Below are 141,299 nucleotides of genomic sequence, written 5' to 3' on the forward strand. Positions count from 1 at the left end.
CAGAAGACTTGTTTGGGGTTTTTTGTTGTCACTACTTAAAGCTTGAAAGTCTTCCATTACTATAGGCTCCAGGTCCAGCAGAGCCTATTTAGAATGCTCAATCAGGACCATTATATGCTGTAAGCAATATAATTGAGACTGAAAGACTTCAGTAGTCCTAAGGGCAGTTATTTAGCAGCACAAAGTAACTCCTAAGCACTGCCTGCAGTGCTCATGAGCTTGGTTGGTTGTTAACAGCTATCGTTGAAGTCCTTGTGACAGCTAGTCCGAGTCTTCATAGGCAAATCAGTTTGATGTTTCTGAAGGTAAAATAACAGAAAGACAAGACTACAGGATTTGAAGTGTCATAGAATACTAAATAATAAAAATAAAATTAAAAAATTTTCATTTTATTCTTCAGCACTTGGTTCCTAAAAGGTATTTGCTATTTTTCAGTGGAGGATTTATCACTGGCAGTTTCTTGTATTCTATGCATCTTGTGGCTTATGTTGTTATGATAAAATGTGAGCTAGGAGAGGGAAGATGCCCTCATTTAACACTGGGTACCACCAGGCACGTTCCAGCCACCTCTGGTAAGGTGCTTGCAGCAGCTCTTGGAGCGAGTATACAAGTACCAGCACAGCCACGGCGTTTCTGAAACCAAGGCTTCAGTTAAAAGATTAAAGCAATGGGCTTTAATGGTCTCTTAGACAAGACCCACTTGCATTCATTCAGATATCAACCCATATCAGACCAGGGTAGACACTTTCTTTATGAAGACAAAGCTTGAATGTCTACTAGATTATGCTTGCATTCAAATAGACAACCAAGACAGTATTTAAAGTCAGCACTCATTCCCTATCCACAACCAAGAGAGCACTGCAAAGCAGAAGGTAACCCAGCCAGGGATAAAGAAAGCTCCTACTTGTGATGCTCTAATAAAGCATCCCATCTTTTGGGCCTGATTAAAACTCAGCTCGGATGCTGTATCATTGCCTCGCCTGTCACACAAGGCTGCCCAGCCCAGCTGTTTGAGCAGGAGAACAAAATCAAATTGTCTGTGCTTACCACACAAAGGGAGTGAAAAACCACAGTGGCTGTCAAGGTGGAAGAAAGATACAGGCTGTGCTGTGCCAAAGGCTGGAGCGATGATAAGAAGCATCAAGCATGGAGGAACAATTAAGGCATGACAGATAACACGCTGATGCTGCAACCCATGAAGCTGGTGAAGAGGTGGGGAGTGAATGCTTGGGGGAAAGATGTCAGCTTAGTTTACATCAGCGTGCTTCAAAAGATCACCTGGGATATACAGGGATAGAGGAGTTTCCCATAAGTGCACAGATAGCAAGCAAGGAACAGTCGAAAGTATTTGCAAGTGACACAAACATCCTAGTCCAGGCCTTTTGGTGACAATACCATCAAGGCTTGTCAAGTAAGGCTGCCCGAGGCTGAAAATTGATCTGCAAACCCTCAGTGCATCAAATTAATTGTTCATTGTAAGAGCTTTATCCAACCCTCCTTAAACACTCGATTATTTTCTGCTGTTAACAGAGGCAACGTTATCTCCAAAGAAATATATGGCTCCTCTTGGATGACTGCCCATCAAGCCCTTCCAAAAGCTTTATACAGCAGTCACACAAGCCAAGCGAGCATGTGGGAAACGGTGTCTGAAATGCAGTTCTAGGGAGCTCAGGCCCAACAAGCGAACAACTAGATGCATGCAGACCAAGAATATCTTATTTTAAGACTTGTTTTCTCACCAGGATAAGAAAGGGCATCTCTATTCTGGCTACAGTAGCAGAAAAGCTGCTCTAGTAAGTTGACATGAATCATTAGTTGGTGATCCATCCTTCTCCATCCATTCCCTCCCCCAGGCAGCACAATCCCATCCACCACACCGAGAAGTGGCAGGGCAGCCCATCCAGCCCACAGGATTCACAGACAGCACTCCTCTGCTCAGGACATTCAAGGACAATGCTGTTGCCTGTGACAGCCCAGATATGCCAGAAGACGTGACAGCCAGCTCACCTGTGTCTACAAGGCAGGACTTGAAGCTTGCAGTGATCCACCACCACCCATGGTTTGTGCATCTGATTTCACTGGCTTCCTTCCAACATTAACACAAGTAATCCAGAATTCATGCCCAGATCCTGCACAAAAGGTGCTTTTTCACATGCTTTTTACTGTGAGGCTCTTATGCCTTCATTCACACTTAGAGAAAAGGCAAGGCTTGTTTATAGCACAAGAAGTCAAAGTGGGTGAGCAATCCACTGTCATTCCACTACCTCCTTTTGCAGGCGTGATTCAGTGAGGAATCTTGAATATAGCAAGTGCTGCTTAAGGTCTGGTGCAGATCTTACCCTTCTGTCCATCAGCAGTGGAAGGCAGATGTCATAGAGTGTAATACAGAACCTCTTCAACAATTAATTAGTTTTCAAGGCTCATTCAGTGTGAATGAAATTGCCTGTGCAACAGAGGTTAATGCTCTGTACCTGAGCAAGGCAGACCTGCGCAGGGAGGTTATATTCATCCAGCAGCTGGTTTCAACAGCTCTATTCTCTTTATGTTCCCCTCTTTCATAAAAGAGCTGAATTTCAAACCATCACAATATTTGGGGCAGTGTTGGAAGGAGCAATAGAGATCTATTAATACAGAAAGGAGCCATGTTCTATTGAATTTAATCACAATTAAGGGTTGAATAGGAGACACTTTGGAGAATAGAGACAAAACAGGAAAGAGTAATAAAACCTAAACAGCACCATTGAAGTGTTTTGGAAAAAAACAAATATTCTGCTCAAGAGGGGAATTAGAAGCCCAAGCACTGCAGTTACTCTTAGCAGAAACACTCATCTTTTAGTCAAAACTTAGTTTATTTCCAGCTACTGAACTGTGTCGTACATAATTATAGGGTAGAGATTCAACTCCAATGTATTTATCAGGAAAAGACAGATTAGGAGTCCCCTGCTACAGGATTATTCCAAACGAGCGTGGTGTTTGACCATGACTCTGCATGAATAGCAGCCATGGGTGAGCATAAAGAAGATTTGCAGGTATGAAAGGGTAACCATTACATCTGCATGCAGCATAACTTCACAACGGCAGGACTATGTATTGAAGGTATCACAGCTCTAGATAGAATCATAGAATCAACTAGCTTGGAAAAGACCTTTAAGATAATGGGTTTTATTTTTTCCATTAGGAATAATCGCTTGCAGCTTAATGGAAAACTGTATTCATACAAAAATAGTTTATTTCTGAGTTCGAGAAGGCTGCATTTGTTATTGAGGCAAAGCTTTAAAGATCAGTCATCTTAATGGAAATCCTTCTCCTAAAAACTGTTAACCCTGGCAAAACAGACGCTAGGCTCTCCCATGCTGTGTCCTGGCTGGTAGGAACTCACACAAGGCAGTGCAGCCCAGCTACCTGCACCCTGCTGATGGGGAAACAAATGACCTGCCACAAGAGGACATGAGGGTAGAGCAGTCCTTTGAACCCCAAAACCCCAGGCTGCTGCTCTTCCCTGCTCTCTTTCAAAGCTTCAGGGTGCTGAACCTACCGTTTGTGTCCAGTGTCTAACACCATGAGCCGGGAGACTGCCCTGCAGCAGAGAATTAATCTTGGAAGGAAAAGCTAGTGTGTCTTCAAGGATGCTGGAGAGGGGCTCTTCATCAGGGGCTGGAGCGATAGGAAAAGAGGTGATGGGTTCAAACTGAAACAGGGGAAGTTCAGGCTGGAGATAAGGCAGAAGCTCTTCCCTGTGATGGTGGTGAGGCACAGGGTGCCCAGGGAAGTGGTAAATGCCCTTTCTCTGGCAGTGTTCAAGGCCAAGTTAGAAGGAGTCTTGCATGGCATGGCACCAGCGTGAGGTGTCCCTGCCTATGGCAGGGGTTTGGAACTGGATGATCTCAAGGTCCTTTCCAACCCAAACCATTCTATGATTCACTGGTGTCTAAGCCTGCTCAAAGAAGAGTCATTGATGCAACTCTAAATGCAGTCCACATTGCCAAATTCACTCATTACTGAAATAAATATCATTTCTATACTATTCAGATGGAAGCATTCATACTTGAATAGCTTTTTTAATCAAGTGTTTTTCCAGTGCTTGGCACAACAGATTATTCTTTGATAAGACAAATTAAGGTGTGTACAGGCTTCTGGAGCATCACAGCAAATGCCTGTTGACTATTTGAGCTGCATTTATAAATTGTTCTATTTTAGCACCGATACAGTCATGCTGTTAGAGAAATCAGAACTATTCTCCTTAATAGCACAGCAGCTTTCCTCTGAACCTGCTTGGTTATGGGTATCTATGCCTTTGACTCACCAACTGTGCTTCCTTTCTAGTCCTTTAGACTAAATTGCTGCTCTGTATAAAGAGGGCACAGCTGTGGGCTGCAGCCCTCGCATACCCAGGAACATCTTTGGACTTCGTTTCTTTCTGATTGAAGCTGCTGACATCCTATTTGCAACATCCTATTTGTGCCCCTGTTCTCAAAGCTCCAGCAGACCTTGGCAGCATCCCCTACTGACCACCAGCACTAACAGCTTCAGAGAGCTCTTTGTGGCCCCTGCGACTCAGTTGTAGGGGAAGCTTCAGGTGCAGCATTACCAAAACCACTGAGGGGGGACTCCAGCCATTCCCTTAAGCTGGCGTTTCCACATTTCATCTCCAGTATCTGCACAAAGCTTTAAGACAGGAAGGACAAACAGCACGCAGGTGCTTTACCTCCTGTCCTCTCCCCAGCTATCTGACAACATTGCCAAGGATAAAGGGATTAATGCACAACCAACCCTGATGGAAAGAGGTGGGAAAAAGACTCAGACCCTCGACTTGCAGTGAGCAACACCCTGTTTGAGGCCTGCTGAAGACACCAGAAGTCTTCCTCCTGAGCTCAGAGCACTTTCTCCTGACTACCTGGGCAAGGTATTAAAACCTCTTGGGTGACACGGTTTAGTGGGAGCTGCCCCTGCCCATGGCAGGGAGACTGGAACTGGATGATCTTAAGGTCCTTTCCAACCCTAACTATTCTATGATTCTCTAAAGCAAGTTATTAAAAAGCTGGACAAGGCATTAAACATCTCCATTCCCTGATCAATGCATAATGCCCACCTCAGGGCACGTGCAAGACAGCCAGATCCAGCCATGGTGGACAGGGTAAATTGTAAAGCAAGGTTTGTTGTCATGCTGAATACAAGCTGCAGTGCAAAAACTGTAGGACAAGCAGATCTTTATCTGTGCAGCAACATGATAGCTGGTGGAGCATTTTACAGCCTGCTAATAGACTCTAGAAACAGGAGGAAGTTAGCAGGTTTTTTTTCCTTGACTCACTCTACGATGAATTAATACAATTTAATGAAGCCAGTGATGTGGCGTAGCAGATGGTTCAGTGGGTTGTATTTGAAGTTCAGCTCTCTATAGGCCTTGGATCAGCTTTGTCCGTGAGAACACAGCAAACATAAAGCAGCCTAAGGAGGGAGCACAGTTCCTGCAGTGTTTGGCCTTCCCAAGTCACCCTCATAAAAAAAGAGAATTGAATTCATCCCCTGCCTTGGCGAAATGTAGTGAACGAGGTGATAAATGGTAATGGAAGTAGCTGTGCTTCTTACAATGGTTTCATTATTAGGATCAAACAATGCATTAACATTTGTTTTATTAATGGAAAAATATAGTTTAATAACCTAATCCATTGCTAGCAGAGCAATGCAGAGCTTAATCAAAATGGGGTTCTTTTGGATATTTTTTAATCAGCAGAGCAGACCATCCTGTGCTTGGGCTAAACAATTGTATCTCTAATCACCAAAGTTCACTATAGCCCCTTCATTACTTGCTTTCCCTCCAAAGTAATACCTCTGCAATGTTTAATTATGCAGTACATTACAGATCCATCAACTTTACAGCAGAAACAAGTAGACATGAAGAAACGTTTCTATTGTGAGCAATGGAGTATTTTTCATTGCATACAATCTAAATAATGTAACATGTTACTTGGGTTAGTTACCCAGTGAGACTTAGGCTTCAAGACGCCTTTCTTTTAGAAAGGCTCTGTCTTTTAAAGCCGGTCTTGCATTAAAGATCCACATTCAGCTACTGTTGGATTGAGCATGGTGTCAGCAAAGCCAATCCGTTGATGGGATTTCTATCCTACCACAGATTTAGGCTTCCTATAGGTAGTTTTTTCCTATCTCCCTGTATGGGATCTCTCAGACCCAAGGCCAAAGGCCAAAGACCAAAACCAAACCAAGTCAGACTTCAGGTAGGACACAGGCAGAAGGATTTGAGTGTCAGTAGGTGTAAAACACCATTCAAGCTCTGCCTTCAAGACCTCAGGAGTTTAAGAGGACAGGTTTCCCTCAAGAAAACCTTTTGGGAGCTGTTCAAGTTCTGTTTTCCACCAAAGGTCAATAGAAAAATGCTTATTTCTGATGTAGCACAGGTAAGTAAGAGAACAGCTGAGAGCTAAAACCAGCCAGTGTGGAAAAGAAGGTTTAAAAGCACATGTGACTCTCTGCAGGCTTTATAATCATTACTGCTCTCCACACATCCCATGCCAAGACTGGATCCAGGCTGTGCCCTAACCCCCTAGGCTGCTCTGGTTTACACTCTGCTTCCCATTTCTTGACATGATCCCCAGAAATAACTACTGCAAAGCATGCTCTGCCTCTAAACCATCTTGTGCTGGGAGCCGTGTCAGCGTACAGCTTTCAGACAGCTTTCAACACAGCCATTTCTGCCCATACCGAAGCTCTTTATTTTACAAGAGCACATGAAAAGGGACTGAGGATAACAGAGAATTTAGTCCCAATACAGAGAGAGTTTCAGAAGTTTCAAAGCAGATGATTTTAAAAGTCCCAAACTGATGTTTCAAGCAAAACCCCAATGTCTATAAAATAAAGCTTGCCTGTTGCTTTGACAGCATCCCTGCTGCTGTTGCAAAACCTCTGCTTCATGAAGCAAGTGTTAAAGGCATTTGTACATATACCCTAAACACTAAAGAAATGTTCATCTCCACTCTTTTGGCATTACCTGACTAAAAGACAGCCACTTGCTCACTCCCTCCTCCTCTAAATCCTAAACACAGCCCATAGTAGCTACTGTGAGGAAAATTAACTCTACCACGACCAAAACCAGCACAAAAAAGCCTGCAAAGGCTTTGGGAAGGGAGGTTTAATTGCAGCTGCAGTTTTCCATTCCCATTCCAGATGGGAGTCTACACTTTATTACAATAAGGCTTAGGAAAGAAGAGGAAAAAGGTAATGGTCACACGGCGACTTGTGATGGGAGAACTGAAGGGTACTTATGTTATAAAAGTTTCATCTTGGCCATGATCTGATTTAATTCTTTTATTACAATTGGTTAATATCAAGAGGCAATAAGCAAGCAGCGCTGGGTGCGCGGGGAGTCTCCGCTCCGCCGACAACGCACACCAGGGTTTTTGGGGTACAGTCTCTTATACTTCTCGGTCCAGGGTTTCAGTTCCTGGTTTTGAGTTCCAGCCAATCCTGTTGTCTTCTTTGCCCAAAACTCGATGTGGTTCCTCTTCATTTGTTTCTGTCCCGTTGCTGGGGTCTTCTCTCCAGGTAAAGAAACATACTGAAACTTCTCGGTAATACATTAACAGAAAGATGTCGATCACAAGCTTAACCACAGTCTTAGACCCATAGATTTAACAGGATGTGTCTCCTTGGTTACCTAACCACCTTAAAGCATTCAAGCAGTTAAACAAAGCTAAAAGCGTTCCTTATTGTTTTAACAGTCTAAATGATTAAAGAGGGGACTAGCTTATTCACTTGTTTCTTCTTCTTTCCCATCATTACATTGACAGCAACATTTATTATAATCAAGGTCGTTTTTATACATTCCACACATGGTACACTGGTCACAGGTGCATTGGAAACAATGATTTCTAAGTTCTTGACACGAATCATTCTCGTATTCTTTACACTTACTAAGGTAAGCATCACATGGCTTTAAAAGGAGTGACTGAGATGAGCTCTTAGGCAGAAGCTCTTCCCTGGGAGGGTGCTGAGGCGCTGGCACAGGGTGCCCAGAGAAGCTGTGGCTGCCCCATCCCTGGCAGTGCTCAAGGCCAGGTTGGACACAGGGGCTTGGAGCAAGCTGCTCCAGTGGAAGGTGTCCCTGCCCGTGGCAGGGGTTGGAGCTGGAGGAGCTTTAAGGTCCCTTCCAACACAAATGAGTCTGGGATTCTGTGACCTAAACGAGGTAGAAAGACCAAGAAAGCCTTTGAACAGCAATATCCAGGTGGAACACTGCAAAGCCTCACTCCTTGCTTGATCAAATCACAACTTTCCACCCATTCCGAAGGCCTCCAGTTGAAAATTTCCTTTAGATAAGTATCAAGTAATTCTCCGTTTCCAAAACATCACCTATCCCAGTGCAAGGAAACCAGCTACAGTCTCTTGACAAAACCTAAGAAGCTCTCACAGTCACAAGTTCATTGAGCTGCCTGTCACCATCCCCCAGAAGCAAGGAAAAGATGGATAAATACATAAAATGAGATTTATACTTGGCTTTCTTTGCCGTGCTATGAGGTGTAGCTTAATTCTGAAGCTCTACCCAGAATCACTTCTACACAATGCATTGGAGTTTCCACATCTTGCTACAGATGCTTCCTCCTCGGAAGCTGATTTTAGTTCTAAAGAAGCTGTGCCCAACGACATGTCTCAGCCAGGTCCAGAGCTGTAATTAAAACTTGCATGGGAGGAAGAGAGGTGGCATCAGACCTCCTGCTGCTCTCTTTAATATTGCTTCTGCCTGTCTAATGCCAAACCAGTGTGTGATTCCAGCGGGATGCTCCTTCACCTTCCCACCCCTTGCCCATTAAAAAGGAATGCCCACTAATTGGTGATGAAGAGAGGAAAAGGCTGGAGGATTTGCACAAGCACTAAAGAAAGGCAGCTCCAGAGCCACACAAACATCCCAATCCCACTTACACGCAAGCTGCACAGAAGGAGGAAGGTATAAATCCTATGCCAAAAGGAGCCCTAGATCAGTTGTAAAGTCAAGAACACACAAGCTGAAGCTGGCTGCCATCCTGAATGAAATGGCAATCATGTTCCATCACCCCTGTGCTATCATTTGACACTTAAGCACTTGTACAATAAACAAGGGAAGAACCCCTGCTGCTAAAAGACTTCAAATACAAGCAACAATGCAACCAGACCGGATAACCTCTCACCGGGTACATCAGGCATTCAGATTCAATGCTCTGGATGCGTTTGTTCACGTTTACATCCTCAAGCAATCTGAGATTGGCCTAGGACTGATGGGTCAGACCTTAAGCAATATCATGAAGTGTTTCCACACTCATAGAGTGAAGGAGAAAACAGCCCAGTCTTACTGAAGTCTTTGCTTGCAGACACAAACAGATTCATATGGGCAAGACCTGGCACAATGGTAGATCTTTATAATAGGATTGGTAAGGATGGCTAAGATCCTTAACTGTGACAGTCAAGGGATATCGTGGTTCAGAATATAGCATGGTATTTCCCTGTTTTGGCTGATAACAGGGCTTGTGCCCAGATAGGACATTAGGCAAAAGGCCAGTGAATAACAATCTGAATAGGAAGTTTCTTGTGTGTGTTAAAAGCCAATTTTCTCTCACATCTTTAAGCAGCAACATCAAGAAGCCCCTCAATAAGGCAGTGAAATCAGAGGGGCCAGCAATCTGCTTCCCTTTCCATCAAAACCAACTCTTCCCACTGAGCTTCTCATTGCCATTCCTGGATGCTGCAGGTTTGGGAGCTAAGGAACGTTGGTTGCTGCTCCTTGAAAGACCCCTTTATAACACACAGGGAAAGGCTCAGTTCAAGAGTCGTTTGGAAGCGAGTTATGCTTTCATAGCTGAGTGCTGCTGCTGAGGGTTCAGTCCTCACCCCTTCTTCAAACATGCCCCGGCCTTTCAGAAGTGCTGACAAATCAATACCTTAGGAGTCAGATTCTGTTTGCTCCTCTGTCACGAAGCCGAGTGAGTGAAGGGACTTCAACAGCATCGATTGCCTCTACAGCCTTTTCCTTCCTGTTTTCCTGGGCTATTGCTGGGAGTTTCCACATTCTAGGGCTCAGCCGTTGCTTTTCCACTTCTTGGGTAGTCCCTTAGCCCCATCTAGTGCCAAAGAGAAATAAAAAGCCTTCTTTTACCAGCCTAAAACTGCTCTTCGGAGTCCAACCCAGCGCACGACTCCTTTGTTCCATGGCAAATTCTGCACCCTCTGTGTCCCTGCACAGGGATTTCTGTTAAACCAAAATGTTTCGCAGCCTGGGCTTAGCAAAGCGCATTAGGCAAAGGACCATTATCAGGGGTTCTCAAGGCAGTTTGCAGCAGGAGATTTAGAAAGCCAGTCTTTGAATAGTACCCACACTGTGGGAGGATAAGCTGTTAGAGGAGAAAGTATTTCCCGTAACAAAAGCCTGATTCTTGTAGCTTGTCTTCTTTATCCGTGCTCTGCACTACCTTGTGCTTTTCAAGCTGCTGCACTGAGAGACAATCAAAATTCATGATTCCCTTTTGACAGCGATTTCAACGTTTCTGTTGCAAAGCTTCCCTGGAGATCCTCCTGGAAACAAGTGGTTTTGAAAGAAGTGTTTGGAACTGTATTTCACAACCAAGGAAGAGCTTTTCTTCGTGTTTCCTGAGCTATTTTCTAATGGCAAGCTAGTTTAGGAAACACTAGCAGAGAGCCTTACAAAAATACGCTCTTAACTCCGTCTTCTCCAGAACTCATAGAATAGTTAGGGTTGAAAAGGACCTTAAGATCATCCAGTTCCAACCCCCCTGCCATGGGCAGGGACACCTCACACTAAACCATGGCACCCAAGGCCTCGTCCAACCTGGCCTTGAACACTGCCAGGGATGGAGCATTCACAACCTCCCTGGGCAACCCATTCCAGTGCCTCACCACCCTTACAGTATAGAACTTCTTCCTTAGATCCAATCTAAACTTCCCCTGTTTAAGTTTGAACCCATCACCCCTTGTCCTGTCACTACAGTCCCTGATGAAGAGCCCATCCCCAGCATCCCTATAGGCCCCCTTCAGACACTGGAAGCTGCTCTGAGGTCTCCACGCAGCTTCTCTTCTCCAGGCTGAACAGCCCCAATGTTCTCAGCCTGGCTCCATACAGGAGCTGCTCCAGTCCCTGAGCATCCTCGTGGCTCCTCTGGACTTGTTCCAACAGTTCCATGTCCTTTTTATGCTGAGGACCCCAGAACTGCACACAATGCTCCAGGTGAGGTCTCACAAGAGCAGAGTAGAGGGGCAGGATCACCTCCTTCGCCCTGCTGGTCACGCTCCTTTGGATGCAGCCCAGGACACGGTTGGTTTCTGGGCTGTGAGCGCACACTGAAGCCGGCTCATGTTCATTTTCTCATCCACCAACACCCCCAAGTCCTTCTCCTTGGGCTGCTCTGAATCTCTTCTCTGCCCAACCTGTAGCTGTGCTGGGATTGCTCCCACCCAGGTGTAGGACCTTGCCCTTGGCATGGTTAAACTCCATGAGGTTGGCATCAGCCCACCTCACAAGCGTGTCGAGGTCCCTCTGGATGGCATTCCTTCCCTCCAGGGTATCAACCAACCCACACAGCTCGGTGTCATCAGTGAGCTCATTGAGGGCGCGCTCAATCCCACTGTCCATGGCAGCCGCAAAGACATTGAACAAGACCGGTCCCAACACCGATCCCTGAGGGACACCACTCGTTCCTGGTCTCCAGTAATGACATTAAAATGACAAGTAAACTTGGGACATATAAAATGGTTTTGAACCCTTAAAACCAGATTTCTTGGAAGTACTGTGGGTTTCAACTCTCTCCTGCTAATAAAGGTGGAGGAAAACCTCTGCCCATCCCAGTAAAACTGTGCTTTGGGAGAAATGTTATTTTCCCACTGGAAGATTTGAAACCCAGAAGTCAGCTTCTGTTCTCTTTCCCATCACTTTGCCATAAATGCAAATAAGGATCAGGAGGATGGATGCGTTGCATTTCAATTGGGTTAAACTGGAATCAAAGTCTAAATTAATTTCCTAACATTTGCCATAATGTTACTGAGCAATGACTAGCATGAGAACAGAAAAGCTTGATTTTGACCTTACAACAGCCCTGATTAGATCATCTACTACCAACCTCTGCAGCTACACAGATTTGTCAAGTCTTCCATAGCAAACACGCCCTGCAGCAAAGCAGGCGAGAGAACACAGGAAAAAGTCTTCTCTGATTTACATTCCCAACACGTGAGTTTGAGCTTTTCATTTGGGAGAGTCAGGGGGGTCCTTACCTGGAATTTGCACTCTAAATAAACTGTACTTTGAAGCTTGCAGCCCCTTGGGCTCTGTTATTGTATCAGACTTTTCATATCCATGCTGAATTGCAATGACTTACTGTGGAAACAAAGGTACTGCGCTTTGGATAATTCCCAGCATAATTTAAGCACTAATTAAACAAAAAGTTTTTTTTATCGTGATTTTTAAATATTTATCCAGTGCAAGAAGCACCCCCCAAGAGCAGACACTTTCCCACATCCTCATTTAGCAACATAATAGTGATACAATATTGTGTAATACCTTATTTAATGCCAAAGAAAGAACCATGCTGCCCAAGAAGTAAGTACATAGAATCAAAGAATAGTCAGGGTTGGAAAGGACCTTAAGATCATCCAGTTCCAACCCCCTGCCATGGGCAGGGACACCTCACACTAAACCATGGCACCCAAGGCCTCGTCCAACCTGGCCTTGAACACTGCCAGGGATGGAGCATTCACAGCCTCCCTGGGCAACCCATTCCAGTGCCTCACCACCCTTACAGTATAGAACTTCTTCCTTAGATCCAATCTAAACTTCCCCTGTTTAAGTTTGAACCCATCACCCCTTGTCCTGTCACTACAGTCCCTGATGAAGAGCCCATCCCCAGCATCCCTATAGGCCCCCTTCAGACACTGGAAGCTGCTCTGAGGTCTCCACGCAGCTTCTCTTCTCCAGGCTGAACAGCCCCAATGTTCTCAGCCTGGCTCCATACAGGAGCTGCTCCAGTCCCTGAGCATCCTCGTGGCTCCTCTGGACTTGTTCCAACAGTTCCATGTCCTTTTTATGCTGAGGACACCAGAACTGCACACAATGCTCCAGGTGAGGTCACACAAGAGCAGAGCAGAGGGGCAGGATCAGCTCCTTCGAGCTCCTGGTCACGCTCCTTTGGATGCAGCCCAGGACACTGTTGGTTTCTGGGCTGCGAGCGCCCACTGAAGCCGGCTCATGTTCATTTTCTCATTGAAAACCACGTAAACCAACTCCAATTTCATCACATGAATTAGTTATTTTTCCAACTGAATGTATGAATCCTTTAAAATTGACCAAAGGCAGATAAATGTGAGAAGGAAGGACGGGTATTCGGTAGCACACAACTATCATTAATATAATCCTGAACTCAGAAAGCAAGGTTCAGAGAGGACCATGAAGGGCAACACTACCAGAAAGTTAGATTAGACCAAACATAAACTGCATAACGAGTGTTTTCTCACCATGAAAGTCCTATGCTTCTACTGGAGTCACAGCATAACCTTCAGATCTCAGCAGGCCAAGCTGCTAATAGATCAAGCTTCCTCTCCACACCCTGTATTTAAAAGCTATCACCACCACCCTCCACCAGCAGAAACACTGATGTGATTGCTCCTAATTGTCTCCAGGTGGAGTTTGATTAACTTATCAGCTCGTTATGCTAATTTGGGTGATCCTGCCCCAAATGGGTTTGGGGATGCTAAGATTCTTAGTGCAGAGAATGGTGGAGAAAGTTTTCCAGTAGTTTAGATGCTCAGCTGGCATTTATAACTCCACTTACAGAAAAGGAGACGTGAGATTCACTTTGAGATATGCCCCATAGAATAACCATGGCTACTGTGTAAGCTGAAGCCTCATTTCTTGGTCCTTTCAGGATCTATTTGCCACACGTTTTCTTATTAGCACACCCTGTTTTATGGAGCTTTGTGCCCAGATCTGTGGTGAGCATCAGCCAGGACTGCCACACCATTGACTCCAAAAGAGGACTTGAGGTTTACCAGGTGAACACATACAGACTGAAGGATTAATATGAAACCAGCCCATAGGCCTTGGTTCAGCACAAAAGTACTCAAAGCATCTGCAGTATTGCTTGGAGGAACTTGTTTGACAGAGCACTGAAGCAGATGAGGAGCTTTTGCCATCAGAAACTGCATCTCCATTGGGAGAAGCCATATAAAAGCCCGTTATCCAAGGCTTGAAGCCTGCTTAGGAAAACCAGACCACAATTAAGGAACACTCCAGTGTGGTGTGTAACTGCAGGCTAACACTGCGGTGTAAACATGTTAATATTTCATAACACTTAATGCAAAATCAACTTCTATGGACTCTGTTCAAGTGAACCAATATGTGAAATGTGACAGTGAAGACTGCCGAGAGCCTTTTCAACGTGGCATTTTCATGGCAAAGCTAAAAAACTGTAGTATCTGTTCACAGCAAAGAAGACAAGGCACGAGCAAGTGCCAGGGTATGTCAAGGGAAAGGGCATCAAGGTGAGCAAGCTTCCTAAGGGTAATAAAAATGCTGTTTCACGCAGTTGAAGCCAGTATCAAGAAGAGCAAAGGAAACAAAGGGGTTTTGTCCTGCAGGACATCACACAACCCATTTGGCTGTTGCAGGGTGCAGCACCACATTCACGTCCGTAATCTCTTAATGCCCACTCAAAGGCCATCAACTGAAAGAAGACATCTCAAAGACTGAACTCAAACCCATGGGCAAGGCTCATAACCTATGTAGATTCAGCCTATTCTGTACTTGGTATTTATGCTGCTCACAAGCCTGGTGTGGTCTCTGAGTCAATATAGAAAGGGTTGGATGATGGGTAGGCAGTGGCAGGAGCAATAAAGCCTTGAGCAATAAAGCATTGAGTAACTTGATTGTTACTAGCATAGATACTCACATTCCTGTTTCTGGCACGTAAACTACCATATATATATATATATGTACAGGCATGTGCTTATTTTAACTGGCTTAAAAACATGAAGAGAAACAATGAAATGAGGGCTGAATGAAAGAACAAGGGTGAAAATCAGAACTGAGAATCAACTACGCTATAAAAGCAAAGCAAAACACCACTAGAATTCCCGTAAGGCATGCTGCAGTTTTGAATAGAGGATCAAAGCATGGGCAGATGCCTCTTTTCATGAATGTAAAAATACCCTGTATTTACAGGGATTCTTAAGCAAACAGAACTCAGTGTTGTGCTCGAGGTTTCTAAGTCAGGCCCAGGGAAATAGAGACAATAAAATACAGTGGAAAAGATAAATTGTTTGACTTTGGAGACGTTTAATGAATCAATCAGTGCTTAAACCTTAGTGCTTAAAAGGACTGAAGGGCAAGAAATTGATATATGCCACGGACTCAACTTGAAAGCATAATACCAGATGATAGGATAAAATGGGCTTATAAAGTGAACAACACTGTGATTCAGAGTGACCTCCAGGCTCCCTAATCTTTAACAGCAAAACCTTTTTGACACCAAGGAAAGTGTGATGGATCTTTTATGGCATCCAGCTGCTTCTTGAAAGACGTCAAATGCTACCTGAGATGGTTTATCTAACTCTAGTTCGGAGTGATCAGAGAGGCTAAGGGGATTAAGGAGTCATTCCGATGCAGTCAGGGCGCTACATTGTGGGAAGATAAACTGGACCTCAAAAGCAGTGATTTAAAATCATTAAACCATTAAAGCAGCCTGAGAAGGAGGCAAAAGAAAAGGCTTGTTCCATGGTCAGAAAGGAAAGCAGAGGATAGGGTACAGAAAGAAAAATCCCCAGGGTTAAGGTGGCAGCGAAGGACTCTTAACTACCAAACACACTGCTCGATCTTGCACGTGCAGTTGGCTGGAATCCCAGTCCCACGTGAAAAACCAGCGCTGTCATTTATCATACTTCCTACATAAAACTTCCCAAATGGACTTCTCAAAGGATTTTATAAAGGAGATAAGCATCATTACCCCAGCTGGACAGACAGACTGTGGCTTGGGGGAGGGCAGCTATTTGTTTTTTCCAGCAACACCCAGGTGTAGACACAGGATGCAGCTGCTTGAGTCAAAACCTGAATTCACCCAAGCTCCTAGGAGTAAATGGAGGCAGCATGATGGACTCCTCACCTTGTACTATAGTCATAGAATCATAGAATAGTTAGGGTTGGAAAGGACCTTAAGATCATCCAGTCCCAATCCCACTGCCATGGGCACGGATGCCTCACACTAAACCCTGTGGCTCTCTTCAGCCTGGCCTTGGACGCTGCCAGGGATGGGGCAGCCACAGCTTCTCTGGGCACCCTGTGCCAGCGCCTCAGCACCCTCACATAAATCACTTCTGCCTTATCTCCAACCTGAACTCCCCCTGTTTCAGTCTGAACCCATCACCCCTTGTCCCATCCCTACAGTCCCTATGAAGAGCCCCTCTCCAGCATCCTTGTAGCCCCCTTCACACACTGGAAGCTGCTCTGAGCTCTCCACGCAGCTTCTCTTCTCCAGCCCCAATGTTCTCAGCCTGGCTCCATATGGGAGCTGCTCCAACCCCTGAGCATCGCCATGGCCTTCTCTGGACTTGCTCCAAGAGCTCCATATCCTTATGTTGAGGACCCCAGCACTGCACACAGTGCAGGGGGGTCTCATCAGTGCAGAGTTCTGAGGCAAATAGACCTGTCCATCTCCCAGCACTCGTGCAGGAGTGATAACGCCTGGAAGACTTCATATTGCCAAATGCTAATTACAAGAGTGTGATGGATGTGCTGCCTGAGTTAAATTTTCAGGAACAGGAGAGTATGGAAGGGAAAACAAACAGAAACGAGGAGGAGGAATTAATGATGCATTTAATGAAGAGAAATCAAACCTCATTTGTTGTTTTGGGAGGGAAAGGCAACTTTTAACGCCATGGCAGCGTTAGCTGAACAACATCAAACTGATGTCTGGCCTGTCAGAGCAAGAGTAATAAATTATTATTTTCCATGATTTAATTGTCCCTTTTAAGGGAAATACTTTCTTCTGTTAAAGCTCTAAATAGAAACCCACATTATTTAAAATGACTTCAAGATATCAGCCTAATGAGCTGTAACATAGACATTTATAGAACGCAACATGGTTTTGTGATGAGGTCTTTACCTTCTTAGCAGTAGCAAGGAGCAACATCTTTACTAAGAGGTGTACTTCAAAAGCAATTAGGCACAGGAGCCTAATTAAAATTCCAGTCAATGTTCAAATGAGCATAATGGAATAATGGCTGTGATCTGCAGAAACACAGGAACAGCTGGAATGTGACTTCGGTTTACCGCTTCCTGGAAGAATGATGGGACTTTCAGGAGCACATCCCAGAAGATGCAGTTCCCAGGTCACCTTTGGAAAGGAAATGTTGCTTCCCTCTTGGAAGTGAGGGAATTGGTGGGAACAGACCTGGGAGGCAGGGATGGTGTTACCTCCACCCAGGGTGCAGTAGGTAGCACTTTGCTTGGCATATGTAGGGAGCGATAATGGAACCCGCCTTGCTTACATCTGGACTTTACCTACAGAAACATATACACACACATACATTTAGATAGCTACATCCACATGTAGGGGCAGATCTGCCTATAAACGTGAGTTTAAAAAGGCAAAGAGATTGGTTTGCACCTTTTTTGCCGTCTGAGACTCAGACAACACAGCTGCATCCTGAGCCTGCTTTCCAAAGTCTGCAGGTAAAAATCCAAGGTGATAAACTTTAATGGCACACCATAAGCTCTGCAAATATTTACCACAATAAAAAAGTCACTAAAGCATTCAAGCAGACACTTATCTGTAAGCTGCAGGATGAAGGCCTCCTCCAGAGATTCCCAGACTGAAGCTGCCATTGGAAGTATGACATCCACGTTTCTTCACAATGTTATCCTCCAGGCCTCTGTACCAACAGCTGCTCAGATATGTGTTCATAGAATCATAGAATGGTTCAGATGGGAAAGGACCTTAAAGCTCATCCAGTTCCAATCCCCCTGCCATGGACAGGGACACCTCACACTAAACCATGGCACCCAAGGCTTTGTCCAACCTGGCCTTGAACACTGCCAGGGATGGAGTATTCACACCTCCCTGGGCAACCCATTCCAGTGCCTCACCACCCTTACAGTAAAGAATTTCCTCCTTATATCCAATCTAAACTTCCCCTGTTTCAGTTTGAACCCATCACCCCTTGTCCTATCCCTACAGTCCCTGATGAAGAGCCCCTCTTCAGCATCCCTATAGGTCCCCTTCAGACACTGGAAGCTGCTCGGAGGTCTCTTCTCCAGGCTGAACAGCCCCAATGTTCTCAGCCTGGCTCCATACGGGAGCTGCTGCAGCCTCTGAGCTTCTTCGTGGCCTCCTCTGGATTGGCTCCAACAGCTCCATGTCCTTCTTATGTTGAGGACATGAATTCTTCATACCTGCTTGAGAAAAGGTGATATCCTTTATAAAGTAGTCAGGTTAAACCTTATGTGACACAGAGATTTAAGTCAGATAAAGTGAAGGCACAGGTCACCCAAGTCCACGTGCTTAGGCATCTGAAGATCTAGACAATTTACCATTTAGCACACTAGACCACCATAGTTAGGCATTTACATACTTTCAATGATGGTCCTTTGGATACTTCAGTCATTATATATGTCCATGCCTCTTTATAAGCTGGTAGCCAGCTACCATGGTATTTAATCCTACACCAACTCTACAGCAGCTACTACAAACAAGCTAATACAATTCACAGCCTAGAAGTCTTTGTCCTGAGATGCATTTCAAAGCTCTCTCAACACAAAATGACTTCTGTTGCCAAAGATTAAGATGCCTGCCTAAGCTCTGGAGGCAAATCAGCAAAACCTGGCTTTTCTGCTGCTTGGATAAGCTGATTTCCTGGAGGACAGCAGCAAACAACCACCCCCAGCACTCAGAGGGGATGACACCCAAGGGCACGGATGGTGACTCTAAGCCTTGGGGTCCCATGTGTGTGTTGGCTCCTGCCAACACAAGGCTTCTGTGACACAGTGGCACTCACAAGAGCTGTGAAATGTCCTCATGCGTGGGGAGCAAACCAAGTGCATAGCTGTAAGGTGACCCGCTTCCTGATGGGAACGCCTTCCATCTCCTTTCATCCGAAAAACAAAGCCACAGTTTGATTGCAAAGCCAAGAGTTAATAACTTCATCATAGCTCCGCCCACATATTTAACATTAATTGGTTAAATGTTAATTACTATTGAGAACGTCTTACATTTAATAATTCTGGCTGACCATTCGGGTCTCCTTGTAGTGAGCACAAAGCTGCAGATGATGGAGACTGACATTACGCAATGGAGTAAAGAAACAGGGTATATTTTTAGATGTGACACCGACATTACAGGCATTTCTGGCAGGTTAATTGGAAGTCAATTAACATGGAGAAAGTTAATCGCTAAAGCTGCCTTGTTTTCCTGCAGTGAACTTCAATGGCATTTGGGCAGATGCTCACAACCTGCTCAAGAGCAAAATGCCAACAGGTCTGTAACGTATTGGCACAAATGTCAGTGTTTGTTCTTGAAATAGAACTGGAAGAAACCCCACCATAACCAGCACTCATTTCCTCTTTCATCCACGTGGCTGCCCAGATGTATGCCTGTCAGACTCATATCTGACCCTTCAGATCCTCTGTTTTCACTGTGAGTCCCTAACCAAGCTTGCTTAGAAGATGCAGCAAACAGGCAGCAATTTGTGGTTGTCCCAGAAACTTTATTATCACAGGCTGTAAAATGTAGAAATGAAGCAATTCCCACCCTTTTAAAAGGTTCAAAATGCAAACAAGACCTATACATAGCGTAAGTAGGGGTGTAGTATGAGCGAGAAGAAACAGCAACGTATTTACCTGCAGTCAGTATTTGCCACTTCTGCAGGACAATCAGCTCACTGTTATGACCAGCATCATCTACTAACTCATCCCAGAGGTGTGCAGAAAGCATTGCTGATTGAAATGAAAGTTATACAGGTGTTTAAGATGCAATTGATACGCAGTGGAATTCGATGTGTCTGTAGCCAGGTGTCTACAGACACGGACTTTAAGCACTGGAAGGCACCAAAATATCATAGAATGGTTAGGGTTGGAAAGGACCTTAAGATCACCCAGTTCCAACCCCTCTGCCATGGGCAGGGACACCCCACACTAAACCATGTCACCCAAGGCTCTGTCCAACCAAGCCATACTGCAGAGATATCATCCAAGATGAAAAACAGGCTGGAGAAGACATAAAAATGACGTATTGGCTTACTGCCTTTTAAATACATTCAGCAGGTAACCTGTAAGTGAAGAGTACACTATTACGTTAGCCTTTAAATCCCCTAGTTGATGCTGGGGAGAAAGGAAGTGGTCAAAGGAGTCTTCAACTGAAGACGTTTTGACTGTCATGTCATATAGACCCAGGAAACGTGTCATTCCCTCAATCCCCCTCCTGACCAGATAGGCTCTCAAGAGCTTGCATTATTGCTGCTTCTCAAGTGATTAGTTGTAGCCTCTGTGCAAGCCCTATTTGCTCCCTTCTAGGTTGCTCCCAAGGGGCTCAAACAGCAGGAGCATCAAGACAGCACAGGAATAGTGACAATATGAACAGCACAAAGCTCTTCTGCCCTGCCTCAGGATGTGAGCCTCTGTGTACGCTCCTCAGCTCTGTTAACAGCCAGCAAGGGTCCCTGTCTCTAACTGCACTGACATTGGGGATTGTGTAGTATTTCCAAGGACTTAACTAAAAGCAGTGGCACATGTTCTGGACTGGAATTGGTTCCCAACTGGGAATGAACGTTAACTACTTAAGAACAGGAATCACTTCACGGGTGAAACTGCACCTACATTACGACTGGTTGGTGGGAAATAAAGCACATACAGGCTGGAAAGTTGCTAAGTAGAACCCCTGCAGTTTGAGCTTGCTTTCTATTCAATCATTGTGCTTATTAGAAAAGCACAGAACCACATTACAGACACAGAAAGAAACATACCCAGGACACCGAGGAAGAGATTAAGCATCAGTATCTGCAGTGGTGAGTAAACCAAAAAGGACTATGCCCAGCCCATGCGTATTTAATGGATTGCACCTAAAAACCCCATCCTATGAATGCTGGGGAATGTCATGGCGGACTGGCTGCTCATTAGTGAGCTCACTTTGTATTCCAGTGGGTGTCAAGAGCTGTTCCGCAGAGTTCATGGTGGTTTGGCATTGATGGACATTCACATGACAAGCTGTGGCAGGAGTGAAAAGTCAAATGCTTTCCAAACAGGATCAGGTTTGCAAACAGCCCAGATTTTGACCTGCATTGCTATTTTCTTTCTAAATGGAATTATTATAACCCTCCCACCTGGTCTGAGACTCTAACACCTGCCTACCATTGAGAGGTTTAGTCCTCATATAGGTTAAATGATGAATACATACGCAGAGAGCATGTAAAATCCTAGCCCACAGACAGTGCAATTCAGTCCTGTGTAGTACTTAGTCTCTCCTGCCAGTTCCATGGTGACATGGACTGGGAATCAGCCCTAAAGAGGAGATATGTGCCTATTAAAGCAATCTGAGCTCTAGCTTTCCACCACCTGTGTGTAATGACAGTGTCCACAGAGAATACTCAGCTCGATATACTCTGTATATCTGACTTTACCTGCAGGGGCTAAAGAGAACTGTAACAAGAGACAGGACTTAAGGGCAAATCCACATTCCTTTCCCAAATTCCAGAGATCAGTCCAGAGAGATCTCTATTAACTGAGCAGCTTGCATGGATTCCTGCCTCTTGCTGGCAAAAGGAGTCATGAGAAAGTGTTCTAACATCGATGGCTATGGTCAAAACCCATTTCAGAGAGCTTTGTGATTAGCCTTGTGCTCATCATTGCAGAGCAGTCAGCGTAAAGACTTAGGTTAGTGAGTCTTAGGCTCATTCCCATAAAACTCTTGTGTTGAATTAGTTGCAGACATTTCAGTAGCAGTTGATGGTCTGGTAGGGCTAATTCTAGCTGCTAAGGCATTATACCATGGCAAAAGCAAACCAGAGAAATCTGTGCTTGTCTCAGTACATTTCCCTTTCTATTTCTTTCATCTTTTAGCTCAAGTTCAAACAAGAACGTGTCAAAAACTAGCAGTGGCAGACCATGGCCATTCCCCTTTGCTCAGCTGGCATCATGGATAGCCAAGCTTGGCACGAGTCCTCAGGCATAGGAGGCTTCCAAAAGGAATACTGGGGAATGGAGGAACGTTACAGATGACATGGAAATGCCCATTATGGCTGGTTGGGGAACAGCCAGGTTCAAACTCCTGCATTTCATTGCTTTTCTCTGTTATTTCCTTTCTTATCTGTTGCCTCTTACATTGATGTTCTTCAGGAAACAGGCATCTCCTCTTGATCGCTTTAGCTCGTGGAATAACAGGGCTGTGGTTTCAAGCAGTAACAGTAGGTAACAGTGGCCTACAGCAGGGAACAAAGCTCTCTATATGATTTGAGTTGGATTGTTTCCTTTCCTCCTGACTGCAGGTTCCGGTGACTTCCTGATGCTCTGAGCGCCAGGCTGCAGATAAGGATGTCCCAGCTCACACTGTGTGAAACTTACTCACAGGTTGGACACTAAAATCCACATTTTGCAGGTTTTCTTCTTGTTATAAGAGTGAAAAGGATGATTTTGTCCCCGTTCCTCTTAAGCTGCTGTAGGTGTCTGAGGGAGGTAATGAAATGCAGCAAGCTGGAGTAACAGGATTTGATTTGTTCTAGATGCGACTGAGTGAGATGGGCTTTCCAAACTGCAAGCAGGGGTTAATCCCAGCAGCAGTTAAGGGGGAAATCATTCCACATAACAGCAAAGCCTGAGGGGAAACAGGAGAGCAGGAACCTCTTGCAAGAAAGCTGAGAAAGAAATCAATGAAGTAAGTGAAATGGAGTTTCCAAGTGGGAAAGTGCAGAGGCTGCACAATAGCTTGGTACTATCTGTAAAGCACAGACCACCTTGTGCTGGGCATCACCTACACATGGTGAGCTCCGGAACAGTGCCGCAAACACGGATATCCATTCATGCTTTGCCACCTAGAATTCCATGCAATTCCAGGCTGCGTGGCTCAGGTTAAACTACGTGGCCTTTGTACCTGGGATGAGAGTTTTGCTTCTCCTGTTCCTGCCTCCCCAGAATCCAGACCCCATAGCAGAGGTGGTAATAATCATCACAGCATTATCACTGCAAGCTTTCTCCCTCCTCATATAGATTAAAGACAGAGGAAAAGAATCTCAGGAATGACAGTGAGTGCTCCAGACCTTACTTACATCTCCACATCCAGAGCAAGAACAAAAGCACAAGGGCTCTGACTTGAACTGGAAAGAGCGTCCATACTCTCAGGAGGTCACCTATGGTCCCCATCCATAGGAGCAGGTCACCAGAAGAGCCCCTTTCATCTGAACTAAGCTTAAAAAGATATCAGATAGCTTGCCAGAGATTAGGATAACAAGAAGCTCTACCATTGTGCTGCGAGCAGACCAAGCATTTCTAGGTGTACTCAATAGGGCAAAAAGCTAACAAGCATGCTTCAAAAAGAACATGCTCCAGTCTTCTTTTGTCAGGCAATAGGAGCAAAAAACCCATCAAGTCGCAGACTGGTACCAGCTGAGGCAATGCAAGCAAATGACAACGAAACCAGAAGGCAAACAAACCTAAACCTAAGGACAGCAGGAAATCAGAGATTCCCCCTCATACACACAACCCCACAGTAAACAGGAATCAAAGGCAGCCCAACAGCACTGTCGCAATAAAGACAGAAAATAAATACAGCAATAAAATAGAAAAACTAATAGAAAAATAAAGTATTTCTAACACAGCTCCCAGAGAAGGGAAAAGCTGCTCCTGACCTGAGCTTAAATACAGAGCTGGGGCCACTGGGGAAGGATGTGTGGCTGGGGAGGCTCCAGATGAGCCCATTGGGGTGATGGGGACCTGCTGGGCACCTTGAAGACCAAGAGTCACCCCACACACCATGGTCTTTGGTATCTGTGGCATCAGTTATGGGACTGCTTGGGTGGGGAGTTCACTCCTTTTGCTTCTCATTAGAATAGGCAAATGATGGGCACAGGCTATGAACTGCTTGATTTGCTACTGCCTTTCGCATCAATCCACATCAGCTGAAACCAGAAAGACCCATTTAAAGTAACACCTGTGGGAGCAAGGGAGAAACATCTCCAGCTTTCCCAGATCTCAGACCCATCCCAAGCACATCAAGGACAGCGCCAGGCTGGCACCATTTGCAGCCAGCAGCATGGGTGGCTGTAAGAAGGCAGGAGGTCCCAGTGGATTCTGTACAGGGACAGGAGCATCAGTCTCACACCTGGATCAGGCGTTTACAGAATCACCTGGAAAGTGAAACACCTCCTTCCAAAGCTGGCTTTTCTGCTGGGAAAGAATGGATCCAGTCTGGGCAGGCAGGGCAAGGGGCCCAAATCCCACTCAACTCCAGATGGATTTCCAGCTCCTGTGGCTCTGGAGGGGTTCAGGTTAGGTCTGGTTGGGTGATGGTGAGGGTGAGTTTCCTGCTGGAAATCCATGTGGAGCGGCTTTGGGTGTTCATTCCTGCCTTGATTCCTCCCTCTGTTTCTCAAGGTGCTTTATGGACCGTGGCTGGGCAGGGAATGACCACATCCAGCACCGCGGCGATGGGGAAGGGATGGTTCGTGATTACGAAAATCACCGCCCTGAGACCCGAGAGCCCCTTCCTCACGGGCCGTGGAGCACCTTGCTCTGCCCTGCTCCATCCAACCGGGCTCCCGTGCTCTGGACATCCTGGAATACCGGGATGCTCCCCCCGGGGCTCCCGAGAGAGCGGCCAACGGGGACCCCCAAACAGGAGCAGGGATAATGGGGGGGGGGGCACGGGGGACCCCTCATTTGCTGCTGGCTGTGTGGTTGCAGGAGGCTGCGGGGCTATGTACGAGATCCACATCGAGTCGGAGGAGTTCAGGGAGAAGCGAACGGTGCAGCAGCACCAGATGGTGAACGAGGTGAGGGGCACTTGGGGCGGGGGGGGTTGTGTGCACTGCAGTGGAGCTGGGCACTCGGGGGTGTGTGTGTGTGGGGCACTTCGTGCTGATGTGCTGCCTGTACTCAAGCACCACGGTGCTTTGGGTGAGCACCACTGATCACAGGTGTACAGCACAACTGCTGCATGCCCTCCCAGTAAAAACCAGTGTGTCTCTGCCATTGTGTGGGCAGAAGATGCTCTGCCTGTCTCAGGGCACTGTATGCGTGTGCACGCAGTCAGCGCTGCGCTACTGTGCACACACATAGTGCTGCCTGTGACATGCTGTGCCTGATAGTGTCTAACAGCATCACCCTTCTCCCCCCCCCCCCCCACCCCAGTAAGTGTAGCCCTTTCCCCCCCCTTCCTTCCCAGTAAACCCAGTGTAGCTTTCCCTCTCAGTCGATAGTATAGCTGTGAACTGAGCACACTTAACTACCCAACTCAGGGTGTCACAGGTAGAGCACAGGCAGTATGAGGCTGAGTGGCCAGAATGGAACCCCTTTATTTACCTCCCCTCTGTAACAACCAGTGTAGCCCTTCCCTCACAGCTACAACACTGTGTGTGCATACACCTGGGCACACACATGTGCACAAGTGCTGTGTGTCACAGTGATGCAAATAGGAGTCCTCCCTTTTTTGCCCCTCACAAATAGGTGGTGGGGCACTTACGTGTGCATGTCCTTATTGGTGTTCTGAGATTACTACTCATTGTGAGCGCATAACACACAACGTATACTGTGTGCAGGACTTTGCAGCTCTTCCTTTCTTTAGACATCAATAACCACCACAGTCCTTAAATGATAGTGTGTGTAACCCCCTTAAGTGAGGGTGCTGCACCATGTGTAACCCTTACACCTGGGCCCACTGCTTACAACATCTTGTGATGCTCTGAAGTGTGTGTACACAAGTGTTGGTGTTAAGTAAAGGGCTGTGCACATGCACAGTGCCTAAAACAGACCGTGGAGCACTTGGTTGCTGTTTAGTGTAGTAAGAGCAGCAGTTGTGTGCCTGGTGTGCAGTGCTCGTTCTCACATACACCAGAGAGTACCTGAGCAGTGTGTGCACACACACAGCATTCTGACAGTAGTGTAATACTCTCCCCTTGCACTGTGCACAAGCACTTCACTCGGAGCTGCTGCTCCCCCTCAGCGTGGTGCTTGTCATTGCAGGCACTAAGTGAGGAGATCAAGAGCATGCACGGACTGCGAATCTTCACCTCCACCCCTAAACCCTGAGCAATAAAGGTGCTGCCTTCTTCCAGACATCTCCTGTGCTGTTTGGTGCTGCCTCCTTCCAACTCTCCCCATGGGCTGTGTTTTTAGTCAAGGCACCTGTGCACAGGGGCTGGTGGGGTTCAAGGGAAAGAAGGAAGAGGATGCACCCCCTCTTCCTCTGAAAAAACAGCAGGAAGGAGAAACTTTATTATTGCCTTGCCACATGGTGGGGTCCCTCCCTCAGCTCCCCACTGTGTGAACACCTTCAGCCCAGGACCAGGCACTTTTCTTCCTCTCCTCCAACACTGCTGCCAAAGGGGAGGTGAAGGCTCTGGGCCAAAGTGCACCTCTTCTGCAAAAATAAGCACTTCCAAAAATAAGCTGAGCCACTCCGGGCTTAGGCACAGAGGAAAACTTTACCTCTGGGAGGACAAAGCAGCTGAGCAGCACTCGGAGCTTCACCCCACACCTATGGGGAACCAAACCTGCTCCAAGTCCAGGTCCCATCTTCAACCAGAGCACAGTCTTTGCTGGGCTTGTGCACACACACAGCCTGGAGAACCACGTGGGCTCCAGAGGCTGGGGCTGCACAGCAGAAGCGTGGAAGTGGCTGGAGTATAAAGCAGAAAGGAGCAGCCAAAAAGGGTCCTCCCTGGAAAAGTCTTATCTGTCCTTGGAGCCCAGCTTCTCAATCAGTTCCTGCAGAGGAGCCAGCTCCCGCCTGTCAATCAAGTTGAATTCCTGGCAGGGAAAGAGCAACACAAAAACTAAAGGCACCACTCAAAGTGCTTCTGGAGAACACATCCCAGTATGTGTGCTGGGAAGCTGCTGTGTCAATGTGTGCCAGCGCCCAGGAGAACATCAAACCGTCCTCTCATTTCTCTGCAGAGAAATTCAGGCATTTCAGGACAAAGGAATATTTTCTGCTGTCACCAAGCTCCTCAGCGCAAGTCACATGTGCAGTCAAATGGAACAGGTTGTTGAAGTACTGGCAAGGAAAAAGGGTGCCACCACCATTTCTAAGCTGATTCTTGGAGCTACAAACCCACAAAGTTCCCCTCTGAGCCTGGCTGCTTTTCCTGCAGGCTGACAGCTAAAACCCAAGAAGGAAATTCAAGCATTTACAGCCAGCTTGACCATGCTTCCTGTAAAAATGCCCCAAAAATAAAACCCACAGCTGCATGGTTCACATGGCACAGAGGGTGGGAGCCGAGTGGCTCATACAGGGTACACCACAGATCCTTGAAGAGCAAAGAGGTGTTGAAATCCAGCTCCCCTTAAAAGCAAGTGGGGAATGACAAACCCCAGAGATCTCACTGTTTCACAACTCACCTGCACAAAGAAGATAAAGTGCTTGAAGGAGGTGTTGAGGTGGGCCTCCTCCTGCAGCCGCATGACAGAGTCGAAGTGCTGGTGGTAGATGTGGGCATACACACGGAACAGCCGCTTCAGGATCGTCTTGGCCACTGACATGAAGTTCTTGGGAAAAGGGACCCCTGAATCATAGAATCAACCAGGTTGGAAAAGACCTTTAACATCAAGGCCAACCGTTCCCCAGCACTGCCAAGGCCACCACTAACCCATGGCACTGAGGGCCTTGTCTCCACGGTGTGTGAACACTTCCATGGATGATGACTCCAGCCCTGCCCTGGGCAGCCTGTTCCAATGCTTGAGCACCCTCTGGGGAAGGAATTGCTTCTCATCTCCATCTAAACCTCCCCTGGTGCAGCCTGAGACCATTTCCTTTTGTCCCATCGCTTGTTCCTTGGGAGAAGAGACTGACCCCACCTCACTACAACCTCCCATCAGGCAGTGATACGGTGCTTCCTGGGCCTTCTCTTCTCCAGACTTAAACTCCCCCAGGTCCCTCAGCCATTCCTCATCACACCTGTGCTCCAGGCCCTGCACCAGCTCCACTGTCCTTCTCTGGACCCAACTCCAGCACCTCAATGTCTCCAAGAGCACAGGTGAGTCCTTCAGTTTGGTCAGGAGAACCAAAGCCAGACATGGCAGCAGTGAGGCCACACTTACCTATCTTGGAGGGGAAGAGGGTTTCATCATCCAGCTGGTCCTGCACCCACGTCATCAAGTAATCGATGTACTTCGGGGCCGAGCACTTGATAGGCTTCTTGATGTTGGTGCCATCTGCCCAGTGGTACTCGTACCTGTGGGGAGAGGGAGGGAAAAATCAATTCTCTGCTCAAGGAGAAATAAAACTGCACTTCCAGGCCTTGCAGCTTCCTCCTTATCCCAGTAAGGAGCAACGCAGCAATGCTAATGCTCCTCTAAAGCAACAAGAGCAGCACTTTGAGTTTCTCAAGCACAACACGACAGAGTGGAGTTAATGCCTCCATTGTGACCACCCTTGGGGGTTTAACCCTCAAAAGTGAACTTCTACTTTGTGGCAACCTCCTCCATCAGCATTTCCTTAAATTAAAACACAAACTGGCCAAAAAGGAAGCATCAGGGCTGTTGCCCACCATTCAAATCAATTCACTGATGGCTTTCAGACAGCTTCCAGGAATCTGGTGCTCCTTCTCCCCTCTCATGAGGTGGATGAGCTCTGCAAGAGGCCCTCCCCAGGGCTGCACGTTAGCCAAAGGCTTTTGGAAGCCAGCAGCTCAAATCAACATATGTGGTCACTGATCCCATGACTCCTCCAAACCAGGGCTGATGTTCACTTGGCACAACCCACTTTCTTGGAGATCTTCTGCAAAATGCCTCAAGAGCAGAGAATCCTCCCCCCTGGTGTGCTTAGTCTGTTGCATCTTGACCAGCAACAAGCAAAACCAGAGCCATTTAAACAGGAAACTCTTACAGGAAACATCCCCCAGTATAGAAACAGGAACTTGCACCTAGATACTTGTGGGTAGAAAAGCAGGGCAGGATGTGACAGACTGATTCAACAAGGCAGATAATACCAGCCTTGATGCAGCATAGGGAAGACCCAGAAGACACTTGGCTGGTCCCTACCACATGTACCTGTCTCTATAAGCACTTCCTGGCTTTAGAATCACTTGTGCTTAGAAAAACCACACTCTGGTCTCTCAGAGCATCAGCTCTGTGAGCACTGACAGGTTACTTGAGTCTTTGACATCCAGACCAGACACTTCCACTCAAGTCAGGTCTCGCATTTTCTTTAAGACAAACTATTTCAACAACCTTTTCAGCTTCTAAACACAGGGACCCAATCAACAGTGAATAAAAAAGATCCTCATGCATACTTCCCCTGGACAGATACTGACTGATGGCTACACACAGCCTCCCCAACAAATAGTGTGGCTTCATGTATGGATAAATGACCCCAGGAGAGCACAGTACTGTACCTTGACCTGATCTGGACACGTCCCATCCTCTTTCTAGCTTCTTTCTGCACATGCTTGAGTGACCCCTGCACCCATCTGCATAGAAACTGCAGCCAGAGACCACAGGAAGCATCTCACCTTGGTCCTGCAGACATGACTGGGCAGCTTGCCTCTGTGCAGAACTCTGTGATGGTCCCATATAGCATGTTGATTTGGTTGAAGAAATCCACCGCTGGAAAGGAAACACATCAAGTTTACTCCACATGTGACACAAAGCTGATGCAGTGCCGGATCACCCTCCTGCAGCCAACACAGCTTCTGAGGATCACTGTCATGGGCCCACAGAGCTCCCAGCAAAAACAAGCATCCTCCTTCTGTATAGTGTCACATCACTGATGACTTCCATGACTTTTGGAGCATCTAGGAACTGGAATTGCTGCGTCATTTATTCACCCTCTGGCTGCCACCACCAACTGATTTGTGTGGCACGAAGCTCCATTGAGATTGACATACCTTGGACTGCTTTAGGTCCCAGACACCTTTACAGTACCTCAAAAACCTGACTGATTTTGATAATATGTGAGAGATCTTCATTAGGTTGAATGTTTGTGGCCTGACTTACTGTCTTCCATTATTCAAAAGTACCCTTTCCTCCTTCAGCCTCCAAAGAAACAATGTTCAAGGCCAGGAATAGCGACTGCTAAAAGCAAAATAAATGTGTAGCTTCTGGCTTTTTAAACTATGCATGCAGTAAAACTAAAATGAAACTAGAATCACAGGATGGTTTGGGTTGAAAAGGACATTAAACTCATCTATTTCCAACACCCTGCCACGGGCAGGGACACCTTCCCCTAGAGCAGGTTGTTCCAAGCCCCTGTGCCCAACCTGGCCTTGAACACTGCCACAGATGGGGCAGCCACAGCTTCTCTGGGCACCCTGTGCCAGTGCCTCAGCACCCTTACATGGAAGAGTTTCTGCCTTATCTCCAGCCTGAACTTGCCCTGTTTCATTTTGAACCCATCACCCCTTGTCCTGTCGCTCCAGTCCCTGACGAAGAGTCCATCCCCAGCATCCGTAGCCCCCTTCAGACACTGGAAGCTGCTCTGAGGTCTCCACACAGCTTCTCTTCTCCAGGCTGAAGACCCCAAATTTTCTTAGAAAACAAGAAACTCTACAAACCCACAGTTCAGTGGAAAACACTGTTCCACTTTTCCCCTGGATTATCTGCTGCCACTGCTTTCACAGTTGACAACACTAATTCCTAATTCCAAAGAGTGACACAGGAGGGTTGCTGCCCAGTACGAAAATAACCATTCACACACCTCATCCCCTTGGCAAGTCTGAACTCAGAAAACCCCACCCCAAAACCACAACAGGGCAGGGTTGCACATCACTTTTTGCACCTTTACTTTCCTTTTATCCCAACTCAGTCACCTAAATAGAGCATGCCTGAGGGGAAGAACGTCATTCAGGGAATTTCAAGCTTCTTCTGAGGCTAAACCCCAGAGATTTTGGGGTTTCCCATTCACCTCCACGCTTGAGTGCATCCCTCTTTTGTAGCACTTACTGTTAACTGCAATCCACTCATTAAGGTCCTCGCCCTCCGGCAGCATAACTGCTTGTCTGAGGTTACCACTCCCCAGCGTGGCTTCCGCATGTTTCAGGAGCTCGTACTGATGGGAGCCTTCGGGGATGTTCTTCTTGGGCTTAAATGTTTTTGAAGACCGACTCCCACTGACAAGAGAGAAAGAGAAAACATTTCCAGTCAGTGCTCTGACAGCATTCCCTTCCCAGAAACATTTCCTGTATCACCCTCTGCTACCCAGCACTTCCAACCAGGGTGACACCAGCCCTTTCCCACTTCCCCCCAATCCTACATGCCCACACACAAGCCACCCTCCTGCTTCCCTCTTTCACCTGCCCTTTTTAAAGGTGACAAATGCCACGTGCAAAGGCCCAAAGACTCATCAAGCAACAGTGGATCATGGAAATAAAAAGCCCACGTAAAACTGGCAGGGAATGAAAGAACCTCACGACCAGGTCAGTTTGACAGTGGCAAATATGAGATGTGCTGTAGGAAACAGCTTGCTAAAAATAGTGATTTAATAGACTCCAGCCCCCAAATGCAAACCACCACCACAATCATCCCTCCCTGTGCTCAGTGGCTGTTAGTGTTCAGCACAACACCTCACTGAACCCCCACCCGGTCCCTCCAACCTGCTGCTCCACAGCCTCTCCCCACACAAAATGGAGCGAGTTTTGATACCTCTCAACCACAACACATTAATTTTCAGCCCCTACCAGCTCTCTGCTTCCCAGTACAAACAGGACGGCTCAGAGGAAACGGGCAGTCCACCCCCATTGCACGTAGTGCTGGCACACGCCTCATGGGCTTCCTGGTGTGATGTTCTGCCCTTGCTTTACACACTGTTTACAATGCTCAGTGCGGAAACAAGACCTTCAGCTCCAGCTCACTCCTAAACCAAACCGCTGGCTACTGCCAAAACACAGGCAACAGCACATCACCAACCCTAAACCCTAGGAGGAGGGTCCCCAGCTCCTTCTTAAACCACAAAACATCTCCAGTTCTCACCCACATCCTAGCAGGCCTCAAGAAGCCCTCCCACATTTTACAAGCCTTCACATTCACACCACAGATCTGCAACAGGCCACCCTCTGCAAACGGTTAAAGATGCATTTCGGACATCACATGCCTGCAGGGCTGCCAGCATCCCCCCTGCAACCACCTCACCTCACAGTGGGGCAGCCCCTCACACAAACACCAGCCAGCACCCTTTGTCCACAGATGCAGGGTAAGGCCCACCTAAAGCCCCACAGTGGAGCATCCCTGCAGATACCCCAACCCCCTCAGCAACTCCCTAAATTCCTTTAGAAGACCAATCAATCTCTTAAATTCTCCCCACTTGGGAAGGATTAACTCTCAGAAGACAAGAAGACAACCCCTCCCCAGAGCCTTCCCTCTAAGACTAAGCCCCAAAAGCTCCCTACCCCCTTATACACCCCCCAAAGCCCTCCCCACCCTCCACAGCACTCACCTAACACCAGCACTCCTCAGGGTGCCAGCCTTCTGGGGTTACCATGTTCTCACTGCCAACATCCCTTCACATCCCAGCCTGGAACCCTTCCCCTGCCAGGCACCTTCTCTTACCCCATCTTCCTCCCCACAAACAACTACACCCCCAGGGCTCATCCTTCCCAGGACTACACTCCCCCCAAAGTGTGTTCCAGCCCTGCTTCAGACATCCCAGGGACTCTCCAAAACCTCTTTCCCAAAGGGCCAAAGCCCTCCTCAAGCCCCTCATGAACCCCCAGGACCTCTGCCCACAGCCACCCAAGGCTTCCTCTTTAAAGCCTCCCTTAAGAGCCCTCCTGTGCCTCAGCACAAAGCCTAAAAACTCATAAAATCACGGACTCGATAGGGTTGGAAGGGACCTTAAAGCTTATCCAGTCCCAACGGGCAGGGACACCTTCCCCTAGAGCAGCTTGCTCCAATCCCCTGTGTCCAACCTGGCCTTGAACACTGCCAGGGATGGGGCAGCCACAGCTTCTCTGGGCACCCTGTGCCAGCGCCTCAGCACCCTCACAGGGAAGAGCTTCTGCCTCACCTCCAACCTGAACTTGCCCTGTTTCAGTTTAAAGCCCTCACCACTTGTCCTATCGCTGCAGTCCCTGATGAAGAGCCCTTCCTCAGCTCCTGGCCACCGCTGGGGCCTTCAACCCTCAAAACCCTCCCTCGAGGCCCAGGATTTCCCTCCGGACCCCCACCCCCCCTTGCCCCACGAACCCCTCAGGGCCCCCACAAAACCCTTCCTCCCCCTCAATCCCCTCACAGACCTCCCCAAGCGCTTCCCCCTCCGGTATCACCCCTAAACCAAGACAGGATGCTCCCTCCTCACACATCCCTCCCAGCCCCTCACAGCGTCCCCCAGCAGAGGCCTTCCCCACCAAATCCTCTCACACAGCACCTCCCCAAAGCCCATTCTCCGGCTCCAAGCCCCTCAGACCCCTTCCCAAGCCCCTCCCCGGGGCCCGGGCACTCACAAGAGGAAACTCATGGCGAGGGGAGCCGCGGCCGGGGCCGGGGCCGGGCCGAGGTAAAGGAAGCGCCGGGGGCTCCTCGGGCGACCGCTCCCAGCCCCGCGCCCGCCCCGCCGCCAAGTCTCGCGAGAGCTCAGCGATGGGGCGGGGCTTCACGCTGAAAGGGGAGGGGGGAGCCTCCCCCGGCGCCATCACCATGGCAACAGCCCCCGGGCTGAGGTACACGTGGGTCAGCCGTGGGGCTGGGACTCCCCATGGAACCGCGACCCCCCCATATGTCTGGAGACGCAGAGCTCCCTTCTCATGGGGCTGGGGACCCCCAAAGCCCCGTTCTCATTGGCCTGGGTACGTTGCCATGGTTCTGGGGACACCCCTATCAGCATGGAGACCCTTCCAGGGACTGGTGTCCCCCAGAACTCCCTTCACATTGGCCTGGGGACCTCCCCGTCAGCATGGGACCCCCAAAAGCCCCTCTGCATGGGTCTGGGGAGCCACCCCATGAGCTTGGGAACTCTCAGAGGCTCTTTCTCATGAGCCTCGAGAACTCCCATGAGCCTGAGATCATTCTGAAGCTCCTCTGCATCAGTCTAGGCACTTCCAAAAATGCTTTCCTATGGGTCTGGGGCCCCAGGGCCCCCTTCTCATGGCACAGGACACAACCCAACAGGCCTAAGGACCCCGCTATAAGCATGGACAGGCTTTCAGGGACTGGGGTTCCCACAGAGTTCCTTCCAGGTTTTCTGCAGCATCTTTAGGCACTGAAGCTGCTCTAAGGTCTCATCTTCAGGAGCCTTCTCTTCTCCAGGCTGACCCAGCCCAGCTCTCTCAGCCTGGCCCCAGAGCAGAGCTGCTCCAGCCCTTGCAGCATCTTCGTGGCCTCCTCTGGACTTGCTCCAGCAGCTCCAGGTCCCTCTGCTCTGATCCCTATCCCTACCCCTATCCCTATCCCTATCCCTGTCCCTATCCCTGTCCCTATCCCTGTCCCTACCCCTGTCCCTATCCCTGTCCTTATCCCTATCCCTGTCCCTATCCCTATCCCTGTCCCTATCCCTATCCCTATCCATGTCCCTGTCGCTATCCCTATCCCTGTCCCTATCCCTATCCCTGTCCCTGTCCCTGTCCCTATCCCTGTCCCTATCCCTGTCCCTGTCCCTGTCCCTGTCCCTGGACCACACTCCAGACCCAGACCCAGACCCTCGCCTCAGGCTCTCTTGCCCACTTGAACGAGCGCCCGCTCCGCCCGCCCCTTTCCCTCTCCTCCGCCACTCAACTCTCTCCTCCGCGCCGCTCGCCGCGCTGATTGGCTCCCGCCGGCCGCGCTATATAAACCGGCGGGTCGCACGGGCTGTGTCACTACCACTCCCGGTCGCTCGCTGCCCGCTGCTGCCATGGCAACCGCGCTGTGCCCGCTCCGCGGCCTGGCGAGCTCCGCGCTCCGGCCCCGCGGCCGCCGCATCCACCTCAGCGCGCCCAGGTACGGCCCGGCCCGGCCCGGCCCGGGGTCGGTGTGTGAGGAACCGGGGCCCGCCCGCCTCTTCTGCCCAGTCCCGGGGTGCGGAGGGATGAGGGAGGGGGGGCCCCGGTTCCCCATCGCGGTTCCCCGTTGCCCACCGGGTGAGGGTAGGGCCCCGTCTCGCCGCTGCCGGCACTGGGGGATGAATGGGGCGGCCCCCAGCGGCCGCGCCGGGCAGTGCAGGCTGATGAAATCCCGCTGCCGCCTTGCATGGGATGCTCCGGGCATCCATTCCCCGGGCATCCATTCCCCGGGCAGGGGGCACCGGCTCTGCCCGGCACCCCCCCCCCCGCCTCCGGGGACCCGGCTCACCCCGCGTGTACGGGGGGTGAGAGGGACCAGAGTCCCCCGAGCATCCCGCCTGTGCCCCACCTCATCTTCCCCTCCGTGGGGTTTGATCTAATGCAGTGAAGCAGCCCTGGAGGGAGCTGTTCCCTGCTCTAAGCACGGCTCTGACTTTGGCTTCCCTCGAGCTTATGAGGGGAAGATGCTGCTCCCTGCCCTCCGGGCAGCCCGGTCTCGGGGTTATAGGAAAATCCAGGCTCTTGGTATGAGGTGGTTCTGATATTATGATTTCTCCTTGTGCTTGCCAGGCATTCGTAATAATTCCTTTTAGATGAGAGTAGACATGCATAAGAACTAGAGAGCCAGTGGGCTCTGCTGGCTTGGGATGGGTTTTTACTGGTTGCTGTTAGATAGGTTTCAGTGGATGATTGCTGTTAAGGATGAAGTAATGTTTAATTCCCTGTAAATGGGGAGAACTACATAATTGCATAGGGCAGGGATTAAAAACGCACAGAGGACCATAGAATCCCAGCCTGGTGTGGGTGTGAAAGGACCCTAAAGCTCATCCAGCTCCAACCCCTGCCATGGGCAGGGACCCCTTCCACTGGAGCAGCTTGCTCCAAGCCCCTGTGTCCAACCTGGCCTTGAGCACCGCCAGGGATGGGGCAGCCACAGCTTCTCTGGGCACCCTGTGCCAGCGCCTCAGCACCCTCACAGGGAAGAGCTTCTGCCTAAGAGCTCATCTCAGTCTCCCCTCTGGCAGGTTCAAGCCATTCCCCTTGGCCTGTCCCTACAGGCCCTTGGCCAAAGCCCCTCTCCAGGTTTAGGCACTGGAGCTGCGCTCAGGTCTCCCCTTCAGGAGCCTTCTCTTGTCCAGGCTGCCCCAGCCCAGCTCTCTCAGCCTGGCTCCAGAGCAGAGCTGCTCCAGCCCTCGCAGCAGCTCTAGGTAGGCAAAACACTTCCCTACTTCTCATGTGTCTATCCTGGAGCAGTTGTTGCAGTGGTTCTCCCTGGTGGCAGCTGTCCCCAGAGCTCCAGGGTCAGCATTGTACCTAGAGGAGGTCAGAAGACAGCAGCATTGAATTTAATGTGGGAACCTGTGCATGAAGCAGGTGATGGAGTTTTAAGGAGAAACTGCAGCAATTTACTTGCTCCTGTTCAATGTTGTGTTGCAGGGAGGGTTGGAACCACGACTGGTATGGTTGGGCTTTCCTCCCGTGGGTCAGTTGTCTCCGGGATTCCTGTGGCAGGCTAAATAGGTTGTAGTGCTGATGCATCCTGCTTGGGGATTGCCTCAGAAGTGATTCTTTGTGATTTGGGAAGGTCCCATGCATGACAGGGTAGCTTCCCAAATCACAAGGAATCACAGTAATGCTTCTGTGAGCATGTTTGCTCCAGCTCAGAGCTGAGAGCAATTGGGCAAGTGACTAAGGTGCTTGTCATGAAGCCTTGCCGGAAGGCAAGATGTAAATATGAGGTCTAGAAGTGAAGCTTGCAAAGGCAAATCCTCTCACAAAGGGATTACTGAATGAGAATGATGCTCAAGTAAGAGTCACAGTGATAACCTACAGAAAAAGAGCCAGGCATGAGCAGTGTGAGCAGTCTGTTGTGACAGGGACTGGCCATCTATAGGTCAAGGCTTTCTATATCCTGCAGGGTGTCCAGTTGCCTGGAATATATTTGACAGTGACTGGATATTCCCGTTTCTAATTTAGAAATGTACGTGAGGAACTGCTCTGACATTGTTCAGATGGGCAAACGTCCCTTCTACTCCAGACAGACACTGGCGTCTGTTGGAGGGGGTGAAACCACGTACCCCAGCTCAGCTTTAACAGCCTGAAGACACAGCTTGAGAGGAGAGGGTGTGAGGTTGGCTGTGCAAGGTGTGTGCTGTGCTAGATGATCGGACTTGCCAAGGAATCTGTGTGGGACGAGGATCTCTGGGAGCAGCGCTCCATACGGAAGTACGTCACACTGTGCCTATGCCAGAACTTTTCCATAGACCTCTTCAGTGGGGGAAGCTCCACTGGAGTGAGTTCTGCTTTTTGTGAGTCCGTTGTAGTGAAGCTCTCATGCTTTCACAAGGAATGGGTGGCTGTCTTTCTAAAAATGGCAGCTGTTGAGACATGTGCCAGGAAAACGATGCGCACAGACTCTAGCAGAGAAGAGCGTGTGTGCTTTCAGGCTGCACGAATAAGCTGATTCCTCTAGCAGCCTTGTTTGCAGAGCCCAGCTTTGGGCGTCTTTAAACTAAGGCTGAAATGTGCGGCTTGACATTATTTAGCAAAAAGTTGCAGAGGGCTTGTACAGAGCTCAGGGAAACTTCACCTTGTGTCCAGCTCTGGGGCAGCAGCACCAGAGGGACCTGGAGCTGCTGGAGTGAGGCCAGAGGAGGCCACAAAGATGCTGCAAGGGCTGGAGCAGCTCTGCTCTGGAGCCAGGCTGAGAGAGCTGGGCTGGGGCAGCCTGGACAAGAGAAGGCTCCTGAAGGGGAGACCTGAGAGCAGCTCCAGTGCCTGAAGGGGCTGCAGGAAAGCTGGAGAGGGGCTTGGGCCAAGGGCCTGTAGGGACAGGCCAAGGGGAATGGCTTTAACCTGCCAGAGGGGAGACTGAGATGAGCTCTTAGGCAGAAGCTCTTCCCTGTGAGGGTGCTGAGGCGCTGGCACAGGGTGCCCAGAGAAGCTGTGGCTGCCCCATCCCTGGCAGTGCTCAAGGCCAGGTTGGACACAGGGGCTTGGAGCAAGCTGCTCCAGTGGAAGGGGTCCCTGCCCGTGGCAGGGGTTGGAACTGAATGAGCTTTAAGGTCCTTTCCAACCCAAACCAGGCTGGGATTCTATGAAGAGAGCCTTTTCTGCCCTGACTTGCTGTTTGCATCTGCTTTTCCTGGTTTGTGTTGCCCAGAGCTTGGGTTTGAAGGTCTGAGGGGCACTGACTGCTTTCGTAACACCTTACTTGTTGCAGCAATGATGCGGTTGTGATCTCGGGCAGGAAGCTGGCCCGGCAGATCCGGCAGGAAGCCCGTCACGAGGTCGAGCAGTGGGTAGCAGCTGGAAACAAGAGACCTCACCTCAGCGTTGTCCTCGTGGGGGAGAATCCAGCGAGTCACTCCTATGTGCTGAACAAAACCAAAGCGGCTGCTGACGTTGGTATGTCTGTGCTCTGCTCTGCTAAAGCAGAGCTACTCACTGTTCCATCTCACTTTAGCTGATGCTGGATGCTGGGAGAAGCTTTCTGGGATGTCTCCATCTGGCAGCTTTCCACCTCAGCTCTATGGCAGTTTGTTTGGCCCAGCATTTGCTTTATGACTCTTCTGGCTGCCTTCTTTGTACTGGGATGGAGTTAGTAAACACGGTTCACGTGTTGTGATGGGGCAGCATCAAGCTCTGTAGTTTGGATTTGCAGTTCTCCTATGGCCATATAAAACACAGGCAAGGCTCCAATTTGCTGCCTTTCCTCAGCTGCCTGAGATGCAGTTGTCATTTAGCAGCCTTAACACCCTCTGAGTCCTTCCAGTCTTGCAAGCTGAGGCCCTGCTTGGTGTTGAGCCAAGTGTGCTTGTGGAGAAAATGTGCTGAAAGGGGTTGGGATAAGATATGGTTTATTTTTCCCTTTAGTTCTGTGCTGCTGAAGCCTTGTGGAGCTGAGGTTTTTGAGGCTAACATCCCCCTCCTGCTGTGTCCAGAGGGACCATAGCACGTGTGGCTGCACCTTCATCATTGCACCCTTTGCCTAGGTTGAAGTCCTGCCTGCACTCAGAGGGTCTCTGTTCTCAAATAGTCCTTTCCAGGTCATTAGACTGACACTAATTGTCCTTACCCATAACTCACAAGACTTGGCAAGGTGTCCAGCCTGGAAGGTACTTATTGTTACCCAAAGCATACAGTCCTTGGTGTGTAGAGCAGGGAAACCTGGCAGCTTAAACCACATGGATTAAGGAAGTTGCTCTCCCACTTGTGCACAAGTGATTCTCTAACATGGGACTTCTGGTTGCACAGGTATCAGCAGTGAAACCATCCTCAGGCCAGCTTCCATTACTGAAGAGGAGCTCCTGGATTTGATCAGCAAACTCAATAATGATGCCAATGTGGATGGCCTGTTAGTGCAGCTTCCTTTACCTGGTGAGTAGCTACACTTCCACGCATTCCTTTTTTACATAAAGCTTTTAAGAGACTGTATGTGCCAGGAGTAGCAGCATAGGGGCTATCCTATGCCATGAAGGGTGGCATCCTGCTATGATGTAGCTTAAAGAAGTTGATGCAGCTACTCTCTCACATGAGTTAAGCTGCTGAGGGTCACAGCCATCTATTCTTGTGTAGGGAGTATCAGCTTCCAGAGTCAGAAGCATGAGGCTGCCTCAGCAATGCTGAGATCTCAAAGTGGTTCCAGTCCCCTTCTGCTGGGAGCTGTAGCCTTGTGCTTGCTGGAAGTCTTGAGCAGCTTCAAGGCTCCAAACCCAAGGAGCTGGTGCAGCAGGTCAGGGCACTGGCTGACTGCAAAAAGCAGCTTCTTGGCTGATCCCTAGGGTTCAAGCTTTTTGTTTTCTTCCAGAACATATTGATGAACGCAAGATTTGCAACGCTGTGAGTCCAGACAAAGATGTTGATGGCTTTCACGTGATAAACGTGGGGCGCATGTGCCTTGATCAGTACTCCATGCTGCCAGCCACCCCCTGGGGAGTGTGGGAGATCATTAAGAGGACTGGTAAGTTGCTACTGCTGCAGTATTTAGCTGCTGTCTGGTGTAACTCCAGCTTGTCTTTGTTTTAAGACTCCACTTTCTCCTTTGCAGGCATCCCAACGCTGGGGAAGAACGTAGTGGTGGCTGGCAGGTCGAAGAATGTGGGCATGCCCATTGCCATGTTGCTGCATACAGATGGCAGGCACGAGCGCCCAGGAGGTAGAAGCTTGGTGGCCTTGGAGCCCATGTGCCAGGCAGCTGCAGAAGGAAGCCTTCTGCCTGTCACACTGTCCTCTTGAGGCTCTGAAAGTGGTCCCAGGAACACTTTAGGGACTCTGGCCCATCACAGCATAGTTGTCCTAGAATGGTTTGGGTTGGAAGGGACCTTAGAGCTCATCCAGTTCCACCCCTCTGCCACGGACAGGGACACCTTCCACTAGAGCAGCTTGCTCCAAGCCCTGTCCAACCTGGCCTTGAACACTGCCAGGGATGGGGGCAATCTCTAAGATCTCCCCTTAAGGAGCCTTCTCTTCTCCAGGCTGCACCAGCCCAGTGCTCTCAGCCTGTAGGTCTTGTAACGTGTCAGAGCCTTCTTCAGTGAGTCCTTGTCCTCTTCCGTGCCACATCCCTCCCTCTGACTTTGGAGGCTGTTCCCTGGGAAACAGCCTGTTCCATCAGGCTCTGATGTTCCTGATAAACACACGTGTGTCTCAAAAGGGAAGATCTAGAGATGTGGCTGGGTTTGGGCGTTACATGTGAATTAAAGCTCCATGTATCCACTCTCTTGCAGGTGATGCCACAGTCACAATATCCCACCGCTACACTCCCAAGGAGCAGCTGAAGCAACACACTATCCGTGCCGATATTGTGGTAGCAGCAGCAGGTAAGACCTGACTCTGACAGCACAGACAAGGTGCTGAGGGTGAGGACTTCGAGTGAGGGGATGTTTGAGCCAGTCAGTTGCTCCAGGCCTTCACCACAGGATTCACACATGTGTTCTTAGAAGCAGAGCTGCTTGGAGCCTTTGGAAGTGCAAAGTAACATCTGGCAGGAAGGCTTTGGTGTGCCAACACCTGATCAAATCTAGAGAACAGCTATAGACAGGCTGTTATATATGTGGACAGCTCTGTATTTCTGTGGGAGGAGGGAAAATAATGCCAAGATAGGATCCGCTTACCTAGACACGGTCAAATGCTGAGGGACAGATGCTGTGCTGTCTTCAGAGCACAAGGACTGCTTGGAGGCAGCTCATCAGCAGGGCAGTTGAGCTGGTTTGGGGTGTCTGTGTGGGAGCCTGTGGGGAGGGAGGAGAGAAAACGTGGGTTGGAATGTGTATGGAGACAAGGTGCTGGAAGGATAAGGAGTGGTGTTGGAGGTGTCAGTGCATGTCCTGATGGCAGAAGTGCTGCTGGCAAGTAGGATACGTTCATAATCAAAGGGTGGCAGAGCAAAGGAAGGCTTGTGTTAGAGTTAACTAAGCAAGAGTGGAATAAGCTCCCAGCTCAGTCCTGAGGCAGCAGTATCTGGCAGGACCAGATAAACACACTCTTAACCTGAAAGCGTGGCTTAGCTGCAAGCTGCTGCTCCCACCCCTATCTCCCTGTCAGGCTGTGGTTTTTACAGCCCCAGGGAGAAGCCTGTGGGCTGTGGTGGCCTTGGACACTGCTTCAACTTGCTGACCTAGTGCAGGGGTGAAAACACTGCTGGAGCTGCATGAACAAACACAGCCACAGACTTCAAATGCAGGCTTTAGGGTTTCAGCTTGGAGAGGATGCTTTGGTCCCAGTTGCTTTGCCAGAACTCTTCCCTGGGGGTGAATTCCAGCTCTGAGGTTATCAGTAAACTGCTCACATTCCTGATGGAGCCAAACATCACTAGCTCGGGGTTGTGGAGCTGGGTGTAGAGATGCATTTTGTGGGATCATTTAGGTTGGAAAAGTCCCTTAAGATTGAGTCCAACTGCTTTGTGAGGCAGGAAGACCCAGGTGGGTCAAAAGAAGGTGAACATAGGGTGAGAGGAACATATTGAGCTCCACCATGAGTCTGTGATTCTGTCATCCCTTGCAGGCATTCCCAATCTGATCACAGCTGATATGATCAAAGAAGGAGCTGCAGTTATTGATGTGGGAATAACGAGAGTGCAGGATCCCATCACTGCCAAACCCAGGCTGGTTGGGGATGTGGATTTTGAAGGTATGGAAAGGCTGTGGCTGGTTTTTTTGAGCATTGAACGTTTATGGTGGGGAGGAGAAGGTCCTGATTGATGTGACTGAGCTGATGCAGTAGGATGCTTGCGTTCCCTTGCTTGCTGCATCCAATATTGTGCCATAAAATCAACTAGTTTGGAAAAGACCTTTAAGCTCATCCAGTTCAACGGGCAGCCTGTTCCAATGCCTGAGCACCCTTTGGGGAAGGAATTGTTCCTCAGCTCCATCTAAACCTGCCCTGGTGCAGCTTGAGGCCGTTTCCTCTTGTCCTGTCACCTCTTCCTTGGAGAAGAGACCAACCGCACCTCACTACAACCTCCTTTCTGGAGAGGTTGCAGAACTTACCCTCTGGCTGCTGTTCACCACTGTAGTGCCCAACATGCTGTTGTGATGAGCCCTGTGCCTCCAGCTGCCTGCTGAAACAACAGGAGCCTCCTCCTGGAAGAACAAGAGAGGGAAAAGGTTGAAGTTTTATTAGTTCTTTACTGTGGCTGCCTCCAGGGACAATTCCGAAGCCCACATCTAGTCTTGGACTTGATATTTCTCTGCTAGAAATCTAGCTGTTAGACCTTGCTTTTCACTTTGCCCCCAGCTTGGGCTTTGCAGTTAAGCTTGGGCAGTAGCAGGGATGGACAGTTTGGTGTGGGGGAAAGTCCACCTTGAGAAACTCCTACTCTTTAGCTGGTCCTAGAATCACAAACTGGTTTGGGTTGGAAAGGAACTTAAGATCATCTAGTTCCAACGCCCCTGTTCATGTTAGATTGGTCACAGCTTCATGCTGGCCAGCCAGCTTGGGAAGCATTGCTGACTCGTGTGCTCCTGTCTTCCCTTCCTGCAGGGGTGAAGAAGAAAGCCAGCTACATCACCCCAGTCCCAGGGGGAGTTGGGCCCATGACTGTTGCCATGCTGATGAAGAACACCATCATCGCTGCCAAGAAGCTGTTGAAACCCAAAGAGCTGCAAGCATTAACAGTATAATAGGGGGCTCTGCTTAGCCCTGAACATCACATTCCAAACTGACTCCCAAGCAGGCCGAGAGAAGAAAATGCAATATATTTATTGTATTGGAAGTGGAATTTCCTATTCTGGAGTCATAGATGTTTATTGGAAGCTGAAGCACATGCACGTTAGTTGTATGAAGGTGTGAGTATCTACACTCCTGGCCTACTCGTGCTAGCAAAGCTGCTTTACAGTTAAGTGAGCTCTTCTGGGAGCTGGTCCTGCTCTTGCAGGGCTGGGATTAGGATCCTGGGAGCTCAGCGTGGCGTTAGCAATCCCGTGGGATGTAGAGCACTGCTCCATAGTGCAAAAGCAACAGCTCTGTGGTCCTGTCCTCACAAAATGCTCAGTCTCCTGGTGTTTGACTTATGCTGAGGTCTTCTCAATGCTGGATGTTTAGTGTGAGTTAAGCTCTTCTGTAAGGGAAGTTACTTGAAGAAGATAAAATGAAAAGCCATATCTCTGTTCTCAGCCTGTGCAGGGCCCTGGGCAGTGGTGGATCTGTTGTAACATGTTATTAGTGTGCGGCTAAGCTGGATTTTGGTTTTGCTATTTGAATGGTGACTTTTTAAAGCCTTTTTTTCTAACCAAAGAACGAGATGGGGCTGTTGGTGTGTTCCCTGGGCACACAGGAAGCTGCCTGGGCTCTTGTGAAGTGTTGCAAGTGCTTAGTGAATGATGCAGGCTGGCTCTAAATAAAGTGTGGTAAGGTAAAAAAGCCCTGCTTGTGTCCTAGGATTATTCCTAAGTCTCCTACTTCTCCCAAAAGCAGTTTATTAAGGCACTTATGGGGTGAGCTTCCTCCAGAGCAGGGTCAGGTCTGGCTTTTCCCTTAGTTTAGCTGAGACACAACTGCTCTACGCATCAACATGATGCACAAATAAGATGATCTTGTACTTTCATGCCTGAACAAAGCCCATTCTGCTTCCTGACTCTGTTTCCTAACAGGACAGTGTAAACTTCACCCTCCTAATGAGTAGTTTGCAAGCTGTGATTACCCACTGAACATTAACCTTACCTGAGGTTGCGATGCCTTGGGCAGGATGGAAAACTTCTTGCATGTGTATTTGTGGGCAGTGAGGTAAGTCTTGGATTCCTTCCTCTTCACTTAAGTCATAGACTCCTTCCTCTTCACATATTCCCTGGAAAGGTTGATCCCACCTTCCCAGGAGCAGGAAAGGTTTGTTGTGATGCTAAAGGGCTGTTGCTGGAGGCACCTGAGGAAGAAACTAACCCTCTATAGGGAAAAGCACTGAGAAAAACACTGAATATGGGGAAGGGAAACTGAAGTTGAAGGGCTCTGCACCAGTAACACCGAGAGACTCATTGAAACGAGGTTTATTGGGTTGTATCACCGATAAATACAAAATGACTACAGTGGTACAGCAGCAAGGGAGTAAGTCTGAGATGCTCTGCTTTTTCATATACAAAAAGTATTAACCCACGTGTGAACCATGTGAAATGGACCAATTCAGTCAAGCTGGATGCTGGAGGGGCTTCAGCTCTGCTCTTGGAAACATCTACCAGCGTCCACAAAGCCTGTTTGGAGCTGATGGACTGAATGAAGCAAATTAACCTGGTTGATTAAAATCTTAAGCCTACCTGTACCACGCTTCAGCTACCACACAGGAGTACAAAAATGCTACACAAGAGACACAATGTGCTCAAGTTGAAATAGTTCTTTTAACGTCAGAGCTACGTGGCTCTCGCTTTAAGCAGTGCCAGGAGTAATACTGAGTTATCTTGCCACATCTCACCAGGAGGTGTACCTGAACCAGAACAAAAAGGGCTATAAATAGGAAATTGCCTTCAAGTCGTTGTTGGACTCAACTATTTACAGAGAACCAGGATCTGCCCAAGGTTCAGACCAGTTGAGATATTTAACTGGGGTCCCAGCCCCCCCTCTATGACTGGTATAAATGGCAGGGAGGCTGTTTCTGCTCAGGGGACGTGTTGGGGCTCTGTGAGGTTTGAAATAGAGGCAATGAGTAACTCCATGAGTAAAGGAAACGGATTTGAGGGTTCTTCAGAGCAGTGGTTCTGGCTTAGACCATGGAAGGAAAAACACCCTTTAAGAGCCTCGTCACCACTCTGATGCTGCTGGATAAAGGGGGTGAGAGTTGGGCAGCGCCAACCTGAGCTTGGTGCCTGCGCCAGCTCCTGACCTACTCCTTCCCTTCCTTTCCCAGAGGACTCAAAGGCAGCAGCGGGTGGGAAGAGCCCTTTGTGGAGCCAAAATGCCAATGGAGACTGACCAGGGGAGCTGCTGGATGTGACCTGAAAGCACGGGGAGGAGGGATGTGTCTCCGGTGGGATAACAGCTTGGACATGCCATCAGAGGAAGAGATAGAGCGGATACCAAGCCCAGGGCCAGGGACTGCTGCAGTGAGGACATGGGGATGGGTGACCAACCAGCTTCACTGCAGCCACCATTCCCATTTTCCAGTAGAAACCATGCCCCGCTGCCTGCAGAAACCATTCCTGATTCCCTGCAGCAAGCAAAGCCCCGTTCCCTGCCCTGCTCTCCCTCCGTAGCCCCTGTGGTGTTGCCTTCAAGCAGCAACAACCTTAAACCCGAGCTGCTTTTCCTCCTTTCTTTACCAGGCCAAAGCTCCTTTCTGACCCTGCCAGGCCTCCTCACCCTCATCCACCCTGGCATGAGCACATCTGGGTCCTTCCCGCATCCCTACTACCACATTGGGAATGCCGTGCACGGGAAGGGATTCCCATTGCCATGGCCTGGACCAGTGGCCTCCTGCCCACACAAAGCCTGATGCACCATCTCCTTCATGGAACAAGACTCCCCAGGAGCCGTGTTGTGATTCCAGGGATTGGGGAGCAGGGGTGCACACTCCTTCTTCCTCCCTACACCAAAACCCCCCTCAAAACCATCCCCCCTTCCCCATACATGCTCCCACAGTCCCGGTCATCAGCAGCTTTTCCAGCCCTGGAGCGAGTAGAGGCTGAAATCTCTGATTTCACCTTTTCAGCCCCATTTCACCACCAGTGGGGATGAAAGAGAGGAAATTCCACAACACACTTAACCCATGACACTAAAAACTACCAGAGCAGCAGATCCCTGGGGCCACCGGTCTCCTTCTTCTCACATAGAAAAATAAGCCCAATTTGCTTTATATATATATATGAATATAGAAATATCTATATATATATATAAATGGCAGCAGGAGTGCAGCGTGGGGTTATAGCGTGGTCTCACTGCCCATGTCCCGAGGTTGTTTCTCAGTGTCGGTGTCCTCATAGTCTGATTCCATCTCTATCTTCACCTGGGGCACGGTGCAGATGGGGCTTCGGGAGTAGTTAAAGGCAGGAGATGATGGGCATGAAATCTTCAGGTGAAGTGTAATACTGAGGAGGAGGAGGAGATGGGGAAGTGAGCATCCAGGAATGAGTATTCCCATCCCAAAGCTACCCCAGCACCCTCAGGATGATGCTACCACCAGTAAAACCTCATAAAGATATGGTGGTTTGCTGTTAATATGTACAAGCCTAGAACATGCAGCTGAAGTGGAGAATAATCCCAAGATTTCAGGATTTAGGTGAACATCTCAATCCTAAAAATCCCTGTGGCTGTTGCCCAAGTGGCATTTTTAGTGCTCTAAACCCTCTGGTGTCAGGCTTGGGATGCTCCATCCCACTCAACCCCACTCCCAACATCCCCAATAGCACCCCAAAACCAGAGGGATGTTGTGAAAATCATGGAACCCCACTCGGGAGCACCATCCAGTAACTCCACAACCGTTCCCCACAGCTGGTCCCCTGGGATGGGTGAGCAGGTTGGGGGACCCTATTTGGTGCCATTTACCTGCGATCCAGGTCTGAACCGTTCGGGGAGGAATCAGAACGCAAAGCTCCAGGTGGAGGACCTCTTTCCTGGGGGGGGACACGGAGGTGAAGCACTTCCCAGGTGAGGAAGGAACCCCCCAACAACCCACTCGTCACCCTCCCTCCAGGTGCCACCAGGTCCTGCATCCTCCAGGCAACGGGAGAGGAGACAAGCTCCTGGGTTAACGCTGATTTGGGGGTGATTAAGCAAAGAGAAAGGCCCAACCAGCCCCAGCAAGCAGCAGCTTGAGGACAGAGTCATGAATCATTGCATTCAAACTTGCTTGGCACCAGGATGCATCCCGGTGCTGAGCTGGAACCGAGTCATCCAGCTTTATCCTGCGTTGCTTTTGGTCACGGCTGGCTTTGCACCAGCTTATGTGTGATGTTTGAGGCTGTTGAACCAAATGGAACACATCTGCTCTCTCACAGCTGGAATAATGCCCCCACGAGCTCTACATCCCTGGTTTTGAGGGCTCAAACCCTTCCCAGATATATGTATATGATAGAACAGTAGATCAGCATTGGCTCATAGGGGAGATCAAGGAGAATCCTGGCTTCCTGGCCACTGGAATACAAGGTATTAGCAGCACTGAACCTGCTGCATCCTCTCACCCTTGCTTTGAACAGAGCAAACCCTCCTCCCTGCTCCAACGGGATGGATCCAGGCTGCATCTCTCAGCAGTGTTAGTGCCATCAGATCCTGGTGTGGGAGGTTAGGAAGCAATAGGGAATGCAGGAAGGGCTCCTGAGCTCTTTACTTACGGCTGGGGCAATGGGGACCCCCATTTCGGGGCTGCGCTGGCAGGGGCTCCATAGGGATCGTAATGACTGAGGGAGGTGGGAACTGGGGAAGAAAGTGGGGAAATGAGGTGAAGGCAGCGCCTGGGTGAGCTCCAGGAGCACCCAAAGGGACCCAGAACCCCCAGGAGTGGGTGCATGAGGAGGAGCAGGCTTTGCCTTCCTCTTCCCAAACACACTCTCAGCTCTTCTGCCTGGGGAAGGGTCTGCAGGAGGGGTTTAGTGATGCTTTGCCACCATACGATGGATGCTGTTCCCTCAACCATGGGATCTGGGTTCTTCTTCCTAATGATATAAGTATTTTCCATGATTTTCCAGCTTTCAGGACAGTTGGAGCATTCCCTGGAGCCTCTGTCCATCCCCTAAGCATCACTCAAAGCCCCTCGATCAGTAAATGCAGTGAAACACCTCAATGAATCAAAGATCTTCATCCCAGACCCACCAAAGTGGAGGGTTTGGTGGGACCTTTCCCTCCATGGCTGGTCCAGGATGTCCTCCCCATCCATGGGAGCCGCTCACCCACCTCCTCATCGCTGCTGCTGTCTCCTTTGTTGCCTTTCTTCTTCTTCTTCTTGTCATCCTCTTTCTTCTTCTCCTTCTCGGGGATGATGTTGTCAATCCAGGCCAGGTCGTGTTGGGAGAAGACAAAATCCAGCAGCCGCCTCACCAGGATCAGGGCTAAAATCTAGGAGGGGAGAGGCACAAGAGCATCTTTCATCCCCAGACCCAGGCAACACCATGGGACCGAGCTGTGGCTGCCCCATCCCTGGCAGTGCTCAAGGCCAGGTTGGACACAGGGGCTTGGAGCAAGCTGCTCCAGTAGAAGGTGTCCCTGCCCGTGGCAGGGGTTGGAGCTGGATGAGCTTTAAGGCCCCTTCCAACACAAACCAATCTGGAACCCTATGAGTGTAACCGAGGTCGCAGCAGCTGCCTGGGGTTGTTCTTACCATGACGGGGAAGATGATGGCGGCCACGGTGGATTTGAGGATCCAGAGGACAGCCAGGCAGATGATCTGCACCAGCGTGAAGAGGTGGATGCGACGCAGCGGCACGTGCCGGAGGAAGACGTAGTCAGGCTGGTGCTTGGCCGGCATGAGGAAGAGCTTGCAGCGGTCCCAAAACTGTGGTGGGATGAAGGCTGCTGTTAGCCCTTGGCCCCATTGCCCAGGCTCCCACGTTGCCCGGAGAAACCCTCTTTTAGCCTCCAAAAAGAGGAATTGGGGGGTTTTTATGTGTTTTCTGGAGGGTTTTGCGTATCTGGTGTCCCCCACAGCTGGGAATATTGGATGCATCCAAATATTGGAGTGCAAAATTTGGGGACAAGATTCCTGTGTTTTGCCGCTTCACGGACATTAAAGAGGAAGAGGAGGAGAAGGAGCACTCACCTGGATGCCATTCAGCGACGCGACGCCCATGTAGAGGAAGACTCCGTACAGCACCGGCATGGGGATGTACTGGGGATATGGGAGGAACACACTGCTTACCCCAGGGAAGGTGGCAGCCCATTCCCACATATGGGAACGGGTGCTGGAGACCATGGTGGTGTGGGAGAATCCAGCTTTCTCTTCCCCCATCTGCAGGCAGGGAGCAGGGATGTGGGAACAGGAATGTTTTACCTTGAGGATGGGGGCCAGGAAGACAGAAATCCCTGTCAGCACGAAGACAATGATGCCCGTCACTCTCTGCTCCCTGGAATGATGAGAGGAGCAGGATGAGGCCATGCTGGATTAGGGCTCCTCACCCCAAGGAAGAGCATGGCTGAGCCTTCCTCACCTGACACCCAGGAACTGGGGCTGCTCCCCCGGGGCGCTGGTCTCTGTCTCCATCTTCAGGCTGTCGATGTGGGCGATGGAGATGACGGTGGCTGCCACGTACCAGGGCAGCCCCATGAAGGAGCACACGGCCATGAGGATGCCCACCCAGAACAGGTCCAGGTGGTAGCCTGCGGCTTTCTGCAACACAGCACCCAGGAGGGGCAGGGTGGGGGGGCAACACGGCTCGGGAAGCTGGTCCTGTGTGCACCCCAGGGACCAGCAAGGTGGGGGCTCCCCGGTGATGCAACCCCTGAAGCACCCTGCATCACCATAGTGCACCCTGCATCGCCCTGATGCATCCCATATTGCGATAGTGCACCCTGTATCACCTTGAAGCATCCCATAGTGCTATGGTGCATCCTGTATCATCCTGATGCATCCCACAGTGCTATGGTGCATCCTGCATCATCCTGATGCATCCCACAGTGCTATGGTGCATCCTGCATCATCCTGATGCATCCCACAGTGCTATGGTGCACGCTGCATCACCCTGATGCATCTCATATTGCGATAGTGCACCCTGTATCACCTTGAAGGATCCACAGTGCTATGGTGCATCCTGTATCATCCTGATGCATCCCACAGTGCTGTGGTGCATCCTGCATCATCCTGATGCATCCCATATTGCGATAGTGCACCCTGTATCACCTTGAAGCATCCACAGTGCTATGGTGCATCCTGTATCATCCTGATGCATCCCACAGTGCTGTGGTGCATCCTGCATCACCCTGATGCATCCCATATTGCGATAGTGCACCCTGTATCACCTTGAAGCACTCGCAGTGCTATGGTGCATCCTGCATCATCCTGATGCATCCCACAGTGCTATGGTGCATCCTGCATCACCCTGATGCATCCCACAGTGCTATGGTGCACCCTGCATCACCCTGATGCATCCCACAGTGCTATGGTGCACCCTGCATCATCCTGATGCATCCCACAGTGCTATGGTGCACCCTGCATCACCCTGATGCACCCCATATTGCGATAGTGCACCCTGTATCACCTTGAAGCATCCCACAGTGCTATGGTGCATCCTGTATCATCCTGATGCATCCCACAGTGCTATGGTGCACCCTGCATCACCCTGATGCATCCCACAGTGCTATGGTGCACCCTGCATCACCCTGATGCATCCCACAGTGCTATGGTGCATCCTGCATCACCCTGATGCATCCCATATTGCGATAGTGCACCCTGTATCACCTTGAAGTGCCCACAGTGCTATGGTGCATCCTGCATCATCCTGATGCACCCCACAGTGCTATGGTGCATCCTGCATCATCCTGATGCATCCCACAGTGCTATGGTGCATCCTGCATCATCCTGATGCACCCCACAGTGCTATGGTGCAAACTGTATCACCTTGAAGCACCCCACAGTGCTGTGGTGCACCCTGCATCACCCTGATGCTCCCCACAATGCTATGGTGTACCCTCCATTACCCTGACACACCCCCCCCCAGTTCTGTGGTGCACCTTGCATTGCCCTGATGTTCCCCACTGTGTTATGGTGCACCCTGCATTGCTTTGAGGCATCCCACAGTGCTACGGTGCACCCTGCATCATCCTGATGCATCCCACAGTGCTATGGTGCACACTACACCGTTTTGAGGCACCCCACATTGCTGTAGTGCACCCTGCATCACCCTCGTACACCCATCATTGCTGTGATGCTCCTCACATTGCATCGATGCGTCCCACATCACCCTGAAGCGTCCTGTATCACTGCAGAGCACCCTGCATCACACTCATGCACCCTGCATTGCCATGGTTGCACCCTGCATGACCCTGAAGCACTCCATTTTGCTTCATGCACACTGCATCACCCTGGTGCACCCCAAATTGCCACAGCACACCCTTGCAACACCTCAAGTCATCCTGAAGCAACTTGCATTATCCTCATGAACCCCACAATGCACCCTGCATCACCCCAGGCTATCCTAAACCACCCTGCATCACCCTCCTGCAATCCACTTTGTACTGATGCACCCACCACATTGCCATGGTGCACCCTGCAGCACCCCACATTGCTCTCGTGCATCCCCCTGCAGCACCCTACATTGCCATGCTGCACCCTACAGCACCCCACATTGCTCTCACGCATCCCCCTGGTGCACCCTACATTGCCATGGTGCACCCTACAGCACCCCACATTGCTCTGCATCCCCTGATGCACCCTACATTGCCATGCTGCACCCTACAGCACCCCACATTGCTCTCACGCATCCCCCTGGTGCACCCTACATTGCCATGGTGCACCCTACAGCACCCCACATTGCTCTCACGCATCCCCTGATGCACCCTACATTGCCATGCTGCACCCTACAGCACCCCACATTGCTCTCACGCATCCCCCTGGTGCACCCTACATTGCCATGGTGCACCCTACAGCACCCCACATTGCTCTCACGCATCCCCTGATGCACCCTACATTGCCATGGTGCACCCTACAGCACCCCACATTGCTCTCACGCATCCCCTGATGCACCCTACATTGCCATGCTGCACCCTACAGCACCCCACATTGCTCTCACGCATCCCCTGGTGCACCCTACATTGCCATGGTGCACCCTGCAGCACCTCACATTGCTCTCACGCATCCCCCTGGTGCACCCTACATTGCCATGGTGCACCCTGCAGCACCCCGCATTGCTCTCATACATCCCCCTGATGCACCCTACATTGCCATGCAGTGCACCCTGCATCCCAAGCAGTGCACCCTGCATCCTCCTATTGAACCGTGCTCTGTTGCAACACACCCCATATCCCCCCACCACACTACACTGGATGAATTTAACACCCTGGAGGCTTTGTCACCCCAGAAATACAGCTTGAAAGAAAAGGGAGAGCTCCTGCTTTGTATGGCCAGGGTGAACCCCCCCCTGCACCTTGCAGCAGCACCCAAAAGTGGGTGCTCGCAGGGATGCAGGCGGTACGCAAAGTGATGCTGTGTCCCCCAGCATGGGACGGGTCCCGGCTCACCCGCAGCTTGTGCTCCTTCCTGTTGACGATGACGGCTGTGATCTGCTGGTCCATGAAGATGAGGATGGTGACGAGGAGGGCGGGCAGGGCGCTCGCCAGGTAAACCCACCACGGGTTCTTCCCAAAGGGAAACACAAACCACCCTCGGTCCACACGGGTGGGCTGGGGAGGGAAGAGAAGAGGGTTGGACACCACGGCTGAGCACAGAGGGAGAAAATCCCAGCGCTGACATTTTGGGAAGCCCCACATCACCCTGAACCCCATCGCCTCTGAACGTTGTCCTGTCCTGGTGGTCAGCCTGCTCTCCCAAGGAACAAGGGATGGGGCAAGAGGAAACGGCCTCAAGCTGCCCCAGGGCAGGTTTAGATGGAGCTGAGGAACAATTCCTTGCCCAGAGGGTGCTCAGGCATTGGAACAGGCTGCCCAGGGCAGGGCTGCAGTCACCGTCCCTGCAAGTGCTCACACACTGTGGGGACGAGGCCCTCAGTGCCATGGGTCAGTGGTGGCCTTGGCAGTGCTGGGGAACAGATGGATTTGATGAGCTTAAAGCTCTTTTCCAACCTGCTTGATTCCATCATCCTGTATCCACCCCAGAATCCCACCACCATGCAGCGGTACCCAAACCACCCCCAGCATCCACATGCCTCAGCCCTAGACTTTGTCTTGATGCTCACTGGGACTCCCCACGTCATCCACAGCAATACTGACAGCAGGGGGTAAAGACATTTGGGGCAATGTTTTACTCTAAAGGGGGTTTATTTTACCTTAAAATCAGTAGGCACTTGGAGCTTTGGGGTGTTGAGTCCGAAAAGCACATCCAGCCCCACAAACATTAGTATGGACATAAAGATAGAGAAATCACTAATAAGTTTACGCAGCTGCCAAGAATGAAAGAGAAAAGGGAAGGAAAAGAAAAACAGAAGGAAAAGAAGTCACAGAATTAGAATATTCCCTTGGAAAAGACAAAGTAGCTTCTAAGAAGGTGCCTGGACACTGCAGGAGCCATGTTTTATCCCCAAAACCATTGAGAAGCTGGAAAGAGAGTGTGGATGGAGAGGTGAGGAGCAGTCGAACCTTGATGATACTGGGGATGTGGAGCTTAGGGGTGTCCAGTCCGAAACAGGCATCCACTGCGCAGAAGATCAGGATGGAGAAGACATTGGAAAAATCAGCAATGAAAGCCCTGACCTGGAAGCAAGACAGGGAAATGGGGGTGGAAAGGGTAAGTAATGGGATGCTGAGGGTTACTAATGGGATGGAGTTTTGCTCCTGCTTCAGCATCCTTCCCTGAGCATCCTTCCAGCTCTGCTCATTCACGGATAACCTGGGTATCACTGTCAAAATGCAGATGTTTTTGCCCTTTGGGAATGGGTTATTCAGCATGCAAGAGCCAAATCAGCAGCCAAAAGGATCCCAAATAAAGGAGGATTCCCCTAATCTCTACCGACATCTAGAAATAGGGATTTCTTTTCTTGGAGTTCTTTGCATCCAGCAAGGAGACCACCAGCTCCCATTTTTCCTCCCTTTCGGAAAAGAAGGGGGTAAAACTTGGCACTTCCCTTACCTTGGTGGGGAAATAGCGGCTGAACTTGAATTTCTTCAGGGTCAAGGTCATGGAATAGGTCCCAAAGAAGAGGATGAAGGACATCAGGGCCAGGTCAGGCACGAACTTACAGGATTTCCCTACTAAGCTGCCGCCGTATTTGAGACATTCCTTCTTACTGAGCTGGGTCCAGTCCAGAGCTGTGAGGTTAATAGCATTGTACTGGGAAGAAAACCCCCAAAACAGCAAAATTAGTGTTTTAGGGAATTGCAGTGGGCCGGGAAAGGGGCATTTCCTGGCCCAAAAAGCAAAATTAGCCATTTAGGGAATTGTGGTGTGCAGGGCAGAGGGGATTTCCCAGCCAAAAAGAGCAAAATCAGGGTTTTACGTCAAAGGAAAAGGGTATTCTCAGTTTCCTGCCACTGGGAACCCCAAACCCACAGGAAAATCCTGGAGCTGCTTAGTAATTTGGGTGAAAAAAGTGGGGATTTGGTGCTGCTGAGCTGAGCCATGAACCCAAATCAATGCGAATCCTGCATTCCCCTCACTCCAAGCCAGCACGCCTCGCTCCCCGGATGCACAAGTCCTTTGGATTTGCCCTCCCTTGTCCCACATTTCCCACCAGGATGAGCAAACTCGCTTACCAGAGAAACATTAGTGGTGTTTGGTGCCACTGGAGCTGAAGCATCGAACAAGGTCGCATTGGCTGCGGGAAAGGAGTTTGTTATTGAGGTTTTGGGCTAATATCGAGGTTATGGCACTCAAAGCAGCCGGGCTTCACCCGGAGAGGCCCAGCTGAGCCCAGCTGGTGCCAAAGCAAATGTGGGGTCGAGCACATCCTCCAGGAGCCACACAGGGATCAGCATCCCAAGGGCAGACCGGGATGTGGGGAGAAAACCCCCTGGTTCTAACCCCACAGCCACTTCTCCCTGATTAATCCCGTGTGCCAGTGGAGAACACGGATTCTCCTTCATCATCTTCTGCTTCCAGGGCTGGCAAGGGCCCGGGGCGGTGGAAGTACTTTTAGGAGCTTCCCAGCTCCTTGAGCTTAAAGGAGCTTCCTGAGGAAGCCACCAGCATCCCGATACCCACATCTTCAAACCATGGGGTTAGACTGGAAAAGCAGCCTTGGTTTTGGGAGGCAGCACCCAATTATGCCCAATTTGCTTTTGAAATTTGTTATTTTGGGTTTGTGTGTGGGTTTTATAGTATTTTAGGGGTGTTTTGGTGTCTCACTGCAAAAATCTCCATCATTTCTACCCCCCGGCACCTTCGCTTCCAGTGCAAAAAGCAGCTCCGCAGCTCTCCGGGCGATGCAGCTCCGCAGCTTCAGGAGCACCCACATTCTTTAGGGGTGCCCCTAAGTGGGGTCCAGGACCATTCTGCCCCGCCCTCTTCCCTCTGCTCCATCCTCTTCCTGTGCCATGTGGGAATTTCTGCTGCCCCAACCTGCTGCCTCCATCCCTGGCGTAGAGGATTAACGAAGGAGAAGCGATTGCTGGGTTAGACACAGAGACCTAGGGCTGCCAAAACCAGGCTCCAGAAAACAGCATTATCATCATTATATTATTATTATTACTATTATTATTATTTATTAATTATTATTATTCCTCCATAAGCTTTTACTTTGCCAGAAACCAGCCTTGTTTGTGATTTCTACAACTTTAAGGCTAGCATCCCACTGGTGGCATGGTAAAAGAGGATCCCAAAGCTCTACAGAATCCCTCTTAGCAGAGCAGAGAGAAAAGCCAAATACATGGGGAAAAAATAGAACAGCAAAACCTCCCCATGGGGGAAGAGTATCAGAGATTAAAAGAGTTTTAATATTTAGAAGGTGATACTCACTTGAGATTGAAATCAGCCCAAATTGATGTGTGCAGCAGAGACAAATATGGGACAAATCAGTTATAATAATCAAAAATCAGAACTGATTAAAAAAGATTTAAAAAAAAAAAAAAAGGATTTTGAGGGGAATAAATATCATATCTCAAGAGCTAAAGGAATGGAAAATCCAATGTGGATACCATTGCTGTGGGTGTCCAGGGCAGCAAGGGCAAGCTTCAGGTTCTGGGGTGCAAATGCCTCTTAGCAGCCTGGGATTTGCTTGGGATGGGGTTTGGAAAAGGGGGAGACCTCCCTGGAGGCTAAAGGCTTCGTCTTCATCCATGTGGATGGATGGAGGTGGTCACAGTCCTGTTTTTTGGTTCCCTGGGAATTTGGCATCAGGCTTTGCTTTCCTGCAGGTCAGATTTGGGAGGGTTTTGGCTTAGGAAGGGTTGTGTTGTCTCTACTGTGTGCAGGGTTTTCCAAACCCAACGGGATCAGGTTGTTCAGCGGGTGGTTGATGAACAGAAATCAAGGGGAAATACAACATTCAACCAAATAAATGTTATTCCCATCCTGGAGGGTAAGATCTCTTCTTGCAGCGACGGATGTATTGGGGAACAGGTTACATGGCAGGTCTTGGATGCTTTTATTGCTGGTGAGAAATTCACTATCACACCTCTCTGCCTCCCCTGTCTGCAGCTGATACTCCCCAAAAGCACCAGCATTTAGACTTTGTAGTTAAACCTAGCTTTTAGGAAGTGGTCATTGTCATTAGACCAAAGCAAAGATTCCGCTCCTTTCCAGGTGGCCGTAGGAGAATCTGAGCTTCACAATTCGGGTGGGGGATCATCCAGTACATCCATCCAAGAGCAAAATCAGGGCAGCCATCAAAAGACCATCTGCTCCAAGCTCAGTGGCCTCTCCTTTACGAAAAGGAGTGGGAAAGAGAAGGAAAAGCAGTCCAAGGAGGTTTCCACATCCAAGTGGGATGTCCTGGGGTGTTGCAGACCCCGGAGAGGACAAAATCCCTCTGGTTTATTTTCTGGAGATGTTTCCATCGGCAGCGGGCTGGAATGATCCAAAATGTCCTTTTTTTTCCCCATATTTCTTTTTTATCCATCTAGGTCTGGCTGCTCCAGGCTGAGGCTTCAGTTCTCCGGCACCATTTGCTGTGTCCTGACAAGCACCAACGCTTCCATCCATGGGGGACAAGGCTCTACTTCCATCTTGCACCAAACAACCCTCAGAGGAGGGGGACAAGGTCTTTCTACCCCATGCTGACCAGGCAGCTGCCTCCTTCCATGTCCTCAGCCAATGATCCAGTGGGATTTACTCCCAGCAGGACCCCACAACCCCTTCATCTTTCCCCAAAAAACAGATGTGTACTCACCTGGGTCGGGAGCAATGCACTCGCACTTGTACATGGTCACATAGTCTGGCTTGAAGTCCGAATTGATGGGATAGTACTTAAAGGCTCCGATCATCTTCTTGATGGCATCATAGATGAAGATGAAGCTGATGAGGGTGGAGAAGCCTTCCTCTGTGAAGCGGGTGATGTACTTTATAATGAAGCTGGCATCGGTGGCCACCAGGATAAGGCACTGGAGGGCAGAGTGGAGGCCAATCCAGAGGCGAAACTCCATGTAGTCAATGCCGTTGCCTCTGAAAGTGGGAATAAGGGATGGGATGAGCAGCCCTGTGAGAGCACGCTGTGGGCTGGAGAACAGCCCAAATCCCGGTACGGATGGGTCCCAGGTCCCCCGGCATCTCCCAGCACCTACTTGCTGAAGTCAAAGAGCAGCTTCTCGAAGATGAGGATGGGGCCAGTGCTGCTGAGGATGATGAGCGGCTGCCCAGCAAAGAGGCAGAACATGGAGCCTGCCATCGCCGTGCCGAGGAAGCTCTCCATGACACCCTGGGGGTGGATCAAACCCAGCACTGTGGTGATGCTGTGCCACCTTACCTACCCCACTGATAGAGGTGGGAACTAAGGATCTCTCCTTGGATCTGTATAGGATTGTTAGGACCATGTCCCATTGCTCCTGGCATTGCCATTGAGATGGGTTTACCCCTTGTGTAGGTATTTCGGGATCGCCAGTCCCACTTGGCAATGAATTTCCATCTCCAGCATTAAGGCTTGGCATGGCACAAGGAAGGTAAAACCCACCCCATCCCATCCCATCTCACTGTCCCCAAGCCAAAGTGACCCCCTCTCCTTGGCCTTTACCTGGTAGTTGTCCGTAGCATCCCCAAGCAAGCCCCCGAACGTGATGGCGTTGGTGATGCAGCCCAGGTAGATGAACAAGATGGCAGAGATGGACTGGATATGAAAGCCTTCATAGAAGTCGCTTGGGAACCAGGGCAGCTTCCTCTTGATATCCAGATAGAGGCCACCACAAAACCTGAGGAGAAACCACAAAGGACCTGTGCCCTGTGCCCAAAAGGATTTCACCCCTCCGTGTCCCTGAGACCACAGGGTGAGCCAAGAGAAGACACTGATGGGGTTTTGGGTGGTGGGGTGCTTGCTCACCTGCCGGTCCATGCAAGTTCTTCCCCGATTTCATGAACTTCAGGCATCTCCCCATCATCACTGCCTCCTCCACTGGCCCCAGCGCCAGCCCCACCAGCCGTGCCATTCATCTGCCCCACTTCATTCAGTGAGAAAACCGATTTCCTGGGGGGAGAGAGCCACCAGCGTTGGCCATGGCACCTGCCCTACCAACCCAGTCTTGATGCAGGGCCGTGGTGTAGTTCTCCACCTTCATTAGAGCTTGGGGTTTGGGGTGAATGTGGAAAGATCAAGAGCTGGATTTCCCCAGCCCAAAGGTGGAAACAGCTCTGAGCTGCTCTAGGGGAAAAAAAGTGCTGAAGAAGCAGCATTTCTGGAACACCTGCAGGGGTTGTTTCTAGGGATGAAGGCAAACAAAGCTGCTGCGATCCAGCATCTCCAAACCAGGAGATGGGGATGGCCACAGCCTCACATCTCCCACCCACCTCTTCTCAGCCGAGGGCACTTTTTTGGGTGGCTCGATGCGAATGTTGGGGTCCCACTCCCCAGGAGGCAGGACAATGACTTCATCCAGAAACTCATCGATGCCAGCAATCAGGTCTTCTCTATCCCGGGCTTTGTAGGCAACGTCGCTGAAGAGCTGGGGGTCAAGAGAGGAGAGGTGTCAACCTGGGAACAGCATCCAGTACACGTGTCCCATGTTATTATGGGATTTTAAAGCTCATTTGGTGGGGTGACAGGGCAACAGGGTTCCTGGTGAGGGCGGGGTGATGCATCTACTCACATCATCCACCATGAGAGTCGCAATGGCTCTGCCTATCTCGTTGTAGGATTTGGCTTTTCCCGCGGGACCAAGGAGAATGAAAAGGAACCTGGGGAGGGAAAGGCACCATGTTGGCAACCTCGAACCACCACCATCTGTATCATGAGACCACTTTGGACCTGAAGGCATTGTGCTTACCTGGTGGGGACCGGCACCTCTGTCACCCCTCCCAGCATCGTCGCTTGGAGGAGCCGCACAAAAGCCACAAAGGGCTTCTCCAGGAACTCCACTTCTCCTACCAGCACATTGGATGCCTCTGCATCCTTGGGGATCTTCTTCATGAACTTGTTCTTCAGCTGTTGGAAAGACGAGGTTGGGGGTGGGAGTGGTGGCCAAAATTTACCTTTCCCCCCCATTTTCCACACTGCAAATGAAAAGCTGAAGCCAGAGGCTCAGACTTCTTCATCTCTGACAGTCCAAGGACTCACAGAGGTGGGATTTAAGAGCCATGCCCAAGAACCAGCAAGGATTCATCAAGCTCTATTTCTTCATTACTCCAAACCACCACTAAGCCCAAGATTAACTTGAAACCACACGCCTGGAGCTCCCTGGTAGGACATGCAACTGGGTGGATTGCAGGAGGTGCTACACAAGGAAAACCCCATGGAATTCACTGCCAAAAAATGAGGATCCGTGCATTTCTGCAAGTCCATCTGCAGCCTGCAGCCCCAACCTTCCCTATCCAATGCAGAAACACCACTGGATGCTGTGCACAGGGAATGATTTTGTAGCTCTTTCCTCCTCAATCTCATCCTCCGAGCAGGAACAAATGATGGAAGTAGGAAACCTCACGCATGGATTTACTCCCCGGGTCTCTTCTCCCCTGCAGCTCTTTCATTATTAGTTTAAAAGGGTTCAATACCAACCCAGGCAGGGTGTTATTATAATCTATATGCCAGCATGAGGGGAGGCATGTGAGCTGGGCAGCAAGTGCTCCCCTTTCTAATCTTTTAAACCCAAATGGAAAAAAATCATAATAATAAAGCAACTCCTCCAGTGCTGCTTGGAATAAGCAAGAGCAGGAGTTAACAGTGACCACTAAGCTTCATGTAACACTTAAAAAGTCCCTTTGTAGTGGGTCTAATAGGGTGATTAAACCTAAATGCTTTGCATATTTTGGGATTAACCCTCCGCACCCCACTGCTGGAGGCTGAGATTTGGGGTTCGTTTGGGCCAGCTGGATTGGTTTATTGAGAGTTGTGATTTTGGAAGGTGCCCTGCAAACCTTCTGCTTTCCCGATATCCTGGCATGTCCATGGCTCCCAGCAACACACGATTTTCCATCCTTTGCTTCCCCCTAAATTGCACCACCCCAGCAAGCATCCCTGGGGAAAAGCAAGCTGTTATCATAGAATCCCAGCCTGGTTCGAGTTGGAAGGGACCTTAAAGCTCATCCAGTCTTAACCCCTTGCCACGGACAGGGACACTTTCTACTAGCCCAGATTGCTCAAGACCCTGCCCAACCTTATCCCACACTGTGTTTAGTTTTCCCTTAGGTTTATGCTGAAATCCCACACAAACAGAAACAAAACGAAGCCCATAGAATGCATCAGCAGTTCCCAGCTAAAAATGCCTCGATGGGAATGGGACATCCAGCAGAAAAACAGCACAAACCCTATGGATCCATCCATCAGCAAGCAAATACCTGGCCACAAACTGCCTGAGCAGCCTGAGCTCCATCTCAGCTCTCCAGTTTAAAGCAAACCAGGGGAGGAAAAGCTCCCAATGGATTAAATTCACATCCACCATGGCAAAAAAATCCATCATGGAGGGAAAAATGGAACCTGCCTCTATTTACAGACCATTGTCTCAAGAGCTGTGTCCATGTTTGCAGTCCTCAGTGCTTGGATGGGATTTATCCCCTCCAAATGCCAAGCAAAGGCTTTTGCAGGATCCCAAAACACTTCCAAGAACCTTTCCTTTCCTACCTAAAGGTTTTAAGGAGTGTTTTCTCCACCCTGAGACTCTCAAGCTACGTCAGCATCCTCACACGTCCCTCTCTGTGTTCAACTTGCAAGCACAGGTATTATTTCTGGGACAGCTTCCCCATGAGTCAGCAGGGATCAATACATGGATTCATTTCCCTAATTAGGAATTTATGTGCTTATCGACCGAGTGAAGCTGCACAAGGCTCACATGGACCTTCACAAGCACAGTGTCCCTTCCACGTCCGAGATGCTCCTCGCACCATTGCACTAATGGTTTGGGGGTGATTACCTGGTCGGTGCTCGGTGTGTCCGAGATGTCGTTCATGCTCCGACTCTGCGCGTGACCTGATGGAGATGAGAGGGAGAATCATGGAATGGTTTGTGTTGAAGGGACCTTAAAGCTCATCCAGCTCCAACCCCTGCCACGGGCAGGGACCCCTTCCACTGGAGCAGCTTGCTCCAAGCCCCTGTGTCCAACCTGGCCTTGAGCACTGCCAGGGATGGGGCAGCCACAGCTTCTCTGGGCACCCTGTGCCAGCGCCTCAGCACCCTCACAGGGAAGAGCTTCTGCCTTGTCTGCAACCTAAATCCCTCCTAGTTCAGTTTGAACCCATCACCCCTTATCCTACCCCTACAGTCCCTGATGAAGAGCCCCTCCCCAGCATCCTTGTAGCCCCCTTCAGACACTGGAAGCTGCTCTGAGGTCTCCACGCAGCTTCTCTTCCCCAGGCTGAACAGCCCCAGTGTTCTCAGCCTGTCTTCAAAGGTAAGAAAAACTATCCCCTGAGGCACAGCTGAATTCCTGCCCCACGTGCAAGGTGAAAACATAGTGGGAGACTTCAATGTGAGTACAAACCATACTATTTGTTAGAGCTAAGCTTGCACACCAGGTGCAGTAAGATGAAAGCCCAAGAATACGAGTTTGACTGATACCAGCCAACCTGTGGCTATGCAAACTCCACCTCACTGCTGGCTGGGGTGGGATCCCCGTGGAATTACAACTCGATTTTGATCTCCCTGCTTCTTTCAGGCCTGTTTCCACCTCCCCAGCACCCTCCTTGGCTTACGCAGGCGGCCGTAGCTCGCGCTCTGCCGCATCCGCAGGTCCTCGGTGGAGCGGTGGAAGGCGGCACCGGTGGCCGGGCTCCGGACGGGGCTGCGGGCTGCGGGAAAGGAGCAGTTAGAGGAGATGCAGGTCCCATATAGGGAACCATTGGGTGATGCTAAAGGCAAGAGGCCAGGCTGGAAATCAGCTGCCCAGCACAGATGGGACCCTTCCAGCTCTGATACATCAGCATTTTGCTTTTCCCTCTTACTCACATTTGCACTTTAATCTCACCCATAGGATCCCAGCCTGGTTTGGGTTGAAGGGAGCTTAAACCTCATTCAGTTCCAATCCCTGCCACGGGCAGGGACACCTTCCACTGGAGCAGCTTGCTCCAAGCCCCTGTGTCCAACCTGGCCTTGAACACTGCCAGGGATGGGGCAGCCACAGCTTCTCTGGGCACCCTGTGCCAGCGCCTCAGCACCCTCACAGGGAAGAGCTTCTGCCTAAGAGCTCATCTCAGTCTCCCCTCTGGCAGGTTAAAGCCATTTCCCCTTTTTCTATCTCATTAGCAAAGAGCAAACTGCCCTCACCCAAGTCTTCCCACTGCAGAGGCTCCGTGCACCACCCCACACCTTATAAGTACTCTTTTTGAGGCTATGAACGGGTTCTGAAGTGCAATTTCTGTTATTTAGGATGACCCAACACTTTATTTGGCTTTTTAATCCAACAATTATCCCCCCAAAAACCCTACATTTGAAATTTGTCTATCCTCACCCCCTAAAAATAATGATGAAATTCCCACTGGGCATGGCCCTGATTCAACATTCCAGCAGTATTTATCTATATATCATGGAGTTGCCAATGGCATAACAAACGTGAGGGAGCTTTCTGCTTCTGCCCATGACCACCCTGTCCTTGGTGGCCCTATTTGCAAACTCCAAGTGATGCCTCATCCCAGCAAGGAACTAGAAATACAGACGATGTCCGTATTTTTCCTACCTACAGGGACTAACCACAACATTTCCAAGTCAAGCTCCATTTTGAAGGCTTGTGGGCAAATATTAGCTCAAATATCTACTTCTCCAACGTAGATGATGGCTGCTTTGAAACCTGGGGATGCCCATGGGGTGGGAATATTGCTTCTTGATGGCCTCTTCCATGTGCACTTTGTGGGTGCCGCTGCTCCTGTCTACCCAAGGAGCAGCTGAAGCCCGGCAAATCCCAGGCTCCACCAGATGACCTCAGTTTAAACCTAAGTAAATAATCTAGCCTGAAAACAAACAAATGCCCTTTTATAATGGCTCAAAAATAGGTTCAACCCCAGCCCAGACAGGATTTTTCTGTAGGCTGCTGTGCCAGAAAACCTCTTGGCCAAGTGACCGCCAATGCCATTGTCCCTCACACAACGCCCGTGTCCATCTCAGCAGACATCTCTTTGGCTTCTGGCTAGCCCTATCCTTAAAGCCATCAGTGACAGAGTGTTCATAGAATAACAGGATGGTTTGGGTTGGAAAGGAGCTTAAGACCACCCAGTTTCACCCCCCTGCTATGGGCAGGGACCCCTTCCACTGGAGCAGCTTGCTCCAAGCCCCTGTGTCCAACCTGGCCTTGAGCACTGCCAGGGATGGGGCAGCCACAGCTTCTCTGGGCACCCTGTGCCAGCGCCTCAGCACCCTCACATAAATCACTTCTGCCTTATCTCCAACCTGAACTCCCCCTGTTTCAGTCTGAACCCATCACCCCTTGTCCCATCCCTACAGTCCCTGATGAAGAGCCCCACTCTGGCATCCTTATAGCCCCCTTCAGACACTGGAAGCTGCTCTGAGGTCTCCACGCAGCTTCTCTTCTCCAGCCCCAACGTTCTCAGCCTTTCTTCATACAGGAGCTGCTCCAGCCCCTGAGCATCCTCATGGCCTCGTCTGCACTTGTTTTTTGAGGTCTTTCTCCATGCAATAAATAGCTGGGTGCCCTCAATTATTGGGTTTCCCCAGTTCCTTCCGAGATCTTCCTCCCTCCAAGCTGTCTCACCAAAGACTCAAGGATGCCACCAACGCTGGACCACAGGGACTCACTTGTGTTGGAGGAGACAGACTTTCCAATGTCAGCCAAGGACCGGTGGATTGGCTTCTTGGTTTGGTGACGGTGCTTCCTGAGGAGCACATAGCTTATCTTCTCCCGCAGCTCTGGCTTGAGCAGACCATCCTCGATCTGCTTCTCAATGACATCGTCTGCAAGCACCAAATAAGAGGGGTACATGGGTTACCACACTGCAAACCCTCATAGAAAGCTCAAGACAACACTGATTGAACCAAGTTGATGGATCTCAACTCCTGTCATTGCTCAATCCCATGCAAGCACATTTAAATCTGTTCCCAGCACTTAAAGACGTGGGGGAAAAGCCATCTGAAACCATTAATACCTGCTGTTTCCTACCTATGATCTGGGGCAAAGAGTAGCCATCTAAGTCCAGGAGCACCGTTCCTGTCTGTAGGCACGTCCTCAGCTCAAACAGGCTGTGCAAGGACAACGTGGACACGTGGGGCTTGCTCCACCTCTCCCCACCTTCCTCCACCTTTTCTTCAAACTTTATCCACCTGAAATGAGAGGTTGGGCATGGGATGGTGTGTGAGAAGGGAACAAGAGAATTGCTTTTCCTGTGGAGTTTCCCTTCTGCAGCTTTGCAAACCTGGGTTTGTTCACCCCTTGTTCTTCAGGATGGGAATGGAGAAACCAAGTAACATCATTAGACAAAATACTGCTCGCATGCTTGCAGAGCAGAGTAAAACCTCTCAGCTCCACCACTGACCTCAACCCTCCTCAAATGGCTCCTGTGAGATGGGAGAGGTTTTCCCATGGAGCTGACCTTGCCTTAGCCAGGATCTGCATCCACATGGACCAGCCATGCATGTAGGGCAATACAAATGGCTTTGCAACACTTTAGCGATGCTCAGGCTTCATTCCCATGGTGGGAGACAAGGGGGTTTGCAACCCCTTGGAATTCAGCCCTTCTACCTGTATTCCTTAACTTTACAAACCAAAGGCTTCAGAGCAAGACATCAGTTTGGGGACTAAAGCTGCTTTTCCTTTACAGGAGGTTTGCAGGCTCCATGGATTAAGGCTTAACCTTACAACTTTTAACTGGTACAAGTGGGACTTTGGCTCTGGCTGACACAGATGGAAATGATACAGGAGGAGAAGGGGTTTGGGAATAGCTGATGGCTCATGAAAGCTGCAGAGGGAGGATGGGGAGAACCCAGCATTGTATCAGCTTACAAGGGGGTGCATTAAAATGCTGCAGCAGAGAAAATCCTGGGTGTCCCTACTGAAAAAAAAAACTCCAAACGGTTATTCCAAACGGAGTGTTAGGAATAGTTTGTGGTGGGGACAAAACCCCAGAATGCCCAAAAGTATAACATTTGGCTTTAGTGCCAGTGGTGAGCACATGGGGTAGGTACTCGGGCCGGTGTGCGGGACTCGAGGCACGTTTCCAGCAGCACCTTTGCCTTGGGATCAGCATCCCGTGAGCCTTTCTCCAAAGCAAAACTCCATCTCCCTGCTGTGCTCAGCTTCTTGATTTCCATTTATTGGCATTTATTGTGGATTTAGCCCAGCAAGGAGCTGCTCTCCTGTGGCTAAAACGGCTGAACCATTCCCCACTGGAGAGCGGAAATCCAGGACTTGAGAAACCTCCATCCTCCCGCTGGGAATTTGGAAACCTCCATCTCAATCCCTTCCCTGATGAAAACCCCAATGCAAGGAGAAGGATGCTTGAGAGCTTTCCACATATTTGATGATCACAGAATCATGGAATGGTTTGGATCGGAAAAGACCTTAAGATTATACAGTTCCAACCTGCAAAGGATGCAAATAACCAGCCCAAGAGATAGGATGAGCACCCACAGGGCCTGATCCTGCTCTCAGGTGAAGTTCTACACCTGCCAATCCCACATGTGCTTGGGAAGGGTTGGGGATACCATCAGCATCCCTGACACCCGTCCCAAAGCTCCCCCAAATCCCCCAGCCCTACCAGCCCTTACACAGCTGAGTCTAGGGAGAGAAAATCCCACCTGGATTTGAGATTTTCCCCTTGGATAAGCTCCTAATTCCATAAGGTGAACAGCACTTGCAACTACTCTCCTACTTCTATTAAAGATGCAGGTGGGTTTTATTATTATTGCTTGAGGAGTAGAAGTTTAAATCCTGACCTGGCCAAGTATGGGGGGAAAAAAGACCTGGGAAAATGTCCCTTTATATCCCCTCTTCCCATTTCCCAGCTCTTTGCTCTAATTCTCCGGTTTCCCAACTGGAAATATATACTGGAGGTGTAAAGCCCTCGTTTCTATACCTTCCCAGCCTTTTCTGCAGGGCTTTGCTCTCATGCTATGACTGGGAATGGGAAAAGCTCCAGCTCTGCGGTTGATCCAACCTGGGAGATGTGGGATGAGATGAAATATTCCTCCTTTCCTCCCTTTCTCCTCTGCCATGCTAAGCTCACAAAACACCTTGGTTTATGCATTTGCCTAACCCAGGCATAGCTTTTTTAACCTCTTTAAGAGCCATGCTCATTCCCAGACCCTTTTCCCATGCAGGGATCTTTAGGAGATCTTTCCCAAACACATTTCCAACCCGAAGCATCTCACCTGGCCGACTCTTTCCACTCCATCTCCTCACCATCGTGCTGCAGTGTGTCCATCTCCGTGAAGAGCGTGGGGTTGGGAGGTTCATCATCTTCCCCCAGGATGTAACGGAGGCGCTCGGCAGCTGGAGACACTGCCAGGGGTGGGGAAAAGAGGTTTTACCATCGACCGGAGGTGAGATGATCCCATAAGGAAAGCCCCAGGATGGGTAAAGAGGGATCTGCGGGTCTAGTTAACATCCTGGGGTAGAAAAAGGAGGTTTTGAGGAAAACCTCTAAGGTGAGAGACACTGAGGACTGAGGGAATTCTAGGTAATCCTCTCACAAAATCCCTGTGCAAAGAGATATGGGATGCTGGTGAAAGGATGAGCGAAGGCTGTGTAGAAGAATCCATAGGTCTGGGCTGGGAATTAAGGAATGCAGCCAGTCCTATATACAACATAGTCAAATTCCCCTTTCAGGAGCATTATGTGCCCTGTTTCCATGGGGTATCCCACATTTTTTCCCTACCACAGAGCCTGATTTTGCCAGGTTCAAGCTGTCTGCTATCAGTAATATGGTCTCCAGCACTGTATAGCAGGATGCATGAGCGCTCAGAACACATTTTCCCACTGGATTCCCAAGGGGAACATGTATCTTTTGAGAGGAATAATAAAAATTTACCATTTCTGCAGGAAAAATCCAGCTTCTTGCTGCAAATAACCCACCAGACAGGGAAGGCCACTTATTGCCTCCTGCGGTATGTTACGGAAGGGGAGCAGCAACACGTCGCCTCCTGCCAAAGCTCCCAATTGATGGGAAAAGGGGTTTTCATCTTTGGAGCATTCCCCATGGACTGCACCCATCCAGTGTGACCATGGAAGGGTGATGGATCTGCCCTCTCCTCCTGAAGACAAAGCCAGGCTGGGTTTCCCTTTAAACCCTCTCCATCTTCAGGTGCTTCACTAGTAAAGCCTCATCATTTTGGTTGCAGGGAGGAATTAAACACTGGGATATGAACCTGGAAGTGGCATGGATTCATCCACTCTCCAGTTGCCCTGTTATCCATACAAGAGGTTAAACTCAGCCCTATGCCAGGCTTCATGGAAATGGTGTATATTTAATCAAATCTTTGATCGTATCCCTCTCCTAATACAGTAGGGATTCATCCACCTTAGAAATGTCTTTGTTAGTAGGATCCTTCTGTTCTCAAACCTGGGAATAAGAAAGGTGGGTAATACAGTACCTATAAAAACCAGGTATATTAAATTGCCATGCGTGAGAGGAGGGAGGAAATGGGAACATTGCCTTTTCTCCCCATCAAAGGAGACAAGAACCAAGTCGCAGTGGCCGTGAAAGAATAGGATGTCCCTTGCTCTAGGCTGAGCCTGCTTAACTGCTTAAGCTCTTTAAACCCCACCACCAGGACTAAAGCCCTGTTGTCAAGTTCCTCCTTCCACTTCCATAAGCTTCATTATTATGATTATTAATATTCCTGTTAATTTTAGAGCTGGGCTACGTGCCTGGAGGGCACAGCTCTTTAAGCCTAAAGTGCTGTTCCCGTAAGAGGGGATGAAGTCAGTGTGGTGCTGGCAACCCCTCACCCCGGCCTCATGCTGTGCTCTGCAGCCCAAAACTGACATATCCTGCAAAAATCACAGCAAATACACGAGCCAGACCATGGAAAATGGTAGAAATAAGGGAATTTACTGGAAATTTACTGTGAATTTACTGTTTTGGTCGGAATCTCTGGATGGATTTGTTCAAAAAGGGGGACTCGTGGTTTTGCAGCAGGGGAGGGCGAAGGGTTGGAGCTTGGTAAATCTTTGGCTTGGTGGTGGCTGCTCCCAACTCTGCCCAAATTCCCACCTTCAGTGCTTAAGAAGGATCCCTTCTCCTGCATCAGCCTGCCAGAGGGTTCCCCAAGCATCTTGCACTGGGGTGTTGGGGCTGTGACACATTTTAACCACTGGAAACCATTAAAGATATAAGCAAATTTGCAGAGAAAGAGCTCTTTAGGGTGTTTTGGGAGCTTTTTCCCCACTCTCCCCCTGTTTAAGGAATAAACCCACCTCTCAACACAGAACATGAGCTTCCTGACGGCTTCCCACCGCTCACTGACCCGAGCAAAGAGCCGGTTGCTAAACCAACAATGCCGGGGCTTGGCCACGCAGCCAGAATTCATGGGCTTTATTCACCTGCAGGACCCTTTCGTGCCTGGGACAGCACCAGCCTCCTGCTTTTTCCTCCTGGGAATCTGATTCAGCACCTGAATCAATCCTGCAAAGCAGCTGGGGAATATACACTGAATAGCAGCATCCAGGGCTTGGTACCTCTGCGGAACACAAGGCTAAAACTGATCATAGAATCATGGAATGGTTTGGGTTGGAAGGGACCTTAAAGCTCATCCAGTTCCAGCCCCCTGCAGTGAGCACCTGTCAGATGCAGTGACAGTGGCTAAAACCCACAAAGCCACCCCAAAATCTGCACCTATTTCTTGCAAGATACAGTTCAATGGGTGCCCAGAGCAGATCTGTACCTCCTTGAACCAGCTTTTACAATGGGAAAACACTGCCAGCTGTTTGAAATCAAACCTCTGCTGTGATTTCAGATGCAGCGGATCAGAACTGAGCCCATAGACACAGAACTAGCCTGTCATTAACAGTGGTGAGCATCACAGAATGGTTTGGGTTGGAAGGAACTTTCCAATGCCCTGCAGTGAGCAGGGGCATCTTCAACTAGACCTGGTTGCCAGAACCACATCCAGCTTAGCCTTAATATGGGATAATTTTACATATACAAGAACCTATATTTCCATGGATAAGCAGACAGGACAGACCAGTCACACTGATTTATACCTCCTTTAATGTGAGGTTCACAGAGCCCTTCACACCCCAATTTTGATCCAGCAGTAAAACCTCACCTAGCGATGCTTTTCCAAGCCAAAATTCCTGTTCTGGTTTTAGGTATAATTAAAAAGCTGATAAAATAGGAGATGGATGAACCTGGTGCCTCCCGGGGTTTGCAATCCAGCTGTGCAGTGGGACTAAGCCTTATTTAAGGCTCTGGCATATGAGCCATCCACTATCATGGTCCTTCTGAACACACAACAACCTTTTTCCTGGGGTTTCACGGATTAGAATGGCACCTTCCCACCCAACAAGATAGAGAAGACTGAGGTGCACATCCCATGGGATTAGATGCTCCATTCCTCTTCAAGAAAACCCCAGCTCTGGGAGATTTTTCTCCTTCCAAATAGCCATTTCTCTGCTTTCCCACTGCTGCAGAGCAGTGGAAGATGATACAGACCCATGTGTCCCCACCTTATATTTGGGGTGAGCTTTGGAGCTTGGTGCCCCAAGCAAATGCTCAAGCCAAGACCATGCTGGCTCCCAAGCTGATTTTGCAAAGGAAAAGCAAAGCCAAATAAACCCAGGAGCTTTTCCTCTTCTCCAGCTCCCCCATTACAGACACCGAAGAGCCATGGAAATCACCTACCTGGAATCGTTTCCATCTTTTCTCCCATTTCTTCCCGGCTCAACCAAACCTTCAGTGCACGGTACAAAAAAAAACACAACCCCCCAAACTTCCTCCTTTATCCACTCAGGCTTGTTAAACTCCCAAGGCTTAAGGAGCAGATTATAGAGAATATAAAGCACTTTCCTTTCCCTTTAGCTCTCATGACGGGAAGTTACCAAATCAAACGGGATGCGTGTAGGAGAGGTGAGTGGCAGCAGGATGGAGCGAGCGAGAAAGGGGAGGGAGGGAAAGGTGGGAGGACAGAAATCAAAGGGTTGGGGTTATCCTGTGGAAGGGGTTTGTTTCCCACCCAGAGCCAGGTGGGAAAACCCCCTCCAAGCTCAGGGCAGAGAGATTTTTGTCTGGGAAAAACACCCAAATGAGGAACATTTCCAAAAGGAAAACGGGGCTGATGCAGAGTTAAGGCTTTCTGGGGTCTTTTCCCTCCATAAAATGACTTTTCCCTCCCCAAACTAGCCCAGTGTTATATCCCAGTGGCATGTACTGTGGAAAGGAGGTGACATGGTCCTGCTCGCGCCACAATGAAAGGCAATAAGGGAACTTTTCCTTCCATAGGGATAAGCCACGCTGAGCCTCCCGCGCTGCTGAGCCGTGACGTGGTCTGCTTGACATAAACCCAAATGCAAATTTCTATGGGGGGGGGCGAATAAAAACCCAGCTCCTTTGCTGTGCAAAATGTTAATCTTTGCTAAGGAGATTTAAGGAGAGCGGGCAAAGCCCCAGGCAAAAAGGAGTGATGCCCAGAGGATGTCTGCACCCCAGGACCCTGCCATCACCCCATCATCCCGTTTCCTCCTTAGCAATCTCCCAGGGGCAAGCACAGCCTCCTGAGGGCAAGGACAACCTCTTTATAGCCCACCCATCACCTAAGCAGCCTGAAATCCCATTTTACACCCTGTTCTCAGGGACATTCACAGGGAAAAATAAACTCGGGAAGCGCTGGGAAATGCGAGCACCGGACCAAGCAAGGTGGGTAGTTACATGGAGGGTGACTTAATCCCGGATTAAATGATGCTGCCAAAGCCCTCTTGCTCTTTTGGGAAGCCCAATGACCACTCACTGGTCCTGCTGGCATTGTCATTGCCGCTCTCATAGCAGCCGTGGCCGCCGTCGTCGGTGTCGGAGTGGTCCTGGCGCTCGTAGTGCCGCTCGCTCTCACTCGTCCTATCCCGGCTGGAAGCTGATCTTCTCCGGCGCCGTTTCCTCCGGTAGCCCCGGGGCACTGGCACCCCGATGTAGATGGAGTGGTAATCTGGGGAGGGGAGGGAAGCTTTAGAGGGCGGGTCTGGGTCATTCTCACTTGCAAGAAAGAATAAAAGCCAGGGAGATGTTCGCCTTCTTCCCGCCGGGTTTAAAGCATCCCATGGGATGTGCTGAGCCAAGCGCCGGGAGATCTGAAGCATCAGCCAGCAGGGAAGACCCCGCTGCCGTCTGGGGCATCCCCAAGGGTTTTTGCTCACCTTCCTCATCGTCGTATCTCCTCCTCGAGCTGCTGAGGCCCCTCTCACTCATCCCATCCTCATCCTCTAGCATGGTCCCGCCACTCGGAGAGAGCTGAGCCATGGGGAGGAGAAAGGAGAGAGATTATAAAGGGTGCTGGGCAGGGAAATAGCCTCTGCACTCCCACTTGGTGCTCCCTGCTATGGGAATCCTTCACCAGTGGCACCAATGTCCTTTCGGGATGGGGTGAGGATGCACCAGGGATCCTTCAGCACCTCCTGCAAGCACCCTTGGTGAGGTCTCAGTCCTGCCTTACTCTGTGCCAGCTCTGCCCCTGCTCCATCTCCACTCTGCCCAATTATCTGGACGAATTTCACCACGGTTACATCTCCAGCCTCCTATTCCTGCTGCTGAAGGAAGGTGTAAGTGAAGTGTAAGAGATTATTGCAGAGATTTGCTGGTACAAGCACAGCAGCTCCATTCGCAGGGGTTCTTGCTGCCTATAAGCACCCAGTTAATTCTGGGGGAAACCTGCACAGATAAAAGGGGTTTTGCAGATGCAAAGTTCATTTTTCCCCACCTAAGCACAGCTTTTACACCATTCACACGCTGCCACTTCCAGGTACCTTCCTTCAAACCTGCTGATTTATTCCCCAGATGGGTTTCTTTGGAATTTGCTCATTAATCTCCTAATTATCTGACCTCCAGTGATTGCCTTTCACACATGACTTGGATAGGAGAACGGTTACTGTTCATGGCAGCCCAATCAATGCCTCCCAAAGTCACTTTGAGAGCGGTCGGAGAGCCAGCCTCTCCGTGTCCCCTGGTCCAGCTGCTTGCATCCATGGCAGTATCATATCATTATCCATCTATCTGAGGGAAGAGAAATCCCAACTCAAGCCAAATAGGTTAAAAATATAAAGCAAATGGAAAAGCTGGAAGTATCCAGGACTGGCCAGGTTGGCTCTGCTGGAGCTGCTGAATTACTGACCCATTCCCCATGTTTAGCCTGATACAGGCTCCAGCCTTATCCCAGTTGCTATTTGAAGATTGGTTTAACAGATTTGGGTTTTATTTTACTTTGTTTCACCCCATGAACCCAATGCTTTTTGCACAGGTGCAGGGACCAATTTGTTTTAGGGTCAAACACTTCCAGATGGACAAATCCTGCCCCAAACATGTGGGGTAATATCAACTGCAAGCCCTGGCTTCCTGGGAATAACATTATCAGGCTAATTCTGAGGGGTTTAGGAAGCTGGTGCTGGAGGGGAAACAGCACAATACCCACCCAGCCGCAGGCAGAAGTAGTTCTTCTTCTAACAGATGGAGTATTAGGAACCTCCCTATGAGGTTTCCCCACCAGCTTCAGCGCTAGGTTGGGGTTCCCAAATGGATGGTGATATATTGGGAAGAAACAGGACTTCTTTTTCAACGCAGCTTGGCCAGCAAGAGCTCTACCAGAGCTCCACTGGGCAGCAAAACCAACCCATCTGCTAAACCCAGGCTTTGTTAGAGCCACTGACAAACAAAAGGTCCTGAATGATTATGGCTGATTGATGAGGGTCATGTAGCCTGGCAGTTCTTCCCTCTGATCTTTTACATATAAAGCTTTTTTGTCCCCCCCCAATATTGCATACAAACACAAGTACAATGCAGACAAGAAGGGTTGGAAAAAGCAACTCTAAGCACAGTAGAAATAAGGGGAGGAAAAGAAGAGCACGGTTACCTTTGCCAATGAAATCCCACTACTCCCACCACAAAACCAAGCTTTAGCATTAATAAACAAGTTTTAGCATGAATAAACAAGTTTTAGCATGAATAAACAAGTTTTAGCATGAATAAACAAGTTTTAGCATGAACAAACAAGTTTTACCATGAATAAACAAGTTTTACCATGAATAAACAAGTTTTACCATGAATAAACAAGTTTTACCATGAATAAACAAGTTTTACCATGAATAAACTCACCCTGAGCCCTCCAAACACGCTCAGAAATCAGCGGATGGAGCCGTGCAGTGAAGTCACAGGCACTCGTGGGTGCGGGAGCCCAGATTGCCTCGAGATAAAGCTGCTCTCGCCACCATCGTATCGACACCCAGTGCCAAACCCTCTGTAGCTCCCAGGTTAAAATGGATTTGGGGCGGCACCAATTGATTTTGGGAGCGGAAAGGCATCATGGGATGGAGATAAACTTCTGGAGAGGATGGAGTATCCAAGCCAGGGAGACCTGGTCTTGCGCAGGGATGGTCTCTAGATATAATGTAGGAAATCCAAGGTGTCCATCCCCAGCTTGCAGGGCCTCTGTCTTTTGGGTTTTTTTTTCTATCAGTTTTGCCCTGATTGCTGGGATTTGGGATGGAAAATGTTTTTCTTTGTTTTCTTTGTGCACTGTCATGGACATCTGATCTTAAACAGAAGAAAATTATTCGGGGAGTTACAGAGAGCCATCACCAGCAGCAAGAAAGCTCCTAAAGCCCCTGGGGATGATAGGATCAGCCCTATGGCTATAGAATCAAAGAATGGTTTAGGTTGGAAAGGACCTTAAAGCTCATCCACTTCCAGCCCCCTGCCATGGGCAGGGACACCTTCCACTAGAGCAGCTTGCTCTTGTCCTGTCCCTACAGGCCCTTGTCCAAAGCCCCTCTCCAGGTTTCCTGTAGCCCCTTTAGACACTGGAAGCTGCTCCAAGGCCTCCCCGAAGCCTTCTCTTCTCCAGGCTGAACCAGCCCATCAAATACAGTTTGGGTTCTTTTTTTGATGAGAATTGCACACTGAATTATTTTGCCATTTCCACAGTTTGCTTTTAACGTGTTAAACATCCTAAAATTGGATTTCATGGAAATCCAGCTCCTGGTCCCACGATCATGCCCACTGTGCTTCCCAAGCTGTCCGCTTCTATTTAATGCCTGGCTTGTTCACCCCTGCTTAGCCTTTTAATGAGGGTATCAATAAATCTGCATCAAAGCAGCATCCAGCCCTTTATCAGGGCTGGCTTTGTTGTTAGTGGAAGGAGAACTTGGAAATCAGACTTTGTGCTTTGAGGTCACTCCATATCAGGGCTTTTCTCTCACCTCCAGGGGATTATTCAATGGCACAATCTAGTCTCAGCAGAAGCAAAACAAAAGTTTGATGCTTTATCCCTGCTCTCATTTGCTTCCCAGCTCCTGTTTTATTGGATCTGTTCTTCCATGTGTAGCAGGTCTGGAGCAAGGGACAAGTGATTTCAAGACGCAGAATTTAGGATGAAGTAAGGAACGCTATTGGCATCCCCTTTATTTAGAGTAGCAAGGCATGTTTGTAAGTAGGAGAAAAGCTTTTCCAAAGTATGCTTATGATTTCATGCTCTTGCTCTTGCTTGATCTTTCCCATTTTCCAGGCATTAGCATTGTGGGAATAGGGGAGCCAGGTGCCTAAATCATGGAATCACAGAATCACTTAGGTTGGAAAAGCCCTTTAAGCTCATCCAGTCCAACCATTCCCCAGCACTGCCAAGGCCACCACTAACCCATGGCACCAAGGGCCTTGGCTGCATGGTGTGTGAACACTTCCAGGGATGGTGACTCCACCACTGCTCCAGGCAGCCCGTTCCAAACCCTAACTTTTCTCCATCTCCCATTGCTTACTGCCTGCTAAAAACCAGCATTAATCCAGACATGAAAACCTGCTTGCAACCAACCTGTGCAATGCTGCCTGTGCTGGGGTCCAGCATCAGCCAGGAAAAGGGTTTAAAGATGCTGGTGGCTGTTTGTCCCATAAATAAAGAGCAAATACAGAAGTTAACTTTCTTCCTCCAAATACATAGAAATGCAAAGAGCAGGTTGAGTTTATCAGCTTGTAGGAAGAAGGGTTTACTAAAAACATCCTGGAGAGAGGAGGGGAAATGAAGAAAAGCAGAATCCCAGGAGCTGAACCCCGCTGACCCCCCAGCTCAGCTTTTGGGGTTCCCAGCTCCGTTTCCAATGGGATTTGGGGGGGAAAAGGGTTCAGAAAGTGTTCTTTCCAGGCTTGTGCTATTGATTGCTTCATGTTTAAAGAGTAAAGCCTGGAATCAGTCAGAAGAGGGAGACAGAGCCCGGCAGATGCAGGGCATCCAACTAAAGCCAGCCTCCGGCTTCCAAAGTAGCCTTAATAAAAGCTCCACTAATAAATGCAGCATTCCCTTTGCCAGCGGCGCTGCAGACACTCAGCTCCTGGGAAACAGATTTGTTTCTTCTTCTTCTTCTTCATAATGAAACCACACTCATCATTCTGTAATTCATCTCTTTAAGGTCTCCCGCTGAGAGCCTGTGTCCCATTGCGGCTCAACTCACCCATCCAGGCTCGGATGCAACGCGCTCCAGCTGTTTCTAGAATCCCAGACTGGTTTGGGTTGGAAGGGACCTTAAAGCTCACCCAGTTCCAACCCCTGCCACGGGCAGGGACCCCTTCCACTGGAGCAGCTTGCTCCAAGCCCCTGTGTCCAACCTGGCCTTGAACACTGCCAGGGATGGGGCAGCCACAGCTTCTCTGGGCACCCTGTGCCAGCGCCTCAGCACCCTCACAGGGAAGAGCTTCTGCCTTATCTCCAACTTGAATTTCCCCTGTTTCAGTCTGAACCCATCACCCCTTGTCCTATCGCTCCAGTCCCTGATGAAGAGCCCCCCTCTGACATCCAGCGAGAGGACCCAATCCCTATTTAATTCCTATATCCTTAATGATGCGGGAGGGAATTGCCACCTTGATCACCAAGTTGTGCTAAAAATTCTACAAAAGGCAATACCTTACCTGGCCATTAGATGCTGGTCGCCAGCAGAGGGGAGTCACAGCACATTCCCACAGTAAATCCGTCTTCCCTCTGGAAGTCGCTGGGCTCTCCTTTTCCTTGCCTGGGGATAAAACCTTAAGCCAGGGCTCAAAAGGAAGAACAAGAAACCTTCAGAAAGGGGTGTTCTCCCTTGGTGCAGCCTTGCCCAAATATCCATCTTGCTCCAGGAGGTGCAAGTTGTGCCTCCTTAGGGATGTGATTCCTATTTTTCAGGTGATCAGGTTAAATATACCTACAAAGACAGCCCAAAGTGCAATGATGATGGTGCCACTTCCTGCCCCGTGGCTGGGCCAGCGTGCATTGAGTGGAAGTGACTTTGCAAAACACAACACGAGTTACATTTATTGTGTAAAAAAAACCAACCCTAAAAACCCAATAAAGTGATAGAGAAATGCTTCAAAAGGGGAAGGAAGTAAAAGGACCCTGGGGAACCCATGTGCCAGCACAGTGCATTGCAGTTGTGATAACATCCCAGTGTTACTGTCTCCTGGACCTGAGAAGATAAATCGCATGATGTCCATGTTCAACATCGACCACCTTCCTAAGAGCTGTGCTCCAAGTCCTCCACCTTCTCACACTTTGCTTTGGCAGATGGTGCCTTCCTCCTTATCTTCCTCATCCTCAGCATTGATGGGAATGTAGCCCCCTTCCTTGGGCAAGCACCAGCACCAGCCCGCACCGCTCAGATCCACAGCCCCGAAGCTGAAATCCCGCATCTCCAGGATCTTGAAGTCAACAGTGTCCAGCTTGGAGTAGATCTCGTTGAGCTTTTGCCAATACAGCCAAGCCATCACGAGGCCGATCACCTGCAAAAGATGAGTGTTAAAAGCACTATGGTCAAGCAAACCCTTTCTGAAGGTCTTTCTCCAAGGGGATGCTGTCATCCGAACTTCCAAACCTGGCCACCAGACAGGAGTGGACAATACCCAGTTAAATCTTCTGCCAAAGCAACAGGCTCATTGTTAAACTTGTTATTGGTCACATCCATCTCACAACTTCCCACATCAGCTCTGACACAGGGATGTGGATTAGTCGGACGTCACCATGAGCATTGCGAAGACAGAGGCAGAGGTCCAGGCTCTTGCTAAACTTGAGATATTGCTGCAGTTTATTTCCCATTTCCCTGCAGGCTGGAAGGGACTTAAAAAATACACTTTAAAACTTTAGGAGAAGGGAAGGAAAAAGCACTTTCATCAGCACCAAATGGCAAGCACATTGCTCTGATTTCAACTGACGGTCCCTTCACGGTGCTTCACTGCGGTGGCTGCAGTTAGAGGATAAGCCATGGTGAAGAGCTATTTGCAGACCAGGTACTGATGAGGGGCACGGTGGCAATCAGAGCACTTCCAGTGCCAACTGCATCTTTGTACTAACCCTTCACCCTCCTTGACTACTGAGCCATACAAATAAGGTTTATTCCCCTATAAGCCCAGTTAAACAGGGCAGGTTTATAGCTCCTTTCAATGCACAAGATGGGATGGAGAAGGACAAGACCATCTTGAGCCTCTGGGCTTTTCCTCAGCAGTAGTCAACGTGTTTGTCCTCATAACCATTCCTTGAAGCAAAAAGCCAATAAATAATCCAGTCACATCTGTACCATCCATCACCTGGGGTCTCCTGTAACTCTTGTAGCACATTGGTTTTGCAGCTGAAAAAATATTATTAGTCATTTCTCTGGGTCCCAATCAATTCATTAAATAGTCTGGAAAGTGGGAACATTAAGAGAAAGATAAATGGGGTAAGAGCAAAAGGTTGGAACGCATCTGAAATTAGAGACTGTTTTGCTACCATAGTGGAAAGAGAAAAGTTTTTGCCCAGAGGAGGCTGCAGAAAACAGAGGCAAAAACTCCACAGGGAAAAAGCAAATCACCCAAGTGTCTCCCAGCTGAGAGCAATCACACAATCCCAGCCTGGTTTGGGATGGAAAGGAGCTTAAAGCTCAGCCAGCTCCAACCCCTCACACAGGCAGGGACACCTTCCACTGGAGCAGCTTGCTCCAAGCCCCTGTGTCCAACCTGGCCTTGAGCACTGCCAGGGATGGGGCAGCCACAGCTTCTCTGGGCACCCTGGGCCAGCGCCTCAGCACCCTCACATAAATCACTTCTTCCTTATCTCCAACCTGAACTCCCCCTGTTTCAGTCTGAACCCATCACCCCTTGCCCCATCCCTACAGTCCCTGATGAAGAGCCCCTCTCCAGCATCCTTGCAGCCCCCTTCAGACACTGGAAGCTGCTCTGAGGTCTCCACACAGCTTCTCTTCTCCAGGCTGAACAGCCCCAATGTTCTCAGCCTGTCTTCATGTGGGAGGTGCTGCAGCCCCTAAGCATCCTCGTGGCCTCCTCTGGACTTGCTCCAACAGCTCCATGTCCTTCTTATGCTGGGGACACCAGAGCTGGAGGCAGCGCTCCAACATCCTGTCATCCACACGAGCACAATGCACAGAAGCCACCCCGAAGCAGCTCAACATTTATTTTTCCTTCCCAAGTTCACCTGGAGGTGTATCCCAGGATCAACAATTCGGAAGAAGCAGAATATGACCTCCTTTAAGATGCCCTCCCAACATGGAGAGTTCTTCCTTTAACTCCTCAGTTGGAGCTTGCCCCATTCCCACTTTCCTAATTGCACTTAGCTATCCTCAAAGAGAATCCTGCTTATTTGACATCCCACCTAATTACTGATAACAGGATTTAATCACCAAAAGAACATACAAGGTGCTGGAGGCTGCTGTGTGGTTACTGCTCGCAGGGCTTTCCCAACAGTGGGAATTACAGAAACGCTGGATTCCTGCCATTAGGGTGCTGGGGAAGGCAACTGCAAATGCCGAATGAAAAACTGAAGTCTGGAATCATCTTAGCATCCCCTTTTGTTATCCAAATGGCCTGAAATGAAGTTACCTTGCAGCGCTGGTAACTTTTGTGTCTGTATCTGTTTAGCTCCCTGCTGCCCTCAAAATATTCGCTGCTGCCTGGAATATTATATATCCATCTCAGCAGGCAGCTCCTTCCTGAATAGTCTGTGAAATCATTTCAGCCTGTGCACGGAGACAGCATTCATCCCTGACTCAAACTGTGCGGGAAGCATTCGCTCCCTGTGAGCAGGGAAGGGACCAAGACAGGGCTGTGCAACCGCACACTCACCTGGGATGGAGCTTGCTTTTGGTGGAGAACCAAAAACAACAAACCCAGAGACTCCGTCATGGAAATTCCAGCCAGGATCCTGCTCTCCCACCCCATATCCATCGCCTCTTTGGTCCCCAGAAGGTGCAGAAAGCTCAAATTAGGGATGGAGGAGGCCAAGGCTTGGAGATGGCTCCATCTCTCCATGAACAGCAGGAATTGCCCAGAGCAACAGCCCCCACATGGATGTGGGTAATAAGATTGTGCTAATCCATATTCAACAGCAGAGCCTTTAAGGATTTATGAAGTTTTTAAATGCTATTTAAATGTATGTCAAGCTTTAGCATTATTTACTGCTATTAACATGTCATCACTTGGCAGATTAAAACCCCGCTGCTGATCCAAGACCAAGCAAGTAACCCCTTTTGCAACGCTAAGTTCAAAGGCAAGACAAGTCATTTCTTTCCCTTCTAAACAAAACAGTAATTCGGAAAAGGTTTGTGTTGACAACAAATTGAAAGCAAATGAATCCAATTCTGCAAAAGCAGCTTTGGAGACATCATCCCTCCTGCTCCTCCCAATGGCGATGCCACGTCTGAGGTACTGGGGATTTCTTGAATGGAATAAGATCAGCCCGAGTCCTCAATCAGCATCCTGCATCCCACAGCTTTCACTCTCCTCTGAGTTATGAACCAGCATCCATCCCAGCTTGCCTCTAAATACCCTCTTTCACTTAATGAAAACGGAAAAAGCTGTCAGGAATATAGATGCATTCAATATCTCTGGCACCAAGGGCACCGTGTTTTCCAGAAGTAAAGAGATTTCTAACGCGAGTGCTGATTTTATTGCACTGCAATATGAAGGGAGCTATTATTGTGGAGGAGAATGTTAAGATAATGAATCAAATATGAGGCTAAAAAATGAAAAAGCTGCTTTTGTCCCCAGTTTCCCCCTCCTCCTCCTGATGGTAATCAACACCAAGCAAGGGGAGAGCAGCTGCTTGGGACTTGCTGCTTGTAGCTCATTTAAGGTTAGAATATTGCCTGTTCTCCTTGGCTGGCATTCAGGGGAGAAGCCAGCCCTGCCTCGGAATGGCCCTAGTCTGCTGCTTTCCGAGGCATTTCAATGCAGAGGGTTTGCTCTAGGGGGTACAAGAGCACTGAGAAGCTGCTCTTTGCACATGCAAGAGCAGTTGCGCATGTAAAATAAATCCAAAGACCTTTGCACATCAAGAAAATCAATAATTCATGCAGACCACTGGGAAGTGACAATAGAATCATAGAACCCCAGACTGGTTTGTGTTGAAAGGGACCTTAAAGCTCATCCAGCTCCAACCCCTGCCACGGGCAGGGACCCCTTCCACTGGAGCAGCTTGCTCCAAGCACCTGTGTCCAACCTGGCCTTGGGCACTGCCAGGGATGGGGCAGCCACAGCTTCTCTGGGCACCCTGTGCCAGCGCCTCAGCACCCTCACAGGGAAGAGCTTCTGCCTAAGAGCTCATCTCAGTCTCCCCTCTGGCAGGTTAAAGCCATTCCCCTTGGCCTGTCCCTACATCCCTTGTCCCAAGCCCCTCTCCAGCTCTCCTGCAGCCCCTTCAGGCACTGGAGCTGCTCTCAGGTCTCCCCTTCAGGAGCCTTCTCTTGTCCAGGCTGCCCCAGCCCAGCTCTCTCAGCCTGGCTCCAGAGCAGAGCTGCTCCAGCCCTCCCAGCATCTCCATGGCTATACATGTATTTATTGCAATGATATTGCAATAGCAATTGTACTATATATATTGCAATTTGCATGGGTAATGCTATTTGTATTTTGGTGACACCCAAAATCAGGGACTCCCTGCAGTGACATCTATGGAGAAAACCACCCTGCAGATGATGCTATTTGAGAATTCCTGCCTTGCTTCCCATCCAAACATACCTTCCTGGCTCCAGAGCTCCTTGCCTTTACGAGTGGCTGTAAAACTGGATCCTGCTAAACAGCAGAGTCAAAGCACATCAAGCTTCCCCAGAGCTAATCAAGTAAAAAGCAAGCATTTCTTTTATTATTGATTTTTCCTTCCATAAATTGATATTTATAGACCAGGCGTGCACAGAGGCCATGGACTGCAGAGGGAAAAATCCCTTTTATTCCCCTTTTCTACTACATTAAGCACACATCAGCCACTAGAGAATACACCGCCTTCCAGCCCCTTGAGCAACTAAGAGATTAAAAAGCAAAGTAAATACAAGGGAATCTTGCAAAGACAAAGGGAGCTTTGGCAATACAAAGCCCTCTGCACAAGGAAACGTTTAACATTACTGTCCCCAAGAGATGAAGAGCCCGACCTGCAAAATGCACATTGCAAGTCTGAGGAGTGAAAGAGTTGATCTGGGTTTATACTCTTAGGAGGGAACATCTACCTCTGCACTGATGCCTTATTACTCTGTAACTGCTCTCAACGTAGAGCTTTGGAGATTGATGAAATACCAAAGTGAAACAGAGGCAGCAACAATTTACTGCACTGGGCTGACAGCTCCTGGCCATTTATAACTTAATTCCCTCCAGAGCTTGGTGGTTGCACTGCAGAGTCCATAGATATTAACCCTCAGCAGTGACCTTTCAGAGATTTGTTCTTTTTAATCGCCCTTCTCCCACTTGCTGCTTCTTTAGAAGGGAGAAAAAGGGGTTGAAGAGCTTTTGTGCACTTATTTCTACCTTATTACAGTGGCAACATCTTCACCTTGCTAAGGAAGACGAAATACCATTAGAAAACATGCCCTGCAGACACAGGAGTGGAAAAGTCAGAGATGCTTATTCCTGGGGTCAGTATAAAAGCTGCTGAAGGAGCACCTGGGCACGGCAAAGGGGAAAGGGCAAAGCATGAGGTTCTTTGGCAATTTAACAACAAATGGGTTTTATACACACTGGAAACTCCTTGGATAGTCCAGATAGATGTAATGTATGGATGCAGCTGGTAGGAAAGAGATTTCTCTGCTTCGCTGCAGGATTTGGGCTTCCTTCATAATTACACACAAGGAGTACGAGGCCATAACGAGGAGTTGCCACTGAGTGCCAGCAACTAAATTGAAATGTCTTGTTGAGAGTGATATGAAATGCATCCCTGTTTGGCGGAGAAGAGCAGTGAGGAGATGGGATTGGTACTGGAGAATGAAACACAGGAAGAAGGATAAAGAGAATTAAAGGTACGCTGCAGAGGCAGAAGAGTAATCAAGTTGGTGCATTCATGCTTTGCTCTGAGTGAAGTAAGACAAATGAACACTCCCCGCTCCTCAAATGCTTCATCCATTGCTTGATGGCTTGCTTAAAAAAGGCAGAGACACGAATCATTTAGGAGCAATCATAAAATTACACATGCCCTGTGCCTTGCACCAGCTGGGATAGAGCCGAGCTGCTGCTTCGTGATGCACCTGCATCCTCACCCATTCAGTTAGCTCAGCACCCAACAGGACCCAGCAGCTTGACAGCTTTCCCTAAGCCCAGTTAGACAGATGCACACACACCTTGGGTCCTTCTTTCTGCCCAAGAAGAGCAGGTTCCTTATCCCAAATCCAATCACAAAGCTCAGGTGTTGGGATGATGAACATCAGCCAAGCTCAAAGCCCCAGTGTTTGAGCCCTCAAGTTGCTCAGCATCGTAGAGGTTGAAGTTTGATCCTAAGGAATTGTGACACTGAGGAAAACTGGGCAAAACCCAAAGCTGGGCTCAGGATGTGGATCATGATCATGATCCCAACCTTCTCCCTGGCATCCTGCAAGTTTTCCACCAAAGTGGTTTGCTGCAACACAGAGAGGCCACGTCCTGCACGGGATGTGACAAAGACCCAAAGGGCAAAGATGGAACAGTTCAACACACTTATTCTTCCCAAAGCTCAAGGCACTGTCACCTCTCCACACCAACAGTGCCAACCCCTTTCCCCTTGGATCAGCAATTCAAGGACAATATTCTCCCCCCAGCTTTCTGCTGGCAGCTGCTGGGGATGAAGCTGCGTCTGGGCTGACAGCTCCTGGCAACACAGATGGCCATTTATAACTTAATTCCCTCCAAAACTTGACAGAATCAAATCTGATTTATATTTAAAGCCCAGAAATGGTGAGCAGATGGGAAGAACAAGGTTCTTCATCTGAAGAGCATTTAACGGCACGACAGAAAAAATCACAACACTTGCTCAAAAGCACTTGATATTCATCAAGGCTCATTGCCCTCTCTGGTTCTTCTCCCCATCCTTCCCAATTAAAAGCATCATGTTGGCAGGTTAATGGGTAACACAACAGGCAGCTCCTGTAATGGGCTCTTGACATCCTGTGAGGCAGATGGAAGTGGTTGCCTCTATCCCGGCACTTCCTCACCTCTTTTCTGTGCCCGCTGCATTTCCTAGTGGTAGCACAGCAGAAGTCCATTGCTCATTCACATGCTTTGGAGAAAGCACTTTAGAAATGTGGAGCATCACAGTTAGGATTGGGTACAAAATTGTCCCCCCACCTCGGTTTTCCATTTGGACCATGTGAGACTTGAAAAGGAAAGCTCATCCTTTGAAATAAGAGCTCAACATGCCACATATTTCTCCAAGAGATTCTGCTTTATTCCACCACTATTCTGCTTTTCACTGCAAGCAGAAACACATAAAAAGATAAAATCATTTCATTCCCGTTTAGATAAATCCCCCATATTTGGAAAGCGTAACTATACACCTACAGGGCAAACCCAATATTACACCCAATGTGATAAAAAGAAAGCTTTTGCTTGGGAGCCCCAAAAGGCATCAGAAAAAGGATCAAATTCAACACTAAATCAACACAGTTTTGACAGAGAGAATTCTGGAAAGATCCAAGATATTCACCTCTCCCCTTAGAGTGTTTCAAAGGGATAGCCCCAAAAGTCCTCTCCACATTGAGCATCTGTGATTCTGTGATTGTGAATGCCCCATCCCTGGCAGTGTTCAAGGCCAGGCTGGACAGGGCTTGGGGCAACCTCATCTAATGGAAGGTGTCCCTGCCTGTGGCAGGGCGTTGGAACTGGATGAGCTTTAAGGTCCTTTCCAACCCAAACCGTTCTATGATTCTATGATGAAGAGCTTAATTACCTCTGCTGGAAAATTGTGTGGATTTTCAGGCATCATTAACGGCAAGGGGGTTTATGAGGCATTACGAATTCTGCTAGATTTATAATTATGGTTTATTTTGGTTAATATTTATGCTCCATTGGAAGAGAGCTGTAAAAACAGACATAAAAGGGTTTGCTAACCTACGCATGCCTTGTTTTTGGATGCTATTACTTGCTCAATAATTAGATTTCAGGAGTGTGTTATGAGGCAGCCAGAAGTCATAAGCTATGAATTTTGCTAAGGATGCTCTAGAAAGTGCTGGGACATATGCCACCCAAACACAAATCTCAGATGGAAATGGAGGGGAATTAACTAAAAATGAATTCTTTTCCTCCTCCAGCACAGGGAAAGAAGCCGAGAGGACTCCAACAGGATCCACCACGTACCTGAGGAAGCAGCAGGGAGCAAACGATGCCCAAAGTGGCCTCAAAGTTGTCTTTGAGCCAGAGCCCAACGGCATGGATGCAGCCTCGTACATGGATGATGTTGAGCAGCTCCAGGCGCTGGAAGAAGGACAGAGAGAAGCATCATTGAGATGTTGGGTTGGGGGGAGACGTAGTTTCTTGGGTTTGCTCCTTCTTGCAAGCCAGAAGAGTGGCGTGGGAAGTGTTTGGGAATTGATTTCTTGGATTGGACCTTTCCCTGGGTTTTCTTGACAAAAAAAACTGTCCCTGGGAGCTACACAGCAGATCCATAGAGACGCTGCAGCTCCCTGCTACAACAGAGCCCCGTGATTATCTCTGAAGGCCTCAAAATCAGCTTCTCTCCTACCACCAAGCCTCAAACCCAACGGAGGACCAGCATTTCTTGGAGCTGATCCAGAAAGGCCACGATCCAAACATGGTTCAAGCTTGCCTGTGCTCTGCAAGCCTGAGATGCCAGAGAAAAGCAATAGAAATGAGTTCATACACAGCTGCAGCAGCAGCCATCCTCAGTGTGGAAGAGCTCACCTGCAGGTAACTGTTTGGGTTGGGGGAAGGAGAAGCAAGTCTCATATATATGAAGGAAATAATAGTCTTACCTCTTTATCCAGCGTCCTGTATCCACACAGGGTGTTAATGACTTCTCCAGGGACCTGTGAACAGAGAATTGGTGAACAGAGAATCGATGAACAGACTTAGCCTGGGGGATGCCAAAGGGGAAATAGAAGAAATAAGCAGCATAACAAGAGACAGAAGATCTCACGCAGTTGCCTTGACCAAGCAGTTACTCCCAAACCTCACTTCAGTGCTGAAGCCATGCACGTTGGCAGTAAGCTGTTGGGGTTTTTGTTTGAGCTTATTTTTTAATCACTTTTCTCTCCAGATTCTGATGTTCCAGGGGATGCCCAGGTCTATCTAACACATTCCCAGTGATTCAAGCCAGGACCACCTCCACGTCACACGAGCACTTAGCAAAGCAGCTCTTGCAAAACATTGCCCTCATTTCCTTCCTTCCATTCCAGCCACCTTTTTTAACACCTTCAGTCACGTCTCTCCCTCATAATAAAGGGAATTGCACAGGGATTAAATATATTGGGCTCTCCAGAAATCAAGAGGGGATTACCCAAAGTCTTCCACCCTCTTGTGGAGGTTTTAGACATCCTGAAGGCTTAGATCTTTTGCCCAAAAAGAATGTTTCAAGAGTCACAGCTAATGAGAGAAATCTCAGCTACTGTTCAGTATCTCAAAAGTATTTCTTCTGCTTCTCCCAGGATGGAAAACAGTACCTTTTGGGTTACAAAACTGATTCCTGCTCATCCTAAAAGAAAACAAAGCCAGAGTAGCTCCAGCACATCCTGAGCTAGTTGGATACTTGGAATTGATCCATGATGGGTTTGGGTTTTGGCTTGTTTCATGGCTCAAACAGCAGCTTCCGTGACACCACGTTATTTCTACTCTGTGCCCTTCAAATAATCGTGTGCTGAAATTATGATGCTTTCAGAGAGATGGTTTTGACAACCGGTAAAAGCTCCTGAACAACAAACCAAAATCATCCCACACTTTGGAGGCACAGAGATGAAAGAGAGAAATGTGCACATTCATTTAGATGTGGATTATGCTCTCCTGCAAGACACAACATAAAGAAATGTGCACCTCCAGGCAGACTCCAGCCCTAAAGCTGTAACGTGTTCCTCTTATAATTGGCAGGGAAATTACTGCAGTGCCACCCTACCAAGAGCTTCCATACCTACCACATTACTGACAGTGCTAGCAAAAATCCCATCCCTCACTACTTCAAGGCACTATTTACACATTGGGCACAGTTAAGGAGACTTATTAGTCCCTGTGCATATGAGAGACTTGCAGGGAAATCTGGAGATCAGCAGTAAAGCACCCATCAGCATCACTGGGAGACATCTCATCCAGGGTTGGGACCATGAAATGGGAAGCCTTCAGCATAAGGGGGAGTTGCAATGCTCTTAATGTAAATGCTGTCACCTGGAGTGGTATAAAGAATGTGTACATGTCCGTGTGCTTTATATTAAAAACAGAACCCATTTTGTCTTGACAGCTTTCAGTTGTCCTTGCTTTTCAGACTCACTTCCATGGACTCCTGCTGGTGAAACACCATTGCTTTCGGTTGTCTGAACACATCTGGCTATGGCACAAATTCATCCCTTTTCTTCCTTCTGTTAAATAATGAAGGGTTTCTCAGCCACCTCCAGTCCTGCCAATTTGTTCAAGTCATTCCCTCAGCTCCTTTTATTTGGGAGAAGTGTGGAAGATGGAAAAGTGAAGGTTCGGTCTTGCTTGACTTTTGTCAAGGTCTTGCGTAGAAGAGAAAGCCAGAGCTGAATTGGATTTCTAACATAAACCAAGTCAGAAGCCTTCATTCTTCCAGAATGCATTTTGATGACTTCAGAGATCACAAAAGAGCAACATGCAGCCATTTAAAAGCCACGGAGGGCATAGGAGTGCAAGCTTTGCACTTTCTATTTAACCAACTGCTTTTCTGCTCAAAAGCAGTGCCAAGTGTCAGCAGTGACACTTCACAAAGCAATTGGAGACACTGCACTTGGCAGAGGCACAGCTCTGCTGCTCCTGCCCTGGGAAGGCACAAATACATTGGAAAAACAGGCAGAAAAGCAGTTAGAGATAAGGATCCAGTTTCACATCCTCAAGAACGTGCAGGTACCTTAGGCAGTGGAGCTGCTCTAAGGTCTCCCCTTAAGGAGCCTTCTCTTCTCCAGGCTGAACCAACCCGGCTCTCTCAGCCTGGCTCCATAGCTCCAGATGGAGTCGGTATCCACCTGCATCCCACATGGATGGGGCTGTATCTCAAGGCTTGCTCCTTTCAACATCTTTTGTCCTTTCCACAATATTCAGCTTCAAAACGACCCCTTCTGGCACTTCTACGTCAATCTCAAAGGTCTTCTAAAACATTTGCTTAGATGCTTCACTCTCTTCCATTCATGAAGGCACAAATAGAGAAGAAGGACAAAAAAGAAGGGTTTCTCTCCCTAAAACCCAGTGAATTTATAACTGGTTGATAAAAAGCTTATTCACAGTAGGGAGACCGTCATATTCACTTTTACCTAATGCAAAAGAACTCATACGTGTGCCCACATGGTCCCTGGTTATCCTTCCACCTGCATGACCAATGCAAGATCTTCTCTTCAGCCCTCAAGTGACAGACTTTGGTGGAAAGGGTTTTCAGTGGGGCTTGTGTGTTGCTGAGACCCAGCCAGGTATGGCCAGAGTATCACACACAGGAACCTTCTCATAGAAGCATAGAATAGTTAGGGTTCGAAAGGACCTTAAGATCATCCACTTCCACCCCCCCTGCCATGGGCAGGGACACCTCACATTAAACCATTTCACCCAAGGCTTTGTCCAACCTGGCCTTGAACACTGCCAGAGATGGAGCATTCACAACCTCCCTGGGCAACCCATTCCAGTGCCTCACCACCCTTACAGTAAAGAACTTCTTCCTTAGATCCAATCTAAACTTCCCCTGTTTCAGTTTTAACCCATTACCCCTTGTCCTATTACTACAGTCCCTAGTGAAGAGTCCCTCTCCAGCATCCCTGCAGGCCCCCTTCAGACACTGGGATGGAGATGCTTCTCCCACCTTCTCAGCCATCAAGGAAAACCCCCAAGACACCTTTGTAATATCAGCAAATAGCTCCAAATAGACATGCAGGAGCTTATGGTAAATGCAATTATGGGATGTTCACTCTGCTGGTTAAACTACACTGCTATTAGCTTGTTTTGTGCTGCAGACAGCAGAAATCTCCCAAGGGAGCTGGCCCCTTTAATCTTTTTCATGTACTATTGCTACTGTGTCAGGCTGGTTTCTTCACTATCACTCCCTGCAGTGCCAAAATCAGATCTCTGAACAACGAGGCCACATCTATCTACCTGCTTACCGTGGTGCCCAAGAACAGGGTTTATTTCTGATGGAGATTTAGATGCGTTGGGTGAGGTCTCGCTTCCCATAAAACCTCTCTGGTTGTCAGAGCCACATGCACGTGCTTTAATTCTTGAGACTGATGGAGAGGATTTACTGTGGACTTTCCCTCCCAGGAGCTGGCTGCTCCAGGGCCTCACTGGAGCATCCTCCACACCCAGCTCATTGCAGTGGGAAGCCAAAAACTGGCCTTATTTCTTACCCTGCTCTAGGAATCATCTGTGATTTCCTCTCTCTCCAGTATCTCCTTCTGCACTGAGGTCTTTTGTTTACCGAATTGTCACCCAAAACCATGAGGAGCCTAAAAATACTGAAAAATGCTCTTGACTCTCTCCAACACATCCTCACTCATAGTGCAAAAAGGGCAACACATGAATTTCTAATTCTATCTTCAGGAGCTTTAGGGTTCTTAATCAAGACCCTGATTAGGGATGACGATTATATTTGCAGCTCATTTGCATGTCAGGCTTCAACTGATAATTAAAACACCTCAGATTTCCCTCTTTTTCCATTAAAAACCCAAGAAAAATGGAAGATTGATGGTTTATTTTCCTTGTGCAGTTATTAAAGCCCGGGGCATTGTTATTATTAATAACGCCAGAGGCAACGTTGATGCTCCTGATGCCCTGAACCTTGAGGAGGTTTTGTAACCAGGATTATGCTCAGCAAATACTATTTTAGCACCATTTATGGCATTTCTGGTCACAGCAACCAGGGCTATTTGCACTTTTCCCCCCTGCCTTGGCCAAGCTCCTGGCATTTTATCCACAGCATGTGTTAGATTGATTGCGATGAGGTGGACGGCTGTATTCAACAAGCGGGTGTCAGAGCACTTAGCTTAATGTCGGCAGAGAAGTACTGCTTGGTGGGGGGTGTCTTGATGTTCAGCTCTGAAAATCAGCACAGGAGACCCTAATGGCTCTGAAAATCCACTCCCTGCTCTCTCCACCTCCATGCGACCCAACTCACAGTGTGTTGGGAATGCAGCCTTGCAAGGGCAGTTGGCCATGAGATGATTCTTACTCCATTGCACAAGGGTGGCTCTTTATCCAATCACCTCCCCAGTCCCCATTTTCAGCAGAACCCTCAAAAATGTCCACATTAGGAGCAGACACCAGCAACATGGTCCCCACATAGCACTAAACCCTGCAGCAGCAGGCTGAGAATTGTGGAATCAACTGGGTTGGAAAAGCCCTTCAAGCTCATCCAGTCCAACCATTCCCCAGCACTGCCAAGGCCACCACTAACCCATGGCACTGAGGGCCTTGGCTGCATGGTGTGTGAACACTTCCATGGATGGTGACTCCAGCCCTGCCCTGGGCAGCCTGTTCCAATGCCTGAGCACCCTTTGAGCAAGGAATTGTTCCTCAGCTCCATCTAAACCTGCCCTGGTGCAGCTTGAAGCCGTTTCCTCTTGTCCCATCCCTTGTTCCTTGGGAGAAAAGACCAACCCCACCTCATTACAGCCTCCTTTCAGGTTCCCTTGGAGAAAAATGTCCTCTTGGACAGAAGAGGAAAGGACATCAGCTCATTCAGATCAATGCTGGGAGGCAGCCAAATCATTTTAAGGTGTTGCTATTTCTTTGCAAAAGGATCCTCCAAACCATTTTGTGTCACACGTTAGGATGAAAACCAGGAACTCGACATTTCTAACAACTCCTCAGCATGATATGAATGCAACTAATGGCCCAGTGCTTTGGTCTTTATTCTGCATTAAAACAGCAGAGCCTATTAAAATAGTGTAACCCATATATACATATATATATTCAAGGCCAGGTTGGACACAGGGGCTTGGAACAAGCTGCCCTAGTAGAAGGTGTCCCTGCCTGTGGCAGGGGGTTGGAACTGGATGAACTTTAAGGTCCCTTCCAACCCAAACCATTGCAAGACTCTATGCTACGTTTCGTAGTTTCTTTAGTGTCTCACACTGATGTGCTCTCAAACCACTCTGCAAGATGCTGCAGCACAGAAATCTGCAGGAATAACACATTGGAAGAAGGTGTTTTGCTGAAATACTGATTGAAATAGACCCACTGTCATGCCTTGGCTGCCTTACCTTCCTGATACAACACGTGTAGGGCACTCCGCATGCCAGCGGCCCGCTGCCATTGCAGGAGTGGTACTGGTTAACCTCCCAGTCCCGGTACTCGTCCCCACCACAACAAGAAAACTGCCAAGAGAAGAAAAGGAGAGCATGAGATGTGCAGCTGAACCAACCCTAACCCCTCCAGCCCATCGACACATCTCCCTTCCCACCTTCCCCTGCATCTCCTTTGCAACACCACTGGCAACCCCGGTTATCTCCTGCTTTCCAAGACCCTGAATGGGAAGTTGAAGGCACTGTGTAGAAGCAGAAAAGTGGGTGTTTAGCCCCGTTTTAGAGGTGTGCAGCAGTTAGAGATGCCTCCACGCATGTATTGGAGACGCCCCTGCTTTCACCTAGGAAAGATCAGGCTCATTCATGCTTCACTGATTTAATTACAGGTGACTAATCTATCCTATTCCTGGGATGTGCAGGAGATCTGGCTCTTTCAGCACCTTGAATGGATGTGTTTCTTAGCCCTTGAAGGCAGCTCAGCTGGTTGGTGCCAGTTGACAAAATGCTAATAAAGCTTCACAGTCTAACAGGGATTTCTCTTCCCGTCAAGTTAAATTAGAGATCAAATGCTACAGCTACAAAGGAAAAAAGATGCTTTTTTCTTCTGTTCACACAATAAAGAAAAAAAAAAGAAGTTTAATGAAAGTCATTTTCTGTTCTCCACAGAATAAAAATGGGCTTATTATATACGGAGTCATCTCTCCTCTTGGTAAACAAGCTTGAATCTTTACATGCTTCCCTCAAAGAAAAGCCTGAAGTGAGCAGGAGAGGTGAGTGTGCTGGGTAAAACAGAGGAAAAACCACGTTCTCCCCATTCCTTTAAGCATCACACTATCAAGGAGCAGGTGTGGGGAGAGGTTTTACCCTGGGAGCATCTGCTCCTCTTGCTGCTGATGGGCTGGTGGCAATACTTGGCCAACAGGAGACAAGCTACCAGCTCTTGGTGCTTTCCTGGCCTCCTCCCATGCCCAAATGGGCAGAAACAGCCAGCAGCAGCCAACCCACACATTTACAACTGGTTTCTAATTTCCTCCCTTTAATTCCTCTATTGCTTTTAATCTAACTTGAATCAGTGAGGTCAGTCAGCTTGAGGAGTGACCTAGAAAGAGAGGGAGAAAAACACCTCAAGGGCTACTTGTTAGTGCTGCCCATTTGACATCCCCATGCTGTGAAGAATGCTTTTATATCTGCACAAAAATAAGTCCAACATCCTTACAATGAGGCTTTCTAGCTGCCTCATGGGATGGTTTCTTCTCTGCAAAGAGAGGTTTAGCCACAACTACTGTTGTATCTATAAGCTGGGGCAGACTTCAGTGCTGGTTTTACTTTCATGCAGGCTCCTGGAGCTCAAAGGAGCATAACAAGAAGAAAAATTAAAGATAGCCCACGGAAAGAGCCTTGCAGGTTGCATCTGAGGAGCTCTCAGTGTTATGGACCACTGTCAGCACCAGTGAGATGCAGCCTTGGAACAGCTAAAACCATCATCCTCAATCAAGCCATGCTGGTGAAAGCTGCCTTTAATCTTCCCCAGGAAGACAGGAAGAGCTTTGCAAGCCCAACACCCTCATCCATCGCTTGGAGCCTTACTTTGTGTTTGGAGCCACTCGGGTTCGAACAAGAACAGCAGCTCCAGCAGCTCTTTGAAATTCAAATCCTATGTGCAGCGAAGCAACGTGAGCTCTCCTCTTCTACCTGTTCTTAGCAACCCATTAAAGAAGGATAAAGTGAGGAGCAGTGGAGAGCTCCAGTTACTGACTTGAGGCAAACCCAGGCTTTTGAGTCATCATGGTCTCCAGCCTCACATCCAAGGGCTGCAAAGGCAGCAGTGCAGCAAAAATGAGGGATAAAAACCTAACTATTATTTCCTTGAGGGTAATGCATGTCCGTATCTATTTGCTCACAGGCAGTCAGACTGAGGAGGTGTCAACAGGTAAAACCACACTATTTGCATCCTGGCATGTAAAATATGAAGGTATGGCCACATAAATACTGGTTCTTTTTACTGCACAATACTGGTGGCAGTGTGTGAAGACAGCTGGCTCCAGTTTAAAGCATCACTTGAGAGGCAGTTGAAGCAAAATTCAAATCCTAAGGAGCATAGTGTGGTTTTGCCTATGTGTCAGCTAACTGATGCATAGACAACGATTTTAATAAGGAAAAAGGCAAAAATTACCACAAAATGATAACAGGCTGCTCTGAGCTTGTGTTTTAGCAAAAGAGCAGGTCTGGGTGCAATCCATCCAGACTGACTGCAAGTTTTCCGCATCTCAAAGGGAACCGGGCTGCTCAGGTCCCATAAACCCAATCCCCCCCTCTCTTCACAGCCATTATTCCTCTGCATTGCTTCTCCCCAGTCCCTCGGGATGAAACAACTCTGCATTTCAATCACTGACATTGCTGCTGCTCCTGAATAATAAACAGAAAAGCTCATAGCACAGAGCTGCATGTTCTTGCAAAGCTCCTTCTCACAAGATAAAAGATGCTACTGTTGAAGACTTATCAACACTCTAAGTGGCCAGAAGTTCTTTGAGAACAGAGAGAGACTTTGAGATGAAGACCTTTCCCTGAAAACTTTTAATAACATCCAAGTGAAGAAGTAGATAGGGAAAAATGTAAAAATAGGGTGAGATGAAAAGATAAGTGCCTGATCCTCGCTTGCTTGGAGGCACAGAAACCTTCCTGCAGTTCTATCTGCTCTATCTGGAGATTTGTGGTCTAACCTCCTTGCCAGGGTTCATTGAGGGTGGCTCCAGCATGGACTTTCTACTTCTCATTTGTCATTCAGAGGTCCGAATAATAGCATCCTCTTCGAAAGGCCGGAGTAAAGCTTGGAAAGATTCAGATCTTCCTCAGAATCAGTCGTATCTTGAGACCTCCAGAGCACTCCCAGGCCTCTTAATGCGCTCAATTCGGTAATGATGACTCCAAGAGTCAAAAGGTGGTTTTGAAGCCAAGAGAGGGGAGTGTGAAGGGCACCACTGGCCTTAAATTCCAGCTACATCAAAGGAGCTTCACAATCTCCTTTTCTTCAAAGTGAGAGATAAGATGCACAGATTTATGATGCTTCAAGCAATAATGAAAGGAGAGAAATCTGGCCAAGGTGAGAACACGCAAAGATCATCTGAAAGCAGCTCTGCTGACAAAGCCTGCTTCTGCTCTCCAAAACCAGTTCAGCAAATAGAACACCACTGCCATTTTCCTCCAGATCTCAAGTTTGGGTTTTTTTCCACTTCTCTTTTCATTCACCAAATGCTTTGAGCCAAGTGCTTCACTCCCACATTTACACAAAGAGGGGGTGAACCAAATATCCTCAGCAAAACATGAGCAAACCAACATACCCCAAATGCCCAGGAAACTGGGAAAACCAAATGATACATTAGAGCCAACCAACACACACTTAATGGTGAGGAGAATACCTTCAAATCCTGACTTTCCTTGGCTGTTTAATGCTCAGGGTGATGCATCACTACTTTGCTGAAGCTAAACCTTGGCTTTCAAGAGAAACATCTAACCAGGGCTCAATGGTGGGAATTAGGAAGATGTATTTAACACTTAATTTAACAGCTAATTTAACACTTCATTTAATATTTAGGACCTCAAACAAACTACATGGTGTATGAAATACAGCTGCAGCATAGCTAAAGTCAGCTTAAAATAACATGAGGACTATTTCATCGACCTGCAGGTTGGCTTGAGGATGGGACACGGTTCCTGCCAACTCCTGGCAGGCTCCAAGCAATCAATATCAGACAGGATATGCAACTACACACCTAAAGAAGTTAAAGCAGACTGCACCAAGCCCCAAAATTGGCCTGGACATAGCTCTTGCTCCTGGTGCTGCCCACGAAGGGGTCTCCTCTCCTTCCAGCTACTGCATGAAAACACCTTATCCCCAGTTTTCCCATTGAGACAAGGGCTTGGCCAGCTACTGAGGACATTGCAAGTAAAGAGACTTTCCTAAGGTGCCTATCTAAGCTCACTGCAGCCCTGAAGCAGTACATGTTTTACTCCTCAGTCTTTCTCTATGCAGGTTGGGGTACTGACCAAAAAGCTTTCAGGTGTTGGACACCAGTTTCTCATTGAGATTGGGAAATAGAAATACCCTGGCATGGTCCATACCATGGTGTGGAGAAGAAGATGCCCTTTGCAGCAGGATAACTCACCAAAGAGCCTTGTGGGGTGAGCTTGGAGAGCAGGACAAGGCAAAACTGTGCAAACAGAGCAGTGTCAACCTCAAAAGATCAAGATATTTGAGATGGATCAAGCAAAGCAACCCAGGGATGGGAACAAACTCTAAAAACACTACAGAAACTATCACTTATGCTTCAGTGAGGCACAGATTGACCATTCCTTAACCCCCAGCCCCCCCAGTGCCTCCTCCACAGCCAAACCTTTTCTTGTACAAAATCCAAGATGTTCTTGAAGTCAAGGTCATCGTAATAGTGCCTGATGCCCTCTTGGATGTTGGAGTGGAAAACTGCATTCATCTGGAGACAGAGGAAAACCCAAAACATGGCTTGCACATGCAACAGTCACAAGGAAAAGCATGCAAAACATGAAGGATTTTCCTTAGCAAGTGTTGCCTGCTGTTACTGCAGTAAGAACTGAACCCACATGCTGGGACAAGCATCTTGGGGCAAAATTCATCAGTGAGAGTTAGCAGCATCATTCCTGAGCTCTCAAGGTGATCAGCACCCATCGCACCTCCCCGTTCCCTGCACATGCAAGCAGACCCACCTGATTTTTCCTATTACATTTCATTATTAAGGTGACTTCTTCACAGTCTCCCTCACTCTCCAATCCCACTGGATTTTAATCACTGGCGGGGAGGTTGTTCTGCTGCAGTAAGATTGGAGGAGGCGGAAGGGACTGTGACAGACAACACGGCTGGCTGCAGGGTGATTTATCTATGGGATGAGCTACAGGCAGGAGCAGAGACCTCATCAGAGCCCTCAATCACTCCTAATCCCAACAACTCATTCTGCAATTCAATCACACCCTGAAAGGGAACGGTGCAGCCAAGGCTGGGGCTGTCCCTGCTGCTCCTCCAGCCCTATCTCCGAGGACACTTTGACACATTCAGGCACTCTACATTAAACACTAATTGAATCGAAAATGTCTTTTACAGATGCCTGGGAAGCTTATTAGTGAGCTGGGAATGAAGGCTCGGAATGGCCTGTAGAGCCCGGCACAGGTTTGCTGTTGACTCCTGACAAAGAGCCAAGCACAACTATTAATGAAGGGAAAAGGAGCTTGTTCTATCTGAGCTGGAAGCAGGGGAAAAGAGGGGGGGGGGGGGGAAGAAAACGTTGTTTTTCATAATTCACTCTGACATGAAAATTAGAGGTTGGGCAAACCGGGAACGGGAAGAAAGAAAGAGAAATGAAGGCACGTCAGAGCGTCAGACAAAGCGAGGGAGCAGCCGAAGGGATGTGAAAAACCTGGAAGGAATTGCTCACATCTGAGTTTGTTCAAATGCTCATCCCTGGTTTTGCCCACCTCTAAGCCCAACACAACGGGCAACACCCGGGTTTTACTGTTCTCTGCTTGGTTTAGCCCAGATAGGCTCATCGCATCCCCCAGTCCCATTGCCCTCCAAGATGCCAGCCTCTGGAATTAAACCTTGGTTTTAAGGTGGGAGGTAGATGTTGCAGTTCTTGTTTAAGAGACCTCTCCACCCTCCTCCCTTCCAGGACACCAAGCCCATTATCTCCAGTAATCTCCCCAAAGCCATTTGCATATGAACAGAGCCCATTTCAATGCTCAGTAGCTCCAAGGCCACTAAATTAATTCCTCGTCCCTGCTTATTTAATATAAAAATCCAATTAAATGTGTTTTCAACAAGTTTAATAAACAAGCATTGTTCCAAATGCAGATTTGTGCCTCTGAAACAATTTCAGGCAAGTGGATTCATCACTTGTTGGATCTCTTTTCTCTCTCCCTCATTGTTTGATTTTTAATTAGGTTTTGATATTCCCTAATACATTTAAATTAAGGGACAATTCAGACTTTAATGGTTTCTACTCAATCCAGGAGTTTAGTTACAAAGCTGCAATCCCCTCTCCTGATGGTACCAGTGTTTCCCAATTGCATTCCTGCAGTGCAGGGTGGTGCCGAGCATCATCATGAGGCTCAAAGGTGGAACAAAGCAGAGGATTTAAAGATTAATTCCACAAAATACAGCCTCTATGTGGCAGCACACATTGATTTTCTATATGCGAGGACTCATGCAATCTGATTTCCTCAAAGAATATCTCTCCATCAGTACACTGTGGTTTTCAGGGATAAGAGGGGTTTGGAGAGCTCTGGGAAGCTGCTGGATGGAGTTGATGGCAGCATCCAAAAGGCAGTGTCCTTCCCTATTGCCTCCTTTCAACTTTGAGGCTCGCCAAGCACATCCCTTCCAACCCCAAGCTGTCACTGGTGCTCACCAAGCGCATCACTCCAAATCCCAAACTGCTTTTGGTGTTCCCCAAGCACATGATTCCTAACCCCAACCTGTCTTTGGGGCTGACCAAGGACATAAGGCCCAACCTTGATGGGTTTGAAAGCATCTTTGTGCATAAGGGAATCAACTTCTAGAGCCCTAAAGGAGGTGTTTCAGGCACTGTTCTCCCACCTCCTGCATCCAGTGAGCCAGCGGAGATTGACATTAGCAATTTAATAGCTTGATCGATTGCAGGGGTGTGATTAAATTGAACATGGCAGGGTTCCTTCAGCAGAAGGCAGGCAGCCAGGAAGGACACACGTTGGAAGCATTCACCATCAGCTCTAACTCAAACTTGACCTTGCAAATGCAAGCTGGCAGTTACCGTGCTGGAGGTGAGGAGCTTAAAGAGTGCCCAGAGAAGCTGTGGCTGCCCCATCCCTGGCAATGCTCAAGGCCAGGTTGGACACAGGGGCTTGGAGCAAGCTGCTCCAGTGGAAGGTATCCCTGCCCGTGGCAGGGGTTGGAACTGGATGAGCTTTAAGGTCCCTTCCAACCTAAACCAGTCTGGGATTCTATGGTTCTCCCCACTGATGGCACATGGGGTTGCAGTTTGTCACCGTTCAGCACCCAAAGACCTGCTGGCTGCACCCACCTTGTTCTCAAAGATGATTTCAATGAACAGCAGCAGCAGCTCTGTGAGAAAGATCGCCAGAAGAACCCAGAAGAACTGAAAAGAGAAAGGGAAGGATTAGCCCTGCTCCAAGTCAGGCTGGGTCATCTGTCAGTGGTTAACCACAATGCGGGAGACCTGGAAACCAAAAGCTGCTTCAAAACACTTAAAAATCAGACAAATTTCATTATAAGCTCCCCAGGGACCTGTAGATCTCTTCTAAAGATCTCAGTCCCAGTAGAGGAAGGGAGGAAAAGAGGATTCAAAAAAGAAACCAAATGCAATTTGAATGGCCAAGACCTGCACAGGGAAATGGGTGAAATGGATGCAATAGAAGAAAATGTTATCAAAACATGGAATAGTTTGGGTATTTAACCTAATTCTGTTTTCTGCCAGTTTAAAGCCATTCCCCCTTGACCTGTCCCTACAGGCCCATGTCCCAAGCCCCTCTCCAGGTTTCCTGTAGCCCTTTTAGGCACAGGAGCTGCTCTAAGGTCTCCCCTTCAGGAGCCTTCAGAGTCCGGGCAGTATTTCAAGCCTCTGAGGGTTGATTGTGGCAATGTTTCAGGCTGGAAATCAATGCCCTGATGGCACAAATGACTTGAACAAGAAGGTCTGATGTTCTTGCAGCCCAAACCCACCAGTCTCCCAGTGTGATAGGTCTGACATCCAGCTTTGCAGAGGTTGGAGGTCAAAGCTCTGCTTAGCTCACACTGGTCTCCCCAAGTCCATCAGCAACTATTGAGACTCGCCAGAGAAAAGAAGGTGGAAAGTTACCATGGAAACCTTAGGAAAAATCCTAAAACAAGTTAAAAGAAACAATAAAGGGGGGAGGGAAAGGTAATTTATTACCGGGATATTCCATTTGGCCATTGGTTTATTCAAACACCCCATTTCCAAAGGCAGCACAGGAACCTGCATGCCCCTCAATTATTCCCCAAGCTTGGCAAAACCAACGCACTGTTGCAGGAAAACACCACTTCATTCACCAAACCATCTGGGTTTTTAATTAACCACCCACCAAGGAGCCTTGTGATGTGTATTTGGTAAGAGCCGGCTCGTGTGGTCCCACTGGAGGAGCACCACTTCACCACCAGCTAAATCAGCTCCTAAAGCAGCTAAATCAGCTCCTAACGGGCCAGGTATCATTTAGGAATCCCATAATTAAGGACTATAATTAACCAAGCACCTGGTATCTCGTAGGAAGAGATGACACACAAAGCTCTGCACGGAGCTAAAGCGCTAGAAACTGGGGTTGCTTCAGGAGGAAGCCCAAAGTGACATGGTTCACAGCTTTACCAAGCAGGACATGGCTGCATCTTGCAACACTGCAGCAAAAAAAAACAAAAAGAGAAATTCAGGTTTGAAAATGTTTTTACTCCTCGGCTTCAGTTAAAGCCCAAAAAAATAAATAAGAGTGAATCACAGAATCATGGGATGGGATGGGTTGGAAGGGACCTTAAAGCTCATTCAGTTCCAACCCCTGCCACGGGCAGGGACCCCTTCCACTGGAGCAGCTTGCTCCAAGCCCCTGTGTCCAACCTGGCCTTGAGCACTGCCAGGGATGGGGCAGCCACAGCTTCTCTGGGCACCCTGTGCCAGCGCCTCAGCACCCTCACAGGGAAGAGCTTCTGCCTAAGAGCTCATCTCAGTCTCCCCTCTGGCAGGTTCAAGCCATTCCCCTTGGCCTGTCCCTACATCCCTTGTCCCAAGCCCCTCTCCAGGTTTCCTGCAGCCCCTTTAGGCACTGGAGCTGCTCTCAGGTCTCCCCTTCAGGAGCCTTCCCTTCTCCAGCCTGAAGAACCCCAGCTCTGTTGCCAAACCCCTCTGAAAGCACCAGCTCTTCCCAGAAATCAAGAATTTAACCCTTGGTGCAGGATGGTTTTCCTGCTCTTTCCAGTGCTTTGGCCATTGTTCACCGTGCACTGATTTTGCCCCTATTTCCTCCTTTTAGTCTCCATTTCTGCCCTACAGCCATACAAGCCGAGACATAACAAGGTTTATGCAATACAACTCAGCCTGCTCTGTGCCTATCGAAATCAAGGCTAATCTCTAATACCCAGGTTTGGTATCTGAGTTATAAACAAGCGTGGGCATGTTGGGCACAAGTCCACGGGGTGCTGTCTGTCCCCAGCTATTAGAAAACTGATGCCTGAATGTAGCTTTCAAATGCTCCATCAGATGAGGGTCGCAGGTAGCAAACCCCACTGTTTTCCAAGAAATCAAGCCCAGAAAAGAGCTGAGCTCACAGTCTTTATGAACAGGGGGAAAATGAAGCATTATTTGGGAACAAAGACACTGCTGACTGCAGTCTATTGCAAGAGGGAAATTGGGAAGTCACATAGTTGATGCCCAGCTCCCCCTAGACACCCAACAATCCATAACCCTCATGCCTTCAGAAAGCCCATGATTTCCCTTATAATTTATAGGGGATTTGCAAGAAAAGCCATCACCACCTTGGCTCTCCAGCATCAGCCTTGAAAATAGAGCAGTCTGAGCAAAAACCACTTCTTCTCCCCTCAAAAAAGGGGTGAAAAGAGCATGAAATTCCTCACTGCTACATGGACAAAGCAGGAAGTGGCCCTGGTTTTGCATCCATAAGGATTGCAGCAACCATCAGCAACTGTAATGCACGTTTAGGAGCTGGCAAGATCCACGATCGTCCCTTTTACCTAGTGCACTGCAGCCCTCACTATCTGCCAGACTAAATATATCAGCGTTTTGTTCCTTAAAAAGACTTCAGCAGCAAAATCAAGAGCAAAACTCCACATTAGGAGCATTTAACCCCAGCTTGAGCTGCTGTAAGGTTCAAAACCTCAAAGCAGTACACTGAGGAGCTGGTTTTTCCCCCACTTTCTGCCAAAATTCAGCCTTTACATGGAAGCGGTGACTCTTTGGCCAGGCTTCATTGCTCACATAGAATCATAGAATAGTTAGGGTTGGAAAGGACCTTAAGGTCATCCAGCTCCAACCACCCTGCAATGGGCAGGGACACCTCACACTAAACCATGGCACCCAAGGCTCTGTCCAACCTGGCCTTGAACACCACCAGGGATGGAGCATTCACAACCTCCCTGGGCAACCCATTCCAGTGCCTCACCACCCTCACAGGAAAGGATTTCCTCCTTAGATCCAATCTAAACTTGCCCTGTTTAAGTTTGAACCCATCACCCCTTGTCCTATCCCTACAGTCCCTAATGAAGAGTCCCTCTGCAGCATCCTTGGATGCCGCCTTCACATGCTGGAAGCTGCTCTGAGGTCTCCACACAGCTTCTCTTCTCCAGGCTGAACAGCCCCAACTTCCTCAGCCTGTCTCCATACAGGAGGTGCTCCAGTCCCTGATCATCCTCGTGGCCTCCTCTGGACTTGTTCCAACAGTTCCATGTTCTTTTTATGTTGAGGACCCCAGAACTGCACACAATGCTCCAGGTGAGGTCTCACAAGAGCAGAGCAGAGGGGCAGGATCACCTCCTTCGACCTGCTGGTCACGCTCCTTTTGACGCAGCCAGTTCTTTATCCACTGAGTGGTCCATCCATCAGATTGATGTCTCTCCAGTTTAAAGACAAGGATGTCATGTGGGACAGTGTCAAATGCATCCCTGAGAGGAGCAAACCCTGTAGAGGAGGGACCAGGAAGGTGCCCGAGGATCTCACCCATCACAAAACAAAGCCCAGCCTGAACAGGGAAACTCCACAATAAAACCTTCATCTTGCCCAAGACAGATGGATGAGGGAAAAAATCCTCACTAAATTAAGACCCACCGCAGGCAGCTCCCTTTAAAGACCTCATCAATCCCAAGGCTCGCAATAAATTATGGTGCTTCATTCCCTCAAATACCTTGACAAAAAGATTAATCACCGCCATTGCCATGATCAGGCTGCTCCTTCCCTCCTCTAACAAGTCTCCAGAGCTGTTTTGTTCATCATCAATCTCTGCTGAAGCCCAAGTGAGCTCAGAGGGAAAGCTCCCAGGGACCACGCTCAGGTTTTAAGAGGCATTCCTTGAGTTTGGGGAATAACCAGCAAGTTATTCCCCAGAATAGGGTTAGGGTTATTTTATACAAGCAATGTATAGCTTGCCTGGAGTGATCCCTTCCCATATATCCTCTGTGTGTTTGGTTTTCTGCCACCTCCACACACCAGTTAGTCAAGTTTCATTTCCCTGAAGCTTAAAACCTACTTGAAATACAGAGTTGGTCAGAGTTAATGCTTCCAGCCATGGGTCTGGCTGTTATTGGGGTGCAAACCAACTGCTGCTTCATTTCCAGACCATAGGCAGCGTGCATCCACCTGCAATTCCCAGCTCAAACATGTCCTCACCAGGCAGAAAGGATGAATGCGGGTCAGGGATGAGCTGCAGGCACCAAGGGATGAATAAACCACACATACCCATCACCAGCCCAGGGAAGGAGCTTTGAGCCATGGATAGAGGCTGAGCATCACTCTCGAGCTCAGATGCACTCAAAACACCGATGGCCATGGGAGATTCAGACGTGCCCAGCCTACGTGTGGCTCCAATGGGATGTTGGATGGAAGAGGGATGCTCTGTTTATCCTTCTGCCTTCTTGATGAACTTTGCATTCAAATAGCATAGGCAGATCATAAAAGCTGCCTAATTCAAGAAATCAAGTGGGTGGGTTGCTGAGAACAAGTTACTGGTTGTACTTAGAACAAGACTCTACAAGGCCCATATAATGAGACCCTACAGGGGCAAATGGAGGAGGAATGGAGGGGTTCAAATCCCTTCTGTGAAGGGTGGAGATAACTTGATCCTCATTCAAGGCCCTATAGTCACCATTAAACCCCTATGGGAACAGGTATTCATGAAATAACCTCCCCAAAACTTCATTTTGTTCCGTTCCTAGAGATGTTTCTCCAGCAAAGGAGCTAAGTCAGCCCCACTGAAGCCAATACAAGGAAAGGCTTTGGACCTATTAATATAGAAGTGGTCATCAAGGGATGGAAAAGATGGATTTCCCACCCCAAGAAGAAAAGAAACTCGTGCAACCTCATTTCTCTTCCTTTAAAGCCTGCATCCCTCTGGTTTTGCATGCACAGGACTCTACAGCATGGTGCTTCTGAGCCTGCATCCTATTTTGGGACATCCAGAGCAGGAACTGGTCGTTCCCTCTTAATAAATGGGAACAGAGCAAACGTTCAGCTAGTGCAGAGGCGTGTGATGAATCCTTCCCTCTACCTGTGAGGCCACTAAATCATCCCCTTACCAAGCTCCTGCCGCCGCCTCTGCTTTCCTTGGGATCATGGCTTGAATTGAGCCCAGAAACACGAATCCGGTGGCGTTTCTCCTGAGACTGGGACTTTAAGCACTGCTTTGAAAGAGCTGTTTCTTCCTAATGACACGTTAGAGCTTTCTCCCACACAGAGTGGCCCTTTCTAAGGGTTCGCTTCTCTTCTGACAGACAGTTGCACGCAGCCCTTCCTCATGAAAGCCCAAATCGCTGTTTATTCCCACATAGAAACAGCTTTCAGTGTCGCTTTGAAGGAAGGGGAGAAAAACACCCCAAGCTGTCAGCAGCGTCTCCTACACAGATAAAACAAGGACAACAAAGCCCAGATGAAGCCACTTTTGCAGAGCACCTTCTGTTCTAGCAGTACAGTAATAACCCTCTCTGCCCAGGACGCTCTTACGCATATAAACCATGCGATGTGCCCCTCCTGCCCATGCAGCCAGGCTGGGAGTCATTACCCCTATCTGGGTTTCATGGCAGCATTTGCCCAGCCTGGGGTCAGAATACTCATTTCAGGAGCTAAATAACCAAAAAGCCTCATTTCAGTCCCCAAAAGGGTCAGGAGCCTTGCAAATAATCAAGTGGGACCCCCTGAGAGACCCCGGGTACCAGCCTTACCTCCATTGAGCCCCACAGATACCTGCTCTGCCCTTTCAAAGACCAAGTCTGCTCCTTGCACCTGGCAGAAGTAGTGGTTTGCCCTCTTTTGGGCTTTTAAAGGCTGCAGCTGAGTCTATTTCTGGCTGCTGTTAACCCTTCCTTGGCTATAGCCCCGCTACCCTCTGCTCCCATCTCAAGGCCAGGATGGATGCTGCAGCTAGAATGTGCTCCTGTTCCCCAAAACCCAAAGAAAAGCAGGTTTTTATAGACAGGGATGGATGTTGCCTCTCAGACTTCCCCCTCCATCCAGTCCATGAGCAATGGCTCCTTTCAGATCTAATTTATTTCAGTTTGAGGGCCAAGCAATCAGATTTCCCCTCTCTCCAAAGATCTCTGTTCCTGCAGCTTCCTCCCAAACAAGGGAAATACTTCAGCAGCACAATCAGCTCAATCCTTGACTGTGCTGAAAATCCTAACGCAGATTAAACCACTCGGACGCTATTAATATCATCTCAGACATTGCAAAACCCTCTCCTCAGCCTTATCCCAGTGCTCCTCAGCATCCCTTCATCGTGCCATGGGTAGCATTGACTTTGAGGGATGCTGCAGAACCACCAGCAGTTCTCCTTTGGGAATAACAATGCAGCATGAGCTGTAACTTCTATTTCTTAACAATTCATATTAGAAGGTAAATGACTTGAGAGATGGCCATAAATAATCCTGCTTGGAGAATTTCGGGGAAGGAGTTTGTGATGCCAGCTCTTTACTGGGTTTTCCAGATGCCGTGAAGCCCCATTAATTCACTGCTGGTATTATTGGGCTGGCTAATGTAGTAATGCAGTTCCAAACCCCTGCCACAGGCAGGGACACCTTCTACTAGAGCAGCTTGCTCCAAGCCCCTGTGTCCAATCTGGCCTTGAGCACTGCTTTCTGGTCTTGGAAATTTGATTCTTTACTGCAAATCCTCAAGGGATGGTTTCTTTTTGCTGACCTGGTGACGAGCACACTCTGGGGTCCATAAAGGAGCTGGGTACCCCCTGCAAATCCCCTGCTCTCATTCCAGCACCAGGAAACCACAAGGAATTTACCCACGTCAAATATCCAAGTGGTTGAAATGCAAGTGATGCACCCCGTAAATATTAACTCTTTACACCTATTTTACCCAATTCTTCCCAATTCAAGAGACAAATAAGGGGAAAGTGCTACTTAGTGGTATTTTTACTGCTTCTGACTTAAAACTGGCTTTCAGTGGCTGCTGTAGGGTCATGAATTAGCCCTGGTGATGCGGCAGAGGGATGCTTCGTATGGCACTGCTGGAATAGAGGTTTTCCAGGTTATTTTTTGCCCCTTTCCCTGCAAGATCGGAAAGAACCCCAGCTGCTTGGAGCAGATCAGACCTCCAAGTGCTCCTTCACACGTGCGTTGCTCTGATTGCTTTCATTCAGGCCTCCCCAAGCTTCAAATCACTGTAGGAGCTGACTCTCTTCGAGGGGGAATTTATCTTCCCAGGAGAAGGACAATTCTCCATCCACACAATAGCTCTGTGATTGCCAACCATTTCTCACTCCCCTCTTCAAACCTGATATATCTGCCATTCTTTCAGCATATCATCTCTCTATTTACACATGCAATCAGGGGCTGGAGAGGGAGGGGGAAAGGCACGTTTCAAGCCCAGCTCAGGAAGTCGCATCGTGGGTCGACCTTGAGAGCACAAATACCCCCATTGCAAAGAAAATGAGTGGTGAAGCTGATGGCGGGTGCTGGGCTTTGATTTTCACATCCTGCTGTTGTTGGCATTTGGAAATAACAGTATAAATAGGAATACACCTTTTTCTATCTATATTTATATAGATTTCTGTTGGGGTTTTTGTGTGTGTGGATACATACAAAACGCCATAAGCACTGTGGTGGCAACCAACCACTTGCTGCCACAAACCCAAGGTCAGATCCTGCCTTGGGATGGCAAATTTTGGCAAACCCAAGGCAGGACCCCAAAAACCTTTGGCCTGCCTGAATCCTCATCTCTCTTCCATTCTGCAATAAAAGAAAACCAACTCTATTGAAACAACCTCTGAAAATTCATGGTGTCCATGACTTTAAACTAGCCATGGGATGAACACACGGATTCCAAGCTCCCAGGTAGGAAATGCTGAGTGAGAGATGATGCATTTCTAGTAAAACCTGCTCTTAAAAAGCCATGAAATGGAGAAAATTTGGGCATATACAACTGCAAAACCCCATTGCCGGAGCAGCCTCTCCCACTGCATTCCCAGTTCTGAGACCAACCCATCCCAGCTCTCCCCAGCCCTCTAATTGAGCAATAGAAACATTGATTTTTGCAGTCTAGTTGCTAAATCACCCCCAAAGCAAAGGCAAGCCATCTCCATCAGACAGCCTGCAGTTCTTCAAGCCTTGCAGGCGTTAATGGTGATGGAAGAAACTTGATTTCCAAAGAGCAACTCTTCACCCACCTATTAAATCCAAGTGTTTGCAACATCGATTCCATACACCAGCAGCCAAAATCCCCAGGCTTCTAATAAACCTGAGCTGAGAATTGCAAGCAAGCAGTGGCTTTATTGAACTGATTTAGCTTGTGTTATTACAGATGTCACTAATGACATGATAATCTGGCTTGTGCCGGGTAAGGGTCAGGTTATGTGTGACAGTGACAGTTGACTGGAGACAATAAGATTGATAAGGAAAAGATTAAAACCTTGCAGGGGATATGGGAATAATACATCAAGTAGTAAATCTGGGAGCTTTCCTGACTGTCTTGTCCAAGAGAAATGTCGGCAGCTTTGTCTCCAGGGGGCTAAGGAACGTAAAAATCCATCTCTGAGCAGTAAAAGACTGAGATGAATGAAGATTTAACAAGCACGTGTGCACCTCCACCCACAGCATTTCAGGTGGGAAAGGAGTAGGTTATTAATCTCAAGTGCTACCTGATGGATTTTCATAGGGCATTGAAGTATTTGCTCCTAAGGAGAGAGGAATTTCATGTCTGCTCTCCACATTAATAGGACATATTTTTAGATGAAGAGAGAAGTCATTTTTCAAAGCCATTTGAAGTTTGGGGTGGTTTTGTGCTCATCATTAGCTTGGGTTCCCTGCAAAAGCATTTCAGCAGCTGCAGTGCATCTGCAGCGCATCTGCAGCTCCTAAGAGCTCAAAGGGGTTCATGCACTGATTTTTCTTCAGCATCAGTATCTGTGTTTCTATGCTGCTTCATGATGCAATCTCCAGGGTCTGTTCTGGGACTGCTTTTGGGGCTCACAGAATCAACTAGGTTGATTCTAGAGGCAGAGCTCCCTCCTCTGTGGTCCAGATGCCCCCTCCAGGTGAACAGATTGCGAACTCCATTAATCAATAATGGCTTTTCAAGAGTTTTCCCAGTAAAAACCAGCAGAAAACTGGTGTGAAGCAAGCACAGATGAAAGCAAGCCTCAGTCTCCCACACCTCGAGAGGCTGCTGCATGAGAGAGGTCATCACACAGTAAAACCCCCAATGAATTCCTGGCACTGGCACCCATTTTGGGGTGATGGATGGAAATGCTAATGTATTTCATGTACAATTCCAACGTAATACGGTGGGGAAACCCAGGCTTAACCACATAGTCTTGCCAATATGACCTGAGTAGGTAAGAGCTCAAGAAAGAATCAAGTAATTCAGCACCATAAAACCATGCCATGGTCTTTCCAACACATCTCAGTCTCACCAGGGAGCTGCTTTAAGGTACAAGGATAAAGCATTTTTGCTGGGATAAGCTGCATCTCCACCAGGAAAACACTAATCCAAGGTTGCTCCTGTAAAGATCTGCACTCCCTTTGAGTGGGCAAGGTCTGGGCTCATATTGATGCTCTTTAAGTACCTTTCTTTGGTCTGCTATGAGCTTGCAATGCTATTTTCTACGAGAAGAGGCAACGTCACAAGTTTTGCCTCTATGGAGACTACAAACATCTGCTTTATTTGTGAGATATGTGCACAAAGAACACCCTTATTTATCTCATCATCAAGAGCATTTCTGAAATGCTTCACTGCTGTCACGCTCTTCTCCTTGTGCTGATGCCCATCAAGCTGAATACATCCATAGGGGAAAGAGCGGTGCAGCTCCAAGACTGGGAATTAGACTGGATCCATCGTCAGAAATGGGTTTCAGTGCAGTGGATCCAAGTTTTAGCAGTGCACTTGGCAGTTCTGTGTTAATGCTTGGACTCAATGATCTTAAAGGCTCGTTCCAACCTACACGATTCTATGATTCTATTAAATATCACTTCCTGTACCTGCCCCTGGATAATAGGCATTAACATAGTATTGGACTAACTGTGCTGCTCTGCAGCCAACTAAAGGCAGCTGAGGAGCCTTGAGCAACCCCAAAACCCCACCACCCAGGAATACAACACGTTTTGATGCAAGACAAACATCACCTCTCATATCCTCGTCAAAAGGGATGCAAGCGTTACTGTGCGTGACGACTTGCCCGGGTATTGCTGTATTTATTCCACATGGCAGGCATGAAGCTGCTTATATCCACAGGGAGAAAAAGGAAACCCAAACGGGCAGGATTATTTCTTTTTCTCAGCTGTGTCCATCGATTCAGCTGACAACCTGTGAAATACAGTTAAGGAGCTTGAGTTTCTGTCGCCCTGCATCGCTCCAAGGAGGAGATTTCCTATCCTTTGATGTATCAGTTTTCCACTTCCAAATTGAGCCTGGGTTGTGGAAATAGAGGATTAACCACTATTCATGAGTATTAGCACAGGAAGAAAAAATATTATTGGGAATTTGAATTACTTATCCTGCTTTGGAATAAGCCTGGGGAGAATGAACACAATGTGGTATCGCTTTAAAAGCAGATGAATGAAAAAGAAGATGAAGTGCTCTCCGCAAGCAACATAACTTCAGCTTTGGCAGAAAGCTGTTTTCTAGGCTTAGATCATAAAGAAATACAGAGCTTTCCCAGTTGTTCTGATGCACAGGAAAGAGAATGCTGTATATTAGAGGCATAACTGAGTCCTGGCAGATTCCTACTGTTACCATAGAGCATCCAAACAGGAAGAAGAGTCAGTTGATAGGGGATTAATAACAAGTTAACCATTAAGCAAGCAAGCTACCAGGGCTGTCTGAACACCACAAGTATCACTTGGGACATGGTGTCCTTCACCACTCACTTGGAGACTCCTCCAAACACCCAGGGCAGGGGGGATAGCTCCCAAACAGAGCAGCGGGCATCTGCAATGGAGATCCAATGGGAAAAAACTCAGTTTCTAAGAGCAATCTTGCAAGCCAGTACAAGAGGGTTTGATTTTAATAAACCAATCGACGCGAAGCAGTGGGAGATGAAGGTGCTACACAAGCCATTAGCAATGCCAGGCACACGTGTGCCAGCAGGAAGGCTCCATGGACCAGTATATATTACTCATCCAAAAGCAACTTCTTCACCAAGGGAGCATTGGAAACAACCAAGTTGCCCACAGAGCTGTCATGGAGCTGATCAGTGGATGCTGGTGAGGGTAATGGAAGAGCTTTGCCCTCATCTAAATAGAGGGAATTCAGCTATAAAAGGAGTGTGAGCAGCAGCTCAGGGAGGGGATCCTGCCCCTCTGCTGTGCTCTGGGGAGACCCCCCTGCAGTCCTGATCCAGCTCTGGGGCAGCAGCACAAGAGGGACCTGGAGCTGTTGGAGTGAGGCCAGAGGAGGCCATGGAGATGCTGCGAGGGCTGGAGCAGCTCTGCTCTGGAGCCAGGCTGAGAGAGCTGGGCTGGGGCAGCCTGGAGAAGAGAAGGCTCCTGAAGGGGAGACCTGAGAGCAGCTCCAGTGCCTGAAGGGGCTGTAGGAAAGCTGGAGAGGGGCTTGGGACAAGGGCCTGTAGGGACAGGCCAGGGGGAATGGCTTTAACCTGCCAGAGGGGAGACTGAGATGAGCTCTTAGGCAGAAGCTCTTCCCTGTGAGGATGCTGAGGCACTGGCACAGGGTGCCCAGAGAAGCTGTGGCTGCCCCATCCCTGGCAGTGCCCAAGGCCATGTTGGACACAGGGGCTTGGAGCAAGCTGCTCCAGTGGAAGGGGTCCCTGCCCGTGGCAGGGGTTGGAACTGGGTGAGATTTAATGTCCCTTCCAACACAAACCAGTCTGGGATTCCATGATTAAACACTCCTTGGTCAAGCAGAGATGTTGCTCCTGAGCAAGGGCAGGCGATGATGACCAGTGGTTGGATGCTCAACACACCGACAAAATCCCTGATTTAGCAGGTTAGGAGTGAACAGCTTTGCCCTAGTGTCCCGGATCACTTCCCATTTGGACTTCAGCAGTAACATTTGCCTCTGCCGCATCCTCCCTTGCACAGGAAAACAAAGCTATTTACTATTGCCATTATCACAGCTAAAATAAACTTCATGCTGGAGACTTGGCTCCACCACAGAGGAGATCTCAGCCCCAGAAATAACTCGCTTGTTACCCCAGGAGGAAGGCAGCAGCACTTCCAGCAGAGGTTGGGAGGCATTCAGCCATGGGTAACAGGAACACGAGGCTTCACTGCGCGTGTGGCAATGGCCTTACCGTCTTGAGCAGCGTTCGGTTGTCCCTGAGGCTCCCCACCATGCCAACGAAGGAGACCCCAAACATGGTGAAGCCCAGCAGCAGGAGGATGATGGCTGGAGCCAGGAAGATCCCTTCCAAGGTCTTGTGCTTTTGCCTCTCCACTTCGGCGTAAATCCCAACGCACAGGATCGTGAGGCCGAGGATCTGCAAGGGAAGCACGGGATGCAATTCGGACTCCAGCGAGGACAAATAGAGGCTCCAAGGGAGACACAGAGGTGGAAGTTGCTCCAGACAGCCAAGGAAAACCCACTTAGCTCCGGGACATTTAGCATCCAATCCCAGATGGTGCTGTCAGCACTCGGAGCATCCCCTTTGGTCAGGGCTGGGCTGCTCCTCCTCTGGCTGAGAAGGGGATGTATAATCTCAGTGTGATCAACACGGTTTTAAGCTTTAAGCCAGGTTTTGCTTGCTTTTTCCTCTCCCCTCTCTGCTTGCACCTTTATGGTCTGTCTGAATGCTCCACTTGGCCCTTTGATGGCCCAGCACTGATTGACACCAACACTCCACCCTCCCAGACTCCACCCTTAGACAGAACATTCCCCAGAAGGACTCATTTCACTCCTGGCTTGAGCACTGAATTGCACCCAAAGCCACTCACCCTCTCTTCACACGCCAGCACCAACAATTAGACATGAAGCTCGCGGCACAGTTAAGAAGCGCTTTTGATCCCTGGATGAAAAGTGCCATAAAGAAAAACAACGGATTATTTAGGACACCGTTCCTCCCCTCTCTCCCTCTTCGATGAAACAGCTCTGATTGAAAAAGGGCCTAATGATGCAGGGATAAAACAGGCTCCAAAAAGAGCTGTTTGCAACCCTTCAGCTCCTTCCACATCAAAGCCAGTGCCGTTGCCCCAAACGCTTCGTGCTGTCAGGAGCTGCTCCCATTGAAGCGCTTCGAGGCGAGCTGCTCCTCAGCCAGCACTGAGCTGACACCTGAAAAGGTCAGCAAGGAAATGGAGAAGGATCCAGAGCCATTTTCCTGCTGCTTTTTGCACCATCCCCATCCCAAATCACCTCCTGGCAGAAAGCCCCCAGCCACAGACCCCTGAGATCAAAAACTGCACCTCCAGAGAGAACAAAACACCTCTTTTCACTCCTTTCCCTATTCACCTTTCCAAGAAGCTCCACTGTTCCTAATGAGCTCACTCACACTCTTCCTACTAATTCATGCCAACAACCCAATCCTTCATTTTCATGCACAGCCTTTGCTCTATTGAGGGGTTGATATTTTTCTTCTCTAATCCACCTGGACACCAGTTCTGGTGTGTTTGTGTAGCTAGTTTGTGTCTATCAATCACTGTCAGCTTCCAGGCTCCATCTCATCTATAATGGCACTGAAATCTCCCAGAAAACAAAAAGTAGACTTGTGGTATTTTACAGCCGCTTTAGTTATTTGAAGGCTTATTTCTGATCACAGGCTTTTAATCACAGCTTCATCTTTAGACTCTATTTTAAGCATCAGGTTGGTGCGTTGGGATTAGGGTTGATTTAATGTTTATCCCTTATACAGTGTCCCGGGAAATATATTTGGCTTGGAAGGCAGGGGGTAGACATTAAGGCACACCATGGCTATCCTGCTAATCCCACATGCCAATCAGAACCACTTTCCCTGTTTTAATTAATCCATCTGTGATGAGGGTAAGGGAAGAGATCATGGCAAGTGCACAGAGCAAACCCAGAGGGGGTACCAGGGCTGGATGCTCTGGGGCTGAGGAAGCAGCATTCATGGGATGGACTTCACTGGTTGAAGGGAAAGAAACTGAGGAAGGTTTTAAGGGTGGATAAAGGTTGCTTAAAAATAGGTTTTCCAGGGTAGAAAGTACCTTTAAAAAGCTTAAAGCACATGGCATGCATGAAGCTGCTGCAGAGTGGTGCTGGTTCTTCCTCCCAACATCGCCATGGCCATCCCCTTTGGCAGGGTAAACCCCAACCCGTGCTATGCTTAACACCCCTCTTTTTTGGAGGAGGGCACGCACTGCTTATTTACCTTGCAAATGCAATGGGGGAATGCACCCTGTGAGGGTGCTGAGGCGCTGGCACAGGGTGCCCAGAGAAGCTGTGGCTGCCCCATCCCTGGCAGTGCTCAAGGCCAGGTTGGACACAGGGGCTTGGAGCAAGCTGCTCCAGTGGAAGGGGTCCCTGCCCGTGGCAGGGGTTGGAACTGGATGAGCTTTAAGGTCCCTTCAACCCAAACCATTCCATGATTCTATGAATATCTTGGCTCTCTCTTTGCTTAGCTTCTAGCTCAAAAGGTCACCCATCCCCTTTGCTAAGGATTAGTGCTGCAGGCTGGACCCCAGCCCATCTCCAAGCCCCGCTTGCTAAAAAGCATCCTCCAATTAAAATAAAACCCAACAGTTGCTCCTACTCAAAGCACAAGAAAGCATCTTGCAAAGCAACACCCATCAAGAGGAAGGGAATGGATACCCTGGCACATCTCCCAGCAAAGGCAGATTGCAAAGGAAGGCTCGCTGCAATATAACAAGGTTTGGAAGAGCGAGCAAGGAGCGATGCTGTTACAAGATAAGTGGCAGAGGGATTTGGATGGAAAATAGCTGGGGAGAAAGGGCAACATTCCCCGAAAAGCAATATTGCTGTGGAAAAAATGATGGATCTGGAGCAAAGCAGCGACGTCAAAGCCTGTAAAAAACTGCAAGGGGAATAATGATGTATTCCACCAAAACCTGCTCAGCCCATCACCCCTTGGCCGGAGATGAGCATCAGAAGCAGCAGGAGAAGTCTGCATCACCCCTTGCGTAGCCTGGCTGCCCTGGTTTCCATCACTGGGGTTCTCTGGGGGTTGGTTTTGCTGTGCAAATTCAATCAGCGCGGATATTCCTGATTCCTGGCATCACAACCCTTTCCTACCACCCACACTCGATGACATGGGAAGGCACATAATGAAGTTTGCTGGTAAATCCTCTCTAGTTACATATTAATTGCCTGGTGATCACCTCAATAAAGTGCAAACACCAGGATAGGCAGCAGCAATTACAACTGCTCTGTAATGCAGCTCAGGGAACAAGCAAACCTCCACCTACCCTCCAACAAGGGGCTGATCACCCACCCCATTTCTATCTCATAACAACCACACCATCCCCACAGGCAAAGCCAAGGGGGTGGCTGCAGCTCTATCAGCCCTCATGATAAAGGCATCCTGCATCAATTCTCCTCTTTTAAGCTGGGAAGAAATCACCTTTGGTTTTAATTTCAGCCCTGCTTGATGTTATTGCTGCTTGGAGCTTGTAGGAGCTGAGCGGGCAAGGGATGGAGGACAGCAAGGCTTTTTGTGCAACTCCAACTTAGTGGGATAGCGGAGATGCCGCTTTTCCTCTCCATGTATTTCTTCATCTAATGGCAAGGAAAGAGATGGGGTGGCAAGTTAGGGATGTGGGAAAGAGAAGAGTTAAAGGTGGAAACCCCTGTCCCACTGATTGTAGAGTCATTTAGAGATCTGGAGGTCAAGAAGAGGGGATGAAAGACAATTAATGAATAGGAAATAACAGAATACACAGCTCAGGGTTGCTGATAGGGTTGGGGGGGTTCCAAATGGGTGGCTTGAGCTTTAAAAGAGCTTTGCAAACTCCCAGCTTCAAGCCATGGGCTTGTGCTTGTGATTGCTTCTGATCCTTGCATTGACTTGACTTTGACGCAGAGGCAGCTCCCCACACTCACAAGAGAGCTGCATAGCCCTCCCAGTGCTAACAAACGACATGCACAGTCCTACCCTGACTTAAAACCCCACTGCTCACCTAAGAGATACCACATTCCCCTTCTCTGAGGCTCAAAAACACTCAAGTAACAGGAGTTACTCTGTGCCAACAAGTACCATGAACCCAAGGGGACGTTAACACAACTTTAAATGGTGTTCAGTGGATGAGCCAAGGCCATACCAACACCAGGCAGATTTCTCCTTACTTGGGAACACCAAAGAGTCACGATGACAGTGGCTTCAAACCCACACAGACCCCATCAGCCAGATGATGCTGAGTCAGAGCTCAGCGGTCCAGGGAGGAGCACGGGGAATGAGGCATCGCTTTATCCTCCATCCAAGATGACCAGAGGAGCCAAACCAAGGGGAAAACTCTGGTTTTCCAGATCCTAGCTCACAGGAGAATCCTTCTTCCCAGATTTTGAAGACCAAATGGGCAGACAGGGCTCTCCTGCTCCTCCTCAGGAGGTTTGATTGTAACATACAGGTGAGAAGTCACGATACAGGGAAGCGCTGAATGCTTTTAGTCATTGAAAGATAGAATCATGGGATTAATAATACAGCGATTAAGTACATCATAGAATGCTTAACTGCTGATGGCATGTAGGAATGTGAAAAATATGGTTTTATAAGGGTCAATTAAACCAGCAGCTCTCAATTTTATCGGAGAAGTAAGACAAGGAAAGAAGCAGCTCTTTAAATCTGTGCTCCACTGAATCCTTGACAGTGAGGACTAAATCTACCTGTATAAAACCAGCTGCTCCAACCTATGATGCTCAGACATCTCTGCCCTTTGCTCCGTGTTTGGTTTAAAGCCACTCTCCGGCTTATCCCACCTCTAAATCAATGCTTTCTTCACAGGAAAGCACTGGAAAAGATCTAGCAGCACTAAATCCAGTTTTCTGCAGGCTGGGACAACACTAAGCTATAAACCAGTGATGCATCTCACCCCAAACCTCCTCAGTCCTTCCTGGCGATCCAACTCAAGTCTTGTTCCACTGAATCTTTACTTGGGAAGGGTTAAAAGCCTTCATGCAATACAAGCGAGAAGCCCCCACACCATCATTTCCTGTCGAATGCATTTGGTCAGAGGGAAGCGCAGCCCTGGTCACATCTGGTTTAGAGGGCTCTGAAGGGTTAAATTAATACATCAACATGAGCAGATGAGGCCAGAAGTAGGTCATGCAGATGAAAAGCTCACAGGAGCTGAGCAATCACAGAATCCCCGCCTGGTTTGTGTTGGAAGGGACCTTAAACCTCATCCAGCTCCAACCCCTGCCATGGGCAGGGACCCCTTCCACTGGAGCAGCTTGCTCCAAGCCCCTGTGTCCAACCTGGCCTTGAGCACTGCCAGGGATGGGGCAGCCACAGCTTCTCTGGGCACCCTGTGCCAGCGCCTCAGCACCCTCACAGGTGCCTTATCTCCAGCCTGAAGTTCCCCTGTATCCATATGGATTCAAGGTGACAGTGTCCCCATGCAAGGACCATCCCAGGCTGGATCAGAGTGATTCAGAATGGGGTTTTTGCAGCTATTGCCCAGACGCTGGGGAATTGAGTCTCTTCTTGCTGGTGGACTCTCCAGAATGTCCCACTGAGGCCCCCAAAACATCCAGGCAATTAATAAACCTCTGGCATCAAGATTGTCTCACCGATCATCTACATTTGCAAGGTGCAGCCCTGAGCTGGGTTCAGATGGAAAGGGAAAAGACGACCTTCCATTGACTCCCCATCCTTTAAAGGCATCTGGGGAAACCTCAACCTGAGCAAAACTCAGCTCTTTAGAGAATCCAACCCCACACTCATAGGATTCATCTTGTAAGAACAAATATTGCACTGTCTTCAGCCCAAAACTCAAACCACAGCCACAAGTGGGTTAAAGAATCTGGGTGGTTTTAGTGTCACTGGATGCAGCAGGAGGCACACGAGGGTCCTGGCCACGCAGTGGGAGATGCTTGAATCTCCTCTCCCATTGGAAACCTTCCTACCCAGCAGGTATGAAGAAATCAGTGAGATATTCTACAAAGAACACCTATTTCTTATTCCTTATTCTTTATTCTTATTTCTTATTCTTTATTCCTTACTCTCCTTCATGCCCTGCAATGGGCACAAGTCATTTGGTGCAGGAACACAATGGCTTCACCATCTCCAGCCAACAAGAGCCAGCGCTGCCCTCCCAGCTGAGCTCATTCATTAAAAAGAAACTAATTAATAAGGAAATAAGAAACCTTTTCCAAGTGCTTCTGACCCTGGTTAACACTCACAGCCTGCCTGGGAAGTCACGTAGGTATTTCTGCAGTGACACCTGTACACTGAGGTGCACATTCCACTCTACACACCCAGCAGGCAGCCATGCAGGGGCAAAGAGGATTATTTAAACATCAGCATGAAATATCAGTAAATATGGGCTGGGTTATGCAAGATGAACTCCATCTCCCCTGCATTCACTGAGGATGCACATGGGGTATTTATTGCGCTCCTCTCCTCTTTCTGACATGTGCTAGCGCCTCCCAGTTGCCAGAGAAGCTTGGCCCCAAATGGAGCTCAATGGCTCAATACTGCTTAAAAACAAGCCTTAGTCTGACCTCTTAATATCACCAACCTGGCCAAAACAACCCCCGCTCCATGCCTACATCCATGCCCTGTCCCTGTTGAACGAGGCAAAGGCTGAGAGGGGCAGGGGGGATCCAGCTGGCATCACCACCCAACGGGTTCTTGCGTGATAAAACCACGAAATCTCCTTGTTTCTGCTCCAAATGCAACTCGCTGCCACAAGGGATTTGTAAGAGAGCTCCTAGGGAAGGGCAGTCCCAAGGAGGTGATCTTAAATGCACCAAACCCCTTTGTTTCACCCCAAATTCCCATTCCGGACCCAGCTAGCGCCAAGCACGAGCGGCTTCACAGCACCGGGTTTTACCCCAAGGATCTGGCTCCTTGAAAGGGGAAACGTGGATGCTGAAAAGTAAAATCCCAGCTACACGGTGGGAGGGGAAACAGCAGGAAGGACACAAAAGCAGCCGGAGCACCTACCGAGAAGAGGGTGGCATAGGTGGACAGGGCGAATTTGATGCTGTAGTAACAGAGGTGGGAATCCCGGCACTCGGCGGCTGGAGCCATCCCTGCGGCTCACAGCTGGAGGGCTTCGGCTCGCTGCTCGCCGGCCCCTGCCCGCTCCAGGCAGCTCGTACTCATGCACACAGCAAGCCTTGAACTTGGGCTGCTGCTCCAACTTCCGCCTGGCAGGAGCAGAGAGCAGCCGGGGGGAAGGCAGCAGCGGCGGTACGAGCGGCCGCGTTAACCCTTTGCTGAGGTTGCTGCTTGGGTCTGCTGCCGAGAGCACAGCGAAGCTCTGTGGAATCACAGAATCACAGCTGGAAGGGAGCTGAAAGCTCGTCCAGTTCCAACCCCTCGCCACGGGCAGGGACCCCTTCCACTGGAGCAGGCTGAAGCAGCTTTACTCCGATAACTACTCCAACTATTGGTGTATAATCTGATTCTCTAGCAAGTTTTTAACAGCGAATGTATTGCAATCGGGGCTGAAAGAGCCCGCTGCAATCATGCAGCAGCAAAGGGGGAAGTGGCAGCCCAAAATCCAGCCAGAACAGGGACAGATGCCCCCCAGGCAGTCGCTCAGAGGCCAGCAATGTCCAGATGTACCTGTTGTATCTTGCTACTGTACGTAACACCTCCCTTTCACGCCACCTTGAGCTGCCCAGCCCTTGTATGAGTAGGAAGAAGGAAAGAGAAACGATTACACACAGGCTTGGTGTGGTTTAATGTTTGGAAGACAAGGTGTGGGGAGCAAGAAACAAGCACCAGGAGACCTCATGGCTATACAACCATAGCACTAGGGAGTGTAGAACTGATGTTTAACTAAGAGCAAAAAGAGAAGGCTGGAAAAGCTGCTTCTGCAGGTGGTCTCTGAGGATGCAAAGGAGCACTCCTTGTATCTGCAGCTTGACTCATTGTGGGTCAGAGATGGGAAGAAGAATCTGTAATCATCTGTAATGCAGCTCATGGCCTGGGAAGCGGTTCAAACCCTCCTGGGAGGAAGATGCTGCTTCTCTCTGGGGAAACCAAATGGAGAATTTAAAGCAGGGTTTGAAGAAATAACAGTGACTCAGGGCTGCACCAAAGATGCAGGAGCTGTGTTGAACCCAGCTTATAGCAGAAACGGCAGAAAAGTATATAGGATGCATGGGTAACAGCAGACATCTCATCTCAGTCTCCCCTCGGGCAGGTTAAAGCCATTCCCCTTGGCCTGTCCCTCCATCCCTTGTCCCAAGCCCCTCTCCAGCTTTCCTGCAGCCCCTTCAGGCACTGGAGCTGCTCTCAGGTCTCCCCTTCAGGAGCCTTCTCTTCTCCAGGCTGCCCCAGCCCAGCTCTCTCAGCCTGGCTCCAGAGCAGAGCTGCTCCAGCCCTTGCAGCATCTCCATGGCCTCCTCTGGACCCACTCCCACAGCTCCAGAGTTTTACCAACCTTTGCTTGGCATAAGAACCCCCAACAGCCAGCACTGAACAACAGACGTGTGGGGAGATGTGATTTCGCTCCTCCACCCTTCCTGTGCTATGGAAGGATGCCTCAGCCAGGAGAACACTCAATTAAAAGAACTATACCCACTTGCCCCTCTGATTGCCTGCAGTTCTAACCCCTGGCAGGTTTGACACTGCCTGGCACAGGGGACTTCAGGGCTTGCTTTCAGCTCGTTGCACAGAGAAATCACAGCACTTGGTGAGTAACCTGCTGTGCGTTCACCTATTGATAGGATGTTTGCTGCACTCGAATTCAGAGCTCAACTTACTGTGCAAAAGAGCAAGGGAAAAAGACTATTCCACTCACAACCAGGCAGTGAAATAGCTGAGAGACGTCCAAAGCAGCAGATTTAAACCACACTTAAAACCATCAGGTCCATAAATGATGCCTACAATTTCCATGTTAATTTGAAGCCATATTTCACCATTCAGCTCACTGGAGGTTTGAACAGCAATTTCAGGCTCTCTGCCCTTCTCCACTGAGTCACAGGCAAACCCCAGCCCTCTGGCAGTGTAAATCAGGGCAGAACACTGCGAGCGCATCGCATCCCCGGCTCTTCCCCAGCACCATTTCCCCATCAGCTCGTAATTAACACCCGGTATTCCGCACGCGGTTAATTACGCCACACAACTCACTCCTATAAATAGCTGTGCCTGCAGGGATGGGAACAGGAATAAAACCCTCCAGGTACCTCTGTACAACACCATCAGTACACTCCTAAAGGAAAGGTGCCTTGCCAAAGTGCTGTCAGTCGGAACTCGGGCTGGGAGCATCGCGGGTGTGCAGCAGTCCCACACGTGAATCAGGGATGTCTTATTCGCCTTAAAAACTCATGGAATCCCAGAATGGTTTGGGCTGGAAGGGACCTCAAAGCTCACCCAGTTCCAACCCCTGCCACGGGCAGGGACCCCTTCCACTGGAGCAGCTTGCTCCAAGCCCCTGTGTCCAACCTGGCCTTGAACACTGCCAGGGATGGGGCAGCCACAGCTTCTCTGGGCACCCTGTGCCAGCGCCTCAGCACCCTCACAGGGGAGAACTTCTTCCCTGGGGGAGCTTAAATGCCTTCATTCAAACCAAAGCACATGGGCAAAAGCAGTGGCAAGTCCTTCTCCAGCTCCCACCCTCACATGCACCAGCAGGAATTCAGCATCTTCCCTTCACCAGGCACCCAGAAATCTTCACATGAACTGGTTTGCTCCGAGTAAGTAATGTTTTATACCTTGCAAAGGAGATCATGAAGAACGACTGCTCTTCCTGCAGCACGAATGCATATGGACACTTTCTGCTTCCCTCTCTAGAGATGCACTTGCAGTTAAATAGACAGGACCTGAAAGCATCCATTTACTCATACTAATGTATAATGGCTGGACAATGCACAACCCAGCTGGACACAAGGGAGAGGCAGGAGTAGCTCTTAAAGCTTAACACAGAGTGGAATAAATCCTGCATTTAAACAGGACTGTGAAGCTTTGCTCGATTTACTATTGCTGCAGCACGATGCTGTCAGGGTTTAAAGGGTGATGGGAACAGGATGGGTTTGTTCCTGAATATGTTCCCCTCTCTGGCAATGCTGCAGGAACTGGGGAAGGTCAGAGGGTGACTTTGCACATGGGGAAGGAATAAACCCTTATTTAAGGGTTTTAATCATTAACATGACATCGTTTCTGGCAGCATCAGGCCCAGGCAATCATTAACCACTGGAAGAAATGACTCAGCTGGTGTTTAGTGCTCAGGACCAGCAGTGACTGCTCAAACCATCACCCAGCAGCCAAACTTTGGGGGGGTGAGGCCATTTGAGGAGGTGATGCTGCTGCTGGAGGGAGGTTTTCCATTGCAGGATGCACAGAGGATTCCCTTCCCACCCCCACAAACCACCCCAGGCTTTAAAGGCAGAAAGTTTCCTATAACAAGCCACTAAAACCAAACCCTGAGGCTGCAGGAGAACACTCTAAACCCTCCGAGGGACCAAGCTGTGCTGTTAATGTGCCCATGGCGGTGCTTCAGTCTGCTCTGCATGCAGCCAGCATACCAAGTGCCTGCTATAAAGATGCTGTTTCTTCCCCCCAAGCAGGGCTCCCAGCATATTAATTACAGATCACTGGCACAGAGAGCCCAGCAAGGCCAGGAACCCGACTGCCACTCAACTGAGCCAGCTTTAGCGTTGCACATGAAACTGTGGCACAAGGATGGAGAGGACCTGAAGAGAAGGCTCCTTAAGGGGAGACCTCAGAGCAGCTCCAGTGCCTGAAGGGCTTTAAGGTCCCTTCAACCAAAACCAGGCTGGGATTCTGTGTATCTACACCTTAGCCAAACACTTCCTACACCCGATGCTCGAGCCACACGCAGGAGTTGTTTCTCTTTATTGGGCCATGACTAAACCAAGCTGCCAGCTTCCTAATGAAACCCTACACACTGCAGAGTCCAAGCTATATTTAAGCACCAGAACTCACAATCCACACTTCCCTCAGTGTCACTACCCCCTCCTGCAGCAGCTGAAAGCACCAACCTGTTTAATAACCACCAGCAAATGAAAAGACCTTCCATGGTACAATTGCATTACTCGAATGACAGCTTGGCCTCTATTTTCCTTTCCTGGGCAGGCAGTGATTAAAGTGGGGGCTCTTTCATGCTGCTGCAAAGCACAGCACAGCTGGTTTGCTACTACTGCGAGTGTGGCAGCTATAAAGAACAAAGTGAGCAGCAGGGGTGGGAGGAGAAATGGCTCCGAGGAGTTAAGATAATAAGCAAGCGATGCTGGAAGATGATGAGCAGGAATAAACCCAAAGCATCGGTGTGCAATTTGCTGATTTGTAAAACACTGATTACATGAGGAGGATGGGGAGAGGGCCTTGGAGGTGCCAGGATCAGCAGCACGCTGCAGCCACCATGCCCATGCTGGTGGGAAAAGGGATGCAGGGATGAGGACTACGCTCGCTCCTGTGGTTCAGTCACACTGGAGCATCTCTCTGGGTCAGCAGCAGTCTGCAGAGCATCACTTCTAATAGCATGGGACAGAGCAGTCCTCCACAGATCTGCTTTATTATATCCTTTGGGAAGTTTATTATCCCCTTGGGAAGTGACTGATCCTCTGCAGCTCGGAACCCTGCAATTTCATTAGAGAAGGTAGGACAGCATTGCCTTCTGCTGGGGATTAAGTTCACGTGTTCCCCAAGTTTCTGCTGCCTTCCAGAAGTCCCCATTCACTGGGGTCACTTCTTTTTTCCCTTCCATTCCCCCAGTTTCAACTACCTTGATGTCCATCCTGGCCCATTCCTTTGCTGAGCCTCAGTGCTGGAGCTGAAGGATGCAAATGCATAGAGCTCAGCTGGGTTAAAAATGGACACGGTGGGACGTCTGACACAACTTCAGCAAAATATCACTCATAATTTGGGCTAGCACACACCAAAGTGTACAGAGACTGCTGGGCTTATAGCCCCAAGACATCAGGTTTTGCCAGCATAGAAGTTAATAGCACAACAAAGATGAAATTGTAGCTCATCGGTGGCAGCTTTGACTTTTCCTGGCTTTTTTGTTTCTAAAAAGACGATTTATTAGTTCATAAAAGTCAGAAAACCAAGGATTTGATTCCTTTTTCTGTATACCCCGCAGCGCTGGGTAAAACCCACTTGGGAAACCACAGCCCCAAAGCCCCTTTCCAAAACACTGAATCACTGCATTTCCCTCCATTAAGTAGCCTCAGTAATTATCTCACAGCAAATGAACTCATTCCATGGGTCCCCAACACTAAAATTAACCAAAACCTACAAATAACCCCCCTGCACCTCAACCCCATGGTCTGTGTGGGGTCCAGACCAGCACCTGAGAAATGAGGATGGATGTGTGGTGCTTTTCCCATTATACCCATTCCTCATCCCGTGTTGAGGTTTAACCTCTGCTGTGGATATTCAATGACAGGGGTTAGTGGTGGCCTTGGCAGTGCTGCAGTAACAGTTGGACGTGACCTTAAAGGTCTTTTCCAACCTGGTTTATTCCCTGTTTTAATCCACTGCCACGAGATACCTGGCCAAATACACTGAATAATAAAGCCGTTGGGCTGCAGAAATCACCCAGAAGCATGGGGAAAGAAAACCTTCCCCTTCCCTTCTCCAGTGGAGTAAGAAGGGTTTCATCACCCACAAGTAATTCTGAGCAGATATTTGCCTTGTTTGTTCTCCCCTCCTGAATTACGCAGATTTTCTTCTTTTAAAACCCAAAAGCTTCTTGAAGTCTCAAAGCTTGTTAGGATTCACTCAACCTGGGAGCCACCACCATCAACCAGCCCTAATTCCATCCCCAGCAAACGTTCCTCAAGTGGTTTGCTTGGTTTTTCCAGCAAAGACTCTGCTGCAGGATCATCCATGCTGTTAGGACAGGGAGGATGGATCCAACATCAACCAGCACCACAGAGCAGCATCTTTCTGCACTAAGTCACAGCAGATGTTGCAGAGAGATTTTGCTGCTCAGACACTCAATGTGTGTTTGAGTTGCTTATATATAGCTTTGGAACTGGGAAGATCCATTGAGGCTGTGGCCTGTAAGGCGATACACAGCTCTTCCCAAACTCCTTCCCATCAACACACAACCAACCCTGGACCAACACACTCCATCATATTGGAATAGCGACAAACCAAAGCCTCTAATGGAACAAAACCCCTCAATTCTGAGCCTCTGGCTCAGACATCAGAATAGTTTCTGGGGTTTGCCCAACCACAAAAGCCCAATTTACAGCCCTGATGACAAACACTGCTCAGCCTAGCCATGGAGCCCTGCTCATTCTCAAGTCTTCAAGAAGTTAGGTACCTAAAAAACACCCTCCCAAGTGTATCAAAGATTCAGGCAGCTCAATATTACTGCCCGGCATTGGCAACAGGGACCTGCTGCCCAAAGCCACCATTGATGGTAGAGCATGCTATATAGAATCATAGAATCATTAGGGTTGGAAAGGACTTTAAGATCATCTAGTTCCAAGCCCCCTGCCATGGGCAGGGACAGTAAGAGCCTATAGGAGAAACGTAAAAGTCATGAGCCATGCATTCCCTTGTCCTTGCTTGCTGAGCACCTCAGATAACATGGAAATGGGCCTTTTCCCTCTTGAAAACCCACATGCTGTAACAAGAGGTTGGGCTGAGCAGAGCCCAGTGATTTCCCCAGTTCATGGGCTGCACACCCACAGTTTCAGAGCTAGGATTTCCTTTGTAGGCTCTCAAGGAAGCAGTGTGCTCTCCAGAGGTGATGCACAGCCCCATGGACTGCAATTAGAGTCAATTCACTTATGTTCCTGTAATAACGCAGCTCTGCTTTAATCCCTCCTTCTACCCAAAAGTCTCCCAGTTTAGCAATTTCTCAGACAATTGAGACCTAGAAACAGAAATGCTACTTCAACAGCTAAAAATAAGACTTTTTAGGTCTTTTCCATGTTCTGGAGCTGAGCCTCGTGTCCTCAATGCAACAGTGATGATATTAATTCAGCCATAAGGATGGAGAACAGGGAAAACCAGATGTGAATGACATACTAATCACAGAATGCAAGACAAAGAACTGTTGCAGCTCAAACCAGGACAGGGCTGTGTCAGGGTCTGACTGCCCCTGTGATGGTGAGGGGATCTCCCCTTTCCAAAGGGTGAAGTCCTCCATCCCAATAAGATGCTCTTAGAGTTAAGGACCAGGGTGCGCAGTGGTCCCCCAGTATCCCTCAGCTTCCTTCTCACTTAGTAAAATCTGATATCCCAAAGACAGTGATGCTCCCAAACATATTCCATTTCTGATGCTTTTGGAGTCATAGAATCAGAGAATAGTTCAGGTTGGAAAGGACCTTAAGATCATCCAGTTCCAACTCCCCTGCATGGGCAGGGACACCTCACACTAAACCATCTCACCCAAGGCTCTGTCCAACCTGGCCTTGAACACTGCCAGGGATGGAGCATTCACAACCTCCCTGGGCAACCCATTCCAGTGCCTCAGCACCCTAACAGGAAAGAATTCCCTCCTTAGATCCAATCTAAACTTCCCCTGTTTCAGTTTTAACCCGTTACCCCTTGTCCTGTCACTACAGTCCCTAATGAAGAGTCCCTCCCCAGCATCCGACCCAATTCCTCTTCAAGGTTATCTAATTCCATGGCAGTAACAGAACCTCCTTGGTGGTAATCTGTGGGAATTCATCCTCTCACCCTTTGTAAAGGAGATAGTACAAGTCACGAATGTGAAATGCTTCTGGGTCAAATAAGCCACAAACCCCAAACCTCTGCATGCCATGGACCAATGGGTGCTACTGCCCGCCACCTCACCATCTTGGTGTGATGCCAAAGCTGCTGTTTCTCACCATACACGTTGCTAAAAGCCAGCCCAAAGCCGGGCGATACCAGCTCCCAACAGCTCCTCTTTGCACCAAGTAGTAGCAGGATCCACGCAGTTGATATCTTGGCAGGAGAAGGGATTCACAGCCAGAAACCTGTCATAAAATCTGTGTGTGTGGGAGCAGAAAGAACAACAAATCAGGAGAGAAGAGGATCTCCGCTGGTCAAATAAATGGAGAAGATTTATTCCACCTCCAAAACGTTGCTTTTTCTGGTGGGCACAGCCTGAAACCTGCTCAGAGACAGCGGAGCAGTAACAAGAAGTGAGCAGTAAAGGATCATGTCGCTTTGCAGCGCCTTTTAACTCCTATTTAGTGCTGCTCATATAAGGTTTACAGCCTCCCAAATAAATGGGAAGCTCGGAGAAGATACCAAAAGCCCCAGTTATTACCACACACATCCTCAGCAGAGCAGAAAGCGCATGAACCCACAGCATGCATTGAGTGCAGTTAACAGCCAACCCCGGTTTCTCTACAGTAAATGCATAAATCCTTTTAATCCCTCAGTTGCTGCTTCCTTGGATGTGTCAGTCTAGCTCTGAGATATTTCCAGGCCAAGCATAAATTCAGACTGAATAGCTTCTTGCTAAGAATAGCCATCCTCCCTTGAAGTCACCTTCCTGCAGCCCCAGGAAGGGGGAAAAAGGGGGAACCCCCCCCCAAGACTGCACCAATTTGCTGGTTTAAACCCATTTTGAGATGCAGCGTCAGTAAGTTTAATTCAGATTCTTGTTAGCAGCAGGTCTCCAAAGGAATTTACTATATTCCTACTATAGAGTGAAGGAAGAGAAGCGCTCCATCTCCATTCTCCTTCCACAGGGGTGATTGGGTGGGCTCACATGGGCTGCAGAGTCTGTGCCAGAGGATAATGGAGCAGTGATGAAATCAGGTCAAAACCAGCAGTATTTAACCCATGGACAACAGTCCTGTTGCCCCCAAACCCTTGCACCTTCCACACCTACAAGATAGAGAGCAGCTGGGGCTGCAAGAGCTGGAGCCACCTTAACACTTCAATACCAGCCAGGACTGAATTTCACCCTCAAAATATAACTCAATTTCCTTAAGGCTTTTTTCCCCTCTTACACCCCAAACCACCACCAGCTGCTTTAGCAATAGCTTCACCGCTCTGTATCCCTGCTGCAGTCAATGATGCTCACTCAATCAATGCAAGCACAGAGCTCACACAGCTGGGAAAACAAGCACTAAACAACTTGCAGATAGAGCTTTAGAAGCATTTACTACGGGAGGTAGAAATGCCCAACATAAAACAAGTCACCTGAGCAGCCTTTCCACCAGCATTCCCATTGCAACCCAGTGTGGATCGATAGCACCAGTACCAGGAGCCACCTCCTTTACTGGGATAATAAAAGCTCCAAAGGTGTTATAAATCCCTTGTTCTTGCTTAAACCAAGAGACATCAAATCCTGACGAGCCTCTGGACAAACAACATCAGTCTGGCCATATTGCCAACGATTAAATCCATGATAAGAAAAGTGTGTTCTAGGTAGAAAACTACTGTTAGCAGTGTTTTTTTTTTTGGGGGGGGGGATGCCAAAGATGCAGCAAGTGTTAATTGCAATTAATGACCAGTGGGACAAAAGCTCCAGTTACTGAGATAAATAAGAGCTGCAAGTCATTGATGTTTGGTGGATAAAACACAGCCACTGAACTCAGCCCTGCGCAGCCGCAAGGGCAGATCTGTGTGAGATGCCTCCTGTGACCAAAAAAAACCCCTCTTTCCCAAAAGAACAGTGATTGGCATTAATCTTAGCATCCCTGCCTAATCCTGAATGGGGCTGGATCAGGTGCTCCTGCGGTTGTTTCCCTTTACAATGCTGTTTTGGCCCAGATGGACTTGGTCCCAGCAGCAGCTTCAGCTTGAACTCATTGCACAATTGACTCCTTTGCTGCAGGAAAAGCAGCAGCCGCAGGGAGGAACCCAACTGAAAACAAGATACAAACAAACCCGGTCGTGTACAAAGGAAACAAAAGCAGGTTGGGGCCAAGGACAGAGCAGCTTTGCTGGCCCCAAACCCCAGCGGGGCACTGAGGGATGCGACAACCAATGCAATATCCGCCACCTGCGCTTCCTCGGGGGGCAAAACATCCAAAGATGACTGCGTCTGCCTATAAATCAACCCCAGCCCCCCTATGCCTCCATCCTCTGGCCATTTCCGCCTTCCCTTCAGCCCTTCCCCATCCCAGTGGCCTTTCCTAGCTTTGAAAAGCATGGAAATAACCAAGGTCTTTTCTATCTCCTGCCTTGGGGAGCTTTATCCATCCTGACAGCTGTGGGAGCTGCTCACGATGCAATTATCTAATCAAGCCTTTCCTCCAGCAGCCTGCACCGAGGGAGAGAAGGCAAAGCCTGCGTGCTCCTGGGATGGCACTGAGGTGCTGGCAGGACCCTTGGCAGCTGCCCTCCCGTGACCAGCGGTGTGCAACAGCCCTTCCTGTGCTTTCCCTTTGCAGCAATGGGGTATAAATTCAATTGTAAGCCATAAAGATTCCCAGAGCACGTTTTACCTTTGCATTCCCAGAACAGCAAATCTGTGGCTTAAAGCCACTTCCATCCATGCAGGCCACTGAATTCTACGCAAAACACAGTCTCATTTTTTGAACCCATTAAAATCCTAAGAGAATCCCAGACTGGTTTGGGTTGAAGGGACCTCAAAGCTCCTCCAGCTCCAACCCCTGCCACGGGCAGGGACCCCTTCCACTGGAGCAGCTTGCTCCAAGCCCCTGTGTCCAACCTGGCCTTGAACACTGCCAGGGATGGGGCAGCCACAGCTTCTCTGGGCACCCTGTGCCAGCGCCTCAGCACCCTCACAGGGAAGAGCTTCTGCCCCAGAGCTCATCTCAGTCTCGCCTCGGGCAGGTTCAAGCCATTCCCCTTGGCCTGTCCCTACATCCCTTGTCCCAAGCCCCTCTCCAGCTTTCCTGCAGCCCCTTCAGGCACTGGAGCTGCTCTCAGGTCTCCCCTTCAGGAGCCTTCTCTTCTCCAGGCTGCCCCAGCCCAGCTCTCTCAGCCTGGCTCCAGAGCAGAGCTGCTCCAGCCCTCGCAGCATCTCCATGGCCTCCTCTGGACTCGCTCCAACAGCTCCAGGTCCCTCTGGTGCTGCTACCCCAGAGCTGGACATGGGGCTACATGGAAAACACAAACTCACCTACAGGTACCTCTGCCATCCTGCACACTGCAGCCAGGATCTCCAAGGACAGCGTCTCAACACCGCTTCTCTTTGAAAAGAACCCAAGCACCTTCTCTTTTAAGAGCACACTAAAGCAGAACCCGCCTGGAAATCACAGCACTCGTCTAACACCCAGCACATGTACAGCTTGGCAACTTCTCAAACGCCCTTAGGAAATGCTTTTCAGGAGGGAATCCCAGGCTGTCCTTGCACCACTCGGCTATTTATAACCGGTGGGTTTGGGTATGACAAAAGCAGTCTGCAGGAAGCTGTAACTAACCAGGAGTTGTCCATGGGAACTCAGGGTAGGATGCTGCCAGCAGAGAGCAAACCCCATGCACGTTAGAGCCCAGAACAATTCTACTCATAGAATCATTGAATGGTTTGGGTTGGAAGGGATCTTAAGATCATCCAGTTCCAAACCCTGCCATGGGGAGGGACCCCTTCCACTGGAGCAGCTTGCTCCAAGCCCCTGTGTCCAACCTGGCCTTGAGCACTGCCAGGGATGGGGCAGCTGCAGCTTCTCTGGGCACCCTGTGCCAGCGCCTCAGCACCCTCACATAAATCACTTCTGCCTTATCTCCAACTTGAACTCCCTCTGTTTCAGTCTGAACCCATCACCCCTTGTCCTATCCCTACAGTCCCTGATGAAGAGCCCCTCTCCAGCATCCTTTAGCCCCCTTCTAGGAGCTGACCTGCAAACTGTTTAGGGAAGACACACACAGAGCCCCCATGCCAAGGATCCCACCCCTAAATTTCCCTTGCAAGCAAGGCCAGGAAGCTCTGCATCCTCCCCTGCACTCCTGCAACATCACAACAAGGAGCCACGGTGATGCACATCCCCTAACGGGCTTTTAATGACTTCAAAACACAGGACCTTTGAGCACCCACTTGCAAACACACACCCAAACAGCCAAGAGGAGGAAAGGAGAGACTCAAACCCAGCAAAACGGATTTGGGTTTCAATTGCTCAGAGCAATCATCCAATTGAGCCGCCTTCATTTCATTTGCGCGCAGGCTGCAGAGCGAAGCCGTTTGCGTTATGGATAATCCCAGCTCTTCATTTAGAGCACTTCTGGCACACGGGGCGAGGGCCAAATAAAGCCATCATTTAATAAAGAGAAGACCAACACTTGGAAACACGCAGCACTCGCACCGTAACGAAGAGTTACAGCGAGCAGAGAGCAGCAGAGGCACACAGCTGCTTCTTGGCGTGCTGTGAGCCAAGCAGCGATGGGCTGAAGCCAAGTGGAGAGGTTTTTCCTTCTGTCAGTGCTGAAGGCAGGAGCCTGCAAGACAAAGACAACTTGATAACGGTGCCCTCATCCTGCGAATGGCTCTGGGGCAGCAGCACAAGAGGGACGTGGAGCTGTTGGAGTGAGGCCAGAGGAGGGCATGGAGATGCTGCGAGGGCTGGAGCAGCTCTGCTCTGGAGCCAGGCTGAGAGAGCTGGGCTGGGGCAGCCTGGAGAAGAGAAGGCTCCTGAAGGGGAGACCTGAGAGCAGCTCCAGTGCCTGAAGGGGCTGCAGGAAACCTGGAGAGGGGCTTGGGACAAGGGCCTGTAGGGACAGGCCAAGGGGAATGGCTTGAACCTGCCTGAGGGGAGACTGAGATGAGCTCTTAGGCAGAAGCTCTTCCCTGGGAGGGTGCTGAGGCGCTGGCACAGGGTGCCCAGAGAAGCTGTGGCTGCCCCATCCCTGGCAGTGCTCAAGGCCAGGTTGGACACAGGGGCTTGGAGCAAGCTGCTCTAGTGGAAGGGGTCCCTGCCCGTGGCAGGGGTTGGAGCTGGATGAGCTTTGAGGTCTCTTCCAGCCCAAACCATTCCAGGATTCTGTGACTAGAGAAGACGAGCTGCCATCACATCCCCCTTTTGCACCTATTAAGTTTTCCTCCCATGTTGTTGCCCAGGTCTGCTCCTCCTCTGCCCCCATAGTGGGTTAGAACAGCTGCTGGGCAACCTCAGAAGTCATCTGCCTAAGAATTAAAAGCAGCTTTGCTAAAGCTGCAGCAATGCCCCAAATCCCAAATCTCCTTGTCCACAGGTACAGGACAATACCAATAAACTCATGCATAGCCTGGGATTTGTTGCTGTAGCTCTTGCTGCCAAGACTACAAGACTGAGATTTATTCCTCTCTTAGGTCTCTGCACACCAGCACAGAGGATGTGGCTGGCAATTCCTTGAGCTTCCCAAACGGACCCGACAGCTTCCTATCAAAAGGGCCCTGCCAAGCAACAGGAACAGATTAAAAATAGATAAAGAGCTTCTCAGAAGAGAAGAGATTTAAGAGCTGAGCCCAGCTCCAGCGAGAACACCTGAACTGCATCCTGCAGCTCTGGTTGAGAGGAGGCTTCCAGGAACAGGGACTTCCATTCCCCCCCCCCCCCAGCCATGTCCAAGTTACTGAATTCATCAAGGTGGTAACAGCCAAGATGAGATCAGATCCCAGGTGTTCCCATCTCCAAGATGCCCACAGCTTGCAAGAGGGAAGGCAAAGGAGCTGCAGAGAGGTCTGTCCTTGATAGAGAAGCTGGAGTAGGGGCCAGGCCATACAAACGATCACATCAGCCCTTTCTCACTCTGTCCTGAATTCTCCCAACACTTTTCTACAGGGAACCTGCCTGTTTTGTCAAAACATTTGCCCCAGCAGCTTGATGTACCCCAAAACCACCCCATTTTAACTGAATCTGTTCCTTCAGGTGGCTCAACACCAATGGGGTAAGGTCAGCCTTGCCTTAAACCCAGCCTGGGATCACTTGGGTTAAGCGCTGTGTCGAACACAACAAAACCCATTGGGCTGCTGAGATGGTTTAAAACCCCAAAACACTGAGCTGGGCTTTCACGGTGTGCTCCCAGTGCCATTCCCAGCAGGCAACAGCAGCAGGAACATTCCACCAGCAGCATCCCACACCCTCAGTGCTCCTCAACCATTCTCACCCCCAAATTCCCTGTGTCCACAGACATCGTGCACTGCTTTGGCTGTTGCATAAAGCTTTGCACTCCAAAAGTGTTTCCTCCTTGCTCTTGGCACTAAATAGTGAGTAACTGGGGTAGGCAACATGGAGACAGCAGCACACACGGCTCCGGACACCAGACATAAGGAGCTGCAGAGCATCAGGAGCAGAAATATCCCTCCCAAGATGCTCAGATGCTACTGAGCCCTGCTTTGTACCTTCAACCAAATAGTGGTGAATGTTGGCATGAGCCACATACCTTTGTCCTTCATGAATTCCTTTAATGCACTAGACCCTTCTGCCTTCAGAGCATCACCTCAGTTCCCTCCTGCCTTCCAAGGAGTGATTTTGAGAAGACAAAAGAGAACCAAAACCTGATTTCATTTCCAGTACCAAAAGCCCCTTTGGTTTTCCTCCTTGAGACATTCCTGCCCTGCAGCAGCTCCTCACTTTTCCACATCAGTAACTCAAGTGTTAACTCCTCTCTCCCCATCAGCTGCCACCAAGAATTATTCCTCTTTCCTTCTATTATTGGCTTTGGACCTGTAACAGAAGAGTTTTCCTACTCAAACCATTGCTCACCCCTAATTCAATTTGGCCACCACATTTCTGGCTGGGCTCGCAGGATCTCAACTCAATCCGGGCCATCAGCACAAACTGCATTTGGGGAGCAGTTAAAAGAAGGGAACAACCACAGCTAAAACAGATCAACCACTTTGTTCTGGAAGCAGCAAAGATGCAGTTTAGCTCATGCTAAAACACTTTGGGCAAGTTTTCTTTATGATTTATCCACTTAAGGCTCAGGTGGAGAGGACTTGTACCTTTTGCTATGAGGTACCCATCACTACAAGCCCACTCTAAATGGCTCCAGCCCTGTTGTCTTCACATAAATCCACCTGAAGCTCTGGTCTTCCTCGAGCCCCAGCATCTCTTTTGAGGATGCTAAGCCTCAATTTCAGGACAGCATCCTTCCCACACACATCCCAAGGTCTCCCATTGCCTCCAAACGGAGGATGTCCACAGCCAACATCCGTTCCCTAACAGCTTGGCATTGCAAAACCCACTTTAGCTCTTGGAAGATTGCTTCCCAGCAGTTTCTGTACTTCCACCATGAAAGAACAACGAGAAAGCCCAACCAGGAAAGCAGGCTGGAGCTGAAATACACGGGGGCAATGGATCTGCTGTGGCAGAAGGGCTTTATAGAGTTATTTTTAGGGTAGAACAATGCCAGCCAATTAAACCACACACAAAAAAAAGAGCCATTAAAACAAGAGTCAGTGGTTTGCATACAAAAAGGCTCTGAGAAAACTTATTCCTCAGCTCAAAGCATCTCTTGCTGCTTCTATTTGCACAACTCAGCTCTCTCCAGCCCCTGGGGCTAGGAGGCTGAAGTTTAGTATGGAAATAGCCACCTGCAAGGAAGCGTCTCACTCTCTCTAGAGTCCTCCAGCAAAAGCCAATCTGAGCCTCTCTTAATATTGGATCCTTGCAAAGGGGATGACTTAAGAGGTTCTGGGAATTGAGAATAGCTTCCTTAGCTGCTGCTTGGTTTAGGGCCCAGCTCATTAACTCATTGACAGGTAGGGCAAGGTAGCAAAGGGGTGTTCCTGAAGGAGAGGATCATTTGTAGCCACAAACATCACAAGGTAGCAGTGATGCTACCTTCTCTTTTACCGGGCAAGCAATAACAGGAGCTACAAGAGGTGTTTGTAAAACCAATTCCTCTGCAACCACCATCTGGATCGAGCTGGCCAGGGCTCACCAGCCTTGGGCATGAAGGATTGATAAACTTTACAACCCTGCTGTTAATTTACCCTCACAGGGAAGAACTTCCTTATATCCAACCTAAATCTTCCCTGATTTCAAGGGCAACAAGATAGAGGTGGGACAAGCCCAAACCTATCAGTTGTGGGGGAGAAAGAGGAGGAAACGCATCTCCCTCAGGGTAGAAACACATCCCCAAGCCAGGTCTGCTCTGGGGTGCTTTGCTTTACCACTGGCCACCCCTTGCAAAGCCAGGAGCATCACTTAAGACCTGCACCAGGCGTCAATGATTTGGGGCTGAAGATGTGTCAAAAAGCAGCAGGAGGCTCTGAAATAGAAGGGAGATGTTGGAGCAAGTTGCCAGAGAGAAGCACAAGCTGCATGGAAGAGGCCAGTATTTAGGGCTGTGCGAACACCGGCTCCACTTCTCCTTCCATTGGGAATCACTCTTTCTATTCAGGGCAAAAGCCCCAGGAGAAGGCTGGCCGGTCCCTGAATGATTGGGCATCAGCAAACCAGCACCAGCTCCACCATCTTCACCCCTTCAACCAGCACAGAGGTTAGGTTTGATCCCATTAACCTTTATGTCCCATCGCAGTTCATAAGGCAGCATCATCAGAGGGAGACAAGGGGCAGCCTCTCCTGGTCCTTTGGACTCCTCTCAGCAGCTCTCCAGTAAGAGCTAAAGCTGCCATTCCCACACCACATTGCCCCTGGACATGGCTGGTCCAGGCTCATCCCCATCCTAGTAGTGGCTCTTGGGCAGTTAACATGAAGCAGGACCTTTGGGGCAGGGCAGGCAGCAGCTACCCCTGGGTTCAGGCTAAATCCTGCCCAAATCCAAAGCTCTGTAGCCCCCAAACTGCTGCTCTGCCTGCTCTGATGTTCAAAGCAGAGACATTTTGCCTGGGGCAGGGGAAAAAGCTTTTGAACATCCACAAAGGCTTCTGAAGAGCGTGAAGATGAGTTATTCACCCACACATCCAAAGCAATTGCTTTGCTCGGACGTGCCACGTCTAAAGTAATAAAGGTAAGCCTAAGTTTGAGCCTTTTTCCACTCAAGATGGGGCATAAAGCAAGCAAATGAGGGGAGGAAGAGGGATGAACACTCTGGGCCAAGTGTTGCTGGTAAGAACCTGTGTTGAAACGGCAGAATTGACACAAGCTGGGTTAAATCAGCATGGAATTGCCCCCAGCCAGGAGAGGACACCTCAGCCTCACAGCCAGGGGCTAAATCAAGCTCATCACGGCAAGTTTGGGATGGCTCCTTCAGGAACCCACCATCAGCCCCTCTTGGACCAGCACTTTCCTTGCCCTGATTACCCTGGTGTCACGTATTGCACAGCAACAAACCCCTGCGGTTCATTTTGGTGCTCTAGGGTTTGCCCATCACTACCTACAGCCTCTGGGCTCCACAGCACTGCAGAGCTGCAAGAAACCCCCCAGTTTATCCTCCTTGTCTTGCTTCTACAGCCTAGAGCTGCTGCAGTCACACAAGGTCCCAGTTGCAGTAGGAATGCTGCAATGCAACACTTTTAGGTTCTTTGTAGTTGATATATGGGTTTAAATCCATACTTGAGGGCTCCTTTGGTCTAGGAAGCTGCAGGAGTCCACACACCATGCAGCAAACACACGGCACCCCCTTATTCACCAGCTTAAGAGTTACACTGGTGATTGCCAGCATAAAACACAGCTTTTGACGGGGCAGGAGATGACTTACAGAGCACACAAGCACCCCAAGCATCACAGACTGGTTTGGGTTGAAGGGACCTTAAAACTCACCCAGCTCCAACCCCTGCCACGGGCAGGGACCCCTTCCACTGGAGCAGCTTGCTCCAAGCCCCTGTGTCCAACCTGGCCTTGAACACTGCCAGGGATGGGGCAGCCACAGCTTCTAGGGGCAACTTGTGTCCCACCACCTATGGAACATCCATATTCTGCAAGGTCAGGAAACTGCCCTAAAGGACTTGGCAAGGATTTCACCTCACCTCAGCCATGTCCTACACAAAGGATCCTCAACGCCAGGCACCCCTTGCATGGTGCAGGCTTCCTCCCTGGGGAAATAAACCCACCTCCCACTGCTCCAAACTAGGAGACATCGTCCCCCTCCTGCTGAAGAACATCAGCCTTCCGCTTACCAAAGCCAACGCAGCTCAGAGCCACAGCACCTCCATCCACCCTGCTTGGGAGTCCCCAGAGCAGAAGGTCCCACAGCACAAAGGTACCTGGGGGAAGGAAGAGCACCATTAACTACCAAACCACTCCAAGCTAGGAAACACCAGCCAGCTGTAAACACAGCCCCCAAAGAGGGGCTCAGCTCTGCTCAATATAAAACCAAGGCACTCACACATGGGAAGATGGGCAGCAGAAGCTCTTCCTTATGAGGGTGCTGGCACAGGGTACCCAGAGAAGCTGTGGCTGCCCCATCCCTGGCAGTGCCCAAGGCCAGGTTGGACACAGGGGCTTGGAGCAAGCTGCTCCAGTGGAAGGTATCCCTGCCCGTGGCAGGGCTTGGAACTGGATGAGCTTTAAGGTCCTTTCCAACCCAAACCCTTCCATGATATGACATGATATTGTCCTGAACCCGATCGTGGTGTTGCTCACATCCAGCTTTATGCAGTGGGGAGATGGGGTCCAAGGCAGGGTGGATGGAGGAGTCGAGCACTCAGAAGCTGGAAAAGCACCATCTCTCATGGTTCCCTGAAGGACGAGGCCAGTTTTGCCTCCCAACAGCCACACTTCGCATGCACTCAACATCACCCCAGCCCAGGGGACCCTGCTGGGAAACCTCTAGCGTGAGAGGCTCCTGTCCTTCTGGAAAACACAACAGGAAAAGGCAAGGTTCCCTGCAGCTCCCATCACAAAGCCTTTCTGTGTGCTCTGACAGGGCTGATGATGTACACGAAGGTATACAAGTGTCCTAAGGGAAAGGGAGGAGGGTCCTGTTGGAACAGAGCATTGGAGCCCAGAATAGCTTTGGCATCTTCACAGCGGCCCACAGTGCTCATTACTTGTTAAAAGCTTGTAATGATCTGGTTTTGCTGAGCAAGAAATACGTGTTCTCCCTCCCGCAGGGTTCTGTCCTGGCATTGATTCATTCATTCTCTTCCTTCGGATGGAATCTCTTCCAAAAGAAAGGAAACGAATCCTTTGGGTGAAATCCGCCCCCAGACTACCCAACGCTCAGCACCTGAACGTGCTGATCCCACACACACCCCTTCCAGATCCTGCTTTGGTCAAGCCATTATCCCGCATTTCCCTTCCTCTCATGGCAGCAGCACAGGGAAAAGAAGAGCTGGTTCTTTTCAACAGGAGCATGCAAAGGCATCACCTCCTTTATCCTAATGGGGAAACTGAGGCAGGAGGCAGGGACATGCACACTCTCAGCCCTGCGGTGCTCTTGGGGTGCAGGTACCACCTTTGGGGATGGAGGGAGTGGGAAAGGGTTTGCTGGGGTGAGATGAGGGCGCCACAAGCATCGTCCCCTCCTTTGGGGTTCACCCTTGGCCGAAGTTAAAGCAATGCCCCTGCGCAGGCCGGTGAGGGGAGGGAATTGGGAATGCCGTCCCAGGGAGCCTTCCCTGCTCGCCCCTTCCTCCTCCTTCATTTTTAGGCAATGCTGCCATCGAGTGGCCCAGGAGCATCCGGATGCGGGAGGAGCGCTCGGCCACCGGCCTGAACCCCTCTGTGGTCACCCAGGAAGGGGCTGGTTGGGATCCGTTCATCCCCTCTTTCATCCATCCTCGGGTTGAAAAGCTCAGCTGCTTACCTGGCGCTGGGGACTGAGGGTTTCCAGTCCTTCAGGCTCCCCTAAGGACTTGATCCTGCACAAGAGCCGAGCACCCTCCATTCACAACACTCAGTGATTCAAACCCGGATTTCTCCTGGGTTTCAGGGAGCTGCAGCTTTCCACATGAGCGGTTCCTCCAGCTCACTGCTCCTCTTCCATCCATTCGGGACGCTGCATCCCAAGAACACCATTTAAGAGCATCCAGAGGGCCACGCTCAGCTTTCCCGGGTGGTTTTCCTCACCATCACCCTGGTGCATCCTGAGAGACAACCAGCTCTCCTGGCAAGCAGCAACAGAGCTGTTATTGCCCACACTTGGCAACAACACGGCACTGGAGGAGTAAGTCAAAATCACCCCTGTCTGGTGGCTATTATAAACCTGGGCTGTGGGAGGGTGCGAATCCCTCTTTGCAGTTTAATCAGATTCCAACGGCTTCTTCTTGGGAGAAAAGGCACTGAAAGGAAACGTCCTGTTGGGAAGCTGCTCCCTCCGGAGCGGGAAGACCTTTCCCTTTTCCACATAGTCACACATTTGCTTTGTTCAATCAGGGATGCAGAGCGCTCACCGACCACAGCGGAAAGCCGTTCGGAGGATCCCCTGCCTGTGGTGTCTGTGATATATGAACGTACTACATCAGATGTGGGAGCTTTACAGTCACCAGCGTGTTTCAAGCCTCTGAGAGGGGGTTTGGCCTCATCAGCCCCCCGCAAAGGGCGCAAAGCACGGGGGGGGAATCGGAAGGCGAAGAGGATGGGGAGGGGATGCAGAGGGGTCGGGGGAACCCGGGGGCTCCTGCAGAGAGCCCAGGGCAGGAGCGGGGCCGGGGGAGGGCTCTCCGGGCCGGCTCTGCCCACCCGCTCCCTGGCACCGCCCGCGTCGCTTATAAAAGCCCCGATCGTGCCTCGCCCGCCGCAGCCGGCTCCGCGCCACCGGCTGCACCCCGAGCCGGGAGGGATCCATCCTGCTGCAGTCCTGGACCGGGAGGAACCCGCATCCCTCATCGTGAACAGGGAGGGACCTGCATCCCGGGCTGGTGGCACCCCGAACCGGGAGGGACCTGCACCCTGCTCCGGTCCAGAACAGTGAAGGACCTGCATCCTGCTCCCTGCATCCCGCTTTGGTACTGAACTAGGAAGGATCCACATCCTGCTCTGGTCCCAGGCCCAGGGGGGACCTGCATCCTGCATGCTGCAGCCTGCTCTGGTCCTGAACGCAGAGAGGACCCATACCCCAAATCAGCTGTGCCCAAACTGGCAGAGACCTGCATCCTTCTCTGGACCTGAACTGGGAAGGACCCACATCCCAAACCGGTCCTGAACTGGGAAGGACCCACATCCCAAACCGGTCCTGAACTGGGAAGGACCCACATCCCAAACCTGTGGAGTGCCTTGACATGGCCGGACCTCCTGCTCCAGCTGCACCCAGAGACAGCAGGGACCTGCACCCCGAGCCAGCCATGTACCCCAAACCGACTGCACCCTGAACCAGAAGGGTCCTACACCCCAAAGTGGCTGCACCCTGAACCAGGAGACACCAATGCCCTAAACCATCTGTGCACCCCACAACAGCCATCCCCGGAACTGGAGCTACCCATGCCCTGAACCAGAATGGCTGCACTCTAAACCAGGAGGGACCTGCACCCCAAACCAGCTGTGTGCCCCAGACTTGTTGTACCCTGATCCTGCTGTACCCTAAACCAAGGGGGACCTGCACCCAACTGCATCTGTGCACCCTGATCCTGCTGCACCCCAGACCAGGAGAGACCTGCACTTGACAGCATCTGAGCACCCTCATCCTTCTTCACCCCAAACAGGAGGGACCTGCGCCCAACTGCATCTGTGCACCCTGATCCTGCTGCACCCCAGACCAGGAGGGACCTGCACTTGACAGCATCTGAGCACCCTCATCCTTCTTCACCCCAAACCAGCAGGGACCTGCACCCTGCAGCATCCCTGTACCTGTTGCAGCCGCACCGTGGTGGGATGGATAACGCTCTGCCTCTGGAAGAGGAGCTGAAGCACTTAGAGCTGCTCAATGCCTCCCTGAACGAGTCCTTTGTGAACCAGTTCGTGCAGCCCCCGTGGCAAGTGGCCCTGTGGGCTGTTGCCTACGCCCTCATCGTGGTGGTGTCGGTGGTGGGGAACGTGGTGGTGATGTGGATCATCCTGGCTCACAAGAGGATGCGCACCGTCACCAACTATTTCTTGGTGAACCTGGCTTTCGCCGAAGCCTCCATGTCTGCCTTCAACACGGTGGTGAACTTCACCTACGCCATCCACAACGAGTGGTACTATGGGCTGCTCTACTGCAAGTTCCACAACTTCTTCCCCATCGCTGCTGTCTTTGCCAGCATCTACTCCATGACGGCCATCGCTCTGGATAGGTGAGTTTTGAGCATCAAACCCCAAACCCTCCCTAGCACCCAGCTCTGCCTTCTCCAGGGCGCTGCGCTCAGGTCCCTGGGACCTCTGGTTGTGGGGAAATACTGCAAGTAAAATATAGCTCGTTTGGGTAAAAGAGCACTAGAAATAACCCATCTGCCTCCCCTGGTAGCAGGAGGCTTTGGGGATCCTTTGTCAGGAGCTCGAGGAAAGGCTTTGTAACCCCCTCTACAGTGTGTCTTGCATGTGCATGTGTAGCATCGCTGTCTCCTCCCTTCCCAGCTCCTCTGCAGAGCCATCCATCCCTTTCCGAACTTCCTACTTTAAAAGAGAACTGGATTTTGAGCACAAAATGACATAAAAGACACCAGTGTCGGATGCGCTGCAGGAGCTGTTCCGAGTCTCCCACTCTGGGTTGGGAACCTTCTAAGGAGCTTTGGAGGGAAGCTCGGGCTTGGGAAAGCCCATTGCTTTGGTGGGTGGGTGTCCTCAAGCAAACCCACCTTGATTGTATTGGGGGTGTCAAGAGCAGAGGAAGCTGTGATGGCTCAGGGATGCTGCCTTTTCCCTGCGGAGCATCCCTGGCAGTGCTCAAGGCCAGGTTGGACACAGGGGCTTGGAGCAAGCTGCTCCAGTGGAAGGGGTCCCTGCCCGTGGCAGGGGTTGGATCTGGAGGAGCTTTAAGGTCCCTTCCAACCCAAACCAGGCTGGGATTCTGGGATTCTATCTGCCAAGGGACACAAAGCAGCTGTGCACCTCCAGGGTGAGCTCCCCTCTTTTCTCCCCCTCCGAGAAATCTTGGATCTGATGACATTTTCACTCCAGCACTAGAGATAAATCACGGCTCTCGGGCAGCTCCGCAATTCCCTCTGGAACACTGGCCTTTGAAGCACAACAGACTTTTCCAACACATCATCTTTCCCAAAGACAGCAATGCCTCTTTTTGGTCCTGCTTCCAAGGAAGTGAAGGACGTTTTGGCTGGGGATACATGCGAGGGGAGGGGAGAGCTTTGCACTGCCGTATGCCAGCACATTTCCAGCTCCGATCTAAGCGCTGCGCTAACTGGCACGGATGTTTCCCGATGATGAATACAGCTGACAGCTTGGGAAGCAGCTCGGGATGGGCGATGCTCTCTAGTCATTAAAACCAGGCTCAGGTTTTGTTTTGCTCTGGGGTGGTTATAACACCCTCTCCCTGTCGTAAATCAGACATAGCCAAGCTCTCTTAGCAGAGAATTAAGGCAATAATAAAGAGATGAATGCTACCAACGCGGCTCTGTTCTCACCGTTGGTGCTGGCATCTGTGCTGTAAGGATGTTGGGGACCAGCCAGCAAAGCCCCTCTCAGGTTAGGATGAATTAAAGACATGATTCCCTTTTAGTACTTTGGGTTTGAGCCTTTGGTCTGCACCCTGGAATAGCCAGACAAGCAAAGCTGAGGGAGAAGCTGTGGGAAATAGGGAGCAAAGTCTGGGAGCCCGGGGCTGGATGTGGGGCTGGAATTGGCATTTCCAGGTTTCTTTTTGCACCTGTAAACCTTAACAGAGGCTTGGTTTTACCCACGGCAAACCCA

The 141,299-nt window shown here is 49.4% G+C and overlaps 5 protein-coding genes and 1 long non-coding RNA gene across 8 annotated transcripts in view; 3 read left to right on the forward strand and 3 right to left on the reverse strand.

Moving 5' to 3' along the window:
• The first annotated feature begins 24,895 nt into the window (after positions 1–24,895).
• LOC130595659 (uncharacterized) lies at positions 24,896–26,295 on the forward strand. The gene is made up of 2 exons (XR_008971359.1): positions 24,896–25,011; positions 26,201–26,295. It is a non-coding gene; the product is annotated as an uncharacterized LOC130595659 (long non-coding RNA).
• A 123-nt stretch (positions 26,296–26,418) lies between these two features.
• MOB1A (MOB kinase activator 1A) lies at positions 26,419–33,688 on the reverse strand. Its single transcript, XM_057402588.1, has 6 exons — positions 33,613–33,688; positions 31,118–31,284; positions 29,689–29,782; positions 28,277–28,410; positions 27,578–27,741; positions 26,419–26,986 (listed from the first exon to the last, which is right to left on the reverse strand). Exons 1-6 carry the CDS (start codon positions 33,624–33,626, stop codon positions 26,909–26,911), a joined length of 651 nt encoding a protein of 216 aa, XP_057258571.1. The 5' UTR covers positions 33,627–33,688; the 3' UTR covers positions 26,419–26,908.
• Positions 33,689–34,924: 1,236 nt separating this feature from the next.
• Positions 34,925–44,010, forward strand: MTHFD2 (methylenetetrahydrofolate dehydrogenase (NADP+ dependent) 2, methenyltetrahydrofolate cyclohydrolase). Its single transcript, XM_057402585.1, has 8 exons — positions 34,925–35,083; positions 38,369–38,553; positions 39,403–39,525; positions 39,956–40,108; positions 40,196–40,303; positions 40,875–40,967; positions 42,151–42,276; positions 43,129–44,010. Exons 1-8 carry the CDS (start codon positions 34,998–35,000, stop codon positions 43,266–43,268), a joined length of 1,014 nt encoding a protein of 337 aa, XP_057258568.1. The 5' UTR covers positions 34,925–34,997; the 3' UTR covers positions 43,269–44,010.
• Positions 44,011–46,343: 2,333 nt separating this feature from the next.
• On the reverse strand, positions 46,344–75,768 carry SLC4A5 (solute carrier family 4 member 5). Of its 2 annotated transcripts, XM_057402574.1 has the most exons (27): positions 75,666–75,768; positions 75,076–75,205; positions 72,025–72,118; positions 71,625–71,816; positions 67,050–67,179; positions 64,843–65,003; positions 64,482–64,637; positions 62,429–62,524; positions 61,651–61,706; positions 59,572–59,729; positions 59,395–59,482; positions 59,096–59,250; positions 58,632–58,775; positions 58,329–58,503; positions 57,883–58,016; positions 57,492–57,763; positions 54,919–54,980; positions 54,296–54,496; positions 53,806–53,919; positions 52,732–52,893; positions 49,707–49,885; positions 49,550–49,622; positions 49,319–49,387; positions 48,881–49,054; positions 48,457–48,618; positions 47,113–47,180; positions 46,344–46,655 (listed from the first exon to the last, which is right to left on the reverse strand). In XM_057402574.1, the coding sequence occupies exons 3-27, from the start codon at positions 72,095–72,097 to the stop codon at positions 46,490–46,492; spliced, it is 3,420 nt and encodes a 1,139-aa protein (XP_057258557.1). In that variant the 5' UTR covers positions 72,098–72,118; positions 75,076–75,205; positions 75,666–75,768; the 3' UTR covers positions 46,344–46,489. The 2 variants fall into 2 exon arrangements, with proteins under 2 accessions (XP_057258557.1, XP_057258558.1); XM_057402575.1 differs by lacking the exons at positions 75,076–75,205; positions 75,666–75,768 and adding an exon at positions 73,973–74,251.
• Positions 75,769–76,746: 978 nt separating this feature from the next.
• LOC130595655 (tetraspanin-15-like) lies at positions 76,747–117,989 on the reverse strand. Of its 2 annotated transcripts, XM_057402586.1 has the most exons (8): positions 117,796–117,989; positions 111,013–111,198; positions 98,592–98,666; positions 95,901–95,996; positions 91,468–91,581; positions 86,041–86,094; positions 85,406–85,522; positions 76,747–77,614 (listed from the first exon to the last, which is right to left on the reverse strand). In XM_057402586.1, exons 1-8 carry the CDS (start codon positions 117,880–117,882, stop codon positions 77,381–77,383), a joined length of 963 nt encoding a protein of 320 aa, XP_057258569.1. In that variant the 5' UTR covers positions 117,883–117,989; the 3' UTR covers positions 76,747–77,380. The 2 variants fall into 2 exon arrangements, with proteins under 2 accessions (XP_057258569.1, XP_057258570.1); XM_057402587.1 differs by lacking the exon at positions 95,901–95,996.
• A 21,244-nt stretch (positions 117,990–139,233) lies between these two features.
• TACR1 (tachykinin receptor 1) overlaps positions 139,234–141,299 on the forward strand; it is a 14,794-nt gene continuing 12,728 nt past the window's right edge. Inside the window, exon 1 of the mRNA XM_057402584.1 lies at positions 139,234–139,729. Coding sequence (XP_057258567.1) covers positions 139,329–139,729 — 401 coding nt within the window. The 5' untranslated portion in view covers positions 139,234–139,328. The remainder of the gene's footprint in view (positions 139,730–141,299) is intronic.

Source organism: Pezoporus wallicus, unplaced genomic scaffold, assembly GCF_028554395.1.
Source record: "Pezoporus wallicus isolate ANWC-B61680 ecotype Strahan unplaced genomic scaffold, APGP_CSIRO_Pwel_v1 contig_2348, whole genome shotgun sequence".
In the NCBI taxonomy this organism is placed as follows: Eukaryota; Metazoa; Chordata; class Aves; order Psittaciformes; family Psittacidae; genus Pezoporus; species Pezoporus wallicus.

Bases quoted from the DNA above. Each gene is read 5' to 3' on its own strand.
- MOB1A (XM_057402588.1), bottom strand. The intron at 29,783-31,117 runs GTAAGTGCTACA...TTTCCTTTCCAG, and splicing joins TGAGTGGATTGCAGTTAACA to CGGTGGATTTCTTCAACCAA. The intron at 28,411-29,688 runs GTGAGATGCTTC...CTCTCCCCACAG, and splicing joins GTCATGTCTGCAGGACCAAG to GTACGAGTACCACTGGGCAG.
- MTHFD2 (XM_057402585.1), top strand. From the start codon at position 34,998: ATGGCAACCGCGCTGTGCCCGCTCCGCGGCCTGGCGAGCTCCGCGCTC. The intron at 35,084-38,368 runs GTACGGCCCGGC...TACTTGTTGCAG, and splicing joins ATCCACCTCAGCGCGCCCAG to CAATGATGCGGTTGTGATCT. The intron at 40,304-40,874 runs GTAGAAGCTTGG...ACTCTCTTGCAG, and splicing joins CAGGCACGAGCGCCCAGGAG to GTGATGCCACAGTCACAATA.
- SLC4A5 (XM_057402574.1), bottom strand. From the start codon at position 72,097: ATGCTAGAGGATGAGGATGGGATGAGTGAGAGGGGCCTCAGCAGCTCG. The intron at 52,894-53,805 runs GTTCGACTGCTC...TTCCCTCCCCAG, and splicing joins ACATCCCCAGTATCATCAAG to CCCACCCGTGTGGACCGAGG. The intron at 49,623-49,706 runs GTGAGGAAGGCT...TCATCATTCCAG, and splicing joins CCCCAGTTCCTGGGTGTCAG to GGAGCAGAGAGTGACGGGCA.
- LOC130595655 (XM_057402586.1), bottom strand. From the start codon at position 117,882: ATGGCTCCAGCCGCCGAGTGCCGGGATTCCCACCTCTGTTACTACAGC. The intron at 95,997-98,591 runs GTGGGTGCAGCC...CTCTGTCTCCAG, and splicing joins AAATCATCTTTGAGAACAAG to ATGAATGCAGTTTTCCACTC. The intron at 77,615-85,405 runs GTACGTGGTGGA...CATCTTTTGCAG, and splicing joins GCTCCCTGCTGCTTCCTCAG to GTGATCGGCCTCGTGATGGC.